Source organism: Haemaphysalis longicornis, unplaced genomic scaffold, assembly GCF_048455015.1.
Source record: "Haemaphysalis longicornis isolate Haplotype H1 unplaced genomic scaffold, Haemaphysalis longicornis Haplotype H1 scaffold_10, whole genome shotgun sequence".
NCBI classification, from domain to species: domain Eukaryota; kingdom Metazoa; phylum Arthropoda; class Arachnida; order Ixodida; family Ixodidae; genus Haemaphysalis; species Haemaphysalis longicornis.
Window position 1 is genome coordinate 121,855,252 of NW_027526204.1, and position 129,364 is coordinate 121,984,615.

The window sequence follows — 129,364 nt, forward strand, 5'->3', positions numbered from 1 at the left end:
CGGATTAGAGCTTTGAGGGGGCGGGAAAAGGGTTAAGATACCAGAAAAAATTAAGGGGCACTCCCACAAGGGCACGAAGGGACATGCACTTACCCCCGTCGTTTCGCGTGTCGCTTTGTGCCTTTGTGGGAGTGCTCCCTTCTTGCATTTTTGCCCTTTTTTCGCCCCTCAATGCGGCATGCATTTGCATGGTGTTTCCGCATCGCTTTAAAACGACGGCCTTTTTTTTTTCAGAATTGGGCTCTAGGGCGCAACACAGATAATAAATGTTTCTTGAAACAAAAAAAAATATTGCTTGGGAAACTCCAAATTTCGAAAATAAGTCCATGTACTACCGTCTATACCATATAATCAAAATAAGATGGTTATACCTCCTGCTTCATAGAAAGTTCTCTGCAAATTGAACGCAGGGCAATGAATACCAGAATCCGTTTAAGGTGGCCATGACGTAGCTGACCGTATTGCCGTTCATTCCCATGTACCACAAAAAAGTTTGAAATAAACTTGAAGAAAAGATCAGAGCTTTAGAAGACTGATATACCTCACAACATTCGGCTGAAATGACAGGGTGTAATTACAGTTCCTACAGGAGATAACCACACTTCAAGAGGACTAGTAGGTTGACATCGTCCACACAACGCTGGATTTTAATCGTGACAGCATGTGGAGCCTAGTTTTGACGTATTAACTTTTTAGAGTCTGTAGAAACAAAAGATGCGTAATACCCGCATAACACCCTTCCAGAAGATAACTACCCCGTCTGCATGAACGACCGCCTGACACCTGATCACAAGAGGTTGTTTGCAAAGTTCCTGGCAATAAAAAAATAAAAATAAAGGGTGGCTTCACGTGTGGGCCGGCAATGGCCGCATTAAAGCAAGAACACCCGACATTACAGTCGGGTGTTCTGTATTGCATCAGAGGCAGATTTCCGCGGTGTTTCGCTTGCTTGGATGACCGCGTTGACAACGCGATAACAGTATCAATAAACTTTTTCTCACGCATTTCTTACCAAATGAACTTAAAGCGTCTCTTCCTAATCCTTTCCTACAAGCAATACGCTTTAATTCCCGAAGTTTGGACAAGCCCTGCGATGAAATTTACGTTTTGCTACCAACGTAGATCACAGTTTTTTTTTTTTTGCATTTGCATGGCAGAAACCTGGCCTGCGCTTGATAATAATGATTTACACGTGCACAGCCCTCTACCCTATTCGCCATAATACTGCTATCGCTCTAACAGTAACCATGGGCGTGCTGGTGTTTTTTCGCTATTTCCTGGAATCGCAGCATCGAATGCCCTTTCGAATGTCGCTCGCGCTTAAGAAACAGCTGCAGTGATGTTTAAGTTGCCGCCTTCTGAATACCCGCCACCACCAACTTCTTCGCAGCCAAACTATCAAATTTCAAGATATGCGCGCCTGCATACCGTATTTACCCGATTCTAACGCGCACTTTTTTCCCGAAAAAATAGGCCGAAAAATCGCACGCGCGTTAGAATCGGATGCGAAACCGAAACTGCCGATACAGCGGAAATTTCGTCCCACCCATCGCCATCGCCATCTCAAGATGGCGCCAAACAGCCTTTTAGCAACGATTTTTCGGACGCAGCAAGCCTAGGCGCCTAGGCTTTTCTATCGGAGTTCACACAAATCGTCAAATCGTTTCCACTTGCGCGCTTGATAACAGCAATGGCAGCAGCGGCTCCCACGCGTTCAAAACGAGCGGTCGGCTGAAGCGTGCAGCTCTGGAGAAGCTCTCGGGATGGGCGTGCGAAGCGTGGGCCACGATCCCATAGACCATTGTTGAACGTTCGTTCAAAAGTGTGGCATCGCGAACGCGCTTGAAGGCACCGAGGCCGAGATGGTCAGCGGAGAGCGACGAGGAGTGAGATGAGTGAGATTACTTCGGGAAATAAATCGCCCGTTTCTCTCGCATTCGTTTGTCTGGGTCACAAAGTCCCGTGCGCGTTACAATCGGAGGTGCAAGTTTTTTCGGTTTTTTTGCCAGGAAAATGGTGTGCGCGTTAGAATCGGGGGCGCGTAAGGATCGGGTAAATACGGTAAGCCTCAAAGGCTCAACGCTGACGCTTTGCCGTCTCAGCTGACTTCATTGCAGCTATCAGCAGCAATGTATGTCGGTGGTTACGTTGCCAGGCTCATACATGAGCAGATCAATTGTGAGTGTTGTGACGTCATTTCTGTACAAAGCCTGGAACGAACCCACGCCTGTTCACATTCCCCCGTAACCAGGACCGAGGTGGACTTCTTTACCCCTCAGACCAGTTGCTATTCGCGCTCGTCACTTTGCCAGCTTTTGGTGAGCAGGCACTCGAGGAAAACCCAGCGCTGCCACGGCCCCTCAGCACGCTGCTGGACAACCCAGTTTCCATTCTTTGTAGCTCCAAGCTACTCAAGTGCACGCGCAGCAGAAAGGTGCACCGACTCAAGTTACTTAAGCTGATAGCGGTGCGTTTTTTGAGGCCTCTCCTCGCGAACTATGTGTTCAGTTTCACAGATAGGCATGATGCTTTCCAGTACATCACCAAAAAACCATTGTCCAGAAAGTACCTCAAACTGTGAGGAATCAGCGAAAGACAGGCTGCGTGTACCTATAGCAACGAATATCCTCAAGTGCCTCGAACTTTGAAGTCAGTATGCTAAAGAGAGCAGAAAAATGGTTTAATTTTTTTTTCCAAACTCTGTGCGTGTTTTACTGCATTTGTTTCGGTTCATTTTCTATTATCAACTTCGGTTAGCTGGGAAATAAACGTATTTGGCGGTTGGTTACTGCTATATCGCTTCCGAGCGAATAATACTGAGAGCACCGGCCACGAACGACATGGCAAGATGGAAGCCGGTTTTATTCCACTCAGCAAAAATTCGCAAAGTTGGCGGGTGAGCTCCCGCCTCGGCTGCTTCCGCACAATCGTGCAATGAGGTCGTAGTACCGGGAGATAAGGTCGAATCGTTCTGCGATGAGGACGGGGTGCTCTCGGCGGCGGGTTTCCGCTTGTTAACGTCTCCCGAGCGACAGTCTTGTTCCTCAGCCCGACTTCTCAACTTCCCCAGTTACTCCCCGTACACGCCTTTGGAGTGATCTCTATTTCATTTTCGCATGCACAACTTTTGAAACACGCTGTCGCCAACGCGTGAAGCGTGGGGTCATTGCGGACAACCGTGTTTGAACGACGCGCCGGATGTGTCACCCCATTTAAGTGGCGGCGCATAGCGGATGGGAGCATGTACTAACGCCGACGGCGCCGGTCCATGTATTTCCGGTTCTTTTGCCAGGCAATAAAAGTATAAAGGAGGCGCTAAAATTTCGCGATTGCTGCGCCCTAAACGGTTTTTTTTTCATTTGTGCTCCACTTTCGCTTCCACCACTACGTGTTTTAGGGGCTTTAGTTTTCTCAACATGTGCCCGCATGCCCGCTGCACGCTCGGAACTTATCGCCTTCGAGGGGATGTGCGATGTTTTGCTTTGCCGCCTGTTAATTTATCCTCCGGATGAAGAAATACGCCGAAGAAGTAAGTGATCAGTCAACCCCCACTACTCGTCTTCTGAAATGAACAGGGCAGAGTCGTATTTTGCGCCGCAGCCTGTGTATAGTTCCGGAATAGGCCAGACCTAAAGTTCCGGAATCACACGCCGCTTTGTTTTTGAGTTTGGTTGGGCGAAGTGGGAGCACTATGTGCCGTTCGCTGCATGTGCTTATTATTGTTAATAGTCTTATTACTTGCATTATTTTGTGCCTGCTCGTTCAACCGGGTGGTGCAATTTCAAAAGCCCACAATTTCAAAAGCCCCGCGCCGAAAGCCCCGTACTCTTAGGCCCTGACCGTGCCGATTACCCCACGCCGAAATACCCGATTTTTAAGCGCCGTACACATGATCTAAAGTGTGTTGACATTTTTTTTTTTTTTTTGTACTGTGCGGCATGTGAAAGGAGGCGAATGACGGGAGAGGAAAAGTAACGGAACGAGAACTTTGACCGGCGTTCATGGCTTGTCTAGCGTTAAATGTTTTCGTCCTCTATGAGTTCGTGTCTTGTAGTTATCAATTAGAAATGTTGTTGTACAAGTTGGCGTGGCATGCTTCTAAGCATTTATGAAGAGCGCATCCTGCGCGTTTTGGGTCTGGATGCGCTTCCGTCGCGATGACCTACGTGGCACGTAGTTCATTTGGTGCTGAATGTCGCGCTCCTTCGACGAGGCTGTGGGCCTGGCACCCCTGGAGACCTCGGAGTGTGTCACTGGGCTTCGCCGCGGACGCGGACATGACGAAGTTCATTGTGTAGTTATCACTTCCTCAGAAATGGGTTTCCGGCCTTACATAGACCACGCCTCAAAATTAGCGCTGCTAAGGGTTGAAGGCATGCCATGTCCCAGTGCTGGAGCGAGAGAGGTGAGGCCAGCGAGACGTGATGTTTTGATGACCACCCAAGAGAAAATGGTAACTGATCTCAGCTGGTTAAAGCGATTGAAAAGATATCTCCCTTTCTTCCTCTTCTCTTCGAAGTTCTGTTTGCTCCCCCTATCTCTTTTGTGAGAAGGTCGCCGAACATTATCTCAAAAGCATTTTGCAAAAAATGACGTTTCCTCATATCGCCTCGGGAGTATGTTCGGGCAACTGGAGTCGGGGCTTTTGTCACGCTGGGTTATGGTGTGCGGCTTTTGTTTGCGTGGCATTTTAGCATTCGTCGCTGTAGGAGGATTCACTAGTTTCGATAAATTAGCTCAATATGACACAGCAATATGACAAAGCCACCACACAACCTATGTCCCACACACGTGTGACAACGTACTCCTACTAAACAGCCACCTACAAGCTCCTTCTCATCTTCTGAGAACCAACGCGAGTGCCTGCAGTCACGGCTTTTCGCTCAGCTAAGGCAAAATATGTAGGTCCTTCAGGGTTCGCACAGGTCCTTGAAAACCCTTAAATTTAGAAGTGTCAATTTCAAGGCCTGCAGAGTCCTGGAATTTTTAAGGGGGGAGGTGGGGATCGGAGCAAACTTTTTTATTTTTTGACATAGAATAATGAAATTTAGTAGGTGCATTTTTGAAAAACACTCCAAATGGTGAAATTTGAAATTTCAGGATGATACCTTCAGTAGTTTTTGTGTTACAGAGGTGTACATGTTGCCCTCGTGGAAAGCCTAGCAAGGTATTGACATATGGTAGGAAGTTCAGAATACTTTTCAATTGTAGTCAAAAGAACACTACAGGGTATGACATTCTTCGAATTTTTTTTACACCCTTCATTTTTTTTACAGAGAACATTAATTTCACCTGTACCCAGTAGTATACAGCGGACTCAGCCGTAAATGTCACATAAAAAAATAACTAGGCCCTAAAATGAAAATCCGAGAATGTCATACCCTGCAGAATTCTTCAAGGATCGAAATAAAACAGACAGTGTCAAAATCCACCCAGTGGTTGCCATGTTATATCCTTGCCACGAGCAACGAAGAACTCGTAAAACGCACTTTTGAGATAGCGGCTCTTAAAGTTTACGACGACTTCACGATGTTTCAAGCTGCACCAGCAGCATAGTCCTTGCTGTCCTTGCTTGGGGACAACCTCAAAGACCCTTGCCCTTTGATTTGGTGCATCTGGGAGGCCTTCCTGGCCAATTGAAGGTTTTCATGTGCAGGCCTTCAGATGGCAGAAGCACCAGTTTTACACCTAGTGTACCACAAAGTTCACTATGGGCTACTAGGGTACCTATACTTTACTTGATGTATGCCTAATGCATTAGCTGTCTCCAAAATGAAGAGTAAGGCATGGTTTCGTTTTATATGAATGTGCCAGCAGACTTTCAGCAGATTTCTGGGTGTCATAACCTTGCTGAAGCTACAGCTTAGTACATGAGGGTGTTCAGTGTCAAAAAGTTATATCTGGGAATCACAAGCAGATGAGCTATTTGAAAGCAGAATATAGTTCTTTTACACAATTACAACATTGATTATTATTAGCATACCATGCTCTTCACCTTCAGGCAAATCAATCATTGCAAAGTAGACAACAGAATTACAAACATTGCAAAAATAGAAAACCCAATTAAAATATCGAAGTGTAAAACGCTGCAGCCTTACGGCGTTTTTCTAATTTATTTAACACTTAATATATAATTTTGTCATCCCAGACTTCGTTGTACGAACTAGTTTAGAGCCACGGCAAAAGTTTCTCAAATAAGCTAGGTGACGGTTCATTCTCCCTCCCTCACGTGTGTCGTGTTACCAAGGAATCCATCTGTGTTTAATTGTAGCACTGCTATTATGCGCAGGCTGAAATTAAATTTTGTCCATTACGGGCGTCAGGTGTCCTGGGCCATATTTCCCTAGCGCTCGTCTTCCGCCAACATTCTAATCTTCTTTTAGTTACTTCTACAGCCTTGAAGTCTACTGTCTCTTTGCTACTTTGCACATCGCCCTGGCACAATGAATACAGAAACGCGCCTCCAAAAAAAAGCAAACCAAAATATGTCAAAAGATCATAAAAATCTCTACTGTGTGGTGCCCTGTGTCATCACAAAAATGGATATTGGCGAAGTGTATCAATTTGATCATAATAGTGTAAATGTGCATATCTCGTAACAAAGCAGTAATAAAATAAAAGTATAGCTAGACAACAGACAAAGTTGCCTAACGTATCCTAATGCGAACTGAAATGTCAAAAAGTAGGGCAATCCGGCGAATAGCCAAATGTGGCGGTTGAAAAAATTTCCACAGCTTACACAAGGGGTGCAAGGCTGGAGAAACAGCAGAGCTGGTGGGCCCTCTCCCTTCGTCGGAGACCGGCTGCTGCACCTCACATTTATTTCCAAACTTTTTGTCGATGAAAGTTCTCTATGACTGGCAGGCCTGGACTGTTTTGTCCACAGGCTGTCACATCTCTCCCAAAACGGACCACGTTAGCACGTGCGAGTACTCGTGGCTAAGTCCAAAGCGAGCACCTGTGCTACGTACTCAAGGAAATGCTGTGCGTCCGTAATGTGATGATAGCTCAATCGGATAGACAGCGATTTCATAATTTGAGGGACTCCGGTTCGATTCCGACCATGAAAAGTGTTTTTTTTTTTTTCTTTCCAGTTGGCTGCACATGTTGATCTGTGCCGCCGCTAACCCCGTACCCCTCAGGCTTTGTGGCGCCGCAGTTTCACGGCATAAAGGCCCCTGGTTCGATTCCTGGGGCCCCCCTAACCGTTTTTTTTTTTTTTTTGAAACGTGCACGGCCAACACCTGCTCGTGGCTCCTTGTGTCCTCGCCCCCTTCCCTCACACTTCAAGGTTTTTCGGCATGACAAACATATTACTCAGCCTAAACTCTCAAAAACGTGGAACAAATACAATCGGATAATATTACGGTTTATTGACAGTTCTCACAATTGCGGTGAATTGAAGTCCTGCAGCGATTGAAGTCCTTGCTATTTTGATAGCTCAAGCAAATACGTTCATGGCCCAACTGGTGTGGATGATGGCGACAAAGCTTACCACATTTTTTGGTATTAGGTCATGTGGCAAACATTCTAGCTGTAGCCAGTACGTAACGTCTGTGCTGCCTTAATTTAGCAGCGATGCGATGTAAAGAAATAAAGACCGGTGAGCTTTTAGCTTGGATTGCCGGACAACGCCCGCGATGCCTCTTTTGTTGTCACAAACCCCGAAAGAATCACATTTTTCTCTGGGTATTGGTAATCGACTGCTAAAGGTACAGACAATAGATTTTGGTGGAGTATATGCTCTCTGTCCTAAATTAAAGGGCATCATTCAGCTGGAACTGTTTTCCTGAAAGGGCTCTGGAAGGTTTGAAAGCGGTATTTTCAGATATACCAGCCTTACCCTAGGTATGCTGCCAAAGCAAATGCTCGCAAGACTCAGCCAAGTGGCAACTTACGTTTAACTGTACGTTAGATAAAAGAGGTATTTTAAAACTGGTTCCTTGTTGAAACAATAATAAAATACGGTCTTTCCGATTTCTCTGTGATTTTTGAGTTGCATGAAAATCAACAGAGCTGCTAGTATAAGTATGGTAGTGGCTGTTTAGACGCTGCATGGTTCAACCTTTCAGATTTCAGGAATTTTAGTGCCAAATGAAAATTATTTCTGCCTGTTTACTAGCAATTCCTTGTGCTTACCGTAACCACTATATGAAGTGCTGGTTTTCATATGAGCTAGAGGAAATGCACTCCACGAAGGGTCTGCCCCTTCGTGGAGTGCAACTAAGCTATTTCTGCTCGAAAATAATTTCATGAAACAGTTGTCATTCTTGTGGCCATCTCATTCCATTTGTGGCTGCCTTGTGTCAGCTAGATTGGGTTTTTATGCTGGCTTTTATTCTGGCTACTTTGCTTGTAGGTGTAGCTGGGGCTCTTCTGCAAGTAGTACCCACTTCCTTTGAGTTCCGTCTGGATGGAAGGCTAGACACAGCCAATTGAAAGAAAAAGTATACATACATGCAGGTCACGTGGTTAGGTGATAGTGTACAAAGGAATGAATCACGAAATGGCTCATGAAAAAGAATGGTTTATGAAATGAATGAATCTTTAGTGTTCAGAGGAATGAATCATGAAATGGTTCATGAAAAAAAATTGTTTATGAAATGAATGAATCATCGAGTCAGTGCAGTGATCTAGTCATGTATAGATAAGCTAATTTGTTCACTTGCACAGACTTTGTGTCCATGCAATGTCTGTTGGCCTAATTGTGCACAAATGAAACGCCGGTGTCAGTGAAGCATGCACAGTAATCGCCCTCTATCTGGTGTGACTGTGTGCTGCTCCCCATATTACTCCGGTGCTTACAAAGGGGCGTACTTGCTCGCCGTCTGGTTTGGCTGATATAGGCTGCACAACTCATCAGTGGAATCTGATACGCAACATTTGTGCGGCACAACTGAAGTTTTATGATGAGTTTAGAGTCACAATCTTGTGTCTACTCGCAGCCTCCACCCCTTTCTGTACGGCTAAGTATAGGTTTTGTATCTTCTAGGGGGCAGCAACATTTTCCATTGTTAAGAAGTGTGGCAAGATGTGATGTTCCCATTATGCAAAGTTGTGTGTCATCTGCATAATCGCATTAACTAAATGAGATTTGTTTTCTCTGCCCATCTGCCTGCATGTTCTAAACTTGCTACTTTGCTTGTCCACGTTACTGTTACCATATGCCTTGTTGTGAAGACCTCTTTGGTCTAAATTTTCGGTAGCGGTAACCTTCAAAAACCAGCAAGCACTGACATCCTCGTAATGAAATTTACCAGGCTTTAATTTAAAATAATAAGCAACTGGCAAGGACTCGGGCAAAGGCCAGCTGTGTCAAGGCCTCATGTACTGAGACTGCTATACGTTTATTTTTAGGGATATTGTTATGTTAACGTTAAAGCAGTTTGAAGGTGTTGGTCTAGATGGAAAGTAACCTCGTTCGCCTCCCTCTGATACAGGTGCATCGTTTCAATCCACAGCGGGTAATATTTGTGACGGTATAAATTTGCGCACCAGCATCTTTGCACTATGAGCTACTATCAGTGTGTAGACCCGTGAAGTTCAGTGACTTTGGCTAACCTACTCCTGAAAGCAGCAACTCAAGCCATCAGCATTGGGGTTCATCTCGCCTCTTTCAGAAAAGAATAAACAATGCAAAACCAACAAACACAAGAAAGAAAGTGCTTCTTTCGTAAAACACCACCTAAGCATAGTAGTTGCAGAGCAAAGCTCCTTTTTGCCCGATTGTGAGGATTGATGGCAAGAGCTCCGAAGAACGTTGACCTTGCATGTCTGCAGGAAGAAGATGAGGAGTAGGTGCTCGGGGAGCGGAGTGGAACGGGGAACGAGTGGTGGCTGATCACAGTTTGAAAGTGGCTGGTACGAGCCAGCGACAAGCGGATCTGGACTCTGAGGTACACCACAGGTTCCGGGCATGCGAGTCAGGGCTTGTCAAAGTGTTCAGGGCCTACAAATGACCAGGCTTCCTTCTTCAGTCTGCCAAGGCTCAAGGGGATGGCCCAGGCCAGAACTTTCACCACACCCACAATGCATGGAATGGTGCTGCCTCCTTCGAATACAGTCTACGCCCGTTACAACGGACCCTCTGAATCCGGAAAAAAACGTCCACTGTAGCCGAAGTATGCAGTATCCGACAAGGAGGCGGGGGGGGGGGGGGGGGGGGGGGGGGTGGGGGTGGATATGAGCCCTAAAGTGGGTACTTTGATCGACATTGCATATGCATAGTACATACACTTTGGTCTTTCTAAACGCCTGCAACACCTCTGCACAGTGTTCGCGTGAGGGCAAAGAATCGCGTAAACACCGTTTCCAAAGCTTAGCCCCGGCACTTGGAGAAGGCCTAGCGCATGCGGTCAAGTGTAAAGACGCATGATAAGCTGAGCAAATAAAGCAAGAATATAACTAGGCGCAATTATTAACCAGCTATAAAACATCAGTCGTGGCCATCGACATTAGCTAGGTTCTTTTAAATCCCCTCACGATGAGGCAGGTTTTCCTGAAACCGTTCGTCAAACAAATCGGATTGCTGCCTGACGTTCCCTCAAGGCAGCTTCCACATTTTTAGCAATTTTAGTCTGGTCATTGAAACAGCTGTAAAGAAATAATCTGCTGACGGTCAGCTGTACAATCGAAAGTTAGACCAGTTGGACTGCGCACGGTTACCGGCAGATTGCACACAATGGATGGGGAACAACCTCCCTACTTGAGGCATTTCTTACCTTTTTCACTGAACGGAATGGGAACGATGCATGCGTGGGAATAATAAAAGCCAAACTTCACTGAACCCGAGTTTTTTATTACATAGAAAAACTGGCGAGGGCAGACCGAGTGCACCACTTTGAGTATTCGGTAACCCTGTTTTCAATCTCACCGGAGTCGCGTTTATTGGCAGCGGCGTTGTTCTTCATGGTAGAGCGGACTGTCTGCTTAGACAGGCCTGTACTTCTGGCGATGTCGGCCTCTTTTTCCCCATGTTCAACAGCGTTAATTACGCTTAATTTATCCGACAGTGAAATCAGCTACCCTACCGCTCATGCCGCTAGTTGCACAAAAAAAAAGCCACTGGCACTGGCTTGACTTGGCTGCGCCATTGACCCGGCTGCCAGCAATGTTGCCAGACATAACAGTTTTTTTGCAAAAATAAACAGAAAAAGCACATCGGGTGCCGGCATCCCGGAAGTTCACTACAAACTTTCAGTCGAAACAATTTTCGCCTAAAATTTAGTCGGTTGTAGCCGATAGTCTGCTCTAGCCGGGTCTGCTGTGAGCGGAGCAGACTCCGTTTAAAATGCATGGGGACCAGACAAACCAACAGAAGTGGTCTGTTGTAACTGAAAGTCCGTTGTTGCCGGATCCGCTGTAACGAGTGAGACTGTAGTGCCCTCAACGCCTCGGTGGCCAACATTCTGTCGAAGCTGGACAGACAATGGCTCACAACCCCCTTTGCTGAGCGGTGACCGCAGCAGTGAGGCTGGGAAGATTCATGTTTCCCCCTTACTCAAGCTTGCATTAGAGATCCCTCGTGTTTTGCTTGTCTTTGACCCTTGCTTTATGCTGTGAGCTTCTTGTTTGCTTTTCTCTCATCCTGTTGTAAATGTAATTAATTCTCTTCCCTTTCTCGAGTTTTATTCCGACGTGTCTAAGGAAATCTTCACACCATCATATTTTTTACTCAAATGAGGGGCAATGGAATGCTTCCACAATGAAATCCGAGCCGGACAGACCACATCAAACAACCACGCTCTTTTTTTGAAGCACCATATGTTTGTTTGTTTTTTTGCAAGTGATTTCTTAGTCACAAACACAATTGAGTGTTCAATTTTGTGGTCATTGGTTTTGTTACAAAAAGAGCGAAACACCACACTAGAAAAAAATTGGCGCCAATCCACACTGTGAAGGTGATTGGAAAGTAAAGCTTTAAACGACACCCACAACAATTGCCCATGTGACATCACTTGAATTCACGCACGTGGTTCTATACAGAGTGAAACCAGAGATTCTGCCAGCTGTTACCTGGAATTCACTGGGGCGGTGTCCTGAACCCAGCAGTGTCGGCCACGGCCAGGCTAGAGTGGCGGACGATGCTGCCGCTGTAGCCCGGCTGTGAGTCAGAAGTGAGCAAAAACGGAGAGGAGCATCTTTCGAACAGTGAGACAGCGGAACCTAGCCATCCTGATGTGCTAGCATGGGGCTACACCACCGCGCAACACAAGCGCAGACACCGAAACAGTTTGGCATGTGAACTTAGTGATTCCCATTTATACCGATTTAAAAGTTAATTTAGTAAGTTTGAGAATTGCGAGAAAGCTGAGGGAACTTTTATAATAGCTATTGATTAGAACCAGTTGCTCCTTTTGCCTTTTTTAATTCTTGCTAAAACACAACCGAATTGGTATTCACCAATTTAGAAAACTGAGTCCCATTCGTGGCTAGCAGTGCGCAAAAGGTAGCATTTCTCTAGCAGCCAGATGTCTGCATGTGGTCTCTACATTTTGTTTTCCCGACCTGCAAACCAGTTCTTACCATACCTTTGCCGTACGACCACTTATTTCCGTCGGGTCCGGGTTACCCAGGAGGTGCTTGCGCTGCTGAGCACGAGGTTGCGGGTTCGATTCCCGGCCGCGGCGGCCGCTTTTCTGATGGAGGCGAAAAGCAAAAACGCCCGTGTGTCCGAGATTTCGGCGCACGTTAAAGATCCCCAGGTGGTCAAAATCAATCCGGAGCCCTCCACTACGGCGCGCCTCATCGCCTGCGTTGCATCGGCGCGTTAAACCCCACAATCAATCAATACCCAGGAGGTGCTACCGAACTAGTTAATCAAGCCATGCGAAGGGAGTGCGCAATGAACGCGAAGTACACCAGAACAGGCCAAAAACAAATGTGGCCAAAAACAACCGTCGCTAAAGCAGACGGCCGCCCCTCCAATGCGCCCGCCGATGCGAGCAAGCAGCTATGCGCAGGGAAGTCTGAGTAATAGCACCCTATTGCCACGCCATCTACACTGTGTTCTGGGACCCTCCCCACCTGTGTTGGGAGTTTGTTGTCCCGCAAGCCACGAAGGAATTGTTGTCTGGTAGAGGTAGAAAGCTTTGCTTTAAAAATTGTTTCTTTAATGGAACTGAGTGTGCTAGTAACAAGCAACACCATCCCAAAGCATACTTGTGCATGTGCCCTATAAGTAAAAGTGTGTGAATAATAATGTTTGCTTTCTAAGCCATTGCGAAGCGAATAATGATGTTAGAATAGTTGTTTGAACAGTATGCCAAGTTTGAACAGTATGGCAAATTTTGTTAGAATAGTTGCAAATTGAAGTTAATAATTTTTTAATGAAAGTGAATGTTTTGGAATTTTGGATGAGGAAACTGAAGTTTACAGTTGCTCGAGCACACTTTGGTAACTAGCCTGTAGAAAAATAAAATACGCATTTAAACGTGTTTTCCAAAATTTTCTTTTAGCATAAAACAAACAAAAAGAAGCTATCCTGCTGCTATTTTTACTGATAGTATTATGTTTTATATACAGCAACTTTCATTTCACGACGGAAAGAAGCTATCGTGGTGCTATTAGCTTTACTGATACAGTAGAATCTCGATGATACGATTCTGGGTGATACGAATTTCGGGATGATACGAATTTCTGAAAAGTCCCGGCAAAATTGCATTGTTTGCAATGGGAAAAATTTCGGCTGTTACGAACGGACCTGCGCGGCCCGGCGGATGATACGAACGAGCCGGCGAGGCGCCCAACTGCCGAACAAGCAAGTGACGGCTCTCTCTCCCCATTTGTCACTCCTCTTTCTCCCGAAACGGCCGGGCTGTTGTTTTCTGCTCGCGAAAATGCGCCCCGCACGCCCCATGCGCGCCGCGAAACCTCTCGCACGCTGCGCGCGCCGCGGCCGGCGGCGGCAACATGGCGGCGGCTTCGGCCGCGAAGTGGCACGGCCGCTTGAGCGACTGCTTCTAGCCGCTCTTTAAAATGCCGCTCAAGGCAGACATGAAGTTTCTTGTGCAGTAAAGGAGCTGATAACGTTGGCGAAAACGGTACTATAAAACACCATCCGCGCCGCTAGTGAAAGCGCCCATAAAATATCTGCTGGAGTGCTAAGCCTAAACATCGCGGGCGGCATAGAGGCGGGCGGAGCCAGCGGGCTGTCTCAATCGTTTCGCAAGTCGTCAGCGTCTTTTTCTGACCGAGGTAGGAGTTACCGCGGGCGCGAAATCGTCAATGCGGCCTTGAAAATACAGCGCGCGCAAAGCCGAGGCGTGCGAATCGCATGCAAAAACGCACCATGCGGTTCACGCTTGACTGTTGCGGCGTGTAGCGAGCTTGGACACGGGAGTGAGGAGACAAGCGCGAAGCTAGGCGAAGCGTTACGCGCTCCAGAAAGGACTGCTTTGTGACGTGGGGGTTTAAAAAAAGCAGAAAAAATCATGGATTTGTTCACGCGAAAGTAAGAAAAGAAATAAACGAAAACTTTTTTCAGCGCTCAATTTTTCGCTCTGTGTTGGTTCATACGAATTTCGGATGATACGAATATTTTTCGCGGTCCCGCAAGATTCGTATCATCGAGATTCTACTGTAGTATTATATTTTATATACAACTTTCGTTTCAAGCAGTGACCTCAACTACAGTTGGTATAGTGTATTGGTGCAATTGGGGAATAACTATATGTTCTGACAAGCTATATTCATGACCACGATTGACAGATAACTTGTGCTGCCCACCGCCTGTTCTAAGGTTGTCACCTGGTGCTTCTGTGGCCTGCCTGCTGCTCATGGGCTTGACAATAACCTTAAAGCTACATCTCATCGTGTCTGCATCCTTGCAGTCAATGGGCAAGCACTTCGGGACGTCATCTGCTGACACGGTGGCCCCCGTCCCTATTTAAAGAACAGACCATCATCGCCTTACCTGGATTCACGGCCACAAGTGACGGGTGATAACATGTGCTGCCAAGCTGTTCTAGGTAAGTGTCTTATCTTTCGTGAACATATCTTTGCTGCATTTCTGTGCCTCTGATATCTTGCATCATTAGTATGGATGTGTGTTTGTGCCATGCCCGCATTGGCACTTTTACGCACTGGTGCCTTGCAAGCAGCTATGCTGAATGCTGTTGTACTAGTTCTGCTTTGATTACCATAATAATGCCCGGACCATTTTTGATCCTGGCATCCGTGTGTGTTTTTCTGATGTTCTGAACAAGCTTTATTTATACAACCCCATGTACCAATTTAATTCAGCCACTGGCCTCGTCATACGAATAGGCAATAGTCACTCAGTCCAGCCAGCTGCTGAATGACGTTGAGCTTGTAGCAAAGGGATTGTGCAACAATACCCACAGTTTTTGTCCTGGTGGTGAACGTTTGCAGCGTATTCCAAAAACTTAATCATATATTCCAAAAACTTGAAAACTTGACGCCTTCGCGCTCTACCCTCTCTCTTCTCTAAAAAATTTGTGAAGAATGGTCCCTTCGGAGCCCATCTCTTTACCGAGAGCAACTATATGCTCCAAATCTGCCTGCCGCAGAAAGAACACCTAATTCCCGCTACCCTATGCCTCGCGCTCCGGGCCAATCGTGGTTAGCGGTACTGCCGTGGACGCCACTTTGTCACAGAATTGAGAGGTAATTTAGTGGCCGATGTCTGGGACGGGAGGAGCGACAAACAACTCCCCCCTACGTGCGAATTCGAAGATGTGGTTCGGACCTGCTAACTGGCGATAGGTCCACGCCTGTTTGGCCGCTGGCAGGAGGCACGAGATTGGGCACGGGATAGCCGTTTCAAAACAAAGCACGTTTGCTTTCTTCACATACACTGGAAATCAAGAACAGGCTGACACAGAGGGTGTGACGACTATACAACGTACTGCAGTTGACACCCCATTGGGGTCAGAGCTGCCAAGAAACCGATGAAGGAAACGGTACTCGCCGTTACGAGCCCAAAAGAGAGACGACAGTAGATGAAGGGGATAGTAAAGTGTACAATAGGTGGGGTTGGAGGCTTCCCCCAACTGCTAACAAAGGCCCGCGAGGCATACATACAGCATGGTGCACTGAAGGAGGCGGATATAGAAGTCCGTGCAGTCCACTTAGAGAAATACATCACAAGAGATGACTAGAGAGAGTCCAAAGAAGGGCGGAGAAGGGGAGAACATCTTAGCTGCGGTGGTCCGTGGTGGGGCGCCGCTCATCAGTGACGCAATTTGGGCGAACTTCGTCCGCGCACGTTCACCTTCTTGAGGCGATCTTTGGGGGCCCGGAGTTAGTTCACTGCCATCGTCGTTCGGCCTTCCCAGCACAGCCCTCAAGGCCGACGCCGCATCCCGGCCGTCCGTCCGGCCACCACCAGTTCTCACTCCATTCTCCCCGCAAACCCCGCGCTTTACCGTGCACACAGTCCCTTGGGCTGCGCGTCTTCCCAGAGTCCGTGGGGCGTAGGCTTCCGCTGGCCACGGCACTCTCGCCTACCTCTCCACCCGAAACATATGGCCAGCCGACCTGGGTGTGACAATGGAGGCGAAAACACTCATTTGCTACGCTGTACGCCTCCTCTGTGCCCAAAACCCAAAAATGGTGAGCGGCAAAAAAAAAAAAAAAAAACAGTCGAGTGACATGAATTTCGCGACAAACTCATCATTCATTCATTCAAAATACCCCTAAAGGCTCTCACTGGAGGGGGGGGGGGGGGGTATTACATAGGGGGCGAAAAACATTGGAAAAGAACAATGCAAACAGAGCTAACAAATGGGTTATTGGCACAAGAAGCAGATACAAGTTGGTGCATGGCAAAAAATAAATGTACAGCAAAAACATCCAAAACTGCAAAAACACTTATACACACAACTAAAAAAACATTTAGTGAAGTTAAAATGCTATGGTAGTGCTTATTAGTTCTTGAAGCTTGATTGGATTGGTGACAGTTGCAATATTATATGGGAGGGCATTCCCATCAATAATGGTGTGAGGCATGAATGATTGCGAATAGTTACACGTGTGGCACTTTACACGCATCGTGTTTAAGGCATGGTGACGTCGGGGGAAAATGGCTGGTGGCAAAGAAAAGAAATCGGTATGAAGTGAAGGGTGATGGTAGAGTTTATGAAACAATGATAACTGCGATAGTTTATGCTGATGTGAAAGGAGTGGTAAGGATGCACGAAGTTTAAGAGCCGTGATGCTGGTAGGATGTGAATAATCTGAAAAGATTAAAAGAGTGGAACGATTTTGAAGCGATTCAATTCGGTCAACTAGATATGCTTTGTCGGGGTCCCAAATGGCAGGTGCGTATTCAATTTTAGGCCTGACAACAGTTGTGTATGCGAGTTTGTGAAGGTGTGATGGGGTATGTTTCAGTCTGTGTTTTAAATACCCCATGAGTGGTTGGCGGACGCAAGAATGATGTTGATGTGGTGATTCCATGTCAGGTCAGCGTGCAGGTTAAGGCCCAGGTACTTGCAAGTGTTAGTAAGCTCAACAGTTGTGTTATTTAAGCAATAAGTTTGAATGTGAGATGCGTGGTTTGTAAAAGACAAGCTTAGTTGTGGAATTGTATAGTGACATTAACCAAGTAGAGCACGAAGTAGATATAGAGTCAAGGTCAGTTTGGAGGGCTAGTTGGTCAGGAACATTGATTATTTTACCAAAAAATGAAAACCACACATGTTATCGAGTGTGATTTTCATTGAATGTCGAAGCTGCTGTTGGTGATCATGGACTCCACATGTCCCGGCCGCAGATAGTTCAATGGCCGGGGAATAGGCCGCTCTTCCAGAGGCTCGGCGTGCGAAGCATTCACTAGAGACAGAAGTCGCGCTTGCAGAGCGGCGCACGAAAATGGCGACCAAAACGACAAGCTTACTCTGGCCTTGCTCAACATATGTTCATTGAAATGCCGTGCCGCCAACATCAACCACAACACCACAACGATACTAAAACTTGTGGGGACCAGGGTTCTAACGGCGGCCTAGCCCGATCCTCGAGATCCGGCCGCAAGGCTAGCTCCACTGAACACCGCCGCGGATCACCAACTTGGCGTATCGGCAGCGAACAGCAAGGAACACAGGACACAGAATTCGCCCACTCCGACGTTTATTGCAATGCAATAAAGGAGACGTCGGGCGCGTCGTTCTACACCGCCAACCACCTTAGCCGGGCGGGAGAGACAGGCGCGAGGGCGGACAAAGGAAGGCCAAAAAGGAGCGAGTCGTACTTACGGCCGCTCCCGACGATGGTTCGTGTCCAAAGAGGCCCTACCTCCGTCGCTCGCCTCGGACCAGCCCGCCGGAGCTTCCGGCCAAACCTGTCACGTGAGGGGGTCGGCCGCGCCCCCTCGCTCTCACGGGTATCCTCCCGGAGGGGGAAGCGCGCGACCGCGAAGAGAGAGGTAACACCCCTCTCGCCTCCGCGGCGGGCCGAGAGGGATAGGCAAGATGACGGAGCTCCGCAATTCCCACATCCCTCCCCCCTTTGACCAAGGCCGCTCGACCTCGAGGGCTCCGGCGAACGATGACCTCACCGTTCGTTTCGCTGCCTGGCACACCTCCTTGAGCAAGTCCAAGAAAGTCCAATCCCGAACATGCGCAACTGCGCCAACGTCCGCGTTGCACCGCACTGCCACCACATAGTTCGCCACAATCACCACATAGTTCGCCACAGTCCGCCGGTTGACCTGATTTCGTCGGCCGACCCAAGGTCCGCAGGCCCCGCCGGAGAAGTAGGCTGGGCCGGTTGAGCACAGGGCCCGGGCAGCCGGCTGCTCCCAGGCGGTCACTTCCCGCAGCGGTTCGCCCCGCGCCGACGGGGCGCTTGCCTGCCGCACCGTTGGCGGCTTCCGCTGCTTGCGGGTTCAGCAGTGACCACCTCTGATGCCCGGACCCGGGGTGGAGGCCGCGTTCGTAGTGCTGCCTCCCAGGTGGCCAGTTAGCCCAGCGCTCGGCGATGGCTTTCGCTCGGCGCACCTCGGGCGAGCGCCTCCGCCACCATGGAGAAGGGGGCGCGATCAGCTGACCGCAAGAGCCGGCCCGCCGCGCAGCTCACTCGCTGTACGGGCTGCGGGGTCGTTTTGGCATACAGCTGGGCTCTCGTTCATCCCTGGGGTGGCGGCTGGCCCGGCTGGCCCGCTGCGGGCCTGGCGTGGTGTGGTGGCGTCGTGGTTGGAGGGTCGCTCGAACCCTGGGCGTGTGGGCTTGAACCCTCCGGAGACGGTGGCCCACCTGGTCAGCGACCTCGCCGATCGCGGATGTTGGGGCGGTGCGTCGGGAACCTTCCCTCCGCACCTCCTCCCTTTAGCTCGCGACCTCGCGAGCCCGAAGTGGGAGCGTCAGCAGTGGCTTCCTGCCGGCTGGCGCCCTCTGGAGTCACCCCGTGCAACGCATTGCCGGACCTCACGGCGTAGGCTGCGCGTTTCGTTGGCGCGCCTCGAGGAGCTGCCTCTGGCAACCCTTCCTGTGCGCAACTTTGCGCGCTGGAGGGCGGTGACCCGGTCAGCGATCTCGCCGGTTGCGGGTGTTGTAGTGGTGCGTCGGGAACCTTCCTTCCGCACCTCCCTCTAGCTCGCGACCTCGCGAGTCCGAAGTGAGAGCGTCGGCAGTTTCTCCTCTTGGAAAGTACTGCTTCAGCTCGCCCACGTGAATGGGGCCGCTTATTCGACCAGACCTCGGGTCTTTCAGCTTGTAATTCAGCCGCGAGATCTTCTCGGCGACTACGAACGGTCCTACCCACTTGGGTGCGAGACCGGCCGCGAACCCCGCGCTGGCATCGCTCAGCGCGTGGTTACGTTTCAAGACGGTGTCGCCCACTTGGTACGCCACGTCTCGATGAGCTCGGTCGTAAGCCGCCTTTTGGTCGACCCTGGCCTTACCGCGGCTGCGGTTCGCCTCCTTGATGGCTTCTGCCAAACGCTCACGCAAGCGCCGCGCGTAAGCCGCATCTGCTGCTTTCGCAGGGACTGCGGTCGACCTCCTGGCCAGAACCGTGTCCGTCGGTGTGTTCAGCTCCCTGCCGAACATCAGGAATGCGGGCGTGAAGCCTGTGCACCGATTCACGCTTGTGCGCAGAGCGAAGGAGATCGAGCTCAAGTGCTCATCCCAGTCTTGTTGCCGCCGGGCATATGCCCCAAGCAGTGGCTTTATGTCTCGATTTCGGCGCTCCGTCACGTTAGACTGGGGGTGATAGCACGATGTTGTTTGCTGCCTGACACCCATGGCCGCGCACGCTTCACGAAACAACCTTGATGTGAAATACGTGGCGTTGTCGGTAATCAGTCGCTCCGGAAATCCGTAGCGACAAAACACCTCGGACAGCTTTTGCAGGACCTCCTGTGCTGTCGCTTTGCGCAGCGGGTAGAGTTCAGCGATCCCACTGAAGTGGCATGTCACCACGAGTACAAACTTGTACCCTCTCTTGCTGCGCGGCAGCGGGCCCATCAGATCGCACGCCAGGACCTCCCATGGCTTTGTGCTCACGATAGGCTGAAGCAAGCCTGGCGCCTTACCGCCTCGCGGTTTGCGCTCTTGGCAGACGTGGCATGTGCGTACGTACCTACATACTTGTGCCTTCATGCCGGGCCAGGTAGCATACCGACAAAGCTTCCGCCATGTCTTTGGCGCGCTACCGTGGCCGTCTGCGTCGTGGTAGTGCTGCAATGCAGCACACCTCAGCTTGCTCGGGATAACGGCTTTAAAACACTCACTTGAGTCATTTTTGCCGGGCACGTATTTCAGCAGAGCTCCATCGGCGTCAAGCAGGTAACTTTCCAACTCGCTCGCAGCAATACCAGCTGCATTAGAGCCCGCGCCAGCCGCAATACCAGCAGCTTCCCGGCGCCCGTCATTCACCGGTGTTCGATTTGCCTGAGGGTCCGTCTCTTCATTAAGACTGGCGATCACCTCCCGACAAAACAAGTCCTCCTGCTGAGCCTCGACTAGCTCTTCCCGACTGAACGCAACCTCGAGCGGAACTCCTCCCCCGACAAGATGCACGTGCTCTGAGCTTCCGAAACTTAGGTCCTCCCGCGTTCCGCGCTCTCCCCGCGCCGAGAAGGGTCGCTGACCTACAGCATCCTCCTCGGCCTCTCCGGCCGGTTGGGTGTCGTCCACCGGCGCCCGTGACAGCGCGTCCGCGACCACATTCGTGGCACCTTTGCGGTAGCGAACTTCGAATTCGAAGCGTTGCAATGTCAGGGCCCATCGCGCGAGCCTCCCGCTGGGCTCACGGAGGCGGGAAAGCCATGTGAGGGCCATGTGATCCGTCTCGATCGTGAATTTGACCCCCTCTACGTACATCTCCAACTTTCGAAGTGCGTAGATTATGGCCAGACACTCCTTCTCGGTGACCGAGTAGTTTCGCTCTGCCGGTGTCAGCGCACGGCTCGCAAAAGCCACGGGTCGCAGTTGTTCTCCATCCACCTGGAGGAGCACTGCCCCTACGCCGAGGTCACTCGCGTCTGTTTGGATCACGAATGGCCTGCTCAGATCCGGCAGTTTCAGCGATGCAGTGTCTGCAACAGCTTTCGCCAGTTGGCGTAGGCTGCTCTCCTGCTCCTCTCCCCACTCCCAAGGGGCGGATTTCCTCAACAACTTTGTCAAGGGTGCTTGCAGGCGCACGCAAGCGGGGATAAACTGGCGGTAGTAGCCGATCATCCCTAGGAAGCGCCGAACTCCGGCGACATCCTTCGGCGTGGGAAACTCCAAGATCGCCCGGAGTTTCTCGGGATCGGGGGACACCTGTCCGCGTTCGATCCGATAGCCGAGCAGGCTCACTTGAGCGCTGCATATTTGCGCCTTGGCAGGATTGATGGTTATGCCAGCCGCCCTGAGTCGTCCCAGGACGTCTCTCAGGTGGCAGAGGTGCTCCTCGAAGGTGCGGGAGTAGACGACAATGTCGTCCAAATAGGCGAGGGCATGCTGCCACTTTGCCTCACCGAGCACCCGGTCGATCAGGCGTTGGAATGTGCTCGGACTTCCGCACAAACCGAAAGGCATACGTACGAACTCGTACAGCCCCCGATGGCAAGTGAACGCTGTCTTGCATTCATCGCCGGGACGCATCTCGACCTGAAGGTACCCCTTGCTGGCGTCCAAAATGGAGAAGTATTTTGCGCCACCGAGGTTTGCGACGATTTCGTCAACGCTCGGGAAGGGGTACGGATCCTTTTTCGTGACCGCATTCAGCCGCCGATAGTCGACGCACAAACGCCAGCTACCGTCCTTCTTTCGAACGAGCACCACTGGAAACCCCCAAGGGCTCGTCGAGCGGCGGATAATGCCTGCTTTCAGCAGTTCCTCCAGCGCCTCATCCATTGCCTGCCTCTTGGCGGGGCTGACGGGCCGGGGATTGCATTTCCATGGTTGAGCATCGCCGGTGTCTATGCAGTGCTGCACCAACCTTGTGCAACCTGCTTGCTCAGTGAATATCTCGCCGAAGTCACCTAACAACGACAAGACGCGGTCACGCTGCGCTGCTGTCAGCTCGCTAGCACTTGCTAGGAGCGCGCCCAATTCCTCGCCCTGACCTCGGGGTGGAAGGCGCGCAGCGCAGAAGAAATCAGCCGCGGCAGCAGCAACGACCGAGCCCGGAGGTTGCTGCTCGCGCCGGCTACCGGCAGCGCCTGAAGCTTCTGCTTCCCGCGGCGCGAGAGACGTTTCGGCGGCGCGCCCATGCAGTGACTTCTCTGCGGGCGGCGGCTCGGAAAACGGTTTTAGCGGCATAAACGGGCCCTCCCGATAGCCTCCGTTGCCGACGTCCACGACGCGATCACGCTGCGCCGCTGTCAGCTCACTAGCACCTGCTAGGAGCGCGCCTAACTCCTCGCTCTGATTTCGGGCTGGAGGGCTGGCGGCGCCGGAGAAATCAACCGCGCCGGGAGCGGCATCACCCGAGCTCGGAGGGTGCCGCGCGCGCCGGCTATCGGCTGCGCCTGAAGCTTTTGCTTCCCTCGGCGCGCGGGACGTTTCGGCGGTAGCCTCACACAGCGACCTCGCTGCCGGCGGCGGTTCGGCGAACGGCTTTAGCGGCGTAAATGGGCCCTCCCGATAGCCTCCGTTGCCGATGTCCACGACCAGTCCAACCTTGGACATAAAGTCTCTCCCCAGAATGACTGGGACCGTCAGTCCGGGCAAGTGGACGAAACGCATTCGCCGTACACGCTGACTCCAACGCACGACGAGGCGTACGTCACCGCGTGACGTAACATCACCACACGCAAGCTGGAGCGGCAACTTCCGCGCGCGCAGCCGAATAGCTTTGCGCTCGAGATGGGAAACGACCTCGTCCCCTACGAGTGAAGTGCTTGCCCCGGTGTCCAGCAGTGCCTTAAAACTCCGCCCCGCAATTGCGAGGTCGAGAAAGGGCACAGGCGCGCTGGTCGGAACTCCGACTCTGAATGCGGCGGGCGCGGTGATGTTTTCCTCTCGGGCGCGTTGATCAGCCGCCGGCGACTTCACCGGCGGCCCGCTGCGTTTCCCTGTCCACCTGGGCAGATTCGCATCATGTGACCAACTTGGCCACACCTGAAACAGCGAACAGAATTCCGTGCTGCTTGCTGCGCCGATCGAGGCTGCTCGTACGCTCCGCGGCCAGCTGGCCGCATCCGGTTCTCCGGGGGAGAGTTGTGAGCGGGTGCCAGCAACTGCGGCAGCGCCGATCCCGTGTAGGGATGCCCACTTGGGCGTGCGTTCGCCGGCCGATCACCTGACCGGTTTGTTGTGTGCACAGCGCGCGGGGCTGCCAGGACCTCCGGCCGTATCGCCTCCGCGTTGCGCAACCCATACGAGTAGGGGTCCAGCGCTCGGTCCCCGAGACCGAGCGTTTCTCGCTGGCAGGGTATCAACGTAGAGCCGACCTCGACTCGTCCGCTGCCCGTAACGCCGCGCCAAGCACAGCTTGGTTCCAGTGTTTCCACCGGAGGCGGCGGTGGCCGATACGCGTGTGCAGCAGCAATTGCTGCTTGCACACGACGAGATTCGGCCGCCAGCTCGTTGAGATCTCTGCACCTGCAGTTCCTCAAGTACAAGGCAAAGGTGGGGTGGCATTGCCTGATGACCCGATCGACCCGCTCCGAGTTCGGGGCATGTGGGTCGGCGTACTCGTAAAGCTCCTGCATCGCACGGACATACTCGATCATCGATTCGTCCGGAGCTTGGGTGCGCATTTCCAACTCTCTACGCATCCGCGGGAGGTAGTCGACGGGCAGGAATTCCTCCCTGAACATCGTTCGGAAGTCATCCATCGTGCGCGCCGTGTGGCCTATCACTCGATACCACCGGGCGGCATGGTCGACTAGGGCTGCGGGCAGAACTCTGTGCAGCACCTCGCTCTCGCTGATGCCGGTCGCCTGCTCGTAACGGCTCAGAGCCAGCAGGAAAGCGTTTGCGCTCACTTGATCGCTATAACCGCTATACGTCGGCATCGGTAGCTGCACCCTGGGAGCGGGTGAGCGCGCCGCCTGCAGCACTTGCTGCATGGCGCCTGCGAGAGCGTTCGCGATGGACGCTGCATCCACAGTCATTCCTTCGCTTACGGGCGCCTGCGTGCTCACTTGCACGAGAGGCGCGCCGCATGGGGCTTCAGCATTTGCGTAGGCCCGGCGCATGGTGGTTGAAAGCGCGGCGTCACCTGACGTAGAGCGCTCGGGGAATTCGGAACTTTCCGAAATTCTCGTTGCTGCGCGAGCCGCAGCATCTGCGTAGGCCCGGCGCATGGGGGTTGAAAGCGCGGCGTCACCTGACGTAGAGCGCTCGGGGAATTCGGAACTTTCCGAAATTTTCGTTGCCGCGCGAGCCGCAGCACCTGCGTAGGCCCGGCGCATGGGGTTTGAAAGCGCGGCGTCACCTGACGTAGAGCGCTCGTGGAATTCGGAACTTTCCGAAATTTTCGTTAATGCGCAAGCCGCAGCATCTGCGTAGGCCGGGCGCATGGTGGTTGAAAGCGCGGCGTCACCTGACGTATAGCGCTCGCGGAATTCGGAACCTTCCGAAATTCTCGTTGCCGCGCGAGCCGCAGCATCTGCGTAGGCCCGGCGCATGGTGGTTGAAAGCGCGGCGTCACCTGACGTATAGCGCTCGCGGAATTCAGAACTTTCTGAAATTTCCGTTGGTGCGCAAGCCGCACTCGCGGTTGCGTAGGGGCCGTGGAGAAGGGGGACCCGAGCCGCTCCTGCGGCTGCGGTGGGCGCTGTTGATGCAGAGCATCGCGGGACCTCCCGGGCATGATCACAAAGGTCAGCCAACAGCATCAAATCCGCCAACTCATAATGCTGTGCCATGTTCCTCGGAGCTAGCGAATTCACCATGTTCCATGTTCCTGTGCCATGTTCCTCGGAGCCTCCAATTCACTTGAAAACGAGTCCCACGTTCGGGCGCCAAAAATGTGGGGACCAGGGTTCTGACGGCGGCCTAGCTCGATCCTCGAGATCCGGCCGCAAGGCTAGCTCTACTGAACACCGCCACGGATCACCAACTTGGCGTATCGGCAGCGAACAGCAAGGAACACAGGACACAGAATTCGCCCACTCCGACGTTTATTGCAATGCAATAAAGGAGACGTCGGGCGCGTCGTTCTACACCGCCGACCACCTTAGCCGGGCGGGAGAGACAGGCGCGAGGGCGGACAAAGGAAGGCCAAAAAGGAGCGAGTCGTACTTACGGCCGCTCCCGACGATGGTTCGTGTCCAAAGAGGCCCTACCTCCGTCGCTCGCCTCGGACCAGCCCGCCGGAGCTTCCGGCCAAACCTGTCACGTGAGGGGGTCGGCCGCGCCCCCTCGCTCTCACGGGTATCCTCCCGGAGGGGGAAGCGCGCGACCGCGAAGAGAGAGGTAACACCCCTCTCGCCTCCGCGGCGGGCCGAGAGGGATAGGCAAGATGGCGGAGCTCCGCAATTCCCACAAACTCAACTTTGTGCCCTTCAGTGATCACCTACAACAGCTTTGCCATTCAACAGCTTTGCCATTCAAGTCTCGCGTGTAAGTGCAAGCTTCCCCGAATTTTTTTGCTTCAACATTTGAAAGTTTCAAATATTCGCACACACTGTCAAAGTCTAGGCAAAACAAAACTTTTACACTCACTTTGAGTGAAACAGAATAAACAGCATGCATATAACATAGCACTAAAGACAGAAGGTTAGCTTTATATATATAGCTAATGAAACATTTTAACTACACGGTGAAAACAAATCTGAGAAAACTAAGCTTCGCCTAGTAACGGCACCCCTTACGAAAACTTGGCACACCCTAACGGACATAACTAAAGTTATAAATGTGCATGCGGATTCGTAAAAGTTGATCCAAGGAAATAAGGGGCTAGGATCCAAGGAATCCTAGCCTTTTTCGAAAACAAACGCTCTTGGTGGTAATTTGTCGAGATAATGCCACCACTCTAGCCGCTCAGCCAAACCCTTGAAAACCACACCACATGGTGTCTGGGCGAGGTCTTAGCTGCTACCTGGGAGTGAACACTTGCAACACTCACAGAGAGCCCCAACGTGCAGGGGGCGAATCGAAGGAGGGGACACCTGACCATGATGTACTGTGTTGATGATTGTGTATGCTTTCCCAGCTTCTTAAACATTTGAGTGAATCCAACTTGCCCTCCTCTACCTGTGCTGGTATGGTCTTTTCTGACCTTACTCATGTTGGGGAACGACCCATCTTTTTCAGTGACACGTTCGCAGTTTTGTTTTTCCTTTGCTGCTTCTCGTCATCTTTGCTCACAGCCCTACAGATATAGTTTCCTGGTTTTCTTTTAGGCTTTTCAGATTGGTTGTTTCTCCTACACCTCTCTTCCCTTGTTTTGAATCTCGTGGTGCATTCTAGTGGTAATGCGTTGTTCCCAGATGATTTACGATTCAAAGTTAGTAACCTTGCTGCATTGTTTCTCTGGATAATTCAGCCCGTAAATTTTCTAATGCTGTATTTGAGTGGTCACTCTGAGCTTCTGCCCCAGAGCACGCCAAATGTGGAGGTCACTCCCAATCCGAGTGAGAGGCGTCTCTTCCGAACTAAACGCTTTACATGATTTCGGGGCAGTGGGCGACCAAGGTGCCACAATGCGGCCAGTACTACTTTGGCGCAGCGGTGGGAGTGGCCTACTACTTGCTTCGGCACCATATTCAAACAGGTTTAAACGCATGACCAGCAGCCGGCTGGGCTGCCTAGAGATGTTTAAGCTTGCCACCACGGCAGATATTTGATGGTAGCTTTCATTTTGGGCTCTTTTCACGCATGTGTAACTTCGGGGCTTCAAGTAAATTTTGGAGAGTGGCCACCAGGGGTAGCTGGAGCTACTAGCGCTGTTTCAAGACTGTTGCCATGATTTGCCGTCGCCGGCAAAGGACGGGTGGCATCAGTGACTGCAGCAGCACGTTTGTCGTGTGTGCAGCGCACTTTCACGTGAAAAGCAAAAACACCATGCCCTACTTAACACTCCGTCAATAAACAGCTGGCTAGACCTCAGTGCGGTAGCAGCAAAGTTGCGCAAATTGTGTAACTCAGCAGCCTGCGGGTGAGCGACGCAGCGGTGGTGTCACATGACCACTTGCCTCCAGATCTCAGCAGTGCCTCCCACATTGGAGGCAGAGCGGTTGGAGGCACTTCGAGGCAGAAGATAGTGCTGTAAGATGCCTGACCGAACATACTTCAAGCACTTGACTTTGACTAGTGGAATGTGCAGACAGTTTTTGGAGCGCTGTAGAGTGCTCTAAAGTGAGCATCCTAATACAGCATACGCCTGCATAGTCCAGTGCCTTATGCTGTTCCAATGCTCATGGTGAACTAGTGTTGCCTTGCGGTTAACAAAGGTCAACCACTTGCCCACAGTCTTTTTTGGAAGGCAACATGCTCTGGAAAAACAGCGTTTGGCAACATATATGCATCATCACTAGCCTATACTGCCTCTAGACAGGCACATAGCTGGGATTTTTTTTAGTGTAGAGCACTTTAGGGGCTCGCCTTGTAGTCGTAGCTCGCTCGCTGGAACCAAATAGAGCCGTACGGCGTTCCATCGTAGCGGCTGTCGTCGCGGCGTAACCCAGAGGCTTTGAAAGCCAAGCGGTTTATATAGTCGCAAGCATTCAAAACTCGTGAACCGCTGGCGCTTGTCATACATCTCCCCATTGTTTAGCGCAAAGAAGACTGTAGGTACATTTGAGGCAAAGTATACGTAATTAACTGGCAGTGCCCACGTTCATTTAGTTAGGAATGCTTGTTGGGTTGGACCCGCCGCGGTGGCCCAGTGGCTAAGGTGTTGCGCTGCTGAGCACAAGGTCGTGGGTTCGATTCCCGGCCATGGCGGCCGCTTTTCTGATGGAGGCGAAAAGCAAAAAACGCCAGTGTGTACGAGATTTCGGTGCGCGTTAAAGATTCCCAGGTGGTCAAAATTAATCCGGAGCCCTCCACTATGGCGTGCCTCATCGCCTGCGATGCGTCGGCGCGTTAAACCCCACAATCAATCATCAATCAATTGTTGGGTTGGTTTTTACGATAGCGAGTGAAAAAAGAGTGGCAGTGCAATGCCGGCATATGTGGGAGGAAAAGCAACCCCAAAAGGACAGAACTCTTGCTTGTGCAGTGTCAGGCAGGGGGCTCACGAGCACTGCGACGATTGGAAATTTTAATTGCATTGGGTGGTAGCAGGGAGCGCATAACAGCGCTACAGCCCATTACGGTAAATCACTGCGCTACACTTCCGACAGCTTTTACATATAGTGGAACGGCTTTAATTTTTCTAGGGGGGCCTAACGTTCTCAAGCCCCCCTCCCACCTCCCGAAAGAAAACAGAACATGGTAGTTTGCAAGCACCCTTAAAGGCAATGATTACAAAATATGTTTGGTTTATTAAAAAGACTGTATTGTCCTGATAACAATGATGCACATTTTAGCGCAAACTTTAGAAGAATAATTGACATATTAAACAAAACGTGAAGCTGTGGTGACTCCTAAACCCCTTTCCGGCGATTTCTCATGACATCACGGGATCTTGTTTGTACGATTGGTGCCCAGCGACCTAAGCCACGACCAAGGAACATAATTTCGTGACTGTAGAGGGGTGTCAGGTTCGGTGACAACAATAATAAATAGAAGAAGAAACTTTTGAAATGAGACTATGTTTATGTTCTAGCCAAAACCCAAATAAATACACACTATGGACAGAGAAACTAAACGGCACTGGGGAACCGAAGTATAGATGGGCACTGCGATAACGCGGTAAAGAAAACACTAACAAGATCAACAACCAATAAACAGTCAGTCTGGGAACGAATGGCGGGGACACAGTAAGGGTTCACTGCGGGAACGGGGTCGTCCTACCTCTCGTCGCGGTGGCGTAGTCGTGATGCTTCGGTGTTAAAAGGTCGAGGTGGCGTGTGGTGGCCGGGGCGGTAGCGCGTGCACCGAGCTCCCGTTGCACCGTTGTGGTGAACGCAGCTCTCTTGGGGCGTCGCTGTCTCCTAGCAACGCATGGTGACGACTTTCTCGCGGTGGTGAAGTTCTGGAGGTTGCAGTTGAGGAGGACCTCTTGGGGCACGGCACCGGTCTGGTCGCCTGACCGCCGCACATCCCGGTCTCGCTCTACACACCGGCTCCTTTGCTGTTCTTCCACCAAGATTGCCTCCTGCCGCCGGCCTCTGTCGATGGCCTCTTGCGATTGTCTCGCCCATGAGTGCGGGATAGCTGCCCCCGCGAGACGACGATGATGATGGTGTCTCGGGTTTTGAAACATACCCCCAGAGCGTGTCTGGTCTGTCGTAGCTGCCTTCGTTTTCACTTCGTGACAGGGGCCTTTAATCCATTGGTCCTATCATTTAGCTTATAACGTGCAGTTAATACACTGATAACTGCATTTTTAGTGCTGGCCTATACTAAATCACTCCTGCCAATATTGCATCACTTCAGAGCGAAATCTGAAAATTTTTAATATTTGTTGCATTGCTTCGGTTGAAAAACGCCTTCTGTGACTGGAATGGAGTTGAGCGAGTTTTCAAAGGCTAGTTCTAGCAAAATGAACAAAGTTATGTTTTGTCTTCACGTGGCCTCTTTAGGGTCTGTCTCATGACATTGATGTTGATTTTTATGGTATTGTAGTGCCAAGTGAAGTTGTTAACTCGGCGAAAATCCGCTTGCCGTGGGGTGCAAATCTGCACCTGTGATACGGGATGTACACTGCACGCATGGGGGCACCTTGTGCAGGCTGTCATGTGTCAGGGCACCCCCTGAGAGGGGATGCATCAACCCCCCCCACCCCTTAAAAAAAAAAGGGGGAAGAAAAAGAACGAAGAAACGCGAATTTGAACGGCGCGCCAGTTGCGCACCAATGAATGAACGCCGTGCCGAAACCTCGAGGCATTGTGGTCAAATATGGCAGCGCACTCGTCAGTCAGTCAGAGAACGCCACACAGGAGGCAAGGAACGAGGATGTGGAAGGAGCACGTGAGCTTCAAGGAACACTCCTGGGGGACGCGGCCAGGCCACCGACTATGCCTACCAAGCCTAGGCGGGAGCGGGCCGACTTCGCATCGGCTGCGGCATCCGAGCCACACCGTGAACCTGTGTCTTCGTCAGTCTTGGGCAGTTACTAGTTACTAGTAATGCGTTACCGGTAACTAGTTACTTTTTTCAGTAACTTGTAACTGTAACTAGTTACTTTTAAGTTAGAGGAACTTGTAACTGTAACACTGTTACTTTTTTGTGGAGTAACTGTAACGATAAATATCGTTACAGTTACTTTATTTCTATAAAAAAAAATTTTCCAACAGCAACACTCATTAACGACCGTTGTACAGTTTGCGCATTTCACTTTTTCAGCCTTTCCTCCGCAGAACCTTAGTCTACTTCACCTATGCAAGCTTACTCCCTTTGCATGGGTGAAAAAGATCTGGACTAGAAATGATTAGGCGTGCACAAGTGTGTGATGCTCCACGTGGTCCACAAATGGCTCGAAGTTTCTAAGCTGCGGTATTTTCCTCAGCAGTGCGACATCGCTCTCACCCATACCCTGCGACACGCGCCTAAGCGCACGTGGATGCATGTTGACGCGCCAGAACCTATAGTCCGATTCGCGGCTGCACCATTTTCGCCGCATCTGGAGTACAGTGAACAGGAAAACAAAGGCAAACAGGAATACAAAGGCGAACAGGAAAACAAAAACCCACGAACGCCGCACAACGCACTGAAACCTCTGCACTTTCGCGGAAGCCTGGATAACTCCGGTCAGGGCGTCGCTTTCTCATTAGCGACGTGCAGCACCGTTTGCAGGGTCATAAAATGCCGTGGGGAGTCTCTCGGCGGCCTCGCGCTCGTCCAGCCCTAAGCGCACTGTTCGATTCACAAGTCGCAGTTGCTTGCGACCTTTGTGCGAGACCCCTGGCCGTATTTGGGACCACATGTTTGGGACCCCTGCTCTAGAGGCTTCATAGAGCTGTCAACAGTGCCCGAACGAGGTCGAGGAAGTAATAAATTTCAAGCCCCTCCACACATACAACCTCCCCAACAATGGTGGCCCTCGGCTTCCCTCACACCAGCCAGCATCTTGGCCGGCAGACGTCTGACCACACTGCCACTGCACGAAGAAATGTTCTTGGAAAGCCTCGCGACTTCGTTTAGAGCGCTGTGGCTGAAACGGAAAACAGTAGCTACATCTGCTCTTGAAGGTTGGGTGCAAGGAATACTTGGGCGAGCTTCGTTCGGCCTACGCCTCAAAGCAAACGAAGGGAGGGGTTCCTGGGATCGGCGACGTGATTGCTGTGGAAGGCTGGGATTGTGAAAACAGTGTTTTCCGGTTGAGTCGGCAAAATCCGCCTTTGTGAGGACAGGGGGGAGGTGGAGGAGGGGGAAAACAGTAAAGCGTTCATTTCAGTTTCTATTCCCTTTGGAAATATCGTCTCATTCCAGGGATGGGGGTGGCTGGGGGTTGGGGCGGGAGACCTACTCCGAGGGCCCACGGACAAACGTCACTTCGGCAATGGCTCAAATTGGTCCCCGTCTCCGACCACAAGTACGAAATAAAAAGTTAACGAAGCGCTTTTTTTAATATCTTGCAAAAACACCTCGACAACCGAAGTACTCCACTCCCACGTCTGTTTCCCCTTTCCACCGATCCGCCACCTCCGCCACCTTTTTCCCATTCTCTCTCACTACGCGGGGCGGTCAAGCGACGGCATTGTAGGCGAAAATAAATTAAGTTGACATTGAAAGATTGTTTCGGCTGTGTCGTCCTCCAGCTCTATATATTACAAGTTCGGCCTCTCTGATTCCAACTTTGAAAAACAACTAATCCTATGCTACAATGATGTTTGAAAGTCAATTTCTTACAGCGAGAGTGTACCAACAAAAAAATAAAGTTCCTTATGTTGGATAGCAAAACTTCAGTAATAAAAAAAAAATGAGGCGTACACAACGATTGTTGGTTTGGGCATGAGAGTGCATCACTTTACGTTCCCCTCGTGTAGGCTTTACTAGGTGCAGTTTTTACTACCTGCATGCCTTTGTGCGTTTTTATTAAATACGCCAAATCTTTTTAGCTATTACTTAGTTTTATACAGTAACGGAAAAGTAACGACGTTACTTTTTTGCAGTAACTGTAACTGTAACTAGTTACTGTTGGAAAATCGTAACTGTAACTGTAACAGAGTCACTTTTTTGGGTTAGGTAACTGTAACACTTACTTTTTTTCAGTAACGTGCCCATGACTGGTCTTCGTTGCCCCAGCGGCGGCGGTCGGACACTTGCGGCCAACGTCCACGCACCGTCGACGTTCGCTTCGACAGCCCCGAAAGGCTACGTTCGTGCCAAGACCTACCTGGGATGTCCAGCCCTGGGCTACAAGGGGGTAGCCACCGAGGAAGGACGTCGGGACACGCGGAGCCCACGCTGTTCAAGGAACGACCATGCGCATCGAACGCCGGCACCAACAAGAGACGACGACGGCTACCACCGAGTCGCGGCCACTCAAGGGTGCGACACGTCAGCGCCGACGACCGAGGTAGGCCAGTCCAATAGGGACGCAGTCATAGGAAACAACTTCGGACTAGTTGTTGTAGGTACAGTATTTAAAACAATATGTATAATTACTAACTTGTGGACAGGGTTCCTGGGATTGGAGTCTATTGGAACTTCATTGTAGCGACTTTTGTGTTTGTGTGTCAGGATGCTTAGTTAGAGGGTGGATTGTTTATCGGTTGTGTGCAATAGATGTCTTGAGTGCCTTACGTTAGGGTTTTTCGAGTGTGTATTAAATGTAGGTTTTGTTAAACACATCAACGGCTTTCCTGCATCCATTTCTCTGAGCTGGTCAAGACAACCTCACCAATCCGCTCGCGTGACACAGGCATTACATTAAATGGCGAGTTTCATGTGATTACTTGCTTAATTTCAACGTGTTTAGTATGATGAGCATTACATTCACACTAAAATGACGTAAGACTAAGAATTAGATTGATTTATTTAGTTCTTCTCCAAAATACAGTATTTAAACAATTTCTTTGCATATAAGCATTCTACGCTCATACAACAGGTTCCAGTGTAAGTCCAACTGAACTGATTCTGTGCAGTCTACATCAAGTCTATGCACTTATGTTAAGTGCAGCGCAAGGCTTATCGTAAAAGAATGTTCAATTGTTCAGCCTAGTACATACTGCCGGTGTTAAAGCTGAACGGTAAAACAGTGCTTTGCAGTGTACGAGCATGGGCGGCGCTGTAAGCTATAGGGTGCACAGAAATTTTGTAGCTTTCGTTAGTGGCATGGGAAATGGAAATTATGTTGGGAAGCTCCTTGGTCCACCAGAAAACAGGGAGCATTGGGCAGTTGTACAGAGCCATCATGACCTTCGGGCATGGGTCGGTGCTCAAAACTAGTCAGCATGTTGTTCCCCGCAGTGCACCAAGAAAACATGCGTAATGGCATGGTCCAGCTTACATAAATGCTACAGACTACTGTGTTTCAGCATGAAACGGACAGTAATGGCACAGTTAAAGCATTCCCTTGGTTGACAGCGACCATGATGTTCAAACTGAAGCATGGTTTCAGGCTGACATGCTAGTTTGGCTAAAAATTTAAAGGTTGTTTACGGTCATTTTGGTTAGTAAAGTAATGCTTACGATTGTTCAAAAATTTCTCTATGCGACAGAGCAAACATTTTAGAATGTATAAGTAACAGTTGTGGATCCTGGCAGAATCACATTAGCGCGCACCTGCGTGGGGGGAGGGGGCAAGGAGGGGGAGGGTGGAGGTGTGCTGGTGCTTTTGGGAGGGTCTGTGGTCTGGTAGTTTTCTTTTTAATTACGACATTCATTTGCCGTGCCAGCTTGACAAAGCATTGAAAGAATGAAACTCTTGTGCCCACAAAACTTCAAAGAAGGAAACGAAAAATTTACCAGAGTGGCACGTTCGTTTCCTCGCCGCCAATATGAAGGTATTTCACTTGCGCACACTGCTATGATAATTTTACAATTAAGTGTAACTGTACATGCACGCATCGGTATAAAATGCAGTAAGATAGTCCCGGTAACGGGCACGCCACGCGGCAGCGGTTACCTCACATGGGGTTCAGGACGTTTCGGTTCAGGGCGTTTCGGTTCAGGATGTTTTGGTGTATGGACATTTCGGTGTATGGACGTTTTGGTGTATGGAAATTTCGTTGTACGGACGTTTCGATGTACGGGCATTTTGGTGCACGGACATTTCGGTGCACATTTTTTTGGCAACAGAATTATCGGGTGCTTGCTTGTTTGAAACAGCTGTTATATTTTTTTCCCCATAACATAGGTTATTGACAACAATCTAGCGCAGTGATTTCATTTTTAGATTGATTCCGTGTTCGATTTTTACCAGTTATTTCTAGAAATTGAACCTTGTATATTTTTGTTTATTACCTTGTTCAGGGAACACCTGTTATGCAACCAACTGATTGAATTTTTTTGCCCATGTTTTTTTTTTCTAATTTAAGGGCACAGGGTAAGACGAAATTTTGAAAAAATGACTTTTTGTTTTTCTTCGCAATTAGGAAAGTTCAGTTCCTTGTGCACATTTTCCATATTCACACTTGCCTTAAAAAGTCATATTTCTCGCTAAAAAATAGTTTTCCCGTAAGCAAGTAGTAAGTCATCCTCTTGGAGAATGTTCTCCGTGTTTATTGTCATTTTTTTCATAAAAAAACTTCCTGTTCCAGATCAAAACGCTTTTCTGGAACCAGCTGTATTAAGAAATTGCTTAGCAACCATTGCATAGCTGATTTTTCAGCGAGGGCAATCCAAATACCCTGTTGCACGTTTTTTACACATTTGCCCTTCGAAGCCGCGCACGAAAAAACATCTTTTCTGGGCTTCACACTCTCATGATTGCAACATTGGATGCTGTTCTCTCATTAAATGATGATAGCAACGCATGAGCCAGCTTTTGAAATCATTTAGACCAAAACCAGGGCGCAACACCACCATCAAGTGGCTTAAAGAGGTTGACCACAAGCGAAATACTTTGTGAACAGATCTGTCTGATGGTGCACAATAATAGTCTAGGAAGGACAGACGACCGGCTGAAAAGCAAAAAAATGATTTCGACAGTGATTACGAAGCTGGTGCTTTCTAAATAAATTCCTCTAGTGGTGTTTTTGGCAAAAAAGTATTGTTTTTCACCTTTTTCTTTACTTTAAACTCAATTATCTCGAAACAATGTTTTTTATTACATAGGCACCATTATTTTTTACATCTTCCATGGCAACGAGCTGATTTTTTTTCCCCTTTCATCTACATAACTTGGCACACCTGCTCCACTAGAATTGAAAATATGCACGCGACAGTTTTTTTGTTACACAACTTTTAGTACTAAAATAATGCCAAAATTTAGGTACTAATGGACAAAGAATTATACAAAACTGAATTTTTTAAGGATGTTCATAATTCTAGTACAGTTAAAAGAGCACAAAATTTGAAAGAAAATAATATATACGTTATGTAGATACCTTTATTAGATGCCGAGCAAAATGTACCTCAAAATGGTAAAAAATGCATGGGAAGTATGGGGCCCTTAAAACAAGACGTTAATTTATATTCGCTCTTTTTTGCCGCAAGCATAATGCCCTGTTTATGCAATTTTGTCTTAATAAAAGGCACTCTCTCACTATCCAAAGAATGGAGCTTACAAACATCCGGTTGCCCCCAAAAATTCAGAAAATCTTATGAAGTGTTTTATGTAGGCTACGCTGTCCCGCTAAAATAAATTTACAAACACTGTTGTCACCACCTTTTTTTACGAACGAGTCTAGGCTATCGTCATGGAAGAGGAACCGGCCTTTTTGAAAACAGCTGTAGCTTCTATATCTCCTTGATGCTGATAAAGCGGGAACGGGTTAAGTGTACAAATACCACACATTCCCCTATTCGGGCAAACCAACCATTCTTAGTCCCGGCAGCCCTCTTTTTCAGTCATATTATTTTCGGTTTCCCCTGAAAATCTTACAGGCCTAGCGGGGTTAAGTCTCCGAAGTGTCACTGCATTGATGCAAGAAAATGCTATACATTCACCACGAGTTTACACAACCTCTTTAATGCGCAACAAAAAGCCACCCAAAAAGCCCCTGAGGACGCAATGACTAGAATCGTTGGCCCTTGTTTTACCCCCCTCGAGGAGCAAGCTTGCTGGCTTACGCACGTCGCGGTCATGCTGATGGCGCCCCCTATCCAGCAATCGCCCCTACTTCACGTTCGGTCGCCTCATCAGCAATTAATTCTTCAGGTTGCACCTATCATAGACACCCCAGACAATCCCCACTTTCTTTCATTATGAAAGGGCAAAATTTGAATACCCTGGTTTGGCGAGAGCTGCCACAGTCATCTTCAAGTTTTTGACGTCCAGTTTACACATTGGCGGAGCGGAAGTGACAACCACGGGTGAGACAGCTGCGCATATTGCGCAGTTCTGATACAAATGTGTTTTCCTGTGCCCAGCTGCTCCAAAAGCTTGAAATTCGCAAAAATTGCGCCAAACTGCTCCAAAACAGTGAGAGCCAAGGATTTTAACGCTCCCGTCAGTTTCGGTGGGGAAAAATGCTTACTGACGGCATAATTTTCCAGCACCCCAAAGGTGATGCTGTTTGTAAAGGTTTAATCGATTGATCATGTAATAAAAAAACCCGCATAAATTTTCCCCGAGATAGCCTTTTTGAAAGTCGCAATGTGGGGTTGCACATATTATATTCTGTGAGATTTTAAAGTCTTCCCATACAAAACCATTGCAAAGTCCTGTAGAAAAAATACTTATGTGTACTGAGGCGACAAACTACTTGTGGAAGTTGATAAAAAACGGCAATTTTCGGAGCGCCGTATCTCTGGAATGACATCACTGGGCGCCACCATTTTGGTGTGGAGAAGATTGCGAAACATGGCAGCCTAGCGAAGCATTTGCTCGTCGTTCAGGCAGAGTGCTCTTCGCCGATTTCTACCGTGGTTTTGGTTATGAGGGTGGCTGGGTTTACATTTAGTCATTTGGTCTGTTTCGGGAAGTTGCGTGACTCGAAAGACGGGAGTTCACCAGAAACGTGGTGCCCTCGAATTCACCAAGTTTCGGCCTTGAGTGAGGTGCGCTGCGTGCTTGAAAGGAAATTTTGGACTCATTGCGGTGTTATAGAACGCTTAGTTATTGCTGCCTTTGACAGCGAGCTTGCGAGCGGCGGGAATGGGACGGTCGACACTGCAGAAGTGGCGGCGCAGGCTACATCGCCGCAAAATGTTCAAGCAGTGTCGAATAGCGGGTCGGGCTATTATTGCACGCTAGTAGTAATAGTTCATCTACCTGAAGTGAAATTTAATGCCAAGAGGGAGGTGGCTAAATATACCAACATTACTTAAATTACAATCGTAGTGAACGTGCACATTGGGTATTGAAATGGTAGGGATGGTGGGGTGTGACGACTGTCACCTCGCCTTTCGCAACTTTTGCCTTGGCTCTACACTTGTGCGTAAAGCCCAGTCTGGGATTACAAAAACAATAATTTCTGCATTCACATGATAGTAAAAATGTTTAGCAGTTGCTCGGTTTTTCAATTCGATATTTCCATCGGCGCTGCACGCTATCTGTGCATAGAGCTTCAGTATTTAAAAATGGTTTGTGAAAGGGTAGTGGAATAGAAAAAAAACTTTATTGAAACGCTGTTTCAGTGTTATGTACATTCAAAACAGATTAAAAAGTGCACTTTTCTCCCCGGAGTTGCCAAAAATGTGATTTTTTAGCTCCTATAAGGTGACATAATAAATGTCGTTCTTCTGCTCCAAAATCGAGATTTCGCTGCTCCAAAAATTGCTCCCAAATCTGATTAAGCTGTCTCACCCCTGGACAACCCCTCCCCCCTCTCTACCAAGGGGACTGGTACCCGGTGCACAGTTCCCCTCCCCCCTCCCCATGGGGAGAAGCTGCACACGGAGTACTAGCCTCCTTTAGCGACGCCGCTGAAAATAATGAAAAGGGAAGGCACACTCCCTCGAGCTAGCTGGTTTCTTTTTTCTCGCGGTGGTTTGGCATGGGGTTGGGGGGGGGGGGGGGAGAGGAGAGAGAGGAATGGATTGAAAGCAGCAGTGTCTTGCACCGTCGAATAAAGATGAAAGCTCTTCGGTAACACTGAGATTAAAGAGTTAGGGTTGTTCACATGAATGCTAAAAAAATCGTTTGAACAGAAGTAAATTAGCAGCATTAGGATTTACCATTTGCTATCAAAATGTGCTTTTACGCACTAATTCTCCGCCTAGGTTGTGTGTGGGCCACATGCTGTGCGGTCCACAGACAACTCTCGGACGTTAATATCATATCTTGTGACGAAATTACCATACTAAAGCTAAATCGTTGAAAGAACCCTTGGGACATTCCGTGTGACGAAATGTCCACACCGAGACATCCTGCACCAAAATGTCCGTGCACCAACATGTCCATGCACCGAAGTGTCCGTGCACTGAAATGTTCGCAGCGAAACTTCCTGCACAGAAGTGTCCTACGCCGAAATGTCCGAATCCCCCTCACATGGAGTAGCGAGCCTGTAAAAGCAAACTACTAAAATTGCAGCGAGAGCAAATATATTTTTAACTCTTTATGTAGTGAAAGTACTAACGCTGTCCTGATGCACTTTGAATAACCGTTTCCATTAGGTGTTTATATGGGTTGAATTTGTTTTCCCTCATTCAGTGTCACCTATCTGCTTCATTGTGGGCGCTTCTTTCAACAATCAATTCAAATGCAAATACTTTATTCGAAATGAAACTATACAAATTTTCTAACTCACAGACACAAAGGTGCTGTGACATTGTGTAAGTTTTAGGTAGGGATAATTTAAATATCAAATAATTCATTATTGATTTACACCGCTCAGCTGAAAGTCCAAGCAACCTCCATTGTCACAAGTCATCAGTGATTATGCAAGGATAAATCAGTGGAAGACAATGACTTACAATTCGAGAACTCCTTTGCAGGGGCATTGCTGGGTAAACTTGCACCCGGGGTCCAGAAAATTTGTCACCCCCTCCCATATACGAAAAAATTAATAATAAAACAAGTATTGGTGGTGAGATGTTTCAGTGGCACCCCCTGGTTCTGACGTCAGCTAAGGGACGAGCACCACTGTCATCTGCTACACTCCATTTGTGAGGGGCAGCAATGCCTGTGCTAGAAACCACTGCTTTGAAGCTTTGCTGCATTAAAAAGCATATTTTGAGTAATTCAGTTATTTTTGCCAGCTTCTGACACCTCTGAATAATTTCAAGCGGTATTCCGCACAAGTTTGCAACACACGAGGAGAGAGAACAACTTTCTTGAGAGCATCGGTCAGGTGATCATATGTAACTCGTCCTTTCTAGCTTATTCGCGAGATTCAGCGGTCAGAGCTCCTCGATAAGTATTCGAAATGCTAGGCCTCACTTAAGTATTTTTGAGATGCTCTTATAAGACTCAACCGTCTAATGCTACGTACAAAGCAGCAGGTCCTTATACACATGCATCACACACCAGGAAATAAAGCAGCTGTCTTCTATTTATTTCATTCTTGACTTGAATCATATGAATGTTTTTTCTGTGCCCAACGCATCAATTTTTCTGCACCGTCTCGAACGTCTTATTAGGAGGTTTGGGGATGTTTGGGAAGCTCGCAAAGTTCTTGTGGATATTTTCTTCAGGCTGTAAGGCATACATGCGCCCTCCTCATTTCTCTACGGCTGCGGGCAAGAAGGTGCATATCCGCAGCGTGCGTTGTTTATTGACATGCAAGTGAAATGAGAGTTGTGGCATACGCCACCGCGAAACGGCGCAGACAACATTGTCCAGAGTACTTGAAGGTGGATTTTGTGTCTCGAAATTCAATCGTGACCGTCCTTATCATAACGAACTGACTCAACCAGAACATTGATGACATGATTGCTGCGTTGAAGGCTTGATATACTCGTGAACGAAAGTAATAAATAGTATCCGTGCCGGTTTCCACTATAACAAGAATCTTAACCAATCAATATGTCCAAGCAGCTGTTTATTGTTCGCTTCAGGCGTCGTGAACAAATCCTGGCCTTTTTGGGATGGCTTTCCATGAATTGAAGAACATTACTCTCTCGTCCTGGACTGAGGGCCCCTCCCACTAACCAGCTCGATTTCACTGTTAAATAAAGTTTTCTCCTCCTCCTCCTCCCTGACTCCTCCTCCTCTTGGGTGCAGTTTTAGTATAACGCATATCTGAATACTGGGAAGATGCGGCTGTGGGAAAGGTACCGTAAATATCCTTCCAGGTCTCAACAAACCTAGCGTTACTGTATTTTTACCGTAGACGTTTTTCGCCTTGCTCAATAAGATTCCATGGTGGTTAGAAGCTTGTTATAAAACCAGCATGTGCCAAAACACACAGTAGGTTATTTGGAACTCAACCTACATTTTTCTGCGGTCCATAGTGCTTGTCGGCATACTTCCATGCCATGAAAACTTAGTGATGGGACACAAGACTTTCGAGCATTCGGCTAGGTTGCAAAAGCTGTTTTATTGTTTAACCTTACATATGATTACCGGGAATCGTAATGTCTTCTGCCACAGCCAACAGGCCAAAAGGCCTGGAATTAATCTTGGTCTAGCATTTCCGCTGTTGTCGGTTGTTAGCAGCTGGCTGTTCCCTTTGTTCGAAAAATTGCCGAATGCAGAAGCTGACACCTAGCTTCGACTCTTCGCGCTCCGCACAGGACCATCTTCGCAGGAGATGTGGCAACACCAGCAATGTTTTTCCGGGGCGGTATCCAGAACTACACTTTAAATCAAGTCTTGAGCTAGTGTATGCGATTTTAGGTCTTTATTAGGATAAAAAGTCACGCACACACAAAATGTGGTACGGAGAAGCATCAAAAGTCAACTGAGTGTAAAGAAACAGAGAGAGCGATCCCGATTGAAGCAAACGACAAATGCGAGAATCCCTAAGCCGATGTCACGGAGATGCACTTCGCAGCGCCGCCCGTGGTCGCGCTCACTGCCAGTTATTGTTATTATTAATACTAATATTAATGTCTTCCATCGTAACATGCATATTAAGGCTCGTTTAGACTTGCGACTGGAGATACTAAAAGCGATTTCTGTTGCTCGTCTCAGCATCACTCGTCGCGCGACAAGAGCGATTGATTTCGGCCAATTTTGTACCTTTTATTTAGATACGAATATAAAAAAAACTTTTCACAAATACTGAATGCGTGGGCTACAAAATGTCAATGCAAGCATGCATAATACACAACATGCGATGTGAAGTGATCGAAGCAGCACAATAATTGATGATGTGTAGTAATCTATAAACAACGGGTAATATAGCAGAAAAGTAAGCAGCAAAATAAGAAGCCGTGTGTTATTTGTGCAAACTAAACCAGAATAGCTACACGAGCTTGGTTTAGAGACCCCATACGCCAATGGGTGCAAATCACGAATAAACAAACATGGACTTTTTCGGTGAATTAGGCGTTGATAAAAATCCTAAGAGTAAACAGCGCGGTAGTGTGTAGCTCGTGAACACGAAAACACCGTTAGCAGCCTAGAAGTGGTCCAGAAATACATGCAGCAGCACAGGGTGTAATGCGCTAAACCAGAGCGAGGTAGGGGGGAAGTGAAGGCTAATACGCGACAGCGGAGAGTACCACATTGTGCAGTCGATAACAAGCGAAGGGGTGCTGTCAAGAGCACTGGAGGTGTGCGAGAAAGTGTCGGGCCTCGTCAGGTAACGACGCTAAGGTGGTCACCAAAAGCATTCGGAAAGCTTTGCAGCCCACTGTGCCGACTAAATCATGCAGACGTCACGCCGGCTTGGAGGAAGGTGGCGAGCAACGATAGGGCTGTTTATAGGCAACACATGCAAGGCAACTAGTTATTTCATACAGATAAATTTTCGTGTGTCTAGGAATGCACCTTAAACAAATGAAGCTTGAAGGACCACAGGCGTAGCCTGGTGAAGGAAGGCGGGGGAGAAATGGAAGTTGTCCCAGCAATTAAACAAAAGCTTTTAAAGAAAACAAAAAAGCAATTAAACAACACAATTAAAAAACATTCGGTTCCTCTGGATGGAACACATTCAATTGACAGCATTGGGGCCGCTGTCGCTGTTTTAGCCATGCTGTAAGGCTCGCCTGGAAAGGTGATGTTCCTGTATCATCGCTGATCATCTCTTGCTATGCAGTAAACCAGTTAAGTTGTGCCTTTGGCTTTTTGTCGTCATCACCAAAGCAGCTGCTTCTATTCACCATTCGTCCACCACACTACCACTACATTGATAGAGGCGACAGAGCCCAGTTTGGGGACGCCTTCCCCAATTTAACAGTGCTAGGCACCCTCAGCCTGGCAGCACACCTCTCCTATCAATGCCTATGAGTTCGGGGAGGTCACATACCCATAGTCTTTGCCTTCCATTCCATGGTCAAGCACTGTGAGCCAGTTGTTCAGACAAGTTTGGGTCTCCATTGTCGGCAGTGGTGCTAATTTCGACATGCAGATCAGGAGGCTGAGGTGGGACGAAGGCAAAGAAAACTTTGTACAAGTAGTTGTGTTGTACAGGGTTAGAACTGGATAACGAATCTCTCCAGTGGTTGGTACTATTTGCAATACCACAGACCCGAGCACAAGTGGGTTGGAATTACCCACGCCCCGGCTGTGCGTGGCTCAGCTGTGTCCGGAGAAAAGGGCATCCTGGTGGCTGAGCCGAAGTTTTGGACCTTCACGGCCCCCTTCTAGCAGCAACATGCCACTTTGGCCCCCGCTTCCCGCAGACGGTGCCCCTGGTCTGACCCATCCAGGGGGTAATTGGCCAGTCACCTTTTTCTGTCCTCTCAATTCTTCGCTTTCCTATTTGTTTTCATAGCTCTGTCCTGTCATCTCCTTTCTTCCTTAGTATGGTTTTTTAGGTGGCCAAAGTTAACCCTGTGCAAATACATTACTCTCGATTCCAAGCATAAGATTATAGTAGCAAGGTACTATTGGCGTGGGCTTCAAAGTCGCGTTCCCTTCTTGGACTCTGTAGTGGGCAACCAGCCTTGCTACCGAATGTACACTATTCATTATGCATTTATGGGTTCCTTTTTTGCCCCAAGAAAAACTGATCGATCCTTGAAGAAGGGCCAGACTGAAGTAATTAGCATCTAATCAGCTTTACTAGTTAAAACCTTCAGCAAATGCCTTGATACATTTAGAACATTATGTACCTCTATAAAAAACTCTGTGTTTCTCATCGCCAAATGCCTCGAGAGCATTGTTGGCAGAGACTACCACGCACAGAAACTTGCCTCAGGTGACGTGCTGGTAGAAGTACAAAGAAAAAAAACCAAAGTGAAAACCTTCTGAAACAGGACACCCTGGCTCAGCTAAAAGTGAGTCATGCCACATCACAGCCTAAATACAGTCCAAGGCATCATCTCTGAATGACAGTTACTTCATGAAAGGGGAGATGAACTACTGGAAGAGCTAAAAGCCCAAGGCTTAACAGCTGCACAGAGGATAACCGCGTGTCGCACGGGCGAGGAAATTTGAACAAAGCACATTGTTCTGATTTTCAATTGTCCAGCACTTCCTGAATCTGTCCATGCTGCATTTATTGCCTGCCCAGTGCGTCCATACACAGCCGATCCACGAAGGTGTTTCAAGTGCCAGAAGTATGGAGTATGGCCATGGTACTCACTCGTCCTGTGGCCGACCCATCTGCACTCACTGACCACACCAGTGACGATTGCAACAAGCAATAAGTGAAATGTCGACACTGCAATGGACCACGCCCTGCCTTCTCATGTGCATGTCCAGCATTCAAGAAAGGAAAAGAAATCATGCCACAGACTTTGCCACAGGCATGCCACTGGAGCATGCCACAGAGGCATGCCACAAAAATTACACAGGCGCAGCTAGCCGGGGGGGTGGGTCATCATCTTGTGGATGCGGGTACTCAGTGCAGTGAGGCTGACCTGGCCCAGTTGCAGCCCCCACTGTGCAGCAGAAAGTCGCTACTGTGGCTTATGCTGCTGCAGTTCGACCTAATGCTGGGCCAAAGGCCGCCAGCATGACTTCTGTCGAGGTCAGTCATGTTGGCCAGGCTTTGTCTCAAACTCCTGTGCAACAGAAGAAGGGTGCCCCGGTGGCCACTTCTGTTGCAGCTGTGTCCAGTGTTGAGGCTATGGCCTTTAGCACAAACTCTGGCCCCCACGACACTGTTTCACCCTTAGAAACAGCGGTTGAGGCCATTGATGTCTCACCAAGTACGTTTACTGCTGAGACATCACGGGAGCGTCGTGGAGCCACTGGTGGTGGTAAACCGACCAAACCAAAGGCCCGTACGGTTATTGCACCCGCAACTGACTCTGCAGCCAGACGAATCTGTTGAGAGGGGCTCCCAAAACACGGCCCACTAAGGAATAACACTAAAAAAAGTAAACATTCCGTGATCCTTGTTTCTCTTTTGTTGATTTTCATGGCTACCTGCCGCGGTGGCTCAGTGGCTAAGGCGTTGCGCTGCTGAGCACGAGGTCGTGGCAGCTGCTTTTCTGGTAGAGGCAAAAAGCAAAAATGCCCTTGTATGTGAGATTTCGGCGCAGAATAAAGATCCCCAGGTGTTCAAAATTAATCCGGAGCCCTCCACTACGGCGCGCCTCAGCATCGGCGCGTTAAACCCTACATTCAATCATTTTCATGGCTGCTGAAAATGTCATGCACTGGAGTTGTAGGGGGTTGCTAGGCAATCTTGACGATATTTATTACACCCTCTCCAATCACAAACCAAAACTCCTGCGCCTCCAAAAACACACCTGCACTCATCATAGACAAACTTTTTAGCACAGTACATTGTTTTCTGTAAGGACAGACAACACTACATCCACCTGTCTGGTGGTGTTGCAATAGTACTACAAAAAAAAATGAAGGAACCTTGCACTCACGCGCAAGACTTGAATGACGAAGCTATTGTAGGTGAGCGTTGCCGGACACAATTAAGTTTCAGTATCATTGTTTAATTGTATAGTTGCAGTGCTTGGTAGTAGTCATATGCATGGAATAGGTCTTTACAGCGAGTGGTGGATGCAGTCATTCTCAGCATTGTAGACTTGCACCAGCTCTTTGCCATTGACTCGAGGCAGTGCTTGGCGTGATCTGCATGTCGTCTTAGGAAGGATTGGCACACTTGTAGCCAAGTCTCCAATTCATAATGGTTTCTAGAGAATGCAATGGCCGCGGTGACTTCTCCCAAGCAGGTGTATTTTCATCTTTATTTAGCATTAGGGCTGGCATTTTTATTTTACACGAGTGGAAGTGCTTGACAACACTGGAGTTTTTTTTTTTTTTTTTTTTTTTTTTGCCAAAGCTACTTTGTATGTGAAAGACGCTCAGCGGAGCACCGCGGTGTACGTGCTCACGAGCGCATGGCATTTTCTAGCTCCTCTGGGTTTTGTAGCGTAAGCTGCACTGGCTGAGGTTGAGCAGTTTTGCGTGGGCCGTGAAGGGCCGCACTGCGCAAGCTCAAAGAGCATGAGATGAGATGGGATTGGATTGGATTGGATTGGATTAAATTAGATTGTATTGGAAATCCAATTCAATTGTAGTACAGGTGTGTAGAGAATTGGGTCTCCACATTCGCCAGTCTGCGCATTCCACAGGAGTGACATAACCGAAGCAGACGCACTGGCATCTGCTTCGGTCACTGCGCCGGAGCCGCTTGATGGCCTTTTCGCGTGGCTCCTAGAAAGCCGTGCTGCTCATGCCGGATTAGCAGTGACTGGACTGCATTGGATTGGATTGGAAATCGTTTTAGCAGCAGTAAGCATGATAATCAGCTAATCCTAGACAACCAGGAAACCTAAGAATAACCAGCTGAACCTTAGCTCGCGCTACGTATATCCTGGCATAGCCGAATTAAGCCACTGCTAATTTTCGCCAGTGTTTTTTTTGCTAAAGCCACTGTGCGTGCCAAGGACACTCAGCGGTCACCGCAGGGCATGTGCTCACGAGTGCTCAGCATTTTCTTGTTTTCTTGGATATTTTTTCCGGCAACGGCGAACTTGCAGCTTGTACAACAGCTTCGCTGTTTAAATCTGTGGCTTGTCAGTATTACTAGAGTCCTTCAATACTTTACTGCTGCGCAACTCAATGGGAGAGTTTCATATGCTGCGTTTGGGCGCCGCGCGGTGGCGCCACCCTCTCACTGAGGTCACTCCTCGGGCGTCGTTGCGCTGGCTCGAACGGCGGAGCCGCGGCGAGTTGTGTTTGTTTTTTACGGGAAAAAAATGTAACGTGCATCTCGCACTCTTGTGATGCGACTTACGTAGTGCAGCGATGATGCCGAACATGTGTTGTGTCCCGGGATGTCGTTCCTTGTACAGCAATACCAGAGAAAATGTTTCCTTGTTTTGTTGACCGAGCGACGGAGAGCTGCGTGAGAAAAGCACTGTGTGTGAGAATGGAAAAAGCAATGTACCCTTTTGAGAACATCGTGGACCTAGAATTGCACTAGGCTAACTTAAAGCCGGATTTTTGTCATATCAGTCAGGTTGTAGTGGTGCTTCATTACCTGTTTGCAAACTTGTATTTTTTTGCGCTCAGGCTCGCGTGTAAAAAAGCTTTGGGACGTCCTTGTGCTTTTACTTTTCATATTTTCGCGAATTATCCCTTCGGGTTTGTTTTGTTTGTTTTGTAACCGCACGTGGCTGATTCCGGTTTATTATCTGGCGTTTCAACTGGAGCGCCCGTTTACTCTTTTTGTCGTTCGTCCCGTCGGGCAATATTGTTTGATATGGAAAGGGTGCCACCTTGTCGCTAACTTGATTTTTTGTTTTTTCGACAATGCTCTTGATTCTGTTTCCATGGATTTGAAATTCATAACGTTCTGAGAGTAATGCATGCTTAGCAAACGCCGCGCTACTCACTTTATCGATGTTCATCTGTGCATGTCACACTGCGGACTGCTTCTTCGACGTTTGTGTTTCATTCTAGCGTTTTGTAGAGCAGGAGCTCGCTAGCTCGCTGTGTTCAGAAAAGCTTTGCGTCGTTCTTGACTACGCGGCAATATTCTGTTTCCTCCATGTGCTGCACATCGCAGCTCGAAAAAATAATTTTTTGTACGCTGGACCACGCTCTTTTGTCTCCCTTCGTAACATTGAAAGTTTTTGTTGCGTGTGATAAAATCAGTTTTATTGTTCTTTTTTCGCTTCCTGTTTTTGCAAGGATTGCAAAGCGTGGAAGCGAAAAGACACATGGTGCAACATATATCTCTTCGTGTATTGATCCGTCGCGTTTCTGCAGCGTTTTTAGATGTTCTCAAGTATGTACCCACTGATCTAAACGACAATAATATTGGGCTATCTCTTTTAGCGTTCTGTGCATTCCAGAGCAATCAACGGATTCATTAGGCATAGTCTGAACGACGCGTACTTGGTGTATTTCAGTTTTTTGTTTTTGTTGTATTATCGATAGGCTCGCAGCAGTCTGTGACTACGCAGCTACCGTATGTGTGGTATTTGCAGCTTTTGCTTTAAGACAAGAAGCAATAGAGATTTAAAGATCCTTAGACACAACGGCGCAGCGCTTGTGCCAGAGCACGGAGAAGCCGTTGCCGTTCGCAACCGAAGTCTACGGAAATTTACTTTGAAAAATATAACCCCATTGAAGGCAGGCGATATACACAATGACTGGACTATTCATCGCTAACTACTACGAAAAAAAACACACTTATTCAGCGCGCAGACACCAAAAGCAGCGAGCGTTTGCACGCCAAGAGCTGGCCAATACGCCGCACGCGCGGTGCTGGATGCCCTTCGTGCGGCGGTGGCACCTGTAGTGGCGCGCGCGGTCCCTATGTGAAACGAGCGCCGAAGTTTTGTGACCAGTAAAGCATTGAAGGACTCTGGTATTACTTTCGGTTTCAGTTGCGTGCAACGCATCCATGGTTTTGATGTTATCTATGATGGCGTGGTAGTGATACTTCAGGAATCGCTACTGTCTGCTGCTTCCATGTTGTGCTGCAGAAATGGGTCAGATAAACCTTCCAGCACCGATTCTAGCGAGCTAGTATCATTCCATGAGGTGAGTGATGAAGAACAATGATGATGAGGTACACAGTGCTGACCACCCTCACGCCAACTGGGAAACATTTTCTCACACTTTCACAGCTCGCCTGTCTCCTGTTTGTAGCACCTAGTGGATTATAAAACGGCTCCTGGACACGAGGCCGACAGTTGACCAATGAAAAAATCCCGCACGGGATTTGAACCCGTGTTGTGTGAAAACTCGTGTAGTGCTCAATACCGCTTAGCTACGGCAACTTTTTTGTCTTTATTGCCTGGTAGAAATGCTCTTATTAGCAGCTCAGAACACTGCAATCCAAGCAGTGTACAGGGGTAGGCCTCGGTGTACTATGCCTATTTATTCAAGCACAGTGGAAAGCCGGGCTAGAAACGGTTCATGACTGGAACTGCGCACAAAAACCACATAAGGGAAGAGAAGAGAACACACACAATGTAGTTCTCAACTAAATTAGTTATCAGAAAAAAAAAACACACATAACAGGCTCTGTCACATGACTCGTAGGGGCACACGCACACAGGGATTCTGCATAGACGTTACATGTGCAGCGCTGGCATGTTAATGGCTTTACCTAGTAAGGCCAGCGATGGGTTACTTACCGTCGTCTTTTTGTGAAGACTTGGAAGGCTTCTACCAACTCTCTTGACACTTGTTTCTTGTGAGAATATAAAATATCTGTGTTATTGAAACACGGTGTGCAACCACACTCTGAGCAATCAAGGGGTAAGTGAATGAAAAAGAACCGTTGTAGGCTTGACAAAGGCTCTCTTAATCTGATGTTGACATAGTGTCTAGATTGGCCAATATACACATGACCGCATGGTAGAGTACTGTATGGTAGAGTAGAGTACATGCATGGTAGAGTACTGTATGATTGCTGTATGTTGAATGTGCTAATGATATGTGACACACTCGTGGCGTTTCTTTGTGGTATGGATGCATACTGGCATCTAGAGTCAGTAGCCAATTTTACCTTGCATATCCGTGAAAATTTTGTAGCAGCATAGCATAACGCTGGGTGCACAAATGCTGCTGCAGCATGTTAGAGTACTGTACTTTTTTTTTGTTGAGAGTTCAGTTGCTTATACTTGGCGGTACAATGTCCTCCTCTGCTCGCAGGTCTGCATATTTGCCGACGTCTGTGCTCTGCTACTCTCCAAACCGGCTTTCAGTACAGCTTCAGCAACAAGCCTGTGTTGTCTAAACTTTGCTTCATTTATGGTTGCCCTGTGAATTGTGTATGGCCTGTGGACATTGCAATGCAGTGTGCGACGAGCGAAGAAGCTACGTGAAATGGCTGCCTGGGAAGAAAGGCGTAGTGGCTGACGCCCATTAACAAATTAACTGTGCACCGTGGCCAGGCGTTTGTGACAAGTTCGCACTGTAGCTAAAGACGTTTAAAATGAATACCTGCATCCAAGACACCTAATAAGGTTGCAAAGCTCTAAAAACTTGCAAGTACTTTGCAGAGGCCCAGTTGTACATTGAGGACACATTTTTTGCCTTTCGTTATTCAATTTGTGCTTGTGGCTGTTGTCAGTGTTTCATTTTTAATCTGTATTTCTGCCCATGACAACTGTTACCTTCTGGTTGTGTTAATGCAATGGAATGAGTTTACCCTCACAAAAAGTGAGCCGTTCAAATGACTAAACCAATTTAGGCATGTATTTGATTAGAAAGTGCTGCGATGCGGCTTAGCCGGAATGTAATTTATTGGTTCGTTTGTGTCTAGTCTGATGTGGCAGTACTCGAGGCATAGAGCATACAAGTATTGCTGCACATGGCAACAGATTACTCCAGGGTGACGATGGGTTATGCCTTAAGTAAGGCTTGATGTTGGGCTAGTTTGTTTTTGAATTGAGAACACTTTAATCTTACAGGTGACGAACACCGAAATTTAAACTGCAAAACAGGTGAAGTTCTTCGTGTTTGCCCCGTGCAAGTTTAAAATGTTCCTTTTCGTAAAGTTGTGTGGTTTTAGCTCTATGGTGGCAGTTATTGTGGTCTTAAGGGAACGAAAGTGACCCTTCTAATTTTAAGTTACTTTCCGGTTCACAGCACAGCTGTGAGAATATGCTTGATACTTAACGATATCTAAGCATTGTTTTGCTTTGAAGTATGGAACAGATTTGCAAAAGCAGCTCATAAAACACCCAGTGAGGGCAGCTAGTGCAGAGCTGTAGTCCTGGGTCAATAAAAGTACAATAGAGGTATCCATAAGGTGCTTTTCTGGCATTGTATGTACAGCAAGCAAGATCACCCCAGTTAAGTTGTCCCGCACTTTAAAAAGTGCTGCTTTGAATATGTTTGTTGTATGTTTGCAATCCAGTGATGTAGCAATGTTTGTATTTTCTTCAGGAACACTTACCATACCTTTTCTTTTTTGAAAACAATCTAAAACCTTCAGTGGTAATTGTTGCATAAGATTCAATTCTTAATTTTTCCTTCACATGTGTTTCTTCTGCCAAGGGTTACTTATTTAGCTTTGGAGTACTCCTTGTTTGTAGAATTTGTGTTGTTCTAGCGTCTACCTGGTGCCGGGTAAGTATGCAAGTTGACTAATCGGTTAAGGAGAAATCTACAAAATTAGGAGCTCCACCAGATTTGCTCTTTATTTTCGGCCTGTGGGAGAAAGCGAGAGAACTTTATTATCCAAAGGGTCCAAGTCCGAATTGTTTACACAAAAGATATGCAACTGCATTACTTGATTTTGAATCCTGTGGTTTAGTGTATGTAATGGGCACTGGCATGTGCTGTTTAACTCTGGAATGGCCCCCAAGTCAGTTGATGGTGAAACTAAATTTATTGACCTTTGGAAGGGGAGTGGGATGAGGAGGGGAGGCCCAGGCTTCGGCTCAAGGGAATCCGAGTGCCGCAGACGCGGCCTCTGCTCTGCCGATTAACAGGAGCTAGTCCTCAAGGGAGGGGCTGTCCAGGATAAGCCTCCAAGGCCTAGGAATGGGACGGGAAAGTAAGGGGAGTAAGTTTACCATGCCAGTTTAGCAGGCAAGACAGGAAACTAGAAACTTTTAGCCTGCTCAGTTTGGATGAACCTGGAACCTGGGAAAGTCAAGCAGTTGCGTAGTAGTCAGCTCTGCATTCTTGGTAGTTGTAACTAGAAGTTCTACTAACTAAAAGTCATATCTAAAAGTTACCCGCTATCTGCTTAAAATAGTATATAACAGTACAAGAGCAGTTAGCCTGTCGTACCTTCCCGTGTTCTGTGTTGCCACACTATTGCATCATTCAAAGTGAAGATCTCAAAATATTGGAATTTTTACTGACATTGCAATGTGCTGGCCTAATTGACTGATTTTTTTTTTTTTTTTGCAGGCGTCACAAGTGTACCTCTTCGCAGCCAACATGAACATTCCAATCAAGATTTTCAGCTGTTCAAAGAAGCTTTGCTCATCTTTCCGGCTTTAAGAAAATATTAACAGGCCAATCCTGCAAGCAATTTACTAGCGCTTGTCGAGCATTTGACGTGGGAAAAACTGGCGACCAGATCACAGTATTCTGCCTTGAATTAGCAGGGTCTAAGCCAAAATCACAATGGTGCATTCGTGTTTTGCAGATGTATCGTAATTTTTTGGTTAAGTTAGCGGCTATATATTTCGGTGGTATTAGGGGGAATGGCACGGGCTGAAGTTATTGCATATAAAATGCTTACAGGATATTTGTGGCCTTTTTTTGCTGCCATATTTTAAAAAAATTACTGCTCTATACAATACGCACTTTTTCATCGTGCATTTAATCATTCTTTGCACGTTTTTATAGTCTTCCGTTTATTGCCAAGCATCATCAATGTTCTTGTTTTTTTTTTGTTTGAGTGTGCAATCACTGATACTGTATTAACCTTTTACCGGCCATCAGTCTTGTCAGAAAGATTAGTAATATACTGTTGTACCAGACAGCATATGTAATATATGAAATATCAGAATGTGCACAATTGTAGTTAAATTTATTAGGTGCCAATCCTGTCTGGGACAGCTTGCACCTGTACATTTTTGTTGAGCCAGCTCGTGAAGCCTTTTGGGTAAAGTTTTCGTTGATTGGTTGAGATATTAAAGTGAGCTAGCACACAGTGATAATCAGGCATTTGGGTGCTTTGAGTTTACGTTGACATTGTGAAGCTGCGTTGTCCCAATTTATATGAGCTTTTCCACAATTCTTTGGTTTAGGAGTTTGTTTCCAGCACAGCAAAAAATGGGCAGAGCATTGGATTTTCAAAAGTAGTATGTGACGATATCGGGTTGAAAGCAACGAAAACAATATGAAGGCTAAGTTTGTGACCGCGGCATGACTTTTGAGTTAATTGAGTTGGCCCGCCTATCTGTCTTTCTGCATGTGTGACACTGCTTAAGATGCTTGTTTTCTAGCCGACTATCACAGTTTTGTGAATTGCATAGCTTTGAGTTACGCTGAAATTTTGGCATTATTTCAGTTGCAAAGGTGGCTGTGCCTTTCTTGTCAAAAACAACTGATTCTTGCAGTAGAGTGAGCAAATAAATTCGAATGCTATTTTGGTCATTATACCTTAAGCCCTAATAGCTTAAACATTGTACGAAAAAAGCTAAACTTACTGTTGTCGCGAGACTACTGACATGATGTTCCTTCTAAAAAAGTTCAGCTGTACTGCGTACTGTTTGGCATCATTTATTATTTTATTTTTGCATTTACATCATGACACACTGCACCCATGCTGAACAATCAGTTGCCTTTGTTCTGGTTCAATCCGAAATGACAAGGCTTTGCTATGTACATATGGTCTTTTGAGCTTCCTGATTATGTAGTTTTTGCACATCTGTACCAGTTCACAGTCGTTGGACGTGTCAATTGTTTTTTCTTTGTGATTCAGCTCAAGAGCCTGAAGAGTCGGACCTCCTGCAAGAATCCACTCAAGGCCAAGTGTCTGACAGTCTTGGTGGCGTGCAGACTGACTTAAGCAGACCTGAAGTCGGAGGTGGCAATAGTGAAGATGACTTTGAACTCCTGGAACGAGAAAAATCAAACAACGTTACGTCATCACAAGTACCCACAACAAAGACATACTGCTGCTACTTGTGCCCATACGAATCAAAGTACCAGAGTAACCTGATGAGGCATCAAAAGACTCACACAGGTGAGAAATTGTTTTGTGTGGCTTGCCATTACCTGTTGCCACAGGAGCCTTCGTAATGTGCACTCTTGCAAAATTTATTCGTAATGTGTGATACCTCTTGGTATTGCAAATAAGTTGGTATTGCAAATTTAAGCATTGTATTTTCTGCATATGTCCTATAAAAGTTGTTAAGGGCTACAGTTTAGAAAGTATGCCTCCCTCTTAGAAAAAAAAAATCTGCAGTGTTGCATTTCTGAAAATTGTAATGGCAGCGTGTGCAGCCCTTTATTTTCCTTGCCGTTATATCCAAAGGCAAAATTTTGGCATAGCAGAGCGTGTTTGTCTAAGCTATTAAGATGGAGAAAGAAAGAGGCAACATTACTGAGAATGTGTAACAGTAGTATAAATGACATAAGTGTGTTCCTTGGCAAAGATTTAAGTTAGAATTATACGCGTCACATTCAGAAGTGAAATGAATCTAAAACAAATGCCAAATTCTTTTTTTTTTTAATTTTAGGTGTTGCTACATGTATTTGAAAAGCAGAGCAGATGGATGCGGTGCTATATTATAGGAAAAAGGCCATACAGATAACAACAAAGCATCAAGGACATAAAAAAGTAGAAAAAGGAAATAAGTCAATGATGCAAAATTGGTTAAATGGAATTTGTGTTCCTGTAAAATTTAATTTTTTTGGATAATATTCCCCAATCACATTTGTTAGTGAACACTCTTAGTGATGTTGACAGGGAAGAAAAATGTAATGGGTGATTTCAAGAACAATAAAAAGGAGAAATTGCTTTAACAGTCGTACGTGCAACAAGGTGCTCAGCATAAAACATACGGGGACGATTGAGGCGCAAAGACAGCAAAGTTTTAATACACTAGCAATTAGGAGAGAAGTAAAGTTTGGCCAAGCACATATGGTGCGGAGAATAGACAAACAGTAGACCACCAGGGTTACAATGGTTGTCGAGAGGCAGGGCAGAGTAGGGGGAGGCAGGTGTGTATGTGTGGGTGTCTGGCAATTACAGGATCATGTATGCAAGGCAATTTTTGGAAGGTTCTGCCACTGCATGTTGCTAGCCAGAATAGTCTCAGCTGTGGTAGTGCACCTGTCGGATCTTGTGCCTTGGCAGTGGCTGTAGAGAGATCAGGAGTGGAAGGCAGGTGAGCGTGGAAGAGCCAGCAAGGGGACAGCTGGGAGCGGGGCTAGGGCCACCCTGGGTGCATATGGTTCTGTGCTGTGGCTGTTGGCAAGCCACAGAAGTGATGTACAGAAACTGTAATCGTGAATTGAGTGTGCATGGTTACGAACCTCACGAGATAAATGGAAATAAGTATCTTGAAGATGGTACTTTAGGACTGCTTGCCTTGTCGTAGAGGTTATGGAGACAGCACTGGTCGGGTTGTACTTCATACATCAGTCAAAAAGGTGGTCCATAAGCTGTTCAAGCTTTTGGAGGTGTGTGATTCATGCCTACCATATAGAGGGGGGCTGCGTTTTTGAAGGGATCACGGGAAAGGGGCTTGTAAATTTTTGTACATTCAAAGTTTCCGTTGTGTGCACATTTGCTAGCATTAGCTTTTTGGAGTGCCTGGAAACCCGTCGATATAATGTACAATGTGTTTTGTTGGTAGTATGCCTGTTTCACAAGAATTTCAGGAGAGTGTGGTTTGGGTGACTTTGGGTGATTTTTCAAGTCAAGGTAGCAAAGCCATATTGTAAGTGCATCCAGATCATGAAAGTGGCCGGGTCCAAAGCTTGGCCTTTTCAGCCCGGTTTATGCTTGCGTGTCCAGGGATGTAAATTACTATAGCAAGAAGCGGGGTATGCGTGCATGTGAGGAGGCCTGAAGTGTTATGAAAAAGCATAATGACAAGCTTCAAATTTATCCCTGTGTGCTTCTGACGTAATTACTTAATCTGGACATCAGCTGATAAAAAAAAGAACTTATGCTTTAGCCAGAGTTTCCGCGCACACATTACATTCACAGCAATATAACCACTGAGAAGGAAATGTAGACAACAGAAAACTGCGTGGCCAAACAGGCTGGAAAATTTTTCTTGCCTAAGCAGCAGTAAAACCAGGCCGATTGTAAAAAAATTTGGCTTCTATAAGCACGTGGTTCTTATAATTTTGGACAAGCGAGAAATGAATGTAGTTTTCAGAAAAAACTCATTTAAACCACTTTTCATGCAAGCAGCCAAAAGAAGCTTTGCTTCATTTCAGGTTACTCATAGCGACCTTTGCACTGTTGCATTTATCTAGAGGGGTTTATTGCAACCACGTATCCGTATTATACATATTCATAAGCTGAATTCGGCTTTATGACTGCGGATATGAAACACTACCAACAGTATTAAAAGACAACATCCGGACAAAACAAAAACTTTCACATGAAAATTTTTCGAATCTCTTTATTCTGACTTCACTTTAAATGCTTAGACAACCAATTTTTGTGGAGTGCATTTTCTTTATTATAAATGAAAGGGCTTTTAAAACACCTTAACAAGAAACGATTTTGCTGTTAGTGCCCTAGAACCTTTTGAATTCGCAATTTTAGATCTACCTAAAAGGAATTCTGGCAACTATGACACTGAGCCATATTGCAGTACTTCTAACTTCACATGATATTAAAAGAGGTATTTAAAAACTTGTCCCCAGCTAAAACAACAATAATGTGCAACCTTTCGTATTCCTTCATGCGGTTAGTAAATCACGCATTGAAATCGACAGATTGTTTGGACGTGTAAGGTATTGTCGCACTTAGACAGTACATGTTGCCACATTTCAGACTTCACAAATGTTTGTGCAAAATAAAATTATTTCCGCCTGTTTATCTAGAAATACCTTGGTGTTACCCTAGTAAATAAAACACCAGCTTTTATATGAGCTGAAGGACATGCAGTCCACAAAAATCGGTTGTCTGCAAAGGAGACATGAAGAGAAAATACGTTTGCCTTTGCTTAATTTCAGGCTTTAACAACCTTTTAAGAACATGAATCTGAAATATTGTCATGATTCATTGCTTCTTGACTTTAGGAGACATCTTTGAAATACTCATTTTTAGGCACATCCCAAGCGACTATGCAGTACCTTCGGTCAGCAGTGCAACTAGCAGTGGTCTCATGCTGTGAATGTTCGAAAGTTAAATGTCCTTTCTGTATATTATTTTGTACCGCTGTTAACTTGATAGCTTAAAAAATGCATCCTTTAGTGGTTGCAATATAGTTTTCTATCCACGTGACAGGTGGCGCGATTACTTTAGTTCTCTGGCAACTATTGTGAAAGAACTCAGGCCTACTGGCTGTTCATACACATCTTCCCTGCTGAAGTTCACGAGGTTTTTCCGAATTGTCTTTGGAATTTTACCTTAGTCGCATCAGAAGTACAAAGCTGCTCAATAAAAAAAGCAGTTATACTACGTGTGATTGAAATGACTGTCGTCAGGCCAGCCTGAGGTCGATTTGGATACTTTATCTGCTCCACCACAGACTTAAAGAGCACGCATGACCAAAAAATGCCACATAAAATCTGGTCCGTATTTGTAGTTTAGCACTTCAGCTTGTTTTTATAAATTCTGTCTACCCAGAGCTTTAACCCCCAACTTACTGTTGAATACTTCAGAGTTATTTTAATTTTTATACTAAATGTTCCTTCGATAAATGTGTTTGTGCAGTAAATTCCCATTTTAAGCTTTCGGTCATTTATCTCGTCAGGTCAGGAAATTCATGTTCACGTCTCTTACATTAGAGTCTATGTGAGACTCTAATCCACCTGTCACGTGGATAGAAGACATCGCCAAACTTGATCAAGAATACCGGCCAGCAGAATGAAAGTTTAGACTAGTACGAAACAGAGGAAACAGTTTACAGGTACTTAGTTTATGGTTTTTGTCTGGGAATTCGGCCATGTTGAGCAACCATACCAGAAGTTGGGCTCACCTGTTCAGCTGAGAAAGAATTTCATCAGGGCGCCAATACTTTAGCTGTGTCTGACCATTTGTAAGCCCACTTTATGCCGATAGTAGTGCAGGCAATGGGGAGTCATGATTCGCTTCTTAACCCTTTGATGCCTGGTGTTTCTGAGGGGCAACAACTGAAAAAATATTATTTCTCTCGCACTTTGTGGTTTTTTCGACACTTAACACCCTCTATCGACAGACAAAGGATCCTGAACCTTTAAAAATTAAAGAGAGGGTGGTGCATACTTCCGTGTGCTTAAAAAATATTGTTTACACGTGTCAACACGCATCCAGCCTGGGTGGCTCAAAGGGCTAGTGACAGGTAACCGAAATTGTGCAATTCCGTTATTACAAGTGATACAAAATACAAACTTTACATTATTGCCTTCATTTGAACCATAAATCATGGCGATCAAGGTTGCTTTCTTGTTCAACTGATATCATCGTCACCAGCCTATCTACGCCCACTGCAGGGCAAAGGCCTCTCCCATTATTCTCCAATTACCCCGGTCCTGTGCCAACTGTGACCAATTTATCCCCAGAAACTTCTTGATTTCATCTGCCCATCTAACTTTCTGCCGCCCCCTGCAACGCTTGCCTTCTCTAGGGATCCACTCTGTTACCCTTAATGACCAGCGGTTATCTTGCCTTCATATTAAATGGCCTGCCCACGTTCATTTCTTCTTAATCGCTACTAATATGTCCTTAACACGCGTTTGTTCCCTGACCCACTCCGCTCACTTCTTGTCCTTCTAGCCTGATATATGCACAGCCAGTGCCCAGTGTTTGGTAGTGTTCATCCTCATGAACCAAAGTTTTTTCAAACTTCATAATTGTGATGTCGGAAGTCGTTTTAGATCATTAAAACTCACACGCTTAATCAAAATAATAAAGTTTTGGGCATCAAAGAGTTAACATGACGTCACTTGGCAACTTGCATTTGAATTTGAAAAACCTTTATTTCTCGTCTAAGCAAGAAGAGACTGGGTCTAAAGGCATAGACGGCCTGACAGAGGTCCTCAGCCCCACAATGACTTCAGGAGTAAAGCTTCAGATAAACCGCAACAGCATTTTTTCTCATTTTCCAATACTGGGCAACGAAATGGCTATACATGAGCTAAATGCTCTCGCAATGCAATTTTTTTTTTTTCGAAATCTCTTCACGACCTCATTAAGCTTTTAGATATGCTAGAGCTTTGTTTTGCAATCACAGGAGCTGACAGCTATGAGCTGCGATCCTCACTGATGCCTGCCTAAAGGGCAGTTTGGAATGTGAGCAATACATGGGGAATGTCTGCAAAATTTGCTGCGTTGATTCATCAACACCGAGCGAAAGAACAGAGGACGACAAAGTGTGGGGACAGGGGTGATAAGCAAAGCTGTTGGAGCACGTGTGAAGACGGACACGTCAAGCCAGGCCCAGTTGACACCAAATTCACGGCAGTGATCCTTGCTAGGAAGACACATAGTCAAAGCGGTGCCGGCTGGGTTCTCTGTCCCTCATGTTTGTAAGGGAGAGGAAGTAGGCGCTCGTGTTCTTAAAGATCCACCGACGGGTCTTCCAATAATTTTTAACATCCATGAGTGAAACTTAAGCATAAACTCATGGATGAGCACCAACTAGCTCGTCTCTCCATTTTGCTTCAATTTTTAACAGTGGGGATGTTCTAGGTCTGGCTCTGATTACAGTGCCTGCTGCTGTTGCGTCCTGCACTCTGGAGCAGGTTTCTCCGGTGAGCAGAAACCAGTTCCGTGTATAGAAAAAAAAATCATTAAAAAATTGAAAAGGTCCTAGGTCCTTCATGCTTTGATATAAGGCAACTTCTACAGTCCCTGGAAAATGTCTTCCCAGTAATGCATCTGTATTTAAAGGTGAATCCAACTTTAAGGAGATCAGTGTAAGCTTTGTAAGCAAGCTTTTCTACATTGTGTTGCACAGTGAAGCATGGCCACCTATGGAGGGAGTATGATTGCAGAAAACGAGTCTTAACTCTTGTATTATTTAAAGTATTCCGAAACAATTAATATGACAATTAGCCGCTTATACGACTCTACTATTATGCCAAGTTTCAGTAAAGTTTTAAGCACTGCATAATTATGGTTTGCTCTCAATACATGACCATCTACAAAGGGAGTATAGCTGCAGCAAACGGCTGTGTTTTACCATAACTCTCCATAAACAAATTAAGTGACAATTAGCCACAATTGCAACTCTAACATACAAACCACAGCTTCGCTGGTGATTCTGCTTCGCAGAGTGGAAAGGCACTGAATTTCTTTGTGATTCGTCTGCACGGGGTTTTTCATTTTAAAGAGGTGTGGCACTGAATTTAATGTAAAAAAAGCAATGGAAGAAAATCTCTTTAAAAGATTTGATGCATGATCACTGCTTTTCAGCTCATCCAAGCCCTGCAGTTGACAGCTCTGGTGACCGCGAGACGGGGACACACACACGCAATAATGGCCAAGGTGCTAGGAAAGAAGGCGAGCTAATGAGGCCAAGAGCAAAGAAGCGTTCTGGTGTCAATAGACAAACCAAAAGGTTTTGCTGCCGTCATTGCTCGTTCAGGACCAAGTACAAGGATGCCCTCAAAAGACACGTCAACTTCATTCACTCTGAAGGTATCTGTCTTCATAATGTATTTGAATGTTGGGAACATTTATTGAGCTGTTCTGCGAGAACGGTTTTTCAGTCTAGGGATCTATGGAACAATCGGGCCCTTTCACCTTGGACACCAAAATAAGCTGGGCCTCCAGTGTAAGTTGGTGGTCAAGTGCCCAAAGAGAGGGAAGGTTTGAGTTTTGCGCACACCCTAGGATGATGTGACGTACAGTGCCTGGTTAACAGCAGCATTAACATGCTGAAGAACATCGGTTAAAGTACATAGATTGGATTTTGGTTAGGAGAGAGTGTTGGTCTGAAGCAAACAGTTGTTTTGTTTTCCTTGGTATGTTTTGGATGTGTGGGAGTAATGTTCCTAGGTCAATCTAATACAGCAAGATTTTTTGGGAAGTGACCAATGAGAGAACACTGGTAAATCTTTGACAGCCTGGAAGGTAAGGGCACAGGCTTGCTGACAAGCAAATGTGTTGCCCATCAATAAAGAGTGGGCTGGTGTTCGTACAGTCAACTGCCTTTTCAGGTTGATGTTGCATGAGGAGCTTTTGAGTAGAGGAGGCTACCTTCCCCGCCAGGAAGCTTTGACATGGAGCTTGTGAATCAGTGGTTATGGGGGATGAGTGGGAGTGGATAATGGCCAGGGTGGTGCGTACTTCAGCTACTGGCTCACAAAAACTCATTTAAACACAAGTGATAATTGCATACCTGCCGTAGATGAGTTCCTAAGCTTCGCTTCTGGCTTGGTGCCTCTGGGGGTGTAGGCCTGTGAGCATATATTTCGAGATTGGGTGAACACAGATGTGGCACCTTCTAGTGCAGGGAGGGATTGAGAGAGGATGGTTTGAGGGATCGGAATATTAAATACGGCTTGGAGTAAGGTGACGCCAGGTTGCATATGGATGAGGAACAGGTGGTTTGTGAAGCACAGGTGCTGGCTGGAGAGTTGGCCCAGGATGAGTTCAGATACCATGTTTCGTAGCTGAAGTTGCAACAGATGAGTTCTGGATGTGGCTACAGGTAGGCTTAGGGCTTAACAGGATTCGTGGATGAGGTAACGCAGAACATGGAAATTTCCCTTTGGAAAGATGAGGGGATGAGTAGGGGGCGGGCGGGGAAGAGCCCAAATTAGGTAGATGAGATCTTGCTTCCTGCTTCTGTTATGATTGGATGCACGGAATAGCATGTGGGTGACTTTATTAAAGGTCGTGCAGAGTTTGGATAATGTTCAATCATTTCGTGTGTTAGCCTGCTTAGCAATCCCAAAGATCTTGACAGATGGGCTGGGCCAGATAATATGGGAGTCCTGGGGAGGGCGAGGTTTGAACGATCAATAGTGCAGATTTGGATGGATTGAACTTGTTAACTGAGGCTGCATAGTAATAGAGAGGGTATCTGGCTTGTTGTAGGACCTCTTAAATCAAACCGGAAGAACCAGTGTTGCTCTAGATCATAATATCTGCATATATAGTGTGATGTACGTTTGGAATGATTTGGAGTTGTGGTAAGTTAGTAAAAGCTAAACTAAAGAGGAACGGAGGGAGGACTCACTCTTAAGGTGTGCCTCAATCCGCTAATGTGATTGGTGCAGATTTCAGGTCTCCCATCATTATAATAGCTCGTCACTAAGTGAGAAAATCAGTGATATAGTTGTGGTTCCATTGGCGCAACCTATGGTATTTAGACGGGAAAGGATGGCTGAGTAAGATACATTACCAAGTACCGCTTTAAGCTCAAGGTCCAAAATAGCTTGGGAGAATTGTGTGTAACGGAGTGGAGGACTTTTCTTTGAGGTGCAGAACAATCTTCCGAGGGCCGAGGTGTTTCCTAAATCCATAAGTTATGTCGGAAGGGACCCCCAGGCTTCTAGGTAGGGCTCGAGACGGAGTAATATTAATTCAACAAATTTACCCACACAAGACGTAAGCAAAGTGGGCCAGAGATTGTCAAGATGCGGAGATGTCATAATGATAAGAATTGATTACAGAATTTGTATTCAGACTGCAGAGAGCCTCACATTATGTGTAGTTTCGCAAACGACGCTTTGCTGTGTGAACAGCTTTCAGGCAAACGGCATGTTGAGCAGGTGTTTTGAACCTTCTGCACTGGCCTTTTATATACATTGGCAGAAAGGTATATTCATGACTACCAATTATACTGGGTGATAAGAAAGACTCAATCTTGCAAATTCTTATTACCTAGAGCCATTTATTTTGCAATAATGTTATCTTTGGCCGCAGAAATGCAGGGCAGCTTATGAACCTTTTCCATATTCTCCCCACCAGCTTGGCTGTTCTGTTTATCCACAGTGCAGGAGTCTTATTTTAAGTTAACTGGAGTGTTTCTTATGCAGAACCAAACAGGTACGGTACAGTTCTGTTTAGGCTGTTTGTGTTTACTTAGAGTTTACTGTGCCCTCAAATCGTGCATTTAGGAGTGAGTAATAACATCATCATGATTAGCACCCTGTGTGTCGGGTCCTGCAAAGGGAGTGTTGAATTGAGATGAAAGAGTTTATTTGAAATGCAAGAAAACTGAAAAACAGGACGTAGACCTAAGAGACACAAGGCTCAAGGTGTAGTGCTTTCAGGTGCCTTAAATATACATATCTGAAAGGAAGCGTGGATGAGAGGCAACATGATGTGCTTAGTCAACGCTGCATTTGTCTACTAAGCTGTCATACTGTTCTTAGTTTTTTTATGTTTTAACATGCGCCAACCAGCTCACTTGCTTTTTATTCTGAGGTTTTTTTTACTGGGAGTGATGGGAAAGCCATCAGGCCGAGTTTGGTTAACTAAGAGGCAACGAGGGGGGGTTGACTTCCTCGCTGACTTGTCATTTGAACAGTCGAGGTGAGCCAGCAGGGCATAACATGACCCCTTCCATGAAATCTTCCTGCCTACACAACTTCTTTCAGTTGATGGTGGTTGGCAGAAAGATGTTCTCTTGAAGGAGGGCCTAGAAGGCACTTGTGGGTGCCTTAACTGACACAAAGCACCACTGCGAATTGATTAGGTCGAGGTAAGCTAAGCCTGTCAGGCAACTCAACCCACAAACTCAATTCGCAATCATGGGTAACTTGTATATGCGAGTGTTTGTCACGGTTAAGTTACAATGCCGTATTGGTACATTTCAATAGCAGTCAATGCTTTTATGAAAAAAGAGGTAGTGTTTTCTTGTGCAACTCAGGCTGATGAATCCATCAGCTTTTACGAAACAGTAAAAAGGTTTCTCACCATGTCCGAAAGTAATTTTTGTTTCTCTGGTGCAGCAACCAGCCGTGATGCGCCAACCACCCGCAGCTCTGCTGGAAACGATGCAAGTGAAAAGCCATTTGTGTGCGAAAAGTGCCAAAAACGGTTCACTCGGAAATCCCGCTTAAATGAGCACAAGCACACCCACACAAAGCGATTTAAATGCACCTACTGTGGACATCGATTCGCTCACAAACGCTTTTTGGTTTATCATCACGAGCGTGAACATACGGATGAAAGCTCTTTGAGTCAATCACAGACTCCCCGTGGATGAAAGGCTGTATAAATGCTCAATTTGCTCACGTGGCTTCATTCGAATGCACCGGTTTAACAGGTACTATTGTTCTTTTGGAGCTGAAAAACCAGCTACCCGATGGAAAATATTAACCAGCAAAAAGTTCATTTTTTTACGTGGCAACCTGCTCGGCAAGCATATTTGTGGGTACAGTTTAAAATTCAGTGTAACCAAGTTAAAAATCAGCACAAACTCTAGTTCGTTCTGTTTAAATTTTATTTTCAGCATGCGTAAACAATACTAGTTGCCATTTGTAAGCTTTACTCATTCACAGAAGCTTTGGAAGTAATCTGTGACATTGACCGGAGCAGCTGGCATGTCATTTCAGTGCTTCTAAATGAGAAATGAGCCATCTAAAGTGGAATTTGCTCTCCTCTCTTCTCCAACTTAGATATTGAAAAGAAAGAGCACATTTGTGTCAGATGTGGTGGAGTCGCGTCGGGCAAGGAGAAAAAAAATGTAGGAGGTGACATTATATCACCCAGCCAGCCTTCGTAGGGAGCCTCTATTGAAGCTGCTCCCTTTACTCTTCGCCTTTCCAAAGCCAGTGCTCTGCCAGTATTGTGACCCACAATGCATTTTTCAATGTACCTTCATACCTAAAACCCTGTGGCAAGGCTAAAGCAGTGCCTTTTTTCCAATTGGAAACAAAGTGGCTCACTCATTTCATATTTTATTGCTAGGCTTCACAATTGTTGTGGCGTGTCTTTCCCAATCCGTTCCTCTGTAGCATCAGATGTCTGTAGTCACATGGTAACCATAACTGCCCCTTCAATTGGCACACCTCGGCAGATTGCTCCACAAGTTCTTACTACCAGTGTTGTGCCAGTAACAATAAATGCTGTTTGCGTAACCAGTAAACAAGGTGGCAAGGAAAAAACTAGGGAAGGTTCTGATCACAAAGCACTGGTGGTATTTCGTTTACTTCTGCCATTGTGGAACAAGTTCTACCAAATGTCAAAAAAAAAAAGACGAAAGCCCTTGTCTTCTATGGTTTTTGATGCCTTGACTCAGCAGCCAGATCGCTCTCCTTGTTTGAAAGATTACGATATCTGAAAACCAATGCCATGCATTTTCGTAGCATCAAGCAGTTCTGATTCTTTACACTTTGCACGGGATCTTGCGGAGCAGACAATGCATTCCCAAAGTGTTAGTGAAACAACCATGTGGTAAAGCGTGCTTTTGGTGTGTTTACGTGATCTCAAGCCTTGCAATACAGTAATAGTTCATTAATTCAAACCGCAAGGGGAAGGCATCTCAGTTACAATTTACTAAAAGTTTGAACGAGGAAACAGCACAAAGCAATTGAAAGCAGTAGAGCATCTCAACACTTAGACGCTTGAAAACATCCATGTGTGATCACAGTCTTGTCTTTTATCTGTGAGTCTGTCTTATCCATGAAGGTGACAACCAGTTCTTTCTGCTCTCACACGCAGAAACCCTCCTCTTTGCCTTCTCCAAAACAATAAGAAACAGGTGGCCTTGAATTTGGTCATGACTTCCGAGTGGACGGCTGTTCTGGCTCTTTGTCCTTTGCCTTGTTGTCACTGGCAGTGGCAGGTTCTGCGCTTTTGACCTGAGATATGATGTGCCCATCTGTTGGCACTCCACACACCACTGCACTTGTGTCCACATGGATGTAGTCCACAAAGGATATGTCTTTCAAAACCTATGCCATAGGGGTTTCAGTTCGCATGGTGACGAAAAACAGCACTTAAACGAGGGCATAAACAGGAATGCACAAACATGGGCACCGTTTGTAAACTTCTTTGTCATAATATGCAGAACCAACCAGCCAAAGTGCAAACCGTAGAAGGTTTTAAATCTGTTTCATTTGATTTTACCTACACTCTACGGTCTGGAAGTTACGCAGCCTCATGTGTGAGCAGCTGGTTCATTTTCTTGCTATTTGTCAAGCGCCAAGCCACCAATGCTGGGGCGTGTAGTTCAAATTATCCGGAGTGGAACCTACAAGTGTTCTAATTAATGGCTTTTTGGCAATTCAAATTATACATAAATTTGAATCAGTGAGCGAGTTTTTACTGTATATTAAGAATTATGCGTGTACATTAAATCTATGCCATCCAAACAAAAAAACAGATCGTCATGTGAGCAATTTTTGCAGAGCTGCAAGTCATCTTGCTTCTTATAGCAAAGATTTTCATGGTTCCAACAGCATGTTGAACAGACTGTACTCTAGTGTAGAAGTTCGCTATGCTGGGGTTTAACTGCAGTCATGAGAAATTTGTCCATGTTACCTCTAGTAGTAAGGCGAGTTTCCCTTGATTTACTTCTTTTTTTGAAAGCTTTGTTAGCCTTTATATAATTAACACCATTTGTATGTTAAACATTTCTATAGTCTCAAAGTCACTTGCATGTACGCTGGTGGTGGTCTATACTTCGATCTATGTTCATAATAATAAAATGTTACTGCTTGTGTGACTGATAATGTTTGAAAAACTTACCAATGTTTTGTCTAGCAAGACTCAGTTGATTTAGTCATTTTTTTTTTTAATTTTTGTCTGCCTGAATGTATTCAACGGCATGCTTACAATGTTTATTTTGTTCAAACATTCATGTTCTAATAATATTCTCTTGATGTATATTGTTTGTTGCCTTTACTCTGGTGTAAGATCACACCAATAAAATCTCGTGGTTTGTCTGAATCCTTTTTATACCTGTTGGTGGCAAGTGTACGACTGGCCTACTTCGCCTACGGTGTAGCTGAAGCATCTTCAATGCCTAAATACTCAGTGTTCTACCTAGCAGCTTTCATGCGAAAATCGTACAAACAAGAATTACAGGAGCCATGAAGACAAAATGCAAAAAGTTGGGTTTATTAGAAAGACTGCTTAGTCCCGATAACAATGATACCAATATCATCGCAATCTTCGAACAAATAACGGAGATGTGAAATAAAACGTGTGAAGCCGTCGCGACCCCCTAGCCAATTTCCCGCTACTTTTCTATGACGTTGGGGATTCTTGTTTGTGCGACGGCCACCTAACTGACCTGTCGCGATGACGTGTCTGTAATGGGGCCTCTAGTTTCATTTGACCGCATCACTTGAATGCTAACGTGCAGTTAACGCACGGAAAATTATGTTGTATTGTTGGCCCGTATGACATCATTCTTGCTCATAACACGTCACTGTGGCGCTTATTTTGAAAGTTCTTAAATACTTCTTGCTTTTTTTTCGCTAAAGAAATCTTTTGTGGCTGTAATGGAGCTGAGTGAGATACTGAGTCTTAGTTCTTGTAGCATTATCACCACACAATCTGGATGTGGGGGGATCCTTGATTGAGGATAGTATCTTGATCGCCGAGGGCGAGATGCAGCCTGCACAGCACTTGCGGCAAGCCTGTAGCGAGTCTGAGAATTTCCATGTAGTTAGAGGAAGCCGTTGTTGCTGCCAGAGCGATGGCTGTCTCTTTAGCCATTGTGGTGCTTGCGTGGAGAATTAATATTACCTTATTTGAAGTCGACGATAACTAGTGCGTGTATCGTGTGTCCGTTTTGTTGTATTCAGTTAGGAGGTGGGTGACACGGGCCTGTCTTCTGCCTTGATTGAAGGAAGTGTGAATGTACTGGGGAACGGGAGAACGAAGATATGAGTGCTGAGTAAGGGTGCCGACGCCCCCCAGTGTATCCCTATACACTGGGGGGCATCGAAAAGTGGAGGTGTGGGATAGCCTAGTTTATGCAGTACCAGCCGTGTGGCCTGTACAGGTGAGGGCAAGGCGAGTGAATCACTGGAATCAAGCATTGTGGATACCCAATTCAAGAAAGCGGGCAGTAGCCATGAAGTTGCTTGGGGGAGATTTTGTAAGATTTCCTGATAAGGGCGCCTAATTTAATTGGCTAGGTTCTTTGGTTCGATGTTCACGTAGGGACTACCGTATGTAATGCGGCTGACCAGTAGGGCTTGGATAAGACGGCAGTTATCTAGTTCTTTTGCCATGGCGCTGGGTGCAGATTCTTCTGATGAGATGTGTGAACTGAGCCACTGACATGAAGTTGTGGGAGAATAGACGCCCCAGAGCAGTCTGCGTGGAACGTCTCGGAGTGAGTGTGCTTGTGAAATAAGCATGGAATCGATCGTAACGGACGGGTCCGGAGTGGGGTTGGGGGTCGGCCTCAAGTGTGGGCTCAAGAACGAGGGGTGAGGATTTATGTGGAGCGCATGTCGGACCATGCTGTTGCATGTACCTGAGTGCAATCGATGGCTTGCTGGCTCTCCAGGGGATCCAGCACGTGCTTGTCCAGACCATACGGTCATCGGCATAGCGTGCTGAAGGTTGGGGATGGTAGAAAAAAAAAATTGGCTGGGTATTGAAGAAGGGCTATGTTAGAAATAAGAGGGGAGGTCACAAAATCTTGTGTTCCTTTGAGCAGAGACAGGGAAGGGTCAGACTGGAAGGGGTCAATAAGGAGGGTTGCAGTGCGGTTCTTGAGAAATGCCCGAACGGAGTTGTATGTGCCCCTCGCACTTGGTTGTTTGAAGGCCTTGGAGGATTGCCGCGTGCGTGACATTCTCGAAGGCCCCTTGTAATCTAATGCAAGTATGGAAAGGGTGCGTTTTGCTTAAATTTTCAATAATTTGCTTTAAGTTATGAAAGCACAGGTGTGCTCGAAAGCTAAACATGGTGTGAGGAAATAGGTCATTGTCCTCCAGGAATGCCGTAAGTCTGGAGTGAACGGGGTGCTCGAAGAATTTACCGAGGCATGAAGTGAGGGATCAATAACCTCGGGACAGCACAGCGGTTCGAGATAGGTGGCGAGGCAGTGGAAGTGGTAAGCGAATATATCTACTTAGGCCAAGTTGTGACCCCAGATCCCAACCATGAGGCAGAGATAATTAGAAGGATCAGAATGGGGTGGGGTGCATATGGCAGACATTCTCAGATAATGAATAGCAGACTACCATTGCCACTGAAGAAAAAAGTGTATGACAGCTGCATCTTACCGGTACTCACCCACGGGGTAGAAACTTGGAGGCTCGCTAAGAGGGTTCAACTTAAATTGAGAACGACTCAGCGGGCAATGGAGCAGAAAATGAATGGTGTAACAGAGAGCGGAGTGGGTCAGGAAGCAAACTGGTGTTAAAGACATATTAGTAGAAATTAAGAAAAAGAAATGGACATGAGCAGGGCATGTAATGCGAAGGCAGGATAACCGCTGGTCATTAAGGGCAACAGAGTGGATCCTTAGAGAAGGCAAGCGTTGCAGGGGGCGGCAGAAAGTTAGATGGGCAGATGAGATCAAGAAGTTTGCGGGGATAAATTGGTCGCAGTTGGCCCAGGACCAAGGTAATTGGAGAATAATGGGAGAGGCCTGTGCCCTGCAGTGGGCGTAGATAGGCTGGTGATGGTGATGAAGTGAGGGAAATAGGACGAAGATTGTCAATGGAGATTGGTTTGTGCGGTATCAGGATGAGGGTGATGTCTACCCTCCACTAAGCAGGGAGGGTGCCAGTTGCCCAGTGCTTGTAGATGGGTAAGGACGGAGTTGAGTGTCTCTTTGTCAAGATTTCGTAAGATCTTGTTGGTTATTCAATCATGCGGGGGTGGTATTGCACGTAATGCGGGCGAGGGCCTGCGGAAATTCTAGAATCGTGAAGGGGGCATCAAGCGCAGGGTTCACCGTACCCATGTAGTCATCGGATGGAGGAGGATGAGCGCCAATTCTGAGTTCGCAAGGTTAGCGTATTCTGCGGCATGCTGGGTGACTTCAGCTATGTGGCGCTTTAGCGAGGAATTGTGCTTGCGCCTTCCAACAATTTACTAAGCTTCATCGGGCTGCCCACAAATGTGTGAGATGGGCATTTGCAGAGGGATTCCATGGCTGTAGTGAGGGGGATAAAGGTTGCAGTGATGCTACTGCTGCGCCTAACTGCGCCCAAGTGCTCTGGCTGCTACATCCTGCTACATTTCCTCTAAATTTGGCGATTCTGCGCCCAAGTGTGTACGCCGACTTTCAGAAACGAAACTGACTGAAAGCGACATCGCGGTACTCCTGTTTTCAGGCCGCAATCCGAGCCAAGGCAAACTGACCCTTTTAGCGGTAACGGTAGAGTCAGGTAGAGTTCCTAGAATATCTCTGAAATATTCTAGGCACTCTAGTCGGCGATGATGCATTTTGCGCATGTAGGCGCACAACGCCTAATCTCCCCCCTTATCCGAGACTTATTATGTTCGCGAGACCGGTTGCCGCTGTTGCGACCGTCCGCCTCGCGGTCTTCGGGCCGCGATATGCGTCGTGATATGCGTGCCGTACTCGTGAAGCTCGGCAACAACGTCAGGCGTCGTGATATTGCCGTACTCGCCCGCCAACGCGCCCCGACAGCGTACGCGTCGACTGGGTGCCTGCGGAGTTTTGCTGGAAGAAAAGTAGGCAAGAGATGAGGACGCAGGCGTTGTAGTTACAGTGGAATTTGGGTAATAATTTCGAGATGAGACGAATTTTAAAGTGTCGGCGAAATTGCACTGTTTGAAATTGAAAAAGTTTGGGCTCTTACGAACGGACCTGCAGTGCCCGTCAGATAATAACGAGTCGGCGAGGCGCCCGACTGCCGAGCGAGCGAGCTACGCTGACGTACGAGCTCTCCGCCCTCTCTGTCGCTCTTTCTCCAGGAACGGCTTTCTCCAGGAACTGTGCTCAGCTCGCAAAAACGCGCCGTGCACTCCACAGGCACGCTGACGCCGCCGCGAAACCACCCGCACGCTGCGCGGGGCGCGGCCGGCCGCGGCAACATGGCGGCGGTTTCGGTCACGAAGTGGTGCGGGACGCCCAAGAGACCGCTTCTAACTGTTCTTTAAAATGCCGCTCAAAGCACACATGAAGTTTCTTGTGCGGTAAATTAGCTAACAATGTGAACGAAAACGGTGTTATAAAACATCATCCGCCCCGCTAGTGAAAGCGCCCATGAAATATCTGTCGGGGTGCTAAGCCTAAGCATCTCCGGCGGAGCCAATCGGCTGTCTCGAACGCTTCGTAACTGCCGCCATGAGGCGCGCGCCTTCCCGTTGGCGCAAGTCGTCAGGCTCCTCCCAGTGCCACGCTCGTCCGCGGGCGCCGAATCGCCGACGCGGGCGTGAAAATATTGCGCGCACAACGCCGACGCGCGCGAATCGCGTGCAAAAACGCCCTTGTATTGAGTGAGCTTGGGCACCGCGAGTGAAGAGATGAAAGGACCGCTCGGCGACATGGAGGTTAAAAAAAAAGCAGAAAAACGTCACGGAAAGTAAAAAAAGAAATAATCGAAAACTTGTTTTAGTTCTTAGTTTTTTGGTCTGTGTTGTTCACACGAATTTCGGATGATACGAATATTTTTCGCCCTGCCACGAGATTCGTATCATCGAGATTTTACTGTAAACAGATGAGAATTTACAAAGTGCGGGGGGGGGGGGATATGCAAGGTCAGGAAACGGTGACGTAGCTGCGCGCCAGCGAGGGAGTACGGCAATTTTACGACGCCTGAATTTGTTTCAGAGCTTATCGAGTACAGCAGGCATATGACGACGCTCGTCTTAGATTTCACGTAGAGTTCATAGAGGCATAGAATTCACATACTGGGAAATTGAAGGTGAAATGTGTGCATGTGGCCTCGCAGGGAATTAACACAGTCTCGGGGTAGGGGGGGGACTAATGGGCTACCTTGTCATTAACGGAGGCGTTTTGGTTGCTTGCGGCAAACGTGTTGTAAAGGGGCAAGGTTAAGCCTGGTGCTGCATGTTGGTTGCCAGAAATGGCTGCCCGCTGCCTTTGTAAACAATAGCACTGCTGTCGGTGGCTTGTAGTTTTAGACCCTTGCGGTGGCAGCGCTGACGCTGCTAAATAGTGATGCATGGGCAACGCGTGGAGGAGTGTGATGTTCAATTATGCAGTCAAAGCCGTGGCACTACTGATGTATTGGTCAGTGCTCCCACAATAGCCTTCCAATAGTGGTCGATTTTACATAGCATGTTTGTTGTGATGAGCAATTTTTGGTTTGTTCATAGTAAATCTGCTATTGTGTAAAAATGAGAGCTTGTTTTTTTTGTTTGCGGGCCGCTGCACAAAGTTCAATGCAGAAAAAGGACAAAATATACATGTTCTGGGTTCTTTTAATTGTTATTATCGTTGAAGGACGTGCTTTTAGCGATTATCTATCAAGAATGCAATAGGTGTCAACATCTGCTCCGAAAGCTGGTTTTGCTGCTCCGAAACGCATTTTTGCCTGCTCCAAAAGCTGCTCCAAAGTGGCCTAAGCCGGTAGCATCACTGAGGTTGTGCATTTCTGGACCAAAGACAGAAATTGTGATGTCTGTTCTTCGAGATCCATGATGTCATCAGGCGGGGAGGTGGGATCCTTGCGGAACGAGGACCAATCGGTGAGGTAGCGTGACGATTTTACGCTTGAGGGAAAGGAAGCAAAGAGTGAGTGCCAGAATGTGCTGGTCACTCCCCGAAGTATCGGGTAGTCTCCACCATTCGAAATGAAGGGCGTTTCGAGCAAAAGTCAGGTCCGAGTTGGTGTCGCGTGAAACTAGCTTCCTATACGGGTGGGGAGGGCTAAGTCGTTGCACAGCGTATGGTGGGGGTGTTAAAACCCCCAAGCAGAAGACGGTTAGAGCGCCGCCTTTTTGTGTTGCAATAAGGAGGAGGGGGTCGATGTCCTTAGACGGGCCATGAAGTTTGGTTTGGTTAAGTTTGCCTCATTAGAATCATTGGTTAAGTTTGGTTAAGATTGCCTCATTAGAATCATACTGACACTGCACTCTTCACCCAAATAAACTATATAATAGGAAAAAAGGGAATGGCCATGTGACCCACTAGCTCAATTCCCGCAACAGAATCTGAAGCTGACTACATAAAGTGGCCTCACATGCGACCAAGTGCGAAGTTTTATTTGCCCTGTAGCAACCAACATCTTTCAGACAAGTTGCAAAGAGTGTGCTTGAAGCTTGTATTTTATTACGATGAGCTAAATAAATGCTTTTTTTGTGATTTGTACTGACGTATGTCTACTTCCTTTTCCATTTTTCATTTCTACTGTTAATGCTTGCAGTGCCACATGATCCAGCCATACTTAAAAAAATTGACCATAATTTAGATAGCAAACTTATATTTGTGTACAATTGTACGTCTATGCATATTTTGATAGTTTTGAGGCTGGTACCCTTTAATGCAAACAATACAATTATTTTTACTAGTTAAGACACTCATAAATAAATTAACAAATATTGTATAGCTTACAAACGAAGGTAGTCTAGAATTTTATGCAATGAAGCAGAAAGTACCATTGCAAAACTCAACTTTTATTAGTAGGACAATGTCTATCAGAAGCTAGCAAACGCAGGGGGGGGGGGGTAGAGAAGGGGGACGCTGTGTACAAATGCGGAGCAGAATCGGGCAATGAACGGTTCAGTAATCACACACACAAATCTCGCACTCACTGTTGTTTTGCTTTTCGACTTCAGGAAGGTTTAGAGGTTCATACAGCCTATATAATGACAAAACGGCAATGTCCGAAGCCTTTTTGAGATCACGAACACGTGTAAGTGCCCTGCTAGGAAATGGTTTAGGCAAAATGTCCTAGCAAATGACACATGCATTGTACTTTATTTAGGCATAAAACTGCTGCTCCCATCTGATATTTTAATTCCCTTAATTTGACAAAAAACAATGTTGCTTCAGTCTTGGCTAAGGCAATTCTTTGGTTGAAAGAGAAGGCAACAACTACTACTGGACTGTGATGTGAGCTGCTGATAAAGGTGAAACAGTCCGGTTATATACGACACTCAAAACGCTATCAATTGAGTGAAATAAAAAGCTCTGTAGACACCCAGATACAAGCTCGGTAATTGTCGTCATGAAAGAAAACTATTAGAAGCATTTCGAAAAGAAATACATATATCGTTGCACGAGCAGCTTACAGAGAATGCTTTGCCAACCTCTTGACAGCAGGTTTTACATATAACAAATGGTGACTACTAAAAACAGTCGGGAAAAGCCAGCACCAATAGACAAGGACAGCAATACTGAGATTTGCTTCGTTCTTAAAAATTACCAACACGACAGCAACCACAACTCAGCAGCATTAACAAATGTCGGCAGATAGACTGCCTCCCATGATAAATGGTGCGCTCCAATCTGTTGCCATTACCTAAATTTAGTGTAACATTTTAGCTTGGTACATTGGCCACAAAAGAAACTGCACATAAGGCACCGCACCACAGCAGCTTAATCCTTTGCATGTGCTTCGTGAGCTTTGGTCAACTTTGGATTTGAATATGCCCTATGTAACAGTGCTGAGATTCCTTGTTTTTGCAAGCAGTTAGAGGTGATTATTTTTACTGTATTATAAAGATTAGCTCAACTAATCTTTTACCCACAATTAGACACAGGAGAAATTTTTAGAAGTTGATCCACAGACACGGCTATCTCTAATTATCAGTGGGCCAGCCACACAGAGCGTTCATTATTGTAAGCAACCCCCTTTTATCACAAATGAATGATATATGTGGTGGCTCTTGATGTCCTTTTGAATATCTGGAAACACTGACATCTACTTTTCTGTTTATTGTTAAGATCAGGCAACAGAATCGCGCACACAACTTCAAACAGCTGCTTCCTATTAGTCCTGCAGATAGCTACTAGGTCAGGTAATATGACACCAATCGCTTTATGTTAATTGCATTTAAAGGGTTATGCTAACACTAAAAAGCAGACGTCTAGGCGTTTGAATTGGTGTCCGTGATCTAGTATGGCTTGGTGAAATGGTAACATTTCTACTAACCCATCTCGCTGTGAAATGGGAAACAGTTCACACATGCACATTTGAAGAGAATGAAGACATGCCGTCCTGAGTTTGAAATTCAGCAACAAGATTGTTTAAAAAACCTTGTTTTAGTCCATCAAGACAAAAAAAGGAGCACGAAGTTTTTAGACACACACAAAAAAGCTGCCACTGCTTCCACTAGTGGTGCAAGGCAGAAAAACAGCAGAGCTGGCGGCCCCTCTCCCTCTGTCCGAGACCCAGCTGTTGCACCTCGCATGGATTTCCAAACAGGCTGGTGACAGTTTTTCGCGACTGGTAGGCCTAAATCATTTTGTCCACGGGCTTTTACATGTTTCCAAAAGTGGACCCCCTTAGAACGCGCCAGAACCCGTGGCAACCAGCTTCGCGAACTCGGCGTCTGTGCTCCCTACTTGAGAAATGGCAATTACAGCATGCGAGATTACACCACGAATGCTGGGCAGAGTATTCTCAAAGGTTGAGCTGGCCGATGCCGGACACACCTCGTAGGGCACACACTCATGTACGTTTGGCTGGGCTGAGTTTTCTGGTGACACTTGACGGTGGAACTAAAAGCTTCAACAGCTCTGCAGTTAAAAACAATAAAAAAATAAGCCCAAAACAGGTTCGTTTCAATAGTGATCTGTTTGGACACCAATAAGAATGAATACTGCACTGGGCTATCTCATCTCACTTGTGGGCAGAAACAAGGAACAGAAAGGGTCTCTTACGAGTGAACTTGTGTTAACAGGCACTGCATGCAAAGGGCATTTTCCCCGTATGCTGCCATCTGTGTCTCATTAAGCTGACCTTCTGACTGAACATACTGAGCCAATAGTCACAACAGAAGTTTCTCACCCTTGTGAGAGCACCTGTGCATGGCTAAAGTTGACTTATGAGGAAAAAAAGGTGAACAAATGTTGCACTTGAAAAATTTCTTTCCTGTATGCAAGTACATGTGCTGAGCCAAATCAGCCCTGGATTTGAATTGGCCTGCAGCACTCTTTCTGCACTTTTAACTTTTCTCGTTGCTGTGTATGGCAATGTGTCTCATTAAAGAGTCGTTCCGATTAAATGAACGTGAGCACACCTCACATCGGAATGGCCTCTCTTTCGTGTGGGCTCGGATGTGTCTTGCTACATTATCTTTTTTATTGGAAGTGTATGGACACAGATGGCATGAGAAATAGTTCTTGGCACTAGTGGTGGGTGTCATCTCAACATGCACTGCGCAGTGTGTGGAAATCAATCCCAAATTACACTTCCTCTCATCCTCAATGTCAGTTCCCCCGCTCTTGAAATCTTGAGTGCTTCTGCTCCAGGTGCACGGAATTCTATGGAGGTCAGCATCCAGGCCTTCCTGTAAGTCACCGCTTGCAACTTGAGGATGTGAAACTGCATATAAATTTACTGAGAATTAGTGAGAAGAAAACTTGACAAAAAAACATGTGCAGGATGCATCTGTTTTCCCAAAAATTTTAATGTAAACACAATGGAGGCTTTTTTCGCAATTATCGTGAGGCCTCTCCAATAAGAAAATTCAAAACTATGCCTCTTTTCCACCACTAAGAACATTCATTGCAAGTTTACCATATATACGACTCGTGAGGGACACGAATGCAAAAGTACACTATCACTGAATGCCGGCATAACAGTACTGAAATGAATATGATAATGCCAAACCTTCCAGTTGCATAGCTAATGACCCACAATTGAAAAGCAACATATTTTGATGCTTTCTTATATCAAAACTACACTGCAGGACCTGTTACTTTGAAAAAAAATGTCTACCAGTTTTAATTTAGAACGGCTAAACAGAGTGAAAAGATGAAAAGATACATTACATTGAGTTTAGTAGTAGTGGGCTGCCCGGCCTAAAGAATGTACACCCGGTGGCAAAATGAGCCGGGGCACACGAACGTGTGGCAAAATGGCACTTCTGGTGTCGAGACACCACTGTGCATGTGCGCGTCCAACCCCCCCCCCCCCCATAGGCTGGCCTGCAGTGTATATTCCTCAGCTTCAAGCAACAAAGCTTTGAGCACTTGGTGGTCAAAGCTATGAGCCAAGGATACAGTTGTATCTTTGGCTCAATGTACCAAGGATACAAAATGTACCAAGGATACATTTCAGAGCCTCTAAAAGGACTTGCAAAAGCAGGGTGCAACAAATCACAAAAACAATCCACAAAACTGTATACGAAAAAACAACTCCATCACAAATAACGAATAGATACTGAAGATCATGGCTGAGCTAACTTTGTCCATTGTAAGTTAATTATGGTAGCCACAGGGCATCTGGTAGAGAAAACGCTTCTCGAGTCCCTTGTGGAAGAAGGACGGTGATGCTTCTGTGAAGAACAGTACCAAAGATGTCCTGGAATAAAAAAATTGTATTCAGTTTGTTTCAACGGCCTTTTTATGAATATACACATAACATTTCACCGCAAAATGGAATCGGGCATGAAAATGAGTAGGAATAAAAAAAATGAGCGAGAAAAAAGCTCATATGCTAGCGCCGATTAGCCAGCACATATCGAGACACGAATTGTCGGATCAGCTGTTCGTGGCCGGATGAAGTAAATGCGGCGAATGTCTGGCGCTTTACGTTTGCATTTATTTATCTCGATCGTAGACGTGGCGACGACGTTTCTCGTTTCCGACGGCGCGTTTCGACGAGCGGCGTGCGGCACCACCGCTCACCACCCGTTTCAATTTGGCGCCGCGGCGTCCTGGGAGCAGACGACACGCCTCCGTTGCTATAGCGACGGGGCGCATGCGCAGAGAGCAGTGGAAGTGCGATCAAGTGCGAAACATCCCCCTCTCGAGGGGCACGATCAAGAGCATTGCCGGGGGCGCACGTCGTTAAGTAGTTTGCGTTACGTTAATGTTGTTGCACTTGTGGCAACTGCTGACGAGAGAGCGCTCGCCAGCAGTAATTTGAATGAGTCAACGATATAAGGCGCGTTCGTTGCGTCCCATTCTGTGTCGGCTTTGTGGCGCAGTGGGTAGAGCACCATGTACATTGCGTTCCACCTGCAGGGTCGAGGGATCGAAACTTGGCGCCAGATAGTATTTTCTTTTATATAGTGTAGGGGGAGGGGTACGGACTACGACTACGGACGTCAACGCGGGTGACATCGTGAGTTACTGAAATGCTCTGCATTTAAAATCAATATCCCATTTCACCACACTTCATGTGGCCCCACAGCTAGGTGTTGAAGCTTGGGATGTAGATACGCCTACAAGGAACAGATTTTCTTTTTGAGCACAAAGGGCATTATGTCATGCATTTGCGCAACAACCACAAATGAATTCATACATCTGAACATATATCAAGTTGGCATGTTTCTGTTGCTTCAGCAGAAGACAAATATGCCATTATTTCAAGTAACACTTCAATTTTCACAAAGGCAACTTACCTGGGAGACAGCTTAAGGCAAAGGAGCTACCGTTTATGGTCTGCAATACTGTAGCCAACACTGCTACTAGCCTTTCAAGGCAATACCAACATATCGTTCATTTTAACTTGCTTGTTTAGGTGTGCACTATTTTTGCTATGTGTAGTGTTGCTGCAATTTAACGAAAAACTCGTGGCCCCTTAGTTCTCGGGATTGAAAAACCTCACTTCATACCAAATGCAGGGAATCTTAAACTTGCAGTTGGCAACATGCGTGTTTCTATTCTAGCTATGTTCACACGCTTGTCCAAGGGGATGGCTCGACGCATGTTGGTGTCTTGCCGCCTCATGCACTCGCATGCGTTTACTATGTACGTGAATGTCGTGCGGCTCACGCGGAAGTTTTCTCTGAAGGCAGAGTCAGGCAGATTTGGAAGTGTGGTATCGTACCACGAACCGCTGCGGTGGTACGACCACACACGCCGCTCACGGGAGCAAAGGCGCATGATTGCCGCCATCCGCAGTTTACGTCTCTTGGCCGTCTGCCGCAGCTCTTCATCTATTTCTTCAATTTCGGCCTGCAGATGTTGCTGTTGCATCTGCAGCTGGTATATAGCTGCCTGCTTAACGGCAAGGGCAGTCAGAAATTGAAGTTCGCCGTCGTCGGACGTATCGTTGAATACCGGTCGGCTAAGAGCCATCGTTCACACGGGACGAAGTCGCGCGGACGTCACCCGAAACAACACACACAACCCACAGCAAACAAGACGCACTGGACACTTAAAGAGAGGCGAAACAGTACCACGCCGCATGAGCGTTCCGAAAGATAGCCATCGTTCGCTTATGCGACTCAAGTCTGTGGACGTCACTTAAACCCCCCTCCACACCACACACACTACGCGCAGCAAACGAAGCACACTGAACACATCACGATAGGTAAAACAGCACCACGTAGCAGAAACGTTCCGACGCTTAAAGCCACCGCCCTCAATGTGACGCAGTCAGGCGGGCGTTACTTGAAACACACACAAACACACTACGCACAGCAAACAAAGTACACCGAACACTTTACGACAGGTGAAACAACTGCTCGTAGAAGCGTTCCGACGCTTGGAGGCATTGTTCGCTCATGGTCGTGCGGGCGTCACTTAAAACACACACACTACACACGGCAAACGAGTCACACTAAATACTTGACGCAACGCGAAGCAGTGCAAGCGGTAAAAGGTAGCCGAAGCGATCCGGCATGGCAAAAACACACTCCAACAACACGACGACGACCACGAAGAGCGACGACCATGAGCGACGACAAAGTTTTTACAGCGCTGGCGCTGGCTCTGGCTGACCTCGGCTTGTTGAGTGGCTTCGTAGACAGTGTTGACGGGTTGTTTTTACCACGACCTACTTTTTTACATTCGCGCTATCTAAATAAAAAAAGACGTAAACGTGTACGCTCAAATAGATAGTTTTGCAACTATTGTTTTGAATAGTTTGTTATAAACTTGCAACATCTCTTTTTTTCTTATTACAGTAGCTTCAACGTAATTTTTCATTCCGCGATTGCATAGGCCACGTGACCGCTTGACCCACACGCTCGGATTGCGTGTAACAGCGGCTGACCATGGTTAGCGCTAACTGCAGTTAAGCCGGCTAACTATAGTTAGGCGTAACCATGGTTAGGCGTGCCCGTGTAACTAGGGTATTAGAGAGCTTTCTATGCGGCATTAGAAATGAAATGCACTTTTATGCTGCTAGTCAATCAATAGGCTAATATCCACATTTTCCTCACCCCACTATCAGCTGAAGTTTTATACGGGAAATATTTTTGAGCCACGCAGCAAGCAGGATGTCAAACTGAAAAATATTCAGTTCAGTCACGGTCGCTCCACCTTATTCCTGTCTGATTAAATGTGCCGTGAACACTTCACTGGTTCTGCCAACATAAAATGACAGCAAAGTGATTCATGGGTATTGCAAACATATATTGATAGCAAAGTGATGAAAATGAATCTAAAGTTTAATGTTACGAACCGAGCTGTGGGAACATACCGAGCCAATAGACCGCCAAACAAAAAAGGTGCTTTTGAAATCAAGTTGGCGTTCACACGTACCACAACTGAATAGGCCCAAAATCTGCCTTACAGTCTACAACTGAGCTTCTGTATAAAATAAATGTAAAACACATTCAACTACAACAGGCCACTCTGCGTGCCAGCAAAGACACTTTTCTTGTGAGCCCATATTCGAGTAGATGCAAATGAGGGTAGGGCTGTAAAACACAGTTGTGTGGCCCTTGTTAAACAAAATACGTTTTATTTATTGTGTTTAACAAAATATTGCAATATCCACAATACTATGCTTTGCATTTGGTGCAACAAATTATTTTCTAAAGTGTATAATTGGTTGCATTAGGTTCCATTCATTGGGCATGAATCAAAATTTAGTGGTGTTCAACTTTCTTCATTATTACAAATTTCTCCATTATTAGTATTCAAAGGTAAAGCATGAAGCATACAAAACATTTTCACAAGACAGGCAGTTTATATTATTGAAAAAAAATCACTAAATGTCTGAAATTTCTATATGTTAACATGTACAGCTACAGTAATATATCCTGCAGAAAAATTTGAAATACGCAGTTCACAGGTAATCTTAGGAAGAAGCATAAGGTCAGAGAGTAGCCTGTAAGGAAGATACAAAAACCCAGTAGCACTCTAATTGAACGAATCACAGATTAAGTTTTTCAAAGCGCAGGTATTATACCAACATTTCAGGCAGCAAATTTCAGAAAAGCTTACGCAAAATTTCTGTTCAAATTATGCTTCACTGCATTCCCAATCAGGTGAGAGATAGGTATAGATAGGTCCTTTAAGAAGTCATTCTATTGACTGCAAGCATTATTTCCTCATAAAAAAAGCTACACTTTATGTTGCTACTTCAGAACCATGAAGCCTGTATGGGCGCCTATACAGTTCAAACTAAGCCACGACACGTTTGTGCCAGGAAAGAATGTGCCTTTAGTTTGTAAGTATGCACCATGCTGCAGCTGTCGCTCAGAGTCTTAGTTTCAACAAGCACGTGACTCAGCTGGAAATTCATTGTGGTGGGATGGACGTGACGTCGGCATGCATGCTTGCTACGGTGCTTGTATGCAACGAAACTTTATGGAGGTTTCAAATTGAGAGCAGGTTTGAATTGACACCTGAATGCATGTTCGTGCTGAACCGAGCAGTGGTTGAAAACCAGTTCATCACTTGAAGTGCCCTTTTTATTCGCCATGTGATCGACAGCTCTTTTGGAAGCCTGGAAAACGCCCTCCAGCGGAACCTCACATGCCTTCGCAAGGCTGCAGATTTTGTGCTGAGGAAGAACACCAGCAAGGTTTTTGCTGAGGCATTTGAGAAATTCAGGTCCAAGGAGCAGTTGCTCCACTATGTGGCACGCGCTTCAGACATGAGCATAGCAGAAGCACGCGTGGCTGTAAGGGCAATGAGAGTATTTGTCCGGGAAAATTACATGCGCATTAACCGAGTGGTTTGCCACATGGTTGAGTGCCACTCGTGAAAAGGCACACATATAGACCAGCTCCCTGATGACTGCTGGATTGCCATTCCAAAGTATCTGAAAGTCTCCGATGTAGTTGGAGAGTGATTGGCAGGTTGTTGAGGAACACAATGATGGTGACTTTTTGCGAATGGGAAACCACAAGATTTTGCTAGTGTATTGCTTATTTTAAGGTTTTTAATTTTTGGTTCTTTTATCGTTAAACTGGTTTCTTGTGTTCTCAAGATTCATTGTTATTGTTTAAGTGAATGTCCTCAGTGAAGTTTCCTTTTCTGATCAAAAACAGTGTTTGTTGATTTTATTGCAGTTGCAGTGCTGTTCTCAGTTTTTTTTCTTTTCTGTCGCACTGTTTCGCTTCTATTTTTGTCAGGACTTGAAAACTTCACACCAAACTGTTGTGTTTATTTAACGCCGTCCCCTTCTTTTCAACTCGTCATTTCTCCTGTTTGTGCTAGCCATATTTTATAACTGAACTTGCACAGCTTTCGCTCATGATTGTTTTGCTGTTGATTCAAGCAGCATGATTGTTTTTACTTTTCTAGTTCAGTTTTATGTTTGGTCTGTGATATGAAAGGCATACAGATTGTTGAAATTAATTAAGCAATTCTGACTTGGTTGTTTATAGGCATTGCTCTTAACCCTTTCAGCCGTGATTTTTTTCTTTCTACTGAAGATTTTTTCTATGTGTTTTCTTTAATATTAGTACCCTATTAGTTTACAAACAAAAAATTGAGCTTTTGATGCATGTAATTAGCGATCTACAGGCATTACAACTAATTAGGTCATTAGGCAATTAAAATTTTAAAGCCGAGTAGAAAACATATTTTTGCTTGTTTTCCTACATTTTGGAAAGAACTTAAGCTACATACAAAAATTGAAGCTGGTAGTGCAAATATTTTTCGATTGACAGTCATGTGATTTAACTATGACTTCAGTCCTTGAAGTCACCCTGACGTCACGTTGGTCTTCACTGCAATGCCTTCCTCTTTCATGTGTTCAGCTATAGCAAAAAACGAACAATAGTTATATCAGTGAGGAGGGGCATCCTTAAAGAACTATTTCCCGGAAAAGTATCTGTTTTCGTTTTGTTCTCAAATTGCTAGAAGACTTTTGGGTAATGTCCTAAATATAGGACACCAGGGCCGAAAGGATTAAACTTCAAAGTCCATGAATTGTTGTCAGCTTGTAATTCATTAACACACCTAATGTACAATTTCCATGACCATCTGTTACTGCTAGGAGTGTGTGTGTAGCTCATGATTCTATTCATGATCTTGCAGAAAGTTGAGGTGCTAGGGCTACCACAAAATAATATGTGGCCTAATTTAGCCCTGTAAACGCAGCCTTCTAGCGCATCATATTTCTGGGAAAATGTTTCTTTCTCTCTGGAAAATAAAATATTTTGTAACACCTGTTCCGGAGATTTGTTGCATTTTCAATATGTGGCGTGACGTGCCTTAAGTACATGTGCCTATAGCTGCGCCACAAGAAGTCAATATCATGACAAAATATTCATGTTCTAAAGCATAGAGTGTAAGACTAAACAGACATGCCTAAATGCGATCAAGAACAACGTTATTTTTTTTCTCTTTTATGGCAATAATAAAATATCAAGGCCCCTTTATAAGAAGGTGGTTAAAATGTGAAGCTTTCTCCATGCAAGTGGAGTCAAATCCAAGTACGGATTTAAGTACCAAGACAGCTGTAGAAAACGGGGGTGGTCGACGAGATGCTGGTCGGACGAGATGGACGTATTGGAGCATGTATGGTGCACCTACCAAGTGGAACCATCCTTAAAAGACTGATTCAGCTGTTGTACCCGATAGAATCTACCTTGAAATGATCTGAAGCTCATTCCGGTGTGTGTATGTAGAAATCCCCAACTTCGGCTTCTTTCTTCTTCTAGCCGTCTGGAAACACTATATATTTGCCTCGAGCTCGCTGAGTAGGCAGCAGCATGACCGCAATAAATTCAGTTCGTGCTGCCTCACGGCAGCGTGGTGTCATTCCCTCTGGTGTTGGACAAAGTTTAATTAGACGTCACAGAATCTTCATTGTGTGATTGGCGGGCATCGATCTAAGCCACCGACAAGAAACATGATTGTGAGGCCTCTAGAGTCTTTTCACTGTATTGCTTGAATGCTAACACGCACTTACACACAGATGACTATGTCTTCAAGTGAAAGCTTTCTTAGTGGTACCGATGGCGTTGTGTCAAAGAACTCGTACATTTCCCCGTAGTCCGGTCGACCGAAAAACTCTGAGATCTCTGGACACACGGCACATGCGTGGAACCGGACTTCCATTGTGTCAAAATCCTTATTTGAAAATCGTGAAAAGGGAACGGTTCTAGATAAGACAATACATGCATTGATGATGAAGAAGGGTTACAATAGTGTACCTATATCTCGTAAGCCACATACCGGTATACATTTAGATTGTTCGTAGATGGGTTTACTTACTGCGGAAAATTGTTGCACCGGTTCGTTCTTCGTTTGTGATTTGGGTCTGAAGGTTTCACTGTTGATTGGACAAACGTTCAGTGAATATTCTGATGAACCTTTGACACAGTTTTGATGTTGGAAAGCATTCGCACTTTTCTGAACTTTGGCGTCACTCTTATGACATCACTCCTGCCCATAACACGGCTATGTAATGTGAAATTTGGAAGTTCTTCAATATTTCTTGCATCTGTTTGGTTAAGCACTATTTTCATGCCTGGAATCGAGCAGAGTAAGTTACCGGATGGCATTATAAAAAAAATTGAACAAAACTGTGTTTTGTCTTCAGGGCCCTTAGATGTACGATTTCAAGGCGCGCTTCGTCGGTACATTTCATGCTTTGGTAGTTATGTTTACGAAGCCGAGGGTTCATGGAAAATTAATGTCTCTCAATCTACTTAAAGCCACTAAACCAGCTACGATTGATGTAGTGGCTCTAAATATACTAATTATGTAGCACCAGCTCATGGTAGGCCCACGTTAAATATCACAGCAAGACATGGCAACAAGACCTGATCTAATTTCCCCACATAGAAAAAGTATATATTTTATTGATTTTTTCTCTAGCTTGCTTATAAAAAGTCGAACGGCCATTGAGAAAATGCAGGATCCAAACCTGAAAATACCGCCCTTGTTTGGTAACCTCGACTGATGAACACCATAGGAATGCACTGCATACCTGACCAGAAAATTCAGTCAGCAACACATACAAGCCACCAGCTGTGACAAATGAAGCTACCTATGGCAGTAGTGGTAATTGGTGCCTCTGTGTTTTGGCTGCAGGCCACCCCGACCAGAGGCTGCGTCTGGAGATGTTGCCGTGGTACATCAGCATCGATCAAGTTGAACGTGGAATGCCTGCTCTTGGTATTGGGTCTTCTAGAAGAGAACAACACGACCACGGGGTAGAACTCACAAAGTTACACGAGATGCCAATAGTATGAGCAATAAATACGGCAAGCACAAATTAAGCTGACAAACTGCCTTACGCACTAGATGGACGTGTAGAGGAATAAGCTTCGTTGCTGACAAAATAGCTCGCTGTCCAGCCATGTATTCTCCATTCCCTACTGCGCTAGACTGGCTAGACCGTAGTGTCTCAGAAGTCTTACCATTCCAAGCTTCTCCCTGGCTTTTCTAAACTGTTTAACGCAGCTTTACTTCATTCATTTGCCACAATTAACCTTTGTCGTTGAAGCTGTATTACAAGTTTGCTACCTTATATAAATAAATCCGTAGCCGTTTTATATTTACAGGTTTAGCACAGGCTCTATCTTTAAAATGATCATAAATGTAACACCAGCCGATACAAAAATAAATACAGGGCTGAAGTATACAACGTGCAGTTTTCAAGTTCGAGGCGTAATCATCTACCACGGCAAATACTGGCGACTGCGGGAGATGATGCACATCACGATCCACCCAACAAGCAACTGCAGCCGAAGGGGAGCCCGCAATCAGGAACACTGGTCACCGCTGGGCAGGAGACACGACACCCACGACTGACGAGTGAAGGCAGGCAGATCTTTTCCTAAACTGCTGTGGGGTCCACATCGATGTGTTAGCGTTCGCTCACGAGAGAGAGATGAAATTTTATTCTGCAGCTAAAGTTCGAGCCGCGGAGTTTTGAGTCCTCGGAGAAAGGGTGTGTCCAACAGCCCTCTGACGGTGGTGGGCTTGGCAGAGGTGCACAAAGAGTTGATTCGATGTGGGCAGCCAAGATGGACCACAACAGGGCCCGTAGGTTTTCAGGGGGAGTGGCCCAGCTAGACCACGAGTAGGGAATATCAAGGGGTAAGGGGTTGGTCGAAAGAAATGTCGAAGACGAGGTCGCCCGTACATGGAGCCCATATGTATGTTCATATTCCGGATAGCCGCCACATACCTGACAGTGCGGACGGTCTGGTGACTTCTGTATGTAGTGGAGGAACAGAGCGCAAGGGAGGGACAATGCCTGCGCCGTGTCTCCGTGACTTGAGTTTAAATGGGGAGGGAAGTACAATTCTTGCTTTGCGTAGGTTGCCGAGATGTTCGCGGCGCCTTTTGTGATGCATTGGTCTATCCTCTTTCTGAGGCGTTTTCACAGGCGCAGAGGACACCATACTGGCCGCCGTTAAGCCTTTTCTCATTATGTAATCGTCTGTCCAACACTTCTCCACAGAGGCGTTGCTCAAAGCCACGTTTATACAACAAATGCCAGCCCTACCGGGTTAAAATTATTGACGGAGTTTGCGCATGTTTGTTTCGAGATGAGGTGTTTCAAAACGTACTCGATGGGTTCTGGGAGTCGTCTGCTACATAGAGTTAATAGTCTGCTGAAGGCGCGGTCACACTAGCCCGACCATCGGCTGATTTGGTCGGCCAACACCGTGTCGGCGAGCTGTCGGTGGCCATATATATATGTCACACCGCGCCGACGCCGACTGTTGGCCAACCGTCTGCGTCGGCGAGAAATCGGCGGGGCGTCGGTGTCTGCGCGATGCCGGCCGACGCGCTTGTCATACCGCGCGACGACCCACTCCATTGACTCGCTTCTCCGCCAGGGATCTCCTTCTTTCTCTAGTCAAACTTGGAGTATCGTGTCGCCGCTGCCGCGACTGAAGCCGTTCGTGCGGGGTGTCGTGTGCGCTGCTTGTACTGTGTGTACTCCTCAATTTCCTGTTAGATCACGGACAAGGAAGATAAAAGGGCTGTGTTCGCTGCTGCCGCGGTAGTAATATAATACGGCTGCTATGACTGAATCTCCGGCGAAAAGACCTCTGTAGCACGTAAATATGTATATGTATATAAATTATGTATATAAAATATGTATATATAAAATATGTATGTATAAAATATGTATATAAATTAGTGCGTACGTCAGCTGAAATTTAACTTTCTCTAATCGAGAAGGCATTACAGAAGGCCCGTATTTCGTGAAACACGGTGCAAGGAAAAGGAAATTGTGGCTCCACTCGCTGTTTCGAAGGAAATTTTCCATTACAAAGGTATACTTGCTTATCAAAATGGCGCAGAAAATGATTCACGAATTGGGTACGCAAACCATGGCGCTTAAAAAACCGCGCAAAAAAAAGAAAAAAAAAACTGACACCGCCGGGAATTGAACCCGCAACGTTCAGCGCGCGGGCGCGACGCGCGAGACCACTGCACCACCGCGCGAAAGCGGCCGCGCTGTGAAATAGCATCGGTACTAGATGGAGGTCCAATCTTCCGTGTCATACGCCGCATAGAGTTTCTCACTAATTCACCTAGAGTGGAATCTGGCGCTAGCGTCAACGTGATTCGGCGAAGGCGCTCTACGCCTCCATGAGTGCCGCCATAGTGTGTAGTTCGGCCGGAAGTTCGGCGTGGCATGGCCGGCAACGACTTTGTGGCTACGCAAATTGAGTTTTTGTTTTAAAAAATTGCTGCCAGAAGTGCCGCTGTTAACAAATTTTACTTTGTATAAAATGCTGTGTTCCAGTGCTTAAATTAAGAACTGAATTTGAGGGTTAGAAAGAAAAACAAAACAAGAGTCCTGCATATGGCTCACGCTGCCAGATACAGCGGGCGTTCCCGGATATATTTTTAAATTATTACATACTCCAAACTGGGTGAAGTTTTCTTTGGTTTCTTGTAATATTAAGCTGATAAAAAATATTTAGGTTGTCCTGAACTGTGTTCTTGCTTCCTCTCAATACAGTATCATTATCGTATGCTACGCGTTTTGGCAGGCGAAGCAGATGCAACATAGAGATGCAAGAATGGTGCAATCGCGTCGTATTTATTTGCTTTGTCCAGGCAGATATAAATAAACTTAGAGGCGGAGCTTATTACCTCAAGTAAGTCTTCAAGCACGCGCGAAAGCATTATGAAATTTCATGAATGCATTAAATGGCTCATAAATACTGGCTTGTCGAGTAGCTATGTATGTTGCCCCATTGCGTCTGGCCAAGGCAGTGCATGCTTCAAGGAGTAAGTAAATGCAGCGGCGGCGACGAGCGATGCGAAAATAGTAACTTAATGTGTGCAGAAAACGGATAGTGTGGGCTAGCGGAGCTTGTTTTGTGGCTGTAGTGTGGGCGGCAAGCGGTATGATGCGGTATATAACAGGCCGCTGGGACCCTCGCTCGCTTTTTGCTGGCCAGAAGCAGCCCACAAGCTAGCGGCAGCGGCGATACTGTGAACTGTAGCGACGAGCGACGACGACAGAGGACATTGGCGGCAGTGTATTAATTTTTTTTCGCTTGTCGCTGTTACCCAGTGCACTCTGCTGTAGTACCTTTTGAGTTACGTTTTCGGCGTCGCTTGTCGCCGTCACTGCATGTGGTCACCCCTTCGTCTTAAGAAACTCGCCGCTAACGTGAGTACATGCGTTAAGTGCTAATCACGCTGTTATTTAGACATATCTGTGATAGCCATTGAATGCCAGAAAGTGGCATCCTGAAAACGGAAAAGCATACCGAAAACAGAACTAACAAGCGCTTCCGAGCCCAGAAGCCTAATCCATAGCCTTTTGTACTAGCCACTTGCTGCCAATCCGATTCGCACACTACCCACAATTCCCATGTCGGCGTGCGATCGCAGCGACACTTTCCGCTCTAGGTACGCCGGTGTTTCCTAGTTGGCTTACAGAATTCCTGGCTGGTAAACTGAAATTTCTTCAATAGCGCTTGCACAGCAAGGTTCCCCGAAACCCTCACAATAGCTTATCGCCGTCAACTCAGCTGCTTCGCGAAAGCCGTACTTTGGTTTTACGTTTTACGTTAAAAAGCTTGGCCGATATTGATCCCTTATTACCCAAATTACCCCACGTAACTCTTCTTCTGCACGAAACTGGCCTTTTATTTTCTACAGGCGAGCCGATCGCACACGCATGTGCAGTTTGCAGCTCCGAGGTAGCCAACGTTACTAGATTATTTTCAGTTGTAAAACTGGGCGGCGCTGCCCGGAACCACCACCGATCCTTCTCTCTGTGGCGCTGCAGTCGCAACCGGCTCGGTAGACGGGGCGCTCGCAGGCGGTTTCGCTTATGCTTCTCCCTTCGCGTTCCTAGTTCAGCGCTCGGAGCATACTTTTCTCGTGCGTGCGTGGGCGCGTGGGTGGGCGCACACATCTGGTAATTATTTACATTCTCGGAAGCAAATAGCTACAATAAACAGCAGACACAATGACATTTTTTTCGCCCCTTGTGTGGTTCTTCCGGGTCCTTTTTTTGCCGAAGAGCAGTACTCGCAGTAGCCGGCGCATTCAGTGCCCCGGTCTCCGGCGTTTCTTGTTCGCGCGGTCGTTCTCTGTAGTTTTGAATGCGCGATGCCGTTCGAGTGGCACGTTTAGTGATTTGCCAGCGACTGTATTCCATTGATGTGGGCCTCTGCATGTGAGGCTGAGGCAGACAATGCCGACATGCTTCGTTCCCGGGTGTGCCAGCAGCAACAATTAAGGGCAACACGGACAGGCACTTCTTCTCGGCTCCCAAAGATGCGACGCTTCGCTCGCTATGACATAAGGCCATCCCGCGTGCGGATAAGGAGCTTTCGACAAAGTCCAAAGTGTGCGACTGCCATTTTCACGTACAGGACATCGACAAATGGTACGTACACAAAATTACGTTCACTCTGAGGAATTCTCTGCGCGCGTCATCAAATCGTATTTGGTGACGCGCATGCATTTCTATTCCAGATTCCTTCAGTGAGAACGTCCCTTGAATGTGCAGGTTAAGTCGGCGCGCAAACGCGCTAAGCTACTGTAAGCACGCTGGCAAAGTTAGAGTTTGTTGTAAATGAAAAAAAAAAAAACCTTGCATACCTGAATCTATTCGTTACTTTTTTTCTGTTAACATGCTTTGGTATTTTGTAGCCATATTCACCGTAAGCAAAAAAGATGTGGAGTTGATTTCTAAATAAAAATGCTTGCATGTTTTTATTCATTGCGTACTTTGTTTCTCTTAGCGTGCTTTGGTGTATTGTAGCCATGTTCACCTTAAGCAAAAAAGATGTGGAGTTTATTGTAAATAAAAAAAAACGTTAGATATATTTTTATACTTTGTGTCTGCCGTGAAGTGTGTACTGTGAAAACCAATGAATAGCTGAAAAGAACTTTATGCTTGTTGACATGTAAGCTGGTTTAACTTCGTCAGTTAATTGACTAAATAATTCTTTCAGTTAGAGATATTTCGCCTTTTGCAGAAATGTCGCTTCTTAGTGACGTTTGGTAAAGCTAACTGTTGTCAGGGAAAAACATGGAAAAGATACTATTCTAAAAAGGACGTCGAGAAAATTAGGAAGTTTCGTCTTCGAGTGGCCTGAATTACTAGAGCCACTGAGTGACGTAGCTCCAATGCTGACCTTGCTTCTTTGGCTGGAAACAAAATGAGCGGTTTCATGATTTTTTATAAAATTCGGAAGAGTCAATCAAACTAAGCTTTAACGGAGGCTTATTCTATGCTACCAGCTCGCTGCAGACCATTCACGCTCGTGGTTGACTGCCAGCAAGCAGCCGACGCAAGCGCGCGCAAACTACGATGCGCTTCGGCTGACCTGTAGAAGAAAGCAAAGCAATGAGCTGTAACGAACGGCTTTTACGCCCCATATTAGCGATCCTGCGCAGCTACTGGAACTTACTCTGGCCTAGATGTAGTCTGGACGCGGACAACTTGGCGGGTAGCGGGTAGTCTTTAATATTATCGCGCGCTAACGTCATGAGAAGGCCGAAGAGGCGTTGGGAGAGGCGCCGTTGCACGCGACGAGCAGCGGCCGGGTAGAGCAAAATGCGGCGGTCCCGCCCTCTCGCGGCACGCCGAGAAACGGAGACGCCGGCGATGCACGGCGCATGGGGAGAGTTTTACAACTGAACCTATCTAGTAACGTTGGAGGTAGCGGCGTCGCCGAAGAGCACGGCCGAAGCGTCGAAAGCCAAAATACGGATTGCATTAGCGCTAGTGTTGAGTTGTATGGTCTGGTATGGTCTACATGTATTTCACTCCAGAAACTATCAAAGTAGAGCCGCATTCATTGCGGCACGAATGTTGTCGGGGAGCAGTTTTCGCTTTTATGAGGAAGAGCCGACCGACGGCGCTTGCATATATAAAATACTATGCAAATCTATGCTTGAATATGGGCGAAGATACACCCATGAGCATAGTGGGAGAAAAAAACAAAACTTTTTTTTTCCTTCGTGCAAGTTTGTTTGTTGGACGTCGCTATTGCGTTGCCGTTAAACGACCGTCAGACGTCATTTGTATAAACGCTTGCAGTGCCGTTGCTCGGGCTACGCACTCTACCGACTAGCAGCAGAGCCGTAAAACCGCACTCCACACTAAGCTGGACCCATAACTTTTGTGTAGTGAGTGAGAGCTTTTCTCAGCCCTGTTGGAATATTCTACCGTGCATCCTGTTTTGCCTGCGTTATTTTCATGCTAGTGATCATGCGTGGGTAAAAGTCGTAGCCCAACGCGCGGTCGAACGTTCTGCGTCCATGTGTGTGTGTGTCAACGCGGCCGGGGGATCTCGTGAGCTGCTAAGAAAACATCTCTGTGAGCCTTGCAGCATCTTACGAGCAGGTCTGTCTACCTTCGCTTGTGTTGTTTGTAGTGTCTCCCGCCTTGCGGTATATCCCGAACCTTTGTTAGTAGCTCCACCCCTTCGCGTCACGTACGGAGGACAAACGCGTCACGTACGTAGGACAAACAGGCATATGCGTCAACATGCGCCTCGGAGAGCATGAACTGTCCCTGAAAGGGGCTATATCGTCGCATCTCGCGGAGCATTGTTGCGAATGCCGGTACCGTGGTGGTTGCAGGCCGCTTTTCCATGATACAAAGATTGTGTTCAAGCATGTGCGCCAGATGACAAGGGAAATAGCTGAGGCGTTCCAGAGCAGCCAGAGAGCAGCGAGCAGTACGGACAAGGGAACAAAAACAGGCGTGTGTGACCGCACTTCGGGACTAACCTGCGTTCAATAAAGAACAGCTTTGACTGTGGTGCTCCCGTGCACCAAGTGAAGTTCGCATCGTGTAAGTAAGCGCGAAATGAACAAGTCCCGTTCACTTTGTTCGTCCTTGTTCATTGGCCGCTTACTTGCACGATGAATGACCAACTCCCCCAAGAAACCACTGTGATGAAGTTAGCAGTCACAGAAGGTCTCCCTTTGTAGCGTGCATCCACTGTAGCAGTTTAAAACGCAGCCGATCCGGGTGGGGGCAGCCGATGATCACACCGATAGTTGTCAGATGACTGTGGCTTGCTTCGTTACCAAGCGTGCGATGATGCACAGGAACAGATGGTCTTCGACGCTGCAGCTGCATGACCCGGACCTGCGTTCAATAAAGAGCAGCTTTGACGGTGGTGCTCCTGCCGCTTGCTGTTGCGCAGAGAACGAATTCGTAGTGCTTCCTAAGGCTGACTTTTTTGAAAAAGCACAGCAAGCCATATTGAATTTTAGTCCAGTTAAGTGCTCGAAGAAAGAAATAAGGAAGAAGGCATTGACTTTTTGGGATCAGATAAACTTGCAAAGCCTTAAGAAAACCATCGGGGGGGGGAAAAAGACCTCTTAGATGTGTTTTTTACACTAAAAACACACAAAGAGGGGATGTCATTCAGGACGATTGTGATGTGACGGAGAAAGATTCGTGGCAAGGAGCCCTCTCCAGATTTAACTAGGGCTCGTCCCGTGTCACTGTCTCTTCTTCTGTCCCCGTCTAGTGGGCTTTTTACCATGTCGAAGATGTATCACCAACTAGGCCAAATTTCTGTGTTGAATAGTTTGCCAACAGATAGGAAAATATAACAAACATAGCAACTGTAACAATGAGGCTGAAAGATGTGTAAGCATCCCTTCACTGCCACTGTAAAAAAAGAACTCCATTATTGTTCCGGCATCCAGCAATAACCACGCAGTATTGAAGCAGCAAGAAGGACGTTTATTTGCGATAACGTGCTGGTATATATAGCCTGAGGTGTCTGCACTTTCACAGCAAGCAGTACAGAAATGGTGATATGGAAAGGACCCATACAAAGGGCGCATGCATCACTGGCACGGTACAATTATGTTGTGTGATGTGCACAGAAACACCTGTTCTTTTGTTGCTGCGATTTCATGGTTCTATGCTTTCTTTTGTAATATTCACTTGGAGTATAGGGCCGGTCCCTATCCACATTCTTATCCTGCGCTTTCACTTTTTTGTGCTTGGAAATATGCACAAGTTATCGGTCATGGTGCGGAGTGATGCCGCCTGTTACATTTGGAGTGGCAAATTCAGATGATGTTAGAGTAGATCTACATTGCTCTGACCCGGCAGTCTTTTTATTGAGATTTGGTTTCACTCGATTGTGGTCCTTTTAACAACCAAGTATATAGGTCTCACGATTTATGCTTGCGATTACTGAACAGCAAAACCTGTTTGGCACATCTGGAGCGATAGTGTGTCATGGCACGGTAGGGGAGACAGGTGTGGTGGAGACTGCAGGGTGACGGAGAGAGAGGGAATCACTTTTAGCTGGCTCGGGAAGTGCCAGCGCGTGTAAATTGAGTCATTTTGTGCACTCCTCAGAAGTGTGTACAGGCCAGTGATGAACTCCCCTTCTCGCCCAGGTGGCGGGCAGCGAGGAATGGGGAAACCACCAGGACTCCGGGTTTTCCACAAAGTGCAAAGAAAAGGCAAAATCTCCAGACCTTATTTTTGGTCCTTTTTAATGAACGATAATCCAGGTAATGCATAACGCATTTGAATGTTTCTTTGCGGGAGGACGTTCCTTGGATAGTACTCCAGTGATTGCGAACTAAAAATCACAACCTTCAGAAGCCTGTTTAGAGCATCTTTAAAAAGACATGTTATACTTGTTATTGAATATGGTCGGTGATTATGTTTTCAACGGTTTTTAGAATGGAGGAACAAAAAAAGGTCACCCTGAGAGTGCGGAATGTTTGCTTTATGATGTGCATAGCAATACTCTGGAGCCATTTATCTGATGGCCGAAGGCATGATGTTGGGTAGAGTAAAGTGTCTGCATAATGTTTTCTGCAAAAAAGCAAAGTAACAATCGGCGTACTGTTAGCTCTATTAGTTATTTGTGTGAAGCTGCCATGGTGGCCCACTGGCTAAAGTGTTGTGCGGCTGTGCCCAAGGATGCGGGTTCAATTCTGGCCACGGTGGCTGCTTCTTTAAAGGAGGCAAAAAGTGAAAACGGCGGTGTATATTTTGGTGCACGCTAAAGATCCTCAGATGGCCAAAATTAATCCAGAGCCCTCTACTACAACACACCTCATGGCCAAGGTGAAGCTTCAGTGCATTACACTTCACAATCAATCATTCATTCAGTTGTTGAAATTTCTGCTGGTGGCTGTTTTTTGCCTTCAGGGGACACAAACAGAAAGCATGCCACTTGCAACAACGTTGATGCCTGAGAATTTCGTCATGGCAGTGTCTACGGATGCAGCTCACAACCAGGATGTGTCCTGCAGCAGCCAAGGAACACAGGCGGCTATTACCTTTAGTGCCATAGGTACCTATTCTATTTCATATTGTATTCTTGCAAAAGAAAACTGCGCAGAAATGCACACACAACAGAAGAAGAAATGTATGACACAGGCACAGGGTCCTGCACCTGTGTCGTACGTTTCTTCTGTTGTGTGTGTGTTCCTGCTCAGATTTTTTTACAATGAATCCGTACCAACTCACTCAGTTTGTCGTTCTACTAAGCTGCTGTATTCAGTTCCTCTTTCTTGCCTCTATTCTAACCTCGGGTCTGTATTTACTAACGAATATGAATTTTTTCTCAGGTACGCAGTGTGCTCTCCTGTGCCTTAACAGCACGAGCTCCCAAACAGAAGAGGATTTTTCAGGTTAGATTTTGGGGTTTTTAAAGGTGATAGTTTCTCGTAGGCTACTTAAACCCAGAAATTTTGGTCTGTCTGTACGTCTGCTTGTCTCTGCCTGTCTCACTCGATTCATCCACCCGGCCAAGGTAAAACGAAGACGGTGCAATAGTCATATACTCACTGCTGAATCTAAACGTCTAAGTCCGGTTTATATTTCATACTTGTCAATATTGTTGAACAAGAACAAGCCATTTCGGAAATATAACAGAAAATAATACACAAAAGATATTTACAGTGTTCCTTTATAAAAAAGTTCATAGTAGCTTGATTTTTGCGAAATGAATTATTACATCCACTGCAGAAAAAAAATTCACACTGTCACCCGTGCCACTATCGCTTCTGGTGTCATTTTAAGAAATGAAGCAGCAACAGTTACGAAAGGTTCTACTAGATAGGTTCCATGTTCCGATTGGAGCGCACTGGACTAGGGCAACATGGTTCTATAAACGTTGAAGTAGGGCACCTCAATTCAGGCGCGTCTCCACCGTACGGCAGTGCTAGCATTGAGGCACATGGCATGGAGCAGTGGAATGCGGTAAATTTAAATTGGCCTATAGCATGTTTACCTTGGGAGGAGCGCGATGCAAGAGGAACATGAGAGGTAGGCGGGAAAGCGAAGGGAGGTATTTACTTGGCAAATGTCGACAAAGACTACCATCTTTTGTCGACATTTGCAACGAAAGGAGCAGATACGTGGCCAATTTTTTTCTGGTGTAAGTATTATGGTATGGAGCAGTCAACACAAGAAACAAGTTTTTGTCGTCACATACATTGAGAATAACTTTCCTATAGTGTCGTTAGCGTTTGCACATGGTCATATTCTGAAGCTATGGGAATTTTTGGTGTGGAATAAACTTGACACTGAAGTGAGTTAAAGCATAGTTTTATTACGCTACCAGACTCAAATGTGGTATGGAAACGCCATTTTCTGAATTTTTTGGTCCATTTAATAAATTTTGTAATGACTCAAATATAACATGCATAGGCCATCTTTCAGGTTTGTTTTGGTCAATTTAAAGAATTTTGTGGGGAAATATCTGTCGATTTGATTTCTACGGAAAATTGGGTGTAAAAGTGCCCCATGCCTTGCATCTTTCTCCCAGTTTATTTGATGCAAGAGCTATGAGGACGCATCCGAAGGGCTAAATTTAGTAGATTCCAAGCATATTTAACTTGTAAAAACTGTATGTTAACAAAAAAGAATGTTGGTAGCCGTATGACCTGGCTAAAAATATTTTGAAGGCTGGCTAAGATAGCATTAAAAACAGGGAGAGTACTGAAATGGTAGGTATCCTTAATGTTTTCCTATAGCCTAGCAGCAGCCATATAAGCCTGAAGTGGGTTTTTCTTCTCTTGTTGGTAACTATGAAAGCCTGTATTGGGCATTGCAATCCTGCTAGGTAGCACAATTTGTCACTTTGTGCTTTTGGCGTTCCATTCCAAATCTTGGTAATATTATTTGGGATAACATCAACACATTTACATTCCTCTGTGCATATTAAAAAGTGTCGCCTATGGCTTGGCCCATGTCATTTTTCTAGCGAACAAGCTATTAGCTATATAAATTGTTCAAAAAGTTTTGAGTGAAAATGTTGGTTAGAACGAAGATAAGTTACGCTGGCACTGGAATTTTGTGCAATTGGAGCTAGCACGTTGCTCATTTACATAAAAGCCTGGATTGCATTAGCTCTTATTCAGCGCAGTAAAAGCTTGTTATTTCGAACAGCAAGGGGCCGTCGTTTAAGTTCAAATTAATGAAAGTTTGAAATTATGAAGGTAAGGAATAATGACAGTAAATGGCAGTTGAAAAGCAATAGGGCTTGTTAACACTTTGGTGCTTGAAAAAGCTCACGGTTCTGGCCTGCCTTTTGTCCCTAAAGACGACAGCCAGCATTTCTTGCTCTATCAAATGAATGTAGAGAAAAGCCTCATCTCCACCTTCTTGAACACCAAAGAGATGGGTGGCATTCCATCCTTTCATGACCTCATATTGGACAGCTGCACTGTTTCATGTTTGTTCTTTTTGCCATCGTTGGCAGCAACAGGTTTAGTGCTTCTGTTCGCGATATGATGCTCTCATCTGTCGGTGCACCACACACATTCCTGCATCCTCACCAGCATAGTTTGCAATGATTGCATCTTCTAAATCTTCTTTCATGTGAGATATAAATTGGTTTTAGTCTGTTTTGCCTTATCTGTTCTAGGCAGCCTTGTGCGTAAGCACAGGGTGCGTTTCTCTGGCTTATTGCCAAGCGCGAAGGCACCGGTGCAATGCCGTGTAGTTCGAATTAGCCATGGCGGAATCTACTTAGGTTCGAATTAAAGGGCTTCTTTATACATAGGCTTTTATGAAGCTTTGGCCTGACCAAATTGTACTGTTTTAATTATTCATAAATTTGAATTATTGAAGTTCAAATTGACGTGCTTTCTTTCACTGTGTTTTATCTAGCAGATAGTAAAATCAAATGGAACTCAAACTTGGAATGAGATCCTAAACTTTTGTATATGTGATCAAACATTCAGTAGCATTTTTACTTCAGATTCATAGAAACAAAATATTCAAGCTAAATATGTAAAGCTGATCTTAAAGGCCAACTGCACTCAAATTTTTCTTTGTCCAAACTTGATCCAAATAAGTAGTCCATGCTCTTAAAATCACCATGTCAGAATCCTAAGCTCTGTAAGCACAGAGCACACCAGGTACCGTAGTTCGAAGTACCTTCGCGCATACGACGTTTGCACCTGGTGGAGAGTTGCTGAAAAAGTCGCCGAAAAAGGCTGTGACGGAGGTAGGGGAACCTGTCCCGAGGAGATCGCACTGCTCCGGCGACTTGCAAAGCGCTCCGCCGGGCGCAGGGATGCATTCGCCCTGGGTTTCTCTGCTACACCACCATGCTGTACCGCCGTCACCATCACATGCTTAAAACTAACCACATAGGTAGCAATATCTGCCACAATTTTTTCAATGTAATAAAGAAGATAGGAGGCCTACAAACTATTCACGTGCTTGCAAACATTCTGGAGTTAGCAAAACTCTTTTAATTGAAAATAATATTTTTACTTAAAAAAAGTGAAATGCACACTTGCCTTGCGTTCATCATTCCTATTGCATCTATCACAGAAAAAAAGCTCTTTTGTAAATTCTAGACCACTTACACTTCCGCATTCAAAATTTGCCATATTTGGGCTGGCCCAATGCCACCTCCATCCCTTAGACCTTTCTAAAAGTTTGACGACCTCACTAGAATTGTTGTACATGTGGGTATAAACATTTGTGTGACTTTTTCCTCGCTTGCTAAGTGAACCAAAATCAGCCTTGCTCATGGTAACAAATACATCCTCACAAATATTGGCCGTCGTCTTCGCAAAAGAGGAAAGCTAACAAAAATGCTCCTCTCCTTCCACTCCTAAACAATAAACTTGATTTTTATCAATTCCCAAGTGAAGTATTTATTTTTGTAGAGCGTTAGATTTAGTTTACTTGAAAGTAAAATGTCTTCAACAGCACGTGTCTCTGGTGAAAGTAGAAAACAGTGGCAGATGGGTAACTTTTCTCGTGTTGTAGTGCACCATTTAGCTGTGGAAGCTGGCTTATAGTTACCGGCCACTTTTATGATTCGATTCTCAATGTGCAGCAAGGGTACACGGCCAATATTCACGAAGCTGTTAGCACGTAATGTAGAGTAAAAATAGTGATTGAACTCTGCCTGCGTGCAGTTTGTTTCCTTCAAAAAGCGTTGTGATAGCCGAGGCACTGGCTAACAAAAGGTGCGTTTTGATAACGTACGAGTAAGTAGCTTTGTAACTCATGGCCCACTGTTTTACTCGCAATGCCAAGGATTTTTACTCTGGCAGTTATTCTTAGGGAAAAATAACTGTTGTACGGAATACTTCATTTTGATTGACAGCAACGTGTTGTTGGAATTGCGCCTAACCACATTATCCTAGACAAACATTAGTGGAAGTTCTTCTGTGAAAATAATAGTGCGAAACGCGACACTACCATGCCCATTTGAAGGCGGCTCTGAGCGGCGGTCGGTGGTTCTGGCACGGGTGCTTCCGTTTCATCACGTATGTCGGCCGCCGGTAATGGCCACCTTTTCTGTTCAGAAAACACCAGTGCCACGAGCCGTTTCCTTCGTGCACGTTCATGTTTGAAATGCAGTATTTTGTATTTCGCACTCTTTTTATGTGTACTATTGGGGGACATTATTTTTAAGTTGTCGAAAACTTGAGCGCACTTGGCCTTTGAAACCATGCATCCTCATTCGAATGCTCATATAAAGATGATGACAATGCGGTGTGTGCGACATCTAACCGGCAATTGTGAAAACGTGGTGCTTGCCTTCGTAGGAACGCACACACGAACAGTGCTAGGTGAGATTTCTGGTAACCGTGTAACAATCTTGTGAAATTTGTACAAGGCACCTGTTTAATATGTACTCGTATAATCTTTGGAAATGTCATTGGGAATACAATACTTACCGCACAGGCCCTCTAAGGTGCAAGCAGAAATCTTGGTTTGCAGAAACTTGGCTTCTTGTCACAGAAAAGGTGTGGATAGCTTAATTTAGTGGCTCCAGCTTAAATGGCACAATTTTTCTCACAAAAGTGTCAGATGTACAGTAGTAGCTACCATGCACTTGTCTTAAAGTAGACTTCGGTTAAAAGAGGGCTTCTTAGGGCAAATTTATACTTAATATAAACAAACATGCTTGCTTGTGTATCATCAAGCAATTTCAAAGCTAGCAGGTTGCGACATCTTACCACATCCATTCACTTTACGAGTCCGCACAAACACGAACTTGTTCCAAATTTTTGCCTAGGCTTGCCAAGCATTATCTGGCAGAATTCATGGCTGTTCAGTTTTAACAATGTCAGGGGATCTAATGCTGCAATATCACACATCATTTAAGCCTTAAAATATGCCCTAGGCATGCAAAAGTCGGACTGAGTGGGGGCAAACACGTGGGAATACATGTATAGAGCCTGCCTGAAGATTTGTATAAATGCTGATGTCCTTTATGTGCTCTGACTTTGTTTTTCCAGTTCTGGAGGTGAATGATGCCACAGCTTGTGCCTCAAGAAAATTCTCTGTTTCACAAGATGGGGCAAACATTGTGCGGAAATCTGGTCTGGCCTGCTCCTGCTGTGCACATTCTAGCAACACAGGGTGGGTGAAGTGCCAATGCTTGGAATGCTGTTTTTGTAGAACATGGGCACTATACAAAGCCCAGCTTATTTTGATCTCTGGAAGAAATATGTTGCTACAAATCTAGTCTAGCATGCTCCTGTACACATCAAGATGGAAGCATTACCCGTACAATGCCTATAATCCTACTGGTATAATCCTACTGGTGAATCCTAAACATAAAAGTTCAAAAAGGTTTCATCCACTAATACTGCTATAGAGTTAGACATGCTTAGAAACACAATGAGGCCATCAAAACTTCAGTGAACAAGTTACATTTTTCAAGTTCTTGCTGCTCCGTTATGTAGCACTAAAGCCATAAGTGCATTTATTCTCACAATATTTCCACGAAATCTGTTGCTGGGACAGAAAGATCTCCGCAAAGCCCGTGAAAAACAAAATGCAGTGCCTGCTAGCTTGGAAACCAGTGTGTAGAATTATTTTTTGTTTCTGAATCTATCTAATCTCTTTTGCCTTTATATGCAGCATATGAACATTTACACCAAAGCTGACAGTATGTTTCCATATAAACTTGGATAGGGCTAGCTCGACTTTAATGAGTGCATTAAATACAAACTTGTGTCTTGCGGCACAGTTGGTTGTGCTCTTTGCAGCAACTACAGCTTCTAAGAGCAGCTAATTGCTTTTGCATCCATGACCATGTGGCCAGCGTGGAGATTATGCATCAGTGGGTCTCACTGCTGGTGTCAGGGTGGTGACTCAACTCATGCCACACCCCAAGCAACACCACATAGCTGTTTCATAACCTGACGAGGGTTGTAACTTGTCTATGCTAAAACTGCGAATCTGCATTTAAGAATGTGCCTGTGCAAAGCAATCATTGCCATGCTATGCTGTCCCTCTAATTCTTCTGAGGGCGTCTCGGTGCCTTACTGCACTTTTAGGCAGCAAAAGTAGGCGGCAGCGTATAAGTGCTGTGATTTCAGTGAGAAAGCAAAAAGTGGGAGTTAAGGGCACAATCTACAAACAGCAATTTATTTCTTAGAGTTGCGAGAGAAGGCTGCAGTTACTCTTCATTAGCCAAGGAAATGCAGACACTGCAACAGTGTTCAAACTTCTTTGCATTCAAGCACCACATTTCAGGGGAAGTGCTGTGACTCACAAACATTCAATCTAGTGGAAAGAACATTTGCTGTATCAGTTGGGTGACAGAAGTATTGCCACAGCTGTCAATTACGATTGTTGCAATGTCACCTGTGCCGCCAGTGACACAATGAGCGATCACTGATCTTCGTCAACCTGTAACCAACATGACAGCAGAGGAGAACGCTGAAGGGGTGTGTTCGGGGAGCTGGGCAGCTGTTTCCTCGCTTTTGCTTTAGCGGTTCCTGAAAGTCAAACTTGTTTTCACTTCTCAACCTCTCTCCTGTCGAAGTCCCAGTGGAATCCATAACGTTTTATGGTGGAGGTGGAGGAGCAGGGCATGTGTACCTTATGCTGAGCCACTCGCAATGGCCCTCAGACCCAGTCCAATAACAAATCCGGGCCGTCCGGGCCGCCTCGCCTTCTTTGGAGGTTCTGAAGCTTGTGCCAGCCAACAACTACAGTGTAGACCATTTACAACATAACCGCTTATTGGCGGTGAGCGCGAACACGGGCGGCGCTGCGAAGCGCGCCTCCGTGACGTCGGCTTAGGGATTCTCGCATTTGTCGTCTCCTTCACTCAGGCTCGCTCTCCCTGCTGTTTCTTTGCGCTCGATCAACGTCGATGCTTTTCCGCACCAGAATTGGTGTGTGGGTAACTTTTTATCATAATAACTGGCTTAAAATCGCATACACTAGCTCATGGTGTCAGTTAAAGTATAGTTTTGGATACCGCTACGGAAGAAACATTGCCGGCGTCGCCCCATTCCTTGCGAAGCCGGTCCAGTGCGGAGCGCGAAGAGTTGAAACTAGGCGTCAGCTTCTCAATTAAGCAATCTTTCGAACAAAGGGAACAGTCAGCTGCTAATAACGAACAGCAGTGAAAATGGAAGACGAAAACAAATTCTAGGCCTTCAGGGCTGTCGGCTTTGGCAGGAGGCATTACGATTCCCTGTAGTCATATGTAAGGTAAGACAGTTTTTGCAACCTTGCCGTACGCTTGAACGTGTTGTGTCATATCACTTTACGTTGTCAAGGCATGAAAGTTTGCCGACATGCATTATGGGCTGCAAAAACTGTAGGTTGAGTTCCAAATAACCCTCTGTATATAGGCGCGTGCTGATTTTATACCAGGCATCTAATCAGTATGGAGGTTTATTGAGCAAAATGAGCCACGTCTACGTCAAATATACAGTAACACTATGTTCAGACCTGGAGGGATATTTCGGTACATTTTCCACAGCCATATCTTCCCGATATTCGGATATGCGTTGTAGGAAAACTGCACTTAAGAGGAGGAGGAGGAGGAGAAAACTTTATTTAACAAATCGAGCTGGTTAGTGGGCCGGGTCCTTAGTCCAGGACAAGAGAGTAAAAGTAATTTTCTTCAATTCATAGAGCGCCATCCCGAGTAGAATAGAATTTGTTTTTTGCGCCTCGAAGGGTTGGAAAGCAATAAAGAGCTACTTGGAATTATTCTTTGGTTTCAGTTTTTGTAATATATGCAGGAATACAATTTATTGCGTTATTTAGCGAGTATATCATGCCTTCAACACCGTAATCATGTCATCATTGTTCGGGTTGAGGGTCAGTTCCTTATGATAGCGATATGATTACGATAGAAATTCGGAGCACAAAAGCCGCCTTCGACTACTGTGGACAACGTTGTTTAGGGCGCGATCGCGGTGGCGTAGCACAAACCATCTTATACTATTTGCATGTGAATAAACAAAGCATGCTGCGGATATGCACCTTCTTGCACGCAGCCGTAAGTAAAGCCAATTTGTAAAGAAAGGAATGTATGCCATACAACATGAAGGCAATATCCACACGATCTTTGTGGCCTCCCAAACATCCCCAAACCTCCTAATAAGACGTTTGGGACGATGCAGAAAAATTAATGCGTTAGGTAGAAAAAAAAAGCAAGAAACATTAATCTGCTACAAGACAACAACAACGAAAGAAATAGAAGAAAACCGCTTTATTTCCTGCTTTGCGACGTGCGTGTAGGGGCCGCTGCTTGGTACGTAACATTAGACTGTTGAGTCTCCATAAGAGCATCTAAAAAATACTGCAGGAAGCCTATGCATTTTGAATACTTATCGAGAAGCTCTGATCTCTGACCCTCGCAAATAAGCTAGAAAGGACGAGTTACACATGATCTTCTGACCGATGCTCTGAAGAAAGTTGTTCTCTATCCCCTCGTGTGTTGCAAATTGTGGGGGATACAGCTTCAAATTATTCAGATGCGTCAGGCAAAATAACTGAGTCACTAGAAATACGCTTTTTAACGCACTAAAGCATCAAAGCGGGCTTTTTCTAGCACAGGCACTGCTGCCCCTCACAAGCGGAGTGTAGCAGACGACAGCGGCGTGAGTCCCTAAGCCGACGTCAGAGCCAGGGGGCGCCACTCAAACATCTCACCGCCAATAGTATAAGACCGGATAGAACGTGGGTTCTTGTGACTACCGGTTTGCCTCCCGTAGAACTCAATGCATAAGCATACCAGTTACGATGGGGTTGGTCGAAGCACAATATCGTCTATGGTGCAGTTTTTCGGCAGGTCTGGTGATTAACTGACGCAGCTGAGGCATCGTTTTAGGATAGTAAAACGAAAAAAGAAAGGTTTAAATCGGCCATCTGACACAGCACGCACCCCTTCCTCTCTAACTTTGACACACAACAAAAAAATAGGTACCCTTTAGTTCGTGCATACATGATAACCACAACTGACCTCGCTTGATGTACCTCAGAAGATAAAGTTGTTTCTATTACGCGTGAACCGCATTGCCCGTTTCGGCACACGATTCATACACGTCGGTGTTGCATGTGCATTTTTTCATGCTCGTGTCGACGATTCTGCGCTCGCGGCGGCTTCTTCGTGCAGCAGTGGCTGGAGCCTGACTACTTGCACCAATGGGGAGACGCGCACCTAATGGCGAGAGATTCGAAGCGCTCCGAGCAGCCGGCTGGCAACACCAGAGATGCTTAGGCTCACCACCGCGCTATTTTTTGATGGGCACTTTCACAAGCACGTGGAGGGCATTTCATATTCCACTTTTCGCCAAGATTATCAGCTCTTTTTTTGCATGAGCATCTTTGCTTGCGCCTCGTGGGGCATTTCAGCGAGCAGTTAGAAGTGGTTGCTGGAGCTGCCTGCACCACTTCACAGCCAGTGCTGACACCATGTTGCCACCTTTTACCGTGCCCCTCACACCACGCCAGTTGTGTCCGCGCGGGTGTCGCAGTGCCTGTGGTGTGCCCTGAACATTTTTTCGAGAAGAAATTGCTCCATGCGGTTCCCGCTGTATAACATTGTGCAGATAAGCCACCGCCCTTTCCAAACATCTGCACATGAAGAGCCACGCGAGGCCGGAGATTTCCACCACCAATTTGTTGCGCTAATATGCAGCTGCCTTCGGTATCGGAACGCAAGGCGGTGTAAAAAGATATCCCGCTGGCGTTCTTATAACATTGTCCCGTGGCATCTATTCATAGACGCTAAAAACATAGCCATGGTCCTTCAAAACACACACAACTGAAGTTAAAATCGTGCTCGCCATTTGTAAGACCGCGCATGCAATGTGTAAGACCCTGCAGCAGCGGCTGATGTAAAAAAAATACCAAAGACCGTTCCTTAGTTTCCAAGTGCAGTGCAGTGCGTTTGAGTGATGATAAATATAAAATGACTTGAGAGGTACGTTGTGATGTGGTTGGATTCGCACATGTTTTGATTATAGTGCGGTACCACTTATAGTGTGGATTTTTGCGGCTCCCGCAACATACGTTATAAGCAGTCTACTCCAATGCCACACACCAGAGATCAAGCCCCTGCCTTTGCACCAGAGAAAGACGCAGGCAAGAGTGGCAATAGTCATGACGTCCCTCCCAGTCGCAGCAGCCTGAGGTACTCGGGTCGCCCGTCATTTATTGGCCTAACACACCCCGTAGTCCTGTTCGGTTCCATGTTCCGTGGCGAAGCGTTCAAAGTTACAGAGGGCTGGGTTCAGCAGTTCAAGTGAGTTGCTCATCACAATGGCTGGGCAGAAGAAAAATGCCCCCAGAACTTCCATGTCTCACTTGAAGGCACAGCACACAACTGGTTTGAGACCCACGAGGCTGACCTCACATCCTAGGTGTCGTGCAAGGACAGTCAATGTGCAGCTTCGCCAACCAGTACCAATGAAAAAGAGCTAACGACCTCTGGGAGATCAAAATCTAAGGGCCCAATGAGACAGCTATCAGCTTTGTCGAAAATGTGCTGCGGCTGATGGTGCGGCCTGACTTACAGGCCACCGCGGAAAAGAAAGCACGTGTCCTAATGACAGGTGTGAAAAGCAATATCTTTGGCAGGCTAGTTCGCAATCCCCCAATGAAGGTCGACGCATTTGTGACGGGAGTGACGGGTCGACGGGAGTGACTAACATTGAGCAAATTCTTTTCCTAGAAGCAACCACAACCACCATCTGGCAACAGCACCAGCGAACATGTTAGCATCCAGCACGCGTATAACGTCGTCATGGCCTAGAGCGGAAGCCCTTGGCAAGGGTGCGATCCACGAGATTGTCTGTGAAATTCTGCAGGATTAGCTGGAGTTTTGCCCGACTTTGGAGTGACGAGCCGCCTTAGTTTCGGTTACAGAGGTTGTCCGAGAAGAAGCACAATGAGCTGCCCTTCCTGAAATTTCCGCAACACAGCTATCAAGCGCTCTGTCGTGACGTACGCTATGGCTGCCTGCCTGCCTCCCCCGGTCAGTCATACACGAGCCAATAGGCATTCCACGACGAGATGCCACTAGGCTGGCATACTACCAACCACGTTGGCCACAGCAGCCCAGTCCTAGAAAAACTGATGTCGGAAGTACAGTGGACAACTGACCACTGTGCTTTCACTGTAGCGAGGCTGACCAGGTGCATTGCCGGTACCCGTATCATGTACTTGAGCTTCACATATTCCATCCAAGTGCCCCATTTTTACGCCACAGTAAACAGCCCTGTGAAAATGAGGAGTACCTCCAACATACGCCAATGCCCATACAGGGCGTAGCTCACGGTCCTAGCTCACCATCACCTCGTTGGCCGCCTTTGTGTCTGCGCTCGTCTCCCCAGGAGAGCCTGCCACGCTTGCCTGACTGGGACAAGGACAACTAAGTGCAGCCACGCCTGGAATCTGGTGTTGCCAAGAGCAAATCCCACAAACAACCCCACAGCTCTCGAGCGCCCCGCACGTAAATACCGGCGACTACATCGATTGCCCTTCTTGAGTGGTGTCGAACATCATTTGCATTGTAATCAACAGCCACGATGCAATGGCACTTATAAATACCAGGGCTGACTACTCGTTATCAGCAAAACGTTTTCTAGCTGTCTCCGAAACGTGTCAACAGAGTGGAATGGTCCCAACATATGCACCGCCGGAGGACACTTTGTGACGCCAATAGGAAGGCACAGGGCTCGCATCAAGATTCGCAGCGAAACGTGTGGTGTGAAATTTGTGGTTTTGCCTACCTGTTCGAGAAATATTATCTTCCACATGAACTTCCTCTGCGAATGCACTGCTGTCATGGATCTCAGCTCAAACAGCCTGACGCTTCAGAAGTCTTTGTCACCACAGTGCAAACCTTCGTTTAGGTCTTCCCCTGCAGTAGTCGTAGCTATGTGACGCTGCCTGCTCAAATGACCGTTTTCTTGTCTATCCGGATGAATGCTATCACTAAGGGTGGAAGGCAGTGTTCAGCTCTGCCTCGTGGCTGAGCTGAACACTGCCTCGTGGAAGGCAGTGTTCAGCTCTTTCTAGGAATAGGTGTCGCAAGAGAGGTAGCATCGATTGAGGACGGGCATGCGTGAGTAATTGTCAAAAATTTTCGTGGTGAGCTGCAGTATGTAACGAAGGGCATGGTCAGAGCACGCACAGAAAAAATGGCCGAGTCCACCACAGTTGCTGTGATATCACAGAGGAAAGAATTGGCCAAACCAGAAACAGCATCCAACCGTGAACACGATGTTGATTTGAAGCTTCTTTCAGAGTAACAGCACGATTTACTGACTTTATTGGCAGAGTTTGAAGCCTGTTTTTTAACGCTTTCTGGTGTCAAATAAACGGGGGTTGCTAAACAAAGAATACTAACTGACGAAGCTGCGCGCCCAGCCCACCAGTCACCATATTGTAATTCACCAATAGAGCAACAAACCATAGCTAATCAGGTGGTGGAAGAAATGCCAAAAGACGACGTGATTCAGCCGTCCAACAGTCCCTGCACATTACTGGTGGTGTTTGTTAAAAAAGAAGGACGGGGCGATGCAGTTGTGTGCGGACTATCGGTGCCTAAGTAAAGCAACAAAAAAGGACCTTCTTCTACTACCCCAAATTGACAGCACCCTCGATCGCCTTCGCCACGCCTACTACTTCTCGTCAATTCACCTGAAAAGTGGATATCGCCAGATAAAAGTAGATGAGCGAGACAGCAAAAAAAACAGCATTTATAATTCTGGTCGGGCTTGACGAGTTTAAAGTCACGCTGTTCGAGCTTTGTACCGTGGCAGTGACATTTGAGCGAGCAATAGACATGGTCCTCGTCGGACTGAAGTGGCAGGCTTGCCTTGTGTATTTAGATGTCATCTTTTCCTGCACCTTCTAAGAGCACTTAAGCTGGCTCAGAGCTGTCCTCCAGGCCCTGAAAAGCATGGGGCTCACCCTTAGCCAGAAAAAAATGCCTATTTGGCTATGACAAACTGAAGTTTCTTGGCCATATGGTTACCAGCAAGGGTATCAGTGCTGACATAACAAAAAAATTGGCTGCGTATCTGCTCCTTTTGTTGCAAATGTAGTCAAAAGACGATAGTCTTTGTAGACATTAGCCAAGGAAATGCCCCCTTTGCTTTCCCACTCACCTCTCATGCTGTTCCTGTACCGTCGCGCTCATCCCAAGGTAAACACACTAAAGGTTTGTGCAAGGCGATTTGAATTTACCGCATTCCACTGCTACAGTCCGGGTTCCTCGATGCCAGCGCTGCAGTACGGTGGAGACGCACATGAATGGAGGCGGCCGACTACAAGGTTTATAGAACCGCGTGGCCGTGCTCCACGTGCGTTCCAAGCAAAATGTGGAACCTAGCTAGTGGAACCTTTCGTTGCTGTTGCCACGTGATTTTTAATACGTTGCCAGGAGGCGGCGGTTTTCTGCAGTAGATTTAGAATATCATTTGCTATCGAAAAATCAAGCATCCATGAATTTTTAATAAAGGGGCACTGTCCTATCCCTTGTGTACTAATTTCCTGTCCTATATTTGCGTAATGTCTTGTTCTTGTTCAACAAAGTTGACAAGTATGAACATATAAACTGTGCTTAGACGTTTACGTTTGGCTGTGAGTATATAGGACTATTGCGTCATAGCATCATGCGTCATAGCGCACGCCAGTCATGCCCTTAGCAAAGCTAAACACAACTACTGAATGCCTGAAAAGGAATGTCTCACAGTAGTTTGGGCAATCACTAAGTTACGACCCTACCTATATGGACGCCCGTTTCACGTGGTTACAGTCCACCACTTGCTATGCTGGCTGGGTAATCTGAGTGACCCTCCAGGATGACTTGCTTGGGGCTTCCGCCTCCAGGAATTTGACATCCCCATTACCCATAAATCAGGTTGTAGGCACAGTGACACCAACTCTTTGTCCATAGCACCGGTTGAACCAACTCAGACGGATATCAATGGTTACAATGACGCCTTCCTTGGGGCACTGGAGTTCTCGGGCATGATCCCAAACTGAGCAAGTTGATTGCGCATCTTGAAGGTCATGACGCCATTATTCCTAAACCCCTCACCCCCCCTTTATTGACATTTAGTGTCCGAAATGACGTACTTTACAAAAAGAAATTGGCGCAGCTTGCACTAGTGGTGCAAGGATGGAGAAGCAGCAGAGCTGACGACCCCTCTGCCTTTGCGGGAGTCCTGGCTGTTGCATCAGCAGCATCAGCAGCAACCTACTAGTTCCATTGCAGAACAAAGGCCTCTCTTATCGACCTCCAACTGCTCCTTCTCGTGCCGCTCAAGTCGATTTTTTGCCTCCAAATTTCCTTATTTTGTGCCCTTGTTGAGTAATCGGCCTTCCTCTTTTTTTAGACCCGTTTCTCAGTGTCCAGTCTGCCACCCTGGTAGTTCACCGATTGTAATTTCACCTAATTATGTGGCCAACAGAAGTCCATTCCCTTTGCTTTATTTGAACTATGATATCTTTTACTGTAGTTCTTTGATCCAGGAAGCTCGTTTCCTGTCTCTAAGTGTTACTGTGATCATTATTGGTTCCATGGCCCGTTGAGCCAACCTAAGTTTGCTTTCAAGTTGTTTAGTAAGGCACCAACTTTCCACTCCATATGTCATCACCTCACATTTCCGAACTTGCCGCTGAACGTTCTCTATGACTGGCAGGGCCGGGTCATTTTGTCTGCAGGCTTTCACATTTCTCCCAATGTGGACAATGTTAGCACGGGCTAGAACCCGCGGCCAAGTCCAAACCCAACTCCCACGCTGCAAACCAAAACGAAATGGTGTCCGCCGAGAGTGCGGTGATAGCTCAGTCAAACATGGTTTCAAACATAGAGGACCCAGGTTTGATTCCGGCCACAGGAAGCATTTCTTTCTCTGTCCAGTTGGCTGCACATGTTATTGTTTCCCACCGGTGCTAAACCGCACCAATCGGGCCTTTGGCATAGCCCAGTGGTTAGGTTGCCGGTTTCACTGTGTAAAAATCTCAGGTTCAATTCCCGGGACCTCCTTAACTACACTTTTTCTTGGGGTTTCAGGGTTTTCTGTGTACTACAGACAGATCTGTGTTGGCCTAAACAGCTCTGCTGTTAAAAGAGCTTCAATGGAAACAGCCGGTCTGATCTTCTGGTCTTGACAGATAATTACGCGATGTGATCATCCAAGCATACCAAGTTGACCACCCACTGGACACTTTGGCTACAGTCGAATGCTAGCGAGAATTGACAGGTATGATTGGCTCCATCTAGCCGGAGGACTTCTTAAGATTTCTGAGCCAACTCAGTGGATGACACTTCATTACCACCCTGAATAGTCTCCTTACATTTGGGGAGAATTTCACGCAGAAGGCCTATACAGCTTTTTTGATCCTGTTTGTGGTGCACCGCTTCTGAGCCAGCTACTTCCAAATGAAAGCATTTTGAAATATTCGCTTAAGAGCTGTCAAACGTCAGTCTGGGATTGTCTATGTAGCAGTGCCACAGTGACTGTGCTGCTTGGACCACGATTGCTAGTCTGATTTGCAGTATTTTCTTATAAAGGTTTGAAATGCCTGTTTGAGACTAAACACACTTGTAGAACTCTTGTCATGCTTCCCACTGCTCGTGTCATGCACTCGGGACCAATGGCATGTTCACCCAAATTCACGTGTTTTACGTGGCTATACTTTCTTGTTAACTTCGACACATACTGGGAGAACAATGCATACAAAGCATTAAACAGAAGAATGACTTAGCTGGCTATGCGTGGTATATAAATGGGAAAGATGTTTTTTTATCGTCTCACGTGGGGCAATCAGGCCGCTGTCTCAACGACAGATTACGAGAACATCACAATGCTTGTGCGCAACTGGCGGTAAATGGAAATTTGGCCGCGCATGTTAAGAGTTGCGATAAGAGTTGTTCGCCTGATTTTGAGGGGGCAACCATCTTGTTACACTCCAAAGACTAGGTTACCCGCGAAATCTACGAAGCATATGCGATGTTGTCAGGAGTGGAGGGAGATTGCGTTAGCGCCCCCTTTGATCCGGCTTTCGACACGTGAAATAGGTTTCCTAAGTGAGGAATAGATATCATGTCATGTTGCGTTTTATTGTTATTTTTTCGTGTGTGTTTTTTATATCCGTCATATATAACGGCCCCCTTCACATGATAATAAACAGTTGATAGTTTTCACCTCATCTTGTCTGTTTTTGTGTAATTCACCCTGTTCTACATTTTTGTGTCAGACAGCACACCTCTGCACTTGAAGTTGCTACTGAAAGTTCTGTATGACTGCCAGGCCGGATTATTTTGTCAGTGGGCTTTCATGTTTCTCTCAAAGTGAACCGCATTGGCATGTGCTAGAACCCGCGGCAACCGGCTTTGCGAATTCGGCATCTGTGTGCATTACTTGAGGCACAAATGCACGTCAACTGGTGTGAACACGTAAGAGGTCATGCCACGAACGCAATCGTATAGAAGCCAGTTTCATTACGCAAAGGACCCAGGTTAGATTCCCACCACGGGAAGGGTTTTTCTCCTGGTTCGTCTCTTTTTGTTTGACGTGGTAGTGGTCGTTAATTTGGCAGTTGTTATCGCTTTACTTGTTCTTTTATTATTTATTTCCAACCTCCAAACCCATGTGTGCATTTTCCTTCCTGTCTCGTAATGAGGCAGCATGGGAATGTGAGATGGAATGGTTTTTGCACACTATGGGTGCCTAAATTTATTGTCAGGTTCATTCATTTTTTTCCGCTTCAGAATAACCCATTCAACTCTAATACTTGCGCAAATTCGTATCTGGCCTTTTTTCCTTATAGGCATTGAGCACTGTGTGCCAACACTTTTTTTATTTCCTGTTAGCTGCACATGTTATTGTTCTCTGCAGCTGCTGTACCCCTTGAGCCTTTGGTTAGGTTGCCATTTTCGCGGTGTAAAGATCTTGGGTTTGATTTCTTGGACCTCCCTAACTAAATCTTTTTTAGGTGCGCACTCCCAATAGCTTCTCAGGGGCTTCTTGCCTTCTTGTCACTTTCGCTCACATTTTTTTGGCCTAAATTGTCATTCTCTTTACTTCGCCAATGATAGTTTTCTGGTAACGCTCCACGGCAGAATTAAAAGCTTAACAGCTCCACTGTAAAAACTAAACCAGGCGGCACGCTCACCACCATATATTTTCATTTCACATTTTTGTTGTATACATTACTCCCCATGACAGGTTCTTGAATTTCAAGAAACTGGTAAGATTGTATGCCTGCGCTCCTGTATTTAACCATGACCACCACGCAGAGGGGTTGTACAAATCTTTCGATATTGGCGATGAGATGTTCTAGCAGCGCCTCCTGACTCTGGCGTCGGCTAAGGGCTCGTGACACTGTCGTCTGCTACACTCCACTTGTGAGGGGCAGCAGTGCCTGTGCTAGAAATCGCGTGCTTTGATGTTTTAGTGCATTAAAAAGCGTATTTCTAGTAATTCAGTTATTTTTTCGTAATTCCAACACACCTGAATAATTTCAAGCTTGAACACACGAGGAGAGAGGGAACAACTTTCTTCGCAGCATCTGTCAGAAAATTATGTGTAACTTGTACTTTCTGGCTTATTGGTCAGGTTTAGCGCTCAGAGCTCCTTGATAGATATTTCAAATTTGTAAGCTTCCCTAGAGTATTTTTAAGATGCTCTTGAGAAGATTCAACAGTCTACTGCTACGTACCAAGCAGGGGGCCCCTACAGGTGCATCACACAACAGGAAATAAAGCAGCTGTCTTCTATTTTTTTGTTGTTGAATTGTATCTGATAAATGTTTTTTTTTCTGTACACAAAGCATTAATTTTTCTGCACCGTCAAGAACATCTTATTAGTAGGTTTGGGGATGTTTGGGAGGCTCACAAAGATCGTGTGGATATTTTCTTCAGACTGTATGGCATACATTTCCTTCACAAATTGGATTTCGTTGTTGCTGCGTGCAAGAACGTGCATATCCGCAGCGTGCATTGTTTATTCGCATGCAAATACAATGAGAAGGTTTGTGCTACACCACCGTGATTGCACCCCAGACAACGTTCTCCAGAGTTCTCGCCGTCGGTTTTATGCTCCGATTTTCTATTGTAACCAAGGTTATCATAATGAACTGACTTTCAACCAGAACAATTGACATGATTACAATGTTGAAGGCTTGATATACTCGCCAACGAACGCAATAAACAGTATACGTGCATATATTGCAAGAATCGAAACTGATAAATATTTCCAAGCTGCTCATTGTTGGAGGGGTGGAACAGCTGCGCCGCTGGTGCCATTGAGCGCCAAACTTGTTTACCTGCGCCATCTCGCGCCCACCATGATGACCAGAGCCCGGACACTTGGCTGAAGCATCGTATTTCGGTTTCATCAAGGCTATGAGCGGCTATCGAACTTGGCTTTGGCTTAGCTGTAAGGCCGCAGGCACTACACGCCTTGTGTTTGGATTTCTGAGTGTCGCATTTGCACTGTTGTGTTTGCCGGTGTTGGCCGCTGCGCCACAATGAATGGAAAAAGTCCAAAAGTAAAATGTTTCTGTGCATCATCGCTAACAGATAGAATAAATCTGCATGAAAGGTTGTAGTTTATTGGAGGTGAACATCAATTTAGTCGCCCATTTTTGGCATTCCTAGCTTAGCTGCTTGCAACCTCCATTGCTGATGTATTGAACAAACAGGGTCTTGGACGTTTTTTCCTTGCTTGTTAATTCGGTGCGCTTTTGCTTTGAGGTAATTACTCATTTTCGCCTGTCAACTTGAAACAAATGAATTTGAAACTTGAAATGAACTCCCTGCGTAAACTGAGGCTGGTCAACTTTTGCCTTCCCTCCGTTTTTTCTGTAATCAGAAAAGAACAAATAAACTTAAATTTAATTCAACTTTGGGGTTAGCTTTGCTTATTGGAGGATGTTCCAATTGGTCCAACATTAATCGTGCCTTCAAACACGCTGTAGTTACATAGTCTGCAGCTTAAGTTCGTCGACTCTCTCAACACTGTGACGGGGGAAGACAAAGCTATGTTCAGCTTCGCATGCACTAAAACCACTGTTCAATAGAAAAATGCAAGCAATCACCTTTTTTATCGAATGGCGCGCCGTGGTTTCGCATAAACACTGCAGTTTGCTTGATACGAAGCAAGGCCTCCTATCTGATCTCTTTCGACTTAGTGCGTGAGGTTACAAGAACTGCGTTCTTTGTTCAGAGTTAGTTCTAGTGCTTGGTAGAACGACCGAGATAGTAGACAGATAAAAGGTACTTGGCAGGAGACTTGCACAGCAGCCTGTAGGGTGATTAGGGAGGCACCATAATGCTGTGAAATGGTGTTACATCTGCTCCAAATGGCATTCTAGCTGCTCCAAAACTGCTACAAAAGGCACTTTGGCCTGCTACCAGGAGTGCTCCCAAACCCATGGACCGTGGTCCACTCACTCCTGTTGTTTTCCAACCCTTCCAGGTGTAAAGAACAAATGCTGGTATACTCGGGATGGCATTCTATAAATTGAAAAAAAATTACTCTTACTCTCTTGTCTTGAACTCAGAACCTGGCCGAGCTCGATTTTACTGTGAAAGTTTTCTCCTCCTCCGCCTCATCTTAAGTGCAGTTTTCCTGTAACTCATATCTGCTTTTTGGGGAAATATGGCTGTGCTAAATGTACCGAAATATCCCTCTGCGTTCAAAGAAACATAGTGTTACTGTATCTTTACCGTAGACGTGACTCGTTTTTCCCAATAAACCTCCATACTGGTTGGAAGCCTGATATAAAACCAGCACGTGCCTATAGACGAATTGGGTTATTTGAAAATCAACCTGCAGTTTTTGCAGCTATAGTGCATGTTGGCATACTTTCATGCCATGACAACGTAAAGTGATGTAATACAAAATTTCGATCGTTCGGCACGGTTGCGAAAACTGTTTTGGCTTACATATGATTACGGGAAATCGTAATGCCCTCAGCCAAAGCCAACAGCCCCGAAGGCCTGCAATTTGTTTTGGTCTTGTATTTTCATTGTTGTCGGTTACTAGCAGCTCGATGACCTGTTCGTTCGAAAGATTGCCTAATACAGAAGCTGACACATGGCTCCGACTCAGGACCGGCTTTACAAGGAATGGGGTGACACCGGCAAAGTTTCTTTTGCAACGGTATTCAAAATATTTTTTAACTCTTGCCTTGAGCTAGTGTATGCAATTTTAAGTCAGTTATCATGATAAAAAGTTCGGCACACGCAAAATCTCGAGCAGACTAGCATCTGACGTAAACCGAGCATGGTGAAACAGAAGGAAGAGCGAGCTCAGGTGAAGCAGAAAACAAATGTGAGATTCCCTATGCCAGTGTCACTTCGCAGCGCCGTCCGTGGTCACGCTCACCACTAATTGCCATTTTTTGCCCAATAGCCCTTGTGAGGAGAATATAACATTACCTTGAAAAGTTTAAGCCTGAAATGGTTCTCACAAGCAGCCTACCATGGAGAGAGAGAGAAGCAACCAGATTTGTATGTAAGATGCTTGTGTGTGCCACCGGAGAGGGCACAAACTCGGAATTGCAAATATGTGCAAAGTTCACAACAAACCGCTGATAGTACCTTGTCACACTGGAGAATTTTTGCATGCCCTTTTTGTCCCCTGGCCACTGAAAGTTTGCTGCAGCTGACTTCTTGTCACGGTGCGACCCTACATCTTTAGCATTCCCGACATAGGTGAATATTTTTATTCCTTGAATACAAAGTAGCACTCTTGAGCTTTTGATAATAAACCGAAATATCTGAATTGCCATTCAGATCAGTCAGTCGGTCAGTCAGGAAATTTGGAATGGAAATCTTAGAAGCTTTAGCGAACATTTTTTGCCCCCTTTCACCCCTGTGCTGTATGCACTGTGGTTGTGGGCTTGAGAAAATGGAATACTGGCAGAAAAACTGCTCCAAGTTGAACTATCTGCATTCCACTTGTGTCTTGTGTTATTGCTGTAAAATTTTGCTTACTCTTGTGTCTTGTTTTGCCCGCTTAGGAGCTCTTTCAGTGGAGAGCTTTCTTCTTGCCTGTCCCGTCAACAATGCAACCACCGGACCACGCATCTGAAAGGGTGTGGCAGGAAAAAGCTCTGTATCTGCACTGTTTGCAAGAAAGCCTTCGGTGATAAACGCTGCCTGAAGAACCATATGAGAGTGCACACCTGCAAGAGGCCCCACACATGCAACATCTGTCTGAAGAGCTATACTAGACGAGAGCACCTTGTTATTCATGAAAGACTGCACTCTGGTGAGAGGCCATATGTGTGTAGTGTCTGTCAAAAGCGCTTTACTAAAAAAACGACTCTGATTACTCACGAAAGACTTCACTCTGGTGAGAGGCCATATGTGTGTAGCGTCTGTCAAAAGCGCTTTACTCAAAAATCGAACCTGATTACTCACGAAAGACTGCACTCTGGCAAGAGGCCCTGTGTGTGTACCATCTGTCACAAAACCTTTGATTTTAGAAGCCGCCTGGTTGCTCACTTACGAGTGCACTCTGGCAAGAGGCCATATGCATGCAGAATTTGTCAGCTAAGTTTTAATCGAAATTCCCACTTGCTTGAACATGAAAGATTGCACAATCCCGAGAGGCCCTATGCGTGTAGCTTTTGTCCACAGAGCTTCAAACATAAAAGAGCCATGGTTAGACATGAAAAATTACACTCTGGTGAGAAGCCTCATGTGTGTAGCATCTGTCAGAAAAAATTTACTCTGAAAAACGACTTGGTTAAGCATGAAAGGTCACACTCTGGTGAGATGCCTCATGTGTGTAGCATCTGTCAGAAAAGCTTTACTCAGAAAGACGACTTGGTTAAGCATGAAAGGTCTCACTCTGCTTCGAGGCCCTATGTGTGTAGCATCTGTCAGCAGAGATTTTCTAAAAAAGGCCACCTGAGATTGCATGAAAGATTGCACAATCCCGAGAGGCCCTATGTGTGTGGCTTTTGTCCACAGAGCTTCAAACATAAAAGAGCCATGGTTAGACACGGAAAATTACATTCTGGTGAGAAGCCTCATGTGTGTAGCATCTGTCAGAAAAGCTTTACTCGGAAAGACTACTTGGTTAAGCATGAAAGGTCACACTCTGGTGAGAAGCCTCATGTGTAGCATCTGTCAGAAAAGCTTTACTCAGAAAAACGACTTGGTTAAGCATGAAAGGATACACTCTAGTGTGAGGCCCTATATGTGTAGCATCTGTCAGCAGAGCTTTTCTAAAATAGGCCACCTGGGTATGCATGAACGATCACACTCTTGTGAGAGGTCATATGTGTGTAGCATGTGTCATAAGAGCTTTACTCAAAGAAGGTACCTAGTTAACCATGAAAAACTGCACTCAAGCAGCAAGCCCTAGTGTGTGGGAAGCCAGGCCTACTTGACGAGCCATCTGAGTAACGCCGAAACTTTTCAGTTTGATGAAGAAGCTTATATCAGCAACAGTTATAAAAAAAGCTTTGTTATAAAAGTATGCATGGTTTATTGCACAATGGTGAAATGCCATAGTTTTGTGATGCCAGCAGATTTTCTTGGATAGTGCATTTTGTGTTTATTCATATATATGAGTGTAAATAAATGGAAATGCACCTATGAGGGACTTTGCTAACTGATGTGAAGTGGCTGCTGACATGGGGTAGATGCATGGATAGACATCACAAAACACCATAAAAAGAAGGATTGGTGCCCATTTACCAGTAAGGGATATATCCTTAAGAAGCAGTGTCCTGTGGTGATCCTCGCAGATACCGTTGTGCACCCACGGAACCCACAAGTGGTGGGTTTCGCTTCCATATTTTGTTGCCGGATTCACTTCTCTTTCCGTTTTTGGTATCTTCCTGCATTTTCCTCCCTTCCTGCATTCGACCCCAGTGCTACTGTTACATGGTTACAAAGTGTTCCTGTTTTGTGTCTTGTGCGCACGTGAGTGTTTTAATTTTTGCCTCCTCTGTGCAGCCCATTTTTGAGGGTGACGGAAAGAGCTTCCCTCACAGGCCACTTAAGTTTGTATAATAGAACTACAACCATGTACAGTTGAACAGGGATATATTGAACTCCAACGGGATCGTCGATAATTCGAAATATAAAATATGCCTATCTGAAGCTTATCTGATAACTCCGGACATCTGTGAGAGATTTTCAAAGTCACGATTAGCAGTAGCTTATCAATTTGTTCCTCACAGCACAGAAAATTTGAACCACAGTGTAACGATCACTGCACTTTAACATAAAAACAGTCTGTGAGATTCACTTGCTTCTTCTCCGTCGTAAAGTTCAACAGATTGTCTTCAAGCTTACTGTTACCGTCCATATGAGAAAATCTGATGTTGTACACTGTGCCACACCACAGTTGTGAATCTGAACACTGATGCAAGCTCAGCAGCAGTTGGTGATTGGGATTGTTGTGAGGGCCGCTAGTAGGGTCCGCTTCTTCGGCATCGGTGATGTCTGCCATAGCCTGCACATTCTCATCAGCAGTTACAAAATTGTGTGCCCTTGTGTCATTCAGATTGATGCATGGGAATGCTGACAGCACTCCAAATTTACTCTCGAGGCACTCGGCACCGTTGTCTTCGGTATCAGAACACCTCCCATCTGGAGCAGCGGAACGCCACTTTGCACATGACACGCAGTGGAAAGGTCAGGCCGTGACAGCGCTGCCTTCGCTTTTACATCAGGTTTGATACGTCAGTATTGCGCTCAAAAATGCTGCGAGAAAGGCAGCCGACATCGTTTTGCAGGCCTGCACCCATCGAATGATGTCCGCTTTCGTCGTTAAAGCCAAATTCCGTTTTTTTCGTAACCTTGGCTCCAAAACACGGGCCGCAGACAAAACACGCACCACACTACATACCTCCCTGCTTGATCCACCACTAATAAATGCACAAGCACGCAGAAAAAAAATGCCAGAAATCGAGCCAAAACTGAGAACAAATACAAATGCCAGAAACCCTGTCAGGAGAAGTGCACCTGCAGGTGAACTTGCAGTGCAGCATTTGATATATTGAATGTGCTTCAGATGGGGAGCTCGATACGCGTGTACAAGAGCGCGATACTTTTGTGTGGGATTTCCAAGGAGATGTCCGGACTGTTATATATAGACAATAATTCAATATCTCCGTGTTCAACTGTACTCACAAAATCTCTGAAGGCACTTACACTGTCAAAACTGTTAGCAAAATAAAATCCTTGTTGGCATTTTCCCAGTGTTTGCAACCAAGTTTTTCTCTGTATACATGATATAATGCTCTGGGAAAAATTCCATGTCTGCCACAGTTTATTAAGAATATTGCAGTGGTGAAAGGCTGTTTGCTTGCAGTGTCAGGAAGGATTATCGTCCCATAACGTCACAAGGCTGCGTAGTCGCAGAATAGCCAGTCCAGGGCATGTCAGAAAATCATTGCCTCGAAAGCAAGTTCAGTAAGTTCAGAATAGATCATTGATTGATTGTTTGATTGCAGGGTTGAACGCACGAACACAATGAAGGCGATGAGGCATGCTGTAGTAATTTTGACCACCTGGGGATCTTTAACATGTGCCAAAATCTCGTACACACGGGCGTTTTTTCTTTTCAGAAAAGCGGCCGCCGCGGCCTGGAATCGAACCTGCGACCTCGGGCTCAGCAGCGCAACGCCTCAGCCACTGAGGCACCGCAGCGGGTCACAATAGATCATTGTCCACTTCCAACAAGATAGTGAAGTTTGCACACTGGCACAGAAATTGCACACTGGGATGTGTGTTAATGTATGTTTGCCTAGGAAATGGATTCCTTATGGCAGTCATCCAAATTACAAATTTTTTCCCCTTAGTAATGAACATACTCATTACAATGGGGTGTTAAAGTGTTAAAAAAATTCGTTCGAAAATTCAAGAAGTTTTACCTAGAAGGAAATTTTTCTGTGAAAATGATGGCCAACAGGAAAGCCCTGACACCAGAATCGATTTCGGTAACTCATGCAAATGGACCTCCTTTGGTGCAAGTTTCTCCACCCATTCCAGCAGATGAGCAAAGGGCCCTATTACGTGTTCGCCAAAAGAGGACGGCGAAGTGGCATGCACTCTTTCCCGTACGCTTTGCTGTGGCCTAAACCTGTCTCTGTGTTCTAAGTGCTGGAAAGAAGGCAGCTGCTTTTTTTAACATTGCAGCTACAAAGATAGTCTAGTTGAGTACATATATTTTGCACATGGTTCACAAAAATGGTAAAAATATAAATCAAAGTGCTTTCTGCACACGGAAAGACGTTGCGTGTGCGCTGGTTATGCGGCATGGTGAGCAGCAGCAGCTTGACACTGCCTGCATGCAGCTGCAGCTAAAGCTCGCCACTGCTCACCACAATGAAACGCATTGCAAAAATAAAGTTCAACATGAGAAAGTTGATAGTAAAAAAACCAGCCGCGGTGGCTCAGTGGCTAAGGTGTTGTAGTGCTGAGCATGAGGATGCGGTTCTGATTCCCGGCCACGGTGGCTGCTTTTCTGATGGTGGCGAGAAGCGAAAACGCCTGTGTTCGAGATTTTGGCGCTCGTTAAAGATCCCCAGGTGGTAAAAATTTATCCAGAGCCCTCCACTACGGCGCGCCTCCTCGCCTGCGCTGCGTCGGTGCATTAAACCCTACAATCAATCAATGATAGTCCAGAAGAAAGTACACTAGAGGTTGTCATCTCTTCTGCTAGTGAAAGCAGCGATCACATCTATTCTGCAATGCTATGCCTTGAGTTCTCTGCGACCGGCCACAGAAGACCTGGCAGATTCAACTTCTTTGAAACCGTAAGGTTTAAGAACAGTGTGGCTGCAACTGAGAGTATGCCTGATTAATAGATTACTGGAGAGGCCAATGAAGAAGCTTTGCTCACTGCCCATGCTCTAGAATTGCGAGAAATAGCCAGGCAGGTTTTGAAGTACGGAGGTGCCTGGGAAGAACGTGACAAAATTGTTCCTGGTGGTGTCACTATGGAAGTATTCGTCTGCGTCAACTCTTGCGTCATTGCTACCAAAGAAATGACAGATGACTCCATCATACAGGGCATGTTGTCAAGCTCGCACTGTTGCTCATGAAGTGACCCTGATACTAAGGACAGCAAGCCCCACTCAACCTTGAACTGCTGACCACATGGACTTGTCTGAGTGCAAAGATGGTAAGCAATGTCTGTGGGTGTATGACTGCAGTGGTATGACGTGATTTCTGACTTCTGGAGAGACCCAAAAGGTCAAATGTTTTTTCACAGAAAGTGAGGTTTCTGAATGAATCCTTACAACTGGTAAGTACATTGGTAATGTTGCTGCATGCTAGGTTCAGAATTCGAGGGGGGCACAAAATGGGCGTTTTTTTAACTTGAGATTTTAGCTGAGAGTTCGCAAATCACGCGAGAATGCGCTAAACATAGCAGTTTAAATAAGTTCTTAGCCCGCCTGGCGCCTTGGTCCGAATTGGGCCCAGGAAAAACCAAGAAACATTGGAACGAGCAAATAAACCAATATTATCTGCTGATTGAGCACAGTGAAGTGACTAATTCATTACTGTAAGTAGCCACGGGTAGACTGTAAATGACTCTTCTCCAGTTTTTGCAGAAAATAATGGCAACATCTCCCTTGAGAAGCTTGTCATCGACCGCCTAAAATAAATTTGTACAGTCAGTTTAATAAACATGCATGTTCAAATTCATCCACTTACAACACCAACTCTGAAGCTAGTGGAATCAATAAAAAGTAAAGAACGGACACAAATTAAGAGTTGCAATGTACATAAGTTGCTAGAGCACATATTGCAAGTGCCGGGCATGAGCATGTACAAGTGAGCAATAAAATATGCAAGAATGGACGTAGGAGCACTACATGTTACACCAACACTGTTTTTCGAGGTACTTAGCACAGGTCGGGCTATCGTTTGGAGCATGCCACTACGGACCTCGAAAGATATTTTATCATAAAATGGGGGGGGGCTGGTAACACGAATTTGTGGTGAACAGAAAACATGTTCCTGATTAAAAGATCCGAAAGCCTAGCGAAAACCCTACAAGCGACGAGAGTACTTCATTTACACATAATCATACAGTTATCGCTCCTAAACATATTGGGACAGGGATGTAGATGAGGTGGCAGTAGTTAATGCAGCACACCTTTTTTCCCTCTACTTCATTCACCTCCTCTCTCATCATTTGCTGCAAGAGCCCACGGCCTGTCTGGCATTACCTCAAAACATAGTTCCATGGTCTTCTTAGCTGTCGGTTTCAACGCTAGCCTTTTTATCTAGCTCCAATCACCCAGCAATGCAACCCCAAGCAAAAAACCACCATCTGGGTTCTAAGTGATAGCGATAGGCCTCAGTGCCGTGTAGGGCTTAAAGCTTGAAACAAACGATGTCCCTCATTCAGTGACTGAGGGATGGCAAGAGAAGTGCTGGAAAAATTTCGAGGTCACATTTGTGACCTGGCGCAGTGCACACTACAGACTGTTGGGACAGAACAAGTTTTTAGACTGTCCTAGTTGGTGACAGGAAGACTACAATACGATGAACATCATAGGGGAGTAGCTGACATTGCAGCAGTGATCATAAATCTAGGGAGGTTCCGAAGTTCAGCCCGGGCGACCTGACATACAAGCTGAAATTCTTTGATGTCCTCTTTAACACCTTCTGTTGCAGTTGTGAAGAGGTTTTCATTTGCAATGTGGGATCTCATTCATAGAGAAAATATAATGGGGAGAAGTGAGTAATGTCGTGAAGAGTAGTTGTTTTCAAAAAGCATGCACTAAGGTGGAAGGGTCGTTACATGACCACTCACATTTGTTTTGTTCCCGGTGCATTTTTGGTGCAATAAGATCTGCCTAAAATGCAAAGCGGGTTAAGCAATAGTGAACTTGCATCATGCATAGTATACATGCATTGACAAATGGCAAATATGCCTGCTGAGTGAACAGGTGAAATTGAATACTTACCTAATACTTGAACAGCAAATACAGAAAACACATGTGCAAGCATCACACATTAGCACAGTACAGAGTGTGTGGTTTGGTTGAGTTCTCAGGCATATGTTGACAAATGTTCCAGTTGGGAACTGCAGGAAGGAGGAAGACCTAGTACATAGCTCTTTATAATGCACAACAGTGCTCCCTGTCACACCTATTGTGTTTCACACATCTCAGTTCATTTTCCATCACAAATCAAGAACACTCGGCATACTCCAATAAATGGAAACTGTGATGAACAACAGTAGACAAGGATGCAAAGTCATGAATTGAGGCAAGACGAGTCCATCTGAGTGAGGCCATCTAAGTGAACTTCATGCTAACGAATGGGGGATTAGAAGACAGAACGCCAGCTGGCAAACATACAGTAGGATGCCTCATTACAGGTGGTAGGCTTTCTTTGAATTTTATTGGAATGCTTTAATTGCCCCGATGTACAAGCGCAAGGTGCATGCTGTGGAGGATGCAATAGCCTAATATTCTTTTTAGCACTAGAGCATTATCTGGCATTCAGTTTTTTACAGAAGCTGGCATAGGCCTTCAAATTCTTATCTTTCAAACAGTTTTTGCCATTGCTATGCTTTTTGCACAGCCTCGCACACGAAAACATGACTACCAAAATGACAGAAGGCCTAGTTGTCTCAGAACGACACATAAAGTGGTTTCTTTTGACTTAGCTTGGCCAGTGTGACAGATATGACACCGGGTTTTACACTGAATCTGAAAGATATCAAAATGCAATGGGTCTGTATCCCCTTCTCAGCAGCCGCAAAGTTTATGCTTCCGAAAGGTTTTGCTTATATCAAAGACATGCTGTTAGCTGCCATAGCGAAGTAGACGATGCAAATAACCAACTGTCAATTATCCTTCTACTGTGCCATTTTAGGCAGCTCGCTGGGGTGGGGCGAAATCTAAAAAGCATATTCTCCCATTTTGCAAGGGAGTGTGTGCTGACAAATGGCAGTGCTTCACGAGACATAAGGAACTTTTCCATAAACAGTTGTTGCTACAAAATCAGAATATATGCACATGCTAACATTAAAACAAAACAGATAAGGCTACAATAAATGCTGCTGTAAGAAATATCAACATTTGAACGTTTGTTATCTCACAGTATTTTCAGGCTCCCCATCACATCGTTTCATTGATGACAAGAACAGGTACATACATTTATTTTGCGCTTCAGAAGTGAAGAGTAAGTATAAAATCTTGCACAGAATATTGCCACCTTTAGCCCAGTGTGGCTTCATTTGAACAGACAAGAGACATTTGGACATGAAAGGGGACGAGTACTACACTAAGACTTTTTTGTGAACATTTGCATGGCGAAGCATGTGCTGTTTCCGAGCAAATGCTTGTGAACACACACTGCATGTGAAGGGCATTTCCCCTGTGTGCTGGCGCCTGTGCATCACTAAGGTGTACATCTGACTGAACGAAAGTGAGCAGTCCTCACACTTGTACGGTTTGTTACCGGTGTGGGTGCGCATGTTATTTGCTAATTTTGTACTGTCGGAAAACGCCCATGAACAAATCCTGCACTTGAATTTCAACTTTTTCCCAGTGTGCACGGCCAGGTGCAAAGCCAAATCGGCCTGAGAAGTAAACCCCTCCGCACGATACTTTTTACAGGTGTAATGTTTTTCATTGGTGTGCATGGTAGCATGTCTCATTAAATTGTGCTTCAGAGAAAATGATTGTGAGCAAAGACTGCACTTAAACGGTTTCTCTTTTGTACATTTTTTTAGAACTGGAAGTGTACGGGCACTAATGGCATGCGAGCAAATCCTTGCCACGTGTGTTGGGAGGAATTTCCTCATTCACAGTGCACTGCACACTATTCAACTCCACATCACTGTTGCTGTCACTGTCCAGACTTGTCCCCACAATCCCTACATTTCGAGTGCTCAAACTTTCACAAGTCAGAAATTTCATAAAGGGCAGCATCCAGCCCTTCTTTTAGGTTGCCACTTGCAACGTCAGGAGAGGAACCTACAGCAATACAGGATTTCAAGCATCAAAATGACTGGAAAATTGTTATCGGGAGAGAACATACATGGTACCATTTGTTGACAAATTTCACTGTTGTGAACACATAACGGTGGCCTTACCTACCTAATCTCTAAGCCGCTTTAGAGAAATGTATAAAAATGTCCTTTCCCACATTACATGCAAACTCCACTTTAAATTATGCCAGTTTTTCACGACACACTATTAAAATGTCGGATACTATTTATTCCAGGCACTACTTTTTAACAGAATCAGTTGTTATTTTTAATCTAAACTGTTCATTATTACTAAGCGTAACTGCTGTAGACTTAGTGTTTAGGCTCCGAGACAAGAAACAAAATCAGCAGCTTCTGACTGCAATTTTGTCACTTCAATGTGATCAATCGATTCTGCCTAATAATGACAACGCACCCAATTAATTCAGATAAGTTTATTATTCCAATGCTCCAGGAGTGCAGGACAGATTATTCTACTTAAATATCTTTTTATAATTTATTGTAGAATGCAATGTCAAAGGGTAGGAAAGAAGCCTCCAATGGGACGACCGTTTGTTGGAGACAAAACAGATTTCATTATACTAGAACTGGGCAAGAACCCGTGTCTCATGCTCTCGTGCAGCAGTTTAGCTTGTTAACCATGTCACTTTGGCTGCCACGCATGGGGCGCGCTTGATATAGCGTGTCTGCTGAAGCTGCTGCTATAGGGCTCCCCCTCACAAGAGAAGTACGTGACGACCAAAATTCAGGTGGGTTGCCAGTGAACATGGTGAGTGGTTCATTTGAAGGGGGCAGGGCAAGTTCGAATGAAGTGATGTCGGGAGGCTCAGGATACACAGACTTCAGACGTTCAATGTCCACAGTGTCTGATTTTCAGTATGAATTAGGTAGACAAGTGACGAACAGAATACAAACCGAGGTAACAAGGCCGCAATTGTCCGTAGCACACAAAAACATGCGTGCCTGTTGTGTCACTGGGCCGGCGACACATAGGAGTGATCGACTATGACACAGCATGCTCCACGACAGAAACCCCTTTTATTCGTGAGCATCAACTATATTTACAAAAGTGCCAAGGTGCCACGCATTTGGTGTGCCATGACTCATAGGCCATTTGGTGTTAAGGCACAACACTACATCTTACCCCCTCCCTTAACACAGATTATGTGCATAGAACAGAATGAAACATGCGTGCCTGTTGTGTCACCTGGCCGGCGACACATAGGAGTGACTGACTATGACACAGCATGCTCTACGACAGAAACCCCTTTTAATCGTGAGCATCGACTATATTTACAAGAGTGCCAAGGTGCCACGCATTTAGTGTGCCATGACTCATAGGCCATTTGGTGTTAAGGCACAACACTACATCTTACCCCCTCCCTTAACAGAGAACACAGATTATGTGCATAGAACAGAACAGTCACAGCCCGTGCCAGTATAATTAAAGTGAAGTCACTTAATAGTCAAATCTGCAATTAGCACGGTCGCTGTACATACGTACGGGGCCATATTGCCCGAGTCTGCCGCCGGCGCCAGCAGGAGGAACGACGTGGCTATGACCTCTACGAGCGCGATGAAATGAGCCCCCGCTTCAGTTACCGACAACAAGCCTACCAGTCTCCGACACGTCGTTTCCGGCCTCCTGCTGATTCTGCTGATGTTCCTCGAAATACTCGCGAGTCTCGGCGCCGATCTCCCTCTCCGTTCCGCCGTTCCGTTTCACCCCTACGTCCCGTTGGGCACGATGATAACCGCCACTCGGAAAACTAGACCATGCAGTTTTTTGGGGGAAAACTGCATCGATTGGGACGACACAAATTCCTCCAGAGCATCCGTCAAACTTACTGTCAGTATCAGTTGAAGGCATTTTGGTTAACGCGTTGGTAGACACTGGGGCAAGTGTCACGATTATCCATTCTGATTTGTGTGAAAGACTACGAAAAGTTAAAACTCCATACGAGGGCCCTCTATTGCATGGAGCTAACAAGGCGTCCATACGACCGTCAGGACAGTGCACAGTTCGCGTTTCTATTGAAGGAGTTTGTCACCACATCCAGTGTGCCGTGCTTTCCCCGTGCCCTTACTTGCTTATTCTTGGCGGGGACTTCCTGTCGTCGACGTCTGCGATAATTTCTTGCCGCTCGCCCAGTATCAGCCTCACGGACACAGAACATTCTGCCCTCCCTGAAACTTGTTCCCTTCGTCTCGTGTTGACCGACGACTATGTTGTGCCTCCGCGCCACGAGCGCGTCCTGTCGGTTTCTGCTGGAACAGCTATTAACGGTGACATGCTAGCCATCCCTTCTGGCCGTCTCCTTTCTCGAGGCATCGCCGTTGCTACCTGCCTCATCCGGTTTTCCCGCGGCCGCGCACTAATTCCTGTACAGAACACTACACCAGACCCAGTTCTACTTCCGGAAGGCTGCACAATCGCTTCTGTGTCCGACAACGAAATCACCATTCTTCCCAGCAGTTCCGCCGCAGCTCGTCCCTGCCCTTTGCCGAAACCAACCTCTCCTCAGCCTTCTCTCGCCCACACTATCAGCTCCGACCTTACACAAGCTGAGGCTCTCGCAGTATTGGAAATTTTAAACAAGCATCGGGGCTCCTTTGATTCCCATTCCAAGCCTTTCACCCAAACAACAACAGCCACGCATCGAATTCAAACGGATGGGGACACCATTGTTCGCCGCCGTCCGTATCGTGTCTCTTCCTCGAAAAGGAAGATAATTGAGGAAAATGTGGCAGACATGCTCAAACGCAACGTTATTCGGCCATCATCCAGTCCATGGTCCTCTCCAGTTGTATTGGTAGAAAAAAAAAAGACGGCTCCGTGAGATTTTGCGTGGACTATCGGGGCTTAAACAAAATTACCCGCAAAGATGTGTATCCCATGCCGCGAATAGATGACGCACTAGACTGCTTACAAGGAGCCGAATACTTTTCAAGCCTGGACCTCCGTTCAGGCTATTGGCAAATTCCCATGCATGAGTCCGACAAGGAGAAGACAGCGTTTGCCACTCCCGACGGTCTATATGAATTTAATGTCATGCCGTTCGGGCTCTGCAATGCTCCCGCCACTTTTGAGTGGATGATGGATACGGTTCTTCGAGGACTCAAATGGAAAATTTGCTTTTGTTATCTTGACGACATTGTTGTCTTTTCGTCGACGTTTCATGACCATCTAAGGCGTCTCGATGCAGTCCTCACGTGCCTCTCCAAAGCCGGACTTCAGCTGAACTCGAAAAAATGCCGCTTTGCTAGTAAAATGATCAAAGTGCTCGGTCACGTTGTCAGCATAGAAGGCATACGACTCGACCCTGACAAAGTCTCTGCAGTGCTACACTTTCCCCGACCGCTTCAAGTTAAGGAGCTTCGGAGTTTCCTGGGGCTAGCGTCGTATTTCCGTCGGTTCATCCGGAACTTTGCTACTATTGCATCCCCTCTGAACCAACTCCTACAGGCCGGAACACCTTACGTCTGGTCGAGTGAGTGCCAACATGCTTTTGAAGCGCTTAAATCCGCTCTCACTTCTGGACCAGTGCTCAGTCATTTCGACGATAGAAAGCCAATCATACTTCACACCGACGCAAGTGGGCATGGAATAGGTGCTGTCGTGCTTCAGAGCGATGCCCATCTTAAAGAGCGGCATGTTGCTTACGCAAGCCACTCACTCACACCGGCTGAGAGAAATTACACCATAACTGAGCAGGAGTGTCTTGCCGTCGTGTGGGCTATACAAAAGTTTCGGCCATACCTGCACGGTCGCCACTTCACAGTGGTGACCGACCATCATGCACTTTGCTGGCTGTCCTCACTCAAAAACTTGTCTGGACGCCTGGGTCGCTGGATACTACGGCTCCAGCAGTATAACTTTACTGTCACCTACAAGTCAGGCAAGAAACACATTGACGCCGACGCCCTGTCTCGGTGTCCATTGGCCTCCCCTTCGTCTTCAGTTGTTCCGGAGCTCCCACCTGCAAAGTGTTCTCTCGCACCCATTACCTCTGAAAGCGTCGTCGGACTTTCTGATTTGCCATCTTTGCAACGTGCGGACCCCTATTGTGGCCCCATCATTGATCGGTTGACCGGCCGCGTCCCACCTCCAAACAGCCGTGCTCGCCGTCGATTGCAAAATTTCCAGCTACACCAAAGCGTGCTTTACCGGCGCAGTTATCACCCTAATGGACACAAGTGGGTCCCAGTCGTCCCTCGTTCTCTCCGCCAATCAATTTTGGAAGCGTATCACGACGCAGCAACCGCTGGGCATCTTGGCTTCGAAAAGACGTACGACCGCATTCGTGGTCGCTACTTTTGGCCTGGCCTCTCGGCGAGTGTGGCTAAATACGTTGGAACCTGCTCTTCTTGTCAGCACCGTAAGCGACTGACAACCACACCTGCCGGCTTGCTGCAGCCTCTGCCCTGTCCAGTTGCGCCCTTCGACACTATTGGGATTGACTTGTACGGGCCTTTGCCTTGGACACAGTCCG

General features: G+C 46.3%; 2 protein-coding genes across 6 annotated transcripts; both read left to right on the plus strand.

Moving 5' to 3' along the window:
* Positions 1 to 3,390: 3,390 nt before the first annotated feature.
* On the plus strand, positions 3,391 to 66,415 carry LOC144159196 (uncharacterized). Of its 4 annotated transcripts, none has more exons than XR_013320267.1 (6): positions 3,391 to 3,529; positions 9,781 to 9,896; positions 14,832 to 14,969; positions 49,636 to 53,638; positions 59,981 to 60,205; positions 63,472 to 66,415. XR_013320267.1 is itself a non-coding variant. In XM_077690529.1 (6 exons), the coding sequence occupies exons 1-3, from the start codon at positions 30,308 to 30,310 to the stop codon at positions 43,161 to 43,163; spliced, it is 633 nt and encodes a 210-aa protein (XP_077546655.1). In that variant the 5' UTR covers positions 29,133 to 30,307; the 3' UTR covers positions 43,164 to 43,262; positions 49,636 to 53,638; positions 59,981 to 60,205; positions 63,472 to 66,415. The 4 variants fall into 4 exon arrangements, 2 of the variants coding, with proteins under 2 accessions (XP_077546655.1, XP_077546654.1); XR_013320266.1 differs by lacking the exon at positions 9,781 to 9,896 and adding an exon at positions 32,664 to 32,970 and having other exon boundaries at positions 3,410 to 3,529; XM_077690529.1 differs by lacking the exons at positions 3,391 to 3,529; positions 9,781 to 9,896; positions 14,832 to 14,969 and adding exons at positions 29,133 to 30,546; positions 32,664 to 32,970; positions 43,077 to 43,262.
* A 25,247-nt stretch (positions 66,416 to 91,662) lies between these two features.
* LOC144159197 (uncharacterized) lies at positions 91,663 to 121,223 on the plus strand. Of its 2 annotated transcripts, none has more exons than XM_077690531.1 (6): positions 91,663 to 91,896; positions 94,330 to 94,474; positions 94,752 to 94,814; positions 99,900 to 100,023; positions 115,909 to 116,159; positions 120,925 to 121,223. In XM_077690531.1, the coding sequence occupies exons 1-6, from the start codon at positions 91,678 to 91,680 to the stop codon at positions 120,960 to 120,962; spliced, it is 840 nt and encodes a 279-aa protein (XP_077546657.1). In that variant the 5' UTR covers positions 91,663 to 91,677; the 3' UTR covers positions 120,963 to 121,223. The 2 variants fall into 2 exon arrangements, with proteins under 2 accessions (XP_077546657.1, XP_077546656.1); XM_077690530.1 differs by lacking the exon at positions 120,925 to 121,223 and adding an exon at positions 119,479 to 120,913.
* The last annotated feature ends 8,141 nt before the right edge of the window (positions 121,224 to 129,364 follow it).

What these genes read in the sequence shown, in the direction of transcription:
- LOC144159196 (XM_077690528.1), top strand. Translation starts at nt 30,308, where the DNA reads ATGAACGCCGTGCCGAAACCTCGAGGCATTGTGGTCAAATATGGCAGC. An exon ending in CACCGTGAACCTGTGTCTTC is followed by an intron (nt 30,547 to 32,663) that starts GTCAGTCTTGGG and finishes ACTTTTTTTCAG; the next exon opens with TAACGTGCCCATGACTGGTC. An exon ending in CGTCAGCGCCGACGACCGAG is followed by an intron (nt 32,971 to 49,635) that starts GTAGGCCAGTCC and finishes CTCTGCTCGCAG; the next exon opens with GTCTGCATATTTGCCGACGT.
- LOC144159197 (XM_077690530.1), top strand. Translation starts at nt 91,678, where the DNA reads ATGCGCCTCGGAGAGCATGAACTGTCCCTGAAAGGGGCTATATCGTCG. An exon ending in TATTACCTTTAGTGCCATAG is followed by an intron (nt 94,475 to 94,751) that starts GTACCTATTCTA and finishes ATTTTTTCTCAG; the next exon opens with GTACGCAGTGTGCTCTCCTG. An exon ending in AACAGAAGAGGATTTTTCAG is followed by an intron (nt 94,815 to 99,899) that starts GTTAGATTTTGG and finishes TTGTTTTTCCAG; the next exon opens with TTCTGGAGGTGAATGATGCC.